The sequence below is a fragment of the Leuciscus leuciscus genome, assembly GCF_965113295.1.
Source record: "Leuciscus leuciscus genome assembly, chromosome: 9".
Lineage (NCBI taxonomy): Eukaryota > Metazoa > Chordata > Actinopteri > Cypriniformes > Leuciscidae > Leuciscus > Leuciscus leuciscus.
Genome location: NC_138733.1, coordinates 24783555 through 24927733, shown reverse-complemented (window position 1 = coordinate 24927733; position 144179 = coordinate 24783555). Strand labels below are relative to the sequence as shown.

General features: G+C 39.1%; 10 protein-coding genes, 1 long non-coding RNA gene and 1 pseudogene across 16 annotated transcripts in view; 6 read left to right on the top strand and 6 right to left on the bottom strand.

Annotated features, from left to right (window-relative positions):
* Window positions 1-6304: 6304 nt before the first annotated feature.
* LOC309505802 (olfactory receptor 52K1-like) lies at window positions 6305-7177 on the bottom strand (annotated as a pseudogene). The gene has a single exon. The product of its transcript is annotated as an olfactory receptor 52K1-like (transcript).
* Window positions 7178-16675: 9498 nt separating this feature from the next.
* On the bottom strand, window positions 16676-17620 carry LOC309505529 (olfactory receptor 52B4-like; the record flags this gene model as incomplete). Its single annotated transcript, XM_082178927.1, has 1 exon — window positions 16676-17620. The coding sequence occupies one exon, from the start codon at window positions 17618-17620 to the stop codon at window positions 16676-16678; it is 945 nt and encodes a 314-aa protein (XP_082035053.1).
* A 14279-nt stretch (window positions 17621-31899) lies between these two features.
* On the top strand, window positions 31900-32838 carry LOC309505801 (olfactory receptor 52J3-like; the record flags this gene model as incomplete). The annotated part of the gene is made up of 1 exon (XM_082179259.1): window positions 31900-32838. The coding sequence occupies one exon, from the start codon at window positions 31900-31902 to the stop codon at window positions 32836-32838; it is 939 nt and encodes a 312-aa protein (XP_082035385.1).
* Window positions 32839-48178: 15340 nt separating this feature from the next.
* On the top strand, window positions 48179-49055 carry LOC309505800 (uncharacterized protein; the record flags this gene model as incomplete). Its single annotated transcript, XM_082179258.1, has 5 exons — window positions 48179-48232; window positions 48377-48553; window positions 48649-48707; window positions 48788-48838; window positions 48972-49055. The coding sequence occupies exons 1-5, from the start codon at window positions 48205-48207 to the stop codon at window positions 49053-49055; spliced, it is 399 nt and encodes a 132-aa protein (XP_082035384.1). The 5' UTR covers window positions 48179-48204.
* An 8667-nt stretch (window positions 49056-57722) lies between these two features.
* LOC309505799 (olfactory receptor 52J3-like) lies at window positions 57723-59837 on the top strand (the record flags this gene model as incomplete). The annotated part of the gene is made up of 2 exons (XM_082179257.1): window positions 57723-57843; window positions 59500-59837. 2 exons carry the CDS (start codon window positions 57723-57725, stop codon window positions 59835-59837), a joined length of 459 nt encoding a protein of 152 aa, XP_082035383.1.
* Window positions 59838-61221: 1384 nt separating this feature from the next.
* Window positions 61222-65614, bottom strand: or71at1 (odorant receptor, family 71, subfamily AT, member 1; the record flags this gene model as incomplete). The annotated part of the gene is made up of 2 exons (XM_082179256.1): window positions 61222-62061; window positions 65501-65614. 2 exons carry the CDS (start codon window positions 65612-65614, stop codon window positions 61222-61224), a joined length of 954 nt encoding a protein of 317 aa, XP_082035382.1.
* Window positions 62354-65002, bottom strand: LOC309506162. The gene is made up of 2 exons (XR_014208664.1): window positions 64600-65002; window positions 62354-64494 (listed from the first exon to the last, which is right to left on the bottom strand). It is a non-coding gene; the product is annotated as an uncharacterized lncRNA (long non-coding RNA).
* A 15712-nt stretch (window positions 65615-81326) lies between the features above and the next one.
* Window positions 81327-82265, bottom strand: LOC309505797 (olfactory receptor 8G17-like; the record flags this gene model as incomplete). Its single annotated transcript, XM_082179255.1, has 1 exon — window positions 81327-82265. The coding sequence occupies one exon, from the start codon at window positions 82263-82265 to the stop codon at window positions 81327-81329; it is 939 nt and encodes a 312-aa protein (XP_082035381.1).
* Window positions 82266-98091: 15826 nt separating this feature from the next.
* On the top strand, window positions 98092-99972 carry LOC309505453 (ras-related protein ORAB-1; the record flags this gene model as incomplete). Its single annotated transcript, XM_082178832.1, has 6 exons — window positions 98092-98105; window positions 98336-98408; window positions 98610-98705; window positions 99057-99152; window positions 99257-99388; window positions 99490-99972. 6 exons carry the CDS (start codon window positions 98092-98094, stop codon window positions 99706-99708), a joined length of 630 nt encoding a protein of 209 aa, XP_082034958.1. The 3' UTR covers window positions 99709-99972.
* Window positions 99973-101139: 1167 nt separating this feature from the next.
* LOC309505387 (gap junction delta-2 protein) lies at window positions 101140-103276 on the bottom strand. The gene is made up of 2 exons (XM_082178738.1): window positions 103141-103276; window positions 101140-102804 (listed from the first exon to the last, which is right to left on the bottom strand). The coding sequence occupies exon 2, from the start codon at window positions 102794-102796 to the stop codon at window positions 101732-101734; it is 1065 nt and encodes a 354-aa protein (XP_082034864.1). The 5' UTR covers window positions 102797-102804; window positions 103141-103276; the 3' UTR covers window positions 101140-101731.
* Window positions 103277-105241: 1965 nt separating this feature from the next.
* vezf1b (vascular endothelial zinc finger 1b) lies at window positions 105242-119404 on the top strand. Of its 2 annotated transcripts, XM_082179432.1 has the most exons (6): window positions 105271-105397; window positions 111863-111943; window positions 113723-114474; window positions 114610-114679; window positions 115540-115705; window positions 116424-119404. In XM_082179432.1, exons 1-6 carry the CDS (start codon window positions 105365-105367, stop codon window positions 116786-116788), a joined length of 1467 nt encoding a protein of 488 aa, XP_082035558.1. In that variant the 5' UTR covers window positions 105271-105364; the 3' UTR covers window positions 116789-119404. The 2 variants fall into 2 exon arrangements, with proteins under 2 accessions (XP_082035559.1, XP_082035558.1); XM_082179433.1 differs by lacking the exon at window positions 111863-111943 and having other exon boundaries at window positions 105242-105397.
* A 1564-nt stretch (window positions 119405-120968) lies between these two features.
* The window catches only part of cuedc1b (CUE domain containing 1b), a gene marked incomplete at its 3' end in the record, with an annotated part of 24710 nt that continues 1499 nt past the window's right edge, over window positions 120969-144179 (top strand). Inside the window, exons 1-11 of one of the 4 annotated variants that reach the window (XM_082179071.1) lie at window positions 120969-121217; window positions 134405-135032; window positions 137040-137167; window positions 137502-137628; window positions 139721-139949; window positions 140301-140369; window positions 141292-141381; window positions 141474-141567; window positions 141860-141918; window positions 142900-142969; window positions 143168-144179. The exon at window positions 143168-144179 is cut by the window's right edge and continues 1499 nt beyond it. In XM_082179071.1, coding sequence (XP_082035197.1) covers window positions 134736-135032; window positions 137040-137167; window positions 137502-137628; window positions 139721-139949; window positions 140301-140369; window positions 141292-141381; window positions 141474-141567; window positions 141860-141918; window positions 142900-142969; window position 143168 — 1164 coding nt within the window. In that variant the 5' untranslated portion in view covers window positions 120969-121217; window positions 134405-134735. Of the gene's footprint in view, window positions 121218-132602; window positions 132927-134404; window positions 135033-137039; window positions 137168-137501; window positions 137629-139720; window positions 139950-140300; window positions 140422-140474; window positions 140827-141291; window positions 141382-141473; window positions 141568-141859; window positions 141919-142899; window positions 142974-143167 lie in introns of those variants that run through there. The other 3 variants (XM_082179069.1, XM_082179070.1, XM_082179072.1) reach the window with 3 other exon arrangements.

Here is a 144179-nt window from a genome sequence, read left to right as displayed (position 1 = left end):
CACACAATTTTCATCTCTGGATGTGAAAACCTTAACGGACACTTTGGGCCCTATTTTAACAATCTAAGCGCATGGTCTAAAGCGCAAGTGCACTTAGGGCGTGTCCGAATCCACTTTTGCTAGTTTAATGTGGGGTTACCCGAGCCTGCTTGAATGCGGTAGGAAAAATACCAGCGTGGAGAGATGTGTTGATGATAAGTGTGAGTGCTGGTAAAAGTGCAGGAGAGATGGCTTGTAGAAGGTGTGAGGGTATGGGATCTAGACGGCAGGTGGTAGGATGACTGGAATGAGAAGTTTAGACACTTCTGCCTCAGTAAGGAGAGAGAAGGAGGAGAGAAGATTTTGAGTACCTGTGTGTGGGGAGCTGAGAACTGACTGCTGATTGTTGTTGTTTTGTCAGTGAATAAATGAGCAAAATCATCAGCAGTTAAAGAGGTGGTGGGTGGTGGGTGGTGGGGGAGGGGGAAAGAGAATAGAGTTGAATGATTTGAATAGTGTGCGTGTGTTTGAAGCGCTGTTGATTTTATTGTGGAAATATGAAGATTTAACAGCATGAACTTCAAAAGAAGAGGATGAGAGCAGAGACTGATACATAGTCAGGTCAGATGGGTCTTTTGATTTGCGCCATTTTCTCTCTGCTGCCCTGAGTTTGGTCTAGAGTTCACGAAGAACATCAGATAACCAGGGGTAAGAGGGAGTAGCATGTGCTGGCCGGGAGGAGAGCATATATTGTCCAGGGAAGTAGTTAAACATGAACATAAAGGGCCCTATCATACACCCTGCGCAATGCAGCGCCAAGCGCGACGCAAGTGTTTTTTCCTAGCTTCAGCCCGACACAGTTATGATTTTCACATCCTGCACCACGTTGTTTGAATAGCAAATGCATTTGCGCCCATTTGTGCGCCCATGGGCGTGCTGGTCTGAAAACGAGGTGTGTTCAGGTGCATTGTTGGCACGTTGCTATTTTGAGGCAACTGAAATAAACTGCACCATTGACCAACAAAAACCTGGTCTAAAGTCAATGGCGCAGTTTTTTTTTTATTATTTAAAGGGCGCGTTAGTAATGTGCGCCTATAGGCGAGTCTACAATGCGAGTACACTCTGCTTATTACACACACAGGGATGCCCAGCAGCACACAAACTAGCCAAATATTTAAAATAAAAGGATTACAATGCAAAAGATTAATGTTGTGTACATAAAGATATGGTGAAATCCGGCTTGTCCTGTAGATGGTCTGCTTGCGCATTTTAACCTCGCGCACGTGCAGATCTGTTTGTGCTCTGGAGACGCGTTCAGTCTTTCCGCTTACAAATTCCGGCATGTAAATAGCGAATCCACAATGGCGGGAACGCAACTGGCTTTTAAAGGGAATGGGAAATTGAACTCTGATTGTTTTTTTGCACGTTACGCCCACGTTACCCATTACTCATTAAGAGAATAGGGACAACCCTTACAGACCATATAGACCAATGGTTCTCAACCTCTCCTGCAGGGACCCCCTGACAGGCCATGTTTCTGTTTTAACCCTGAAATGGCACACCTGATTCAATTAATGAATAGTTATTAGAGTAGGAAGAGTAGGAATTAGTCAATTAATCAATTAGTCAACTACTCATTAAGCCTTTAATTAATTGAATCAGGTGTGCCATTTCAGGGTTAAAACAGAAATATGGCCTGTCAGGGGGTCCCTGCAGGAGAGGTTGAGAACCACTGATATAGACCAACCACTCCGACCATTTTTCCCGTCGTTAAACACATCACTTGTTGACAGTTACAGAGTTACATTTCCAGGCTTGGTTACTGCAATACTCTTCTGGCTGGACTTCCATCATGTGCAATCAAACCTCTACAAATGATTCAGAAAGCTGCAACACGTCTTGTCTTCAACGAGACCAGAAGGACCCACGTTACACCTCTCTTTATCTCTCTGGACTGGCTAACATTTGCTGCTTGCATCAAGTTCAAGGCATTGACGCTTGCTAACAGATCAACCACAGGCTCAGCTCCCTCCAACTTCCACTCACTCTTACAAGTCTACATCCCTACCAGAAGCCTACAATGGGTAAATGAGCGACGGCTTGTGGTATCATCAGAGAGAGGCACAAATCACTCTCCAGAACATTTTCATTCACTGTTCCTTAAAAAAAAAACTATATTATCTATATAATTGCACGCAGAGTAGAAGAGCAAGAATATGTCATTCGAACAGCCACTGGAAAAAAACAGTTCCTGAGCCTAGTTGTTCTAGCCCATTCCTGAGGGAAGCAGGGCAAACAGTCCATAGACAGGGTGGGAAGAGCCCTTAATAATACTAGCAGCCCTGTCCCTGCATCTACTACTGTAAATATCCTCAGTTGTTGGAAAAAAAACAGCTGTTGATTGGCCTTCTTATACTCATGGTATTAGTATGCCAGGTTAGGTCATATCCTCAGATATTTTAAACTAGGGATGACCTCAACAGGTGTTCCTCCGATGTAGATAGGAACAGGAAGGCTCCTAACGACCATCCTAAAATCAACAATCATTTCCTTCGTTTTCTTAGCATTAATGCAGAGGTTGTTAGCTCTGCACCAAGCCTCCAGTTGCTAAACCTCTGCTCCATACTCAATCTCATCGTTGTTGGAGATTAGCCCCACCACTGCTCTATCATCCACAAATTTCACAATGTGGTTGCTTGAAAATATTGCTGAGCAGTCATAGCTCAGAAGAGAGTAAAGCAGAGGACTCAATACACAACCCTGGGGAGAGCCAGTGCTGAGGATAATGGGAGAGGAAGTGATACTGTGGATTCTAACAGTCTGTCTCCTGTTTGTTAAGAAGTCCAATTCCCTGTTGCATAATGCTGGACTTAGCCCGTGTGCCTCTAACTTGTGCACCAGTGTTTGTGGTATGATTGTGTTAAAAGCAGACCTAAAATCAAGAAAAAGCAGTCTCACATAAGAGTCCCTGTTTTCCTGGTGGGTGAGGGCCATATAAAACATACGAGACGGCGTCCGCAGTACATCTGTTCCCCCTATATGCATAATGGTGGTGGTCAATGCTGAAGTCGACTCCCTTTTTTATTTATTCCATGATCAACCTATGATTCATAACTATTGGAGTTAGTGCTACTGGGCGGTAGTCAATCAGGCACGAAAATGCTGAAGTCTTTGGAACAGGGATAATGGTTTATTTCTCGACAGGAAGTTTGCTGCGAGGTTCAAGGCTCCTGGAACATGAACTGCTCTAAGCGAAAGGAACTTGTCCTGAGAATGCATGTTCATGGTGCGTGACTGAAAACCTCCCTGGTGATTTATGTGGGACACCACTGCCATGTTGTCTGTCCTGACAATAACATAACAGCCCATCAGAGCCGGAAGGAAGTGATCCAGATCCAGAGAGATGGGTTGAAAATCTTGGCCTGACCAAGAAGGGTGAATGCTGTGAGACTTCAGTGTAAACACCCACTGCTGTGATTGGCTGACATCTTTGCATATGAAATAGCTAGTATTACAAGTGGAACTCTCTCGAAATCTTTTACTAAGTTTTTATTATTACAGCTATTGAGATGAACGAATCGTGAAAAGTTAGATGTATGCCCATCACATGAAAGGTTGCAGTGATGAGCATTGAGCAGAGTACAGATCGCGTGAATGAAGAGATCTCATCATTGCAACGCAATTTCTGCACTCTCACGAATGCTTTCACCAAATAACAATGCAAACACGATGTAAATACAGTAAGAGCTTTGTTGTACGTTGTAACAGCATCATTGATTACTCGGAAGTTTTGTCAAGTGTCCAGATAAACTCGCTCTGTGTGATTGACAGCTTGGGCGATTGGAAAGGGAGCGTTCTTTGATCGCTGTAAAGTCCAGGGGTCAGAGAGTAAAAGTCCTGTCATATGTTTTTTGCCAGCTGAGTTCATTAATTAGTTATATCTCCTGGCTGAAAAACTGTGCTAATTAGCAAATCCAGGTGATTGGAAAAAAATGCTGAGCATTACTTTTACTTTCTGAACCTGGACTTTACACCTCTGGAGAAAACGACGTGAAGTTGATCGTTTAGTCACTGGCTTGATTTACTGATGCATAAACAGTATTGAACGATTTTGAGAGATAATCTGTCTGAACTTGAATATTTATACATCAGAAATCACTGATCACAGATCAGGCATTAGTATAAACATGCTTACATATCATGTTTGCAAAGCCTGCACCGATATTTACCAAATAATCCACAGTGAAATGTAGGCTACCCAATACAAATAATGCACTGCTGAGACATTCACATTGTTGAAAAAAAAACAAAAAACACTATCCTAGCATTAGGATTCCTTGGAAGGTAATGTTATTGATCCCGTGTCGATCTTTTCTCGTTCTCATGTCACTAATCACTAACGCTCCAGTGGGCGGCGCCAAAGACACCTATGGCGGCCAGCGTGTCCTCAACCATCTATGTCTTCAACCACTGGAATGCTAGTATAGCAAAAAAATTAAACAGCCAGAGAGAGAGAGAGAGAGAGAGAGAGAGAGAGAGAGAGAGAGAGAGAGAGAGAGAGAGAGAGAGAGAGAGAGAGAGAGAGAGAGAGAGAGAGAGAGAGAGAGAGAGAGAGAGAGAGAGAGAGAGAGAGAGAGAGAGAGAGAGAGAGAGAGAGAGAGAGAGAGAGAGAGAGAGAGACTCATTTTCATTATAGTATCTACCCTGATTCAATTTATATAACGTTTGTTTGGTCGAACATGTGTTTTATGCATATTCATATTATTATATATAGCCTACATATTTAATTTTTATTATATAGCCTATTGTAGGACAGTGAAAATGGATCAAAACATGATGCATGGTCTCCTTGCACAAACACCACAGCTCTAATGGCAACCACTATAAGAAAACAATATTGTTTTGTGATATGTAAAGGATAATAACAGTCAGCTTCAGTTACCCAGATGAACAAACTAATACACAGCATTGTTAGAATCAGAATCAGAATCAGAATCAGAAAGAGCTTTATTGCCAAGTGTGCTTGCACCCACAAGGAATTTTTCTTGGTACTGAAGCTTCCAGTGCACATATACAAATACAAATACAACAAGAAACATAGTAATACAAATTCTAAGAATAAAATATATAAAAAAATAAAATAAAAAAAAATAGTATAAAAAGTAAAAAAAAGGGGTCACAGTTGGGTTTAGTCTGAATAAACATTTACAGATTATGAACATATTTACAGTATTTTGAGAAGTATGAATAATATAAATATAAATATCACCTGAGTTAGAGAATATTACACTAGACAGTGGGAGTCTAGTGCATGTTACAGATTATGAACATATTTACAGTATTTTGAGTAGTATGAATAATATAAATATAAATATCACCTGAGTTAAGAGGATATTGCACTAGACAGTGGGAGTATTGCACTTGCAGGCATATGCCTTGGGGGGCATGTTAAGTGTTCAGAAGGGAAATGGCCTGTGGAAAGAAACTGTTCCTGTGCCTGGATGTTCTTGTGGCCAGTGATCTGTGTCGCCGTCCTGACGGTAACAGTTCAAACAGGGGGTTAGACTACGTTGAATGCTATATCTGACCATTGAATGCCAACACTAAACAATCAGAATGAAGAATGGAATGTTCTTTGAGGATGTAGCATAAGGAATGTTTTCCTTGGTCCTGTGATGAGTAAAGAGAGGGCAAAGGCCTTCTCATAAAAAAATGTGAACACTTTTCATATCTAAACAGAGAATATAGCAGTCAGTGCATGGGGCATTGTTTCTTGTCTTTCTCTGCCATCTAGTGGGAAAGCAAGAGTATTCATTTCTGTGATTTTTCAGTAAAATATGCAATGAAATGCATTTTATTTTTAGTACATTTTAAATGTTTTGTGCTCCATTCTGAATGCACAGACAATAACTCGCAAAAATTACCATACATTTTTCACATTTTTAAATTATTATAAACATTACTAAAGATTACTGTATGAGAAGTAATTTTAATGTGCTTGTTGTTGCTGTTTAACTCATTTTAAAGTCACAGTATTGCTGTTTTCTAAAGACAGTGGGTCTTACCTCTGTGATGAAATCACACAAATTGCATCACTAATTATTTTGACTTCCTTTAGTCTTCTATAAATGACTGAATAAAAAATCTAGATATGTGATATTTATAAATGCCAGTGGGCTTGAATCAAGGGAATAAGAAAAAGATAATTTATGCTTGGGAAACATTGCCATCCTCATCTGCTGGACATCACATTAATTCTGTGTAACATTGGGCTAAAATCAAAGCAAACTAAACATTTTATACAATAAGAGAAAAAAAACTCTTGTTAATCACTGGCCTCATTTTTAATGATCTGTTGTGCCATTTTTGACTTTCCCAGAAGCTTGACTATCTTGTCTCGTAGTTTGTCAGTCTTTAAGCTGTAGATGATTGGGTTCAGCATTGGGAGGAGTTTGCTGTGGGAATTGGGAATTGCTGTGAAAAGATCCACATTCTGAATTAAACGCAGGTTCCCTAGTATGTATGCCAGCATGACTGGCATGTAGTAGAGCAGGACCAGCAGCAGGTGAGTGAAACAGGTGTGAAAGGCCTTCCAGCGCTGTGTTGTAGATGCAATCCGCATCACAGCAACCACTACAATCACATAGGTGAAAATAATAAAAGTCAAGGGGCCTAGCAAAACGGTCAATGACTTAGCTGTGCCCAGCTGGCGATTGTAAGAGGTGTCTGCACAAGCCAAATTGTATACTGGACCGTGTTCACAACAGCAGCTCTTTACCTCTCTGGAGGCACAATAAGGAAGCCTGGCAGCGAGGCTGACTGGGAAAATTTCCAGCAGAATAACCATAGACCAAATCCCTCCTATTATAAGCAGCATCCTCAGTTTGGTGTTTATGGTAGAGTAACGCAGGGGCCAGCAGATTGCAATCAGCCGGCCATACGGCAAAAGAGCAAGAGAGAAAGATTCCATGTCACCAAAAAAAATGCATGAAGAACATTTGGGAGAAACATGCTCCAAATGAACATGATTTTGATTGAACACAAAAACAGGCACCATTTGAGGAATTATAACACTATTCATTGAAATGTCAACAATAGCTACAGCAAGATACTTGGGATTCTGTAAACTGAATTTCATTAGAATGACAATCAGAAGAACAAGATTACCCAGCAAGGTGATGATGTAGATAATCGCCATGGCCAAAATTAGATCGTTTTAATTCGCTAAAGAGTGGAAGGCAGTTAGATAAAATCCCTCACTGAAAGAATCAGTTCCATTGCTGAAAGTAATTGAAAATTTCATTTGAACTCATTCAAATCTGAAAAACAAAAAGTTATTATTACACAAGTAAAAAGTTTTTAGCCCTAAAAAATTCATTGGTAACACTTACTTCACGTTCATAGTCACGAACTTACTTACCATAGTAATAATAGTAAATTATGCATAATTACATGCAATTAACCTTCAACCAAATTCTAATCCTACCCTAACCCTATAGTAAGTACATGTTGTTAATTATTACTCAGTACTTAAATATATAATTACTCTGTAACAATGACACCTTAAAATAAAGTGTAACCAATTCATTTTCAAATATATTTTATGAAAAGCCACTTTGAAAAGTCAATACAATTTTTTGTCTTTCACTAGACTCCCCTGTGAAGGCCTCCTTCCCTTCCATTTACCTCTGTACAGATAAAATACGTAATATGGATGTGCATGCCGTCACCGTTTTCACAGATTCACGTTTTTGAAGTTTACACAGAGATGATAACGTTAAAAAAAAAAAAAATCTAAACTTGCACTTTGGAATCTATTTCAAAGTTTGCATTCTCATTGCCGTGCAAATGAACGGCCAGAACGCAATAAAAGTTTTCTGCTTTCAGTTAAAACGGTGTTATATAAGCGGCCCCTACGTTAATAACTAATGATCTTTGCAACAGAAGTGAATCAAACAAAAACTTACTTTAGCTGGACAATAACTTTATTCAAAAGCTGCTGTAAAGCCAAAACAATCTCTGTTACTTTAATTTTCTATTATCACTGTAAAGCTGCTTTGAAACAATCTATATTGTTACAAGCACTATATAAATGAAGGTGACTTGACTTGACAACACAAAATATGAGTGGATTTAGGGAGTGAATTGACACTGAGGTGTTTCATTATTATTTTATATTTGAATTATATAAAATAAGTCTCATATTGATTCCACATCTTCATACAATCATAAGAAAAGTGACATTGTACTGTAACAGAAAATATGCAGACAAAACCATTAGAAGTGTTGATGGCAAATGGAAGTTAAATGAACAAACAAATCTCTCTTGAAATCTTGCTTTGAGTTTGGATTCAAATCGGGTTGTCAAAGGAAAAGAGATCTTTAAAGGCCTGCTAAACTGATGACCAGGGTCTAATAGGTCTAATTAACCACTATTGTGCAAACCAAAATATAATTACCTTGTTTGAAGTTTTGTCATTAAACAAAATGTTTCTCTTGTGGATTTAATTAGTAATTTTGCCCAAATAGCTTTTGTTGGTCTTTACACTTTGACCCATTGAGACAAACAAATTAAAAACAAAATATTTGTTCTCTTAGTAACAAAGGAAAGATGTTGTCATCATCCAAGACAATAAAAACATTTTATAAAAGCATAAAATAAACAATAGCACACTCGTGGCCATGCTATATCGATTTATATCAGCATGGCTGTGATTCGGCCTTAGGCAATTACAGCCGTGCTGATATAGAGCCATATACAATGGCTACGAGTGTGATATTGCATTTATATAACGGTTCAATGACACAAGTGTAAATAAATAAGAAACAGAGTGTCTTTAAAGGTGCTCTAAGCGATGTTGGGTGACGTCACTTCTTGTTGACATTCAAAGTATTGTCAAACAAAATGGAGGCTAGCTCGACCCTCCCTCCTCCTCATCCCGTCCCCTCCCCCTCCCTTCTGTGCTTCCTGAAACAGTCATGAATTATATCCTTGTGTTGGTTAGGCGAACATGAACGTCCATCTAGAAAAACCAACCTGGATTTACCCACCTGTCCAGCAAAAATAGCCACCTGAATGTCGGATTGGAAGCGGAGTTCTCGCCACCTTTCGAAGGCTTTTCTGATGTAAATTCGTGACTTTGCGTGTTCCTTCTCCTTTTCCTTCTTCTTTGCTATTTGTTCATCGGAACGTCGTCTCTTTGGTCTTGTGGAGGCCATATCAAAATTCAGGAGAATATAATTCTGACGTTAGTCGTTGTCGTGGACATATTTCCTCTAACTGCTCTCTTCATGCTTCTCTCTCCTCCACTCCCCACACCCCCCTTCATGCGCACGCGCACTAACCCCACCCCCAAATCATACTTGTCAGTTATTGGCAGTAGTGTTGCACGGTGTACCGATACTTCAAAAGTATCGCGATACTCGGAGATTAAAAACGTCACGATGCCTAAATTTATCAGTATCAAAAAACAAAACAAAAAAAAAAGCCTCCCTATGGACGTCTGTGTTGTTCTTTTCCTGACGCACGCAGCAAAGAACCTGCCGCTGTCAGTGTCATGTGACAAAAGACTACAGCGAGATGGCTGCATGTGCGAGCACAAGTGGTCCACGACTCGTAGAAAAAGATGACGCGAGGAGTGACATGTGGAAGTACGTTGCCTACCTTGCTCTGTTGCACGGTGCACCGATACTTCAAAAGTAAATCGGAAATGAAAAACGTCACGATTCCTTAATTTATTAGTATCGATACTTCTAAGAATGACCGCGTTCCAGATTTGTAAGGCCGGCGAGTCGACACACTGGCTGCGTGTCGTGTCCGTTTTTATTTCGGCTCCCATGTTAACTGCCTGCGTGACACACGCGTCTGGGCGCAGCTCGAGACGCGCGGAAAACGCGTGTATGCTATAAATAGAACCGACGCCTATTTTTCACTGGACACGCAAGCCTGTTGGAAGCGTTTCCAGGCAAAATAGAATAGGAAAAGATGTTTCTATGTCATTTTGACACGAATACATATTAATAAATGACATTTTGATGTTTGAAAGTTTTGACATAAATACAATATAAATGTAATTTAAAAAAATATTATCGATTTTCAAATATTGCACCTCTCAATACAGAACGAATTATTCTGTAGCCTATTTTGCCGTCAACACTGCCGACGTTGTCTTTGCTGCTATATATTTATGTTTAACATGAAGTATAGGCCTTCCACAACTTTCTCCCCACATGTCAAATATATCACCAATGAGGCTTAGGCCTATCATATGTTACCAATATTAAACATTGTTTAATATAATCGCTGTTCATATTTTTATTCAAAGTTCAGAATCAAGATAAAGCTCTTATGTTTCTTATGATAAATGAGATAATTCTGCTAAATTTATTAAAAAAAAATACCTTGAATGTCATTGCTCTAATTTATTTTTTATATTTTTATATTTCATATTTCATATTTTGTTCAAATGTTTAATATATCTGCTTTTCATATGTTCATTTATTAGTGTGTTATATGATTAGAATGTTGTCCCGGTTTTAAAATAAAGCACAGCAATGATATTTGAGAGTGTTTCTCCCTTTTCAGGAAAAGTATCGAAAAAGTATCGAAATCGCAATACTTGACTTGGTATCGGTATCGAAACAATAATTTTGGTATCGTGACAACACTAATTGGCAGTAGGAACACTGTTTGTTAAGTTTCGTGGTGCAGGTTGGCCCAGTTTGTTTTTGTTGCCGTTTGTGGAGCCTGGGCCGTCTACAGAGGCGTTTTTTGTACAGTGTGTTCAGGGGACAGGCAGCTAGCTGACAGTGAGGAGATGTTTGCTGTATGTGACAAAAAATGTTTCAGCCTAAAAACGCGTGACATCGCTTAGAGCACTTTTAAAAACCCTTTTTTTGCGCAACTACTTCCTTCCGCCATGGCCCAAGCCTTCGTTACTATGTCTCTTATGAACTAGCAATGAAGGACCACTGAGTTGCTTCATTGAAGCTTACTGTATAGAGTATAATGAGAGCGAGTGATCGACTAAGCGAGTGCATTACATGCACCTAGCTGATTTTCTTCTCGTCAATCATAATCACAAAATCAGTTTGAATGTCCACTGAGGAAAGCAATGTCTTTGTCTTTGTCCTTTTAACAGTCAAGGGGATGATGACATTTCCAATGACAACGCTAGTCAATGCATTTGTAAGTTGCAAGACGTTTTCTCCCTCGGGGTAGTTTTTGTTTGTAGGTGACCGTTATTTTAGAACATAGCCTATCACTTTATTATTTCCATGGTGGCGCATCACGCTTCTCACGTGACACACCGCAGCCACAAAAGTGCTGTATAAAGATGTATTGCTTTTATTTCCTCTTTCCTTTTTTATTCAAAATATTCACAAATTTGTTAACTATATCATGAACTTTCTAATTCATGTAAAGTACGCGAACACCACGTGAGCGGTCACTACGGGAACCAGAAAGTGTCCGACTTCACGTCTCCGTTTGCAGCTCCTCCCCGTCTGCACGCGGCTACTCTCGCCGATCGGTTACATCCAGCCGCAGCCGATGTCGAACACACCTTTTGTCTAGTCCCTGTTTGCTTAATTGTGTTCACCTGATACTCATGTGCTGTTCCCTTTATATTGTTCCTCTTTCTCACGTCTTTGCTGGTTTGTTATTTCTTATCAGTCAGTGCTAGAGTTAGTGTCTCTGTTGGTTCTACAATAGCTTTGTATTTTTGTTAGATTTTTTTTTTTTTCAGTCTTTTCATTGTTCCTGATTTTTAGTCAAGTCCTAGTCTGTCTTTTGCTCTAGTTCTCCTAAGATTTTTTTTGTTGATTTATCTCTTGTTTTTGCTTTTGTTAACTAATATTTTACTTATTTTCTCTTTAGCTTGCCTTCAAGGTTGCAGGTCTTGTTTTATTTCTTTGTTTAATATTTCTAGTTATTCATTTATAGAATTTATTTTACTTTGCTATAGCTCCAGTTATATTTAAGTTTCTTATTTTGTTTTCTGGTGTTCTAGTTTTTGGCAGTTTTTATTTTTCTCTTTTTTTGTTGTTGTTGTCTTGAGTCTTGTTTTGTGTGTTGGTTCCTGCCTGCTCCCTGAGATTCCCTGCCTGCTGGTTCCTTCTGCCTGGCAGTTAGACTGGTTCAGAGTCTGTGTGCAGCAAGTATCAGATCTCTGCTTCATGGTTCCTGTCTTCACCACAACTATCTGCTTGTGACCTGTTGTCCTCTGCAGTTGGTTCCAGCAGTCACCCACATTGTTTCCCATTGACCCTTCTGTTTGGGCTGTTCCTGCCTCACCCTATCTTGTATTGTGTTCTGTTAATAAATATCACTCCCTTGCTCATTCTATGTCTGAGTCTCCACTATCTGAATCCTGACATGTGAGCTGATCTATAATGTGTGATGGGTGCTGCCATGTTAGCTTGCTCTGCACTCCAGAGAATTGATCTGTCAGATTTACATCACATAAATTCATCCACTTCTCCTGAAATACATGAAAGTAAGTGATTGGTAAACTATATAGTATCCAATATCTGGTAAGAATGAAACAAGTCGTCAAATTATAGAAAGGATTATTTTTGCTGCTTCCATACACATCAGTATGTATTTTACAAACTATAAATATTGTTTTGCTAGTACTTATGTGCATTTAAATGTCTGAAACCTAAAATTAACTTTTTGTGGTTGAAAACACTGAATATTTGTCATTTCAAGTGCTGAGTGCATCTGGCTCAGTGCCAGCCAATGGGAAGCCCATTTGAGTTCAGCAGTTGATCACGTGATGCACTGAACGCTCTAATCACACCCATGTGATCATATGCTCCAGGGGCCAGCCAAGACTGATCACACCAGTGTGATTGTACGTGTCAATAAAGAGCCCATCATATCTGCGGGACTTTACCCACTACCCATAACCCAGAAGGCTATGCTTTAAAAGACTGTTGACACATAACATACTTCTACCTTTCAAATAATAAAAGGTAAAAGAACGTAAAAAGGAAATTTCTGCAAATTATATCTGCATGAGTATATTTCAGATAATTAGATTTTTTTTTTAGCTTTATAAAAGGCCATATGTAATCAATAATATCAAAAGAAAATTAAAATGTCAAATGTGCCCCAGTTTTTGTTATGCTTATGAGGACTTATGTCAAATGAACACCAAAAAAACATCAACAAAAGCAGTTGTATACATAAAAACCTAAGCATTGAGTCTACAGGCCTATAAGACAATAGTTAAAATAGTCCTGCAAATAGCCATAACAGATTTAACATATAATAGTAATGTCAAAGTATTCTGTCCTCTTAGTGTAACTTTGTTAAGAAACTTTTGATTCATCATGCATGTCCCTAAGAAACTCATTATATTGTTTTGACAAACCTACAGTGATTCCCTATAGAGACCCCCAGAAACAAACATGACTAATATAAAGAAAGCACATTCATTAAACTAATGACTAATTACAGTTGCTACAGTATACAAAAGGTTGACATGCAAGACTAACATCTAACAAGTCTCCAGGTAATAAGTTGAGCTCCTGATGACACAGTATTTTGAGATCCAATAAGAGCAGAAGTCTGCTGTGACACAAGACTGTTTTTGCCTACAGATGTATTATTATTATTATTATTAGGGGTTCAAGCACGAAGTGCTGAAACCCTATTGTTATTGCCCTGATTTTTATTATTATTATTATTATTCCCTAAAACGCATCGTGCAGCCCAAACCGTAAGACCTAGAGACTTGAAACTTTGCCAGATGGTAGTAGTATTGCTCGCTACTCAGATACACGGACTCAGCCCAATCAGCCCATAGGTGGCGCTATAATGACCACATTTACTAAATTGGTCATAACTCCTACATAGTTTGTCCTAGAGGCTCGATTTTAGCATCACTGTGATCCCTGGATCCCTGGATTTGAGCAAAAAAAATTATAATATGGGCAATTTTGTCCAAAGCCTACTTTGGCCAACTAGTCCCTGGTTTTTGGTCCAATCGACCAATGAAATTTGAGCACCTATTAGACAAGGTTAACGGAGGCCAATCGGAACAAAACTCAATGGGCATGTTCGACTCATGGCCCTAGAGGTCTGCAAGAGTTTTGAAAGAAATCGGCCACTAGTTGGCGCTAACGAGTTTTATGGCTCTGTAATCACGTGGTGTAAAACTTAACAACTTTTGATGCTTTTGTGCTTAAAGTCCTTAAAGGCCTTAACTGCTTGAACCCCGATAAATGCTGCTTGCAGCTTTAATTATTATTATTATTATTATACTATATATTTGGCATGTTACAGAAATTCACACCAACCTTAAAACACTGCATGGCATAATTGTCTCTCATATCTGTTTGATCCATGTGTATTCTGGACTCATATGATGATTCATTAATTAATTTAAAATAAAAGTTAAAGTCAAATGGCAATAAATAAACTAACAAACATTTAAACCTCTGATGACAATGAATTCAGTACAATAATATCTTATATATTACACATTATAATAAATTTAATGTACACAAGCCTATTGCAGTAAAACACAAGACATCTGCTGACGTAATAAAATAAAAACCATTGTTTGACCTTCACTGAATGATACTAAGGCCTACACCGGCAATTCACCTGATTCAATTTCTTCAAGTAACACATCAACCATGAGCCACAGTTTATATCATATATGTTGGTACACTTACTCCCACAATTCTGCTTATGGTAAAACATATGAATTGAAATTAACATGATAATTAACATGAACTTAATTTCATGTATAGCCCTATTGCTTTTTTCACATAGCTTTTTCACTCTTGAGAGCAGAGAGCAAAACAAAAATTTTCTCCTGAAATGCAGTATAATTAAATCAAAACTATTAAAGACATATAATGTTACAATATAATGTTAAAATATAATTTGTTGTGCATATTGCCTCAAACTGGATCTCTATAATCCTTCACATACTGTATTAAGCAGAATTTAGTCACTAATCTAGAAAAGAAAGGAATCCTTTTTTTTCTGGTCTGTGCTACACTGTCCAGCTTTAGCTTCCTTTATTCCCTGAACACCTGCATCTTACTGTGAGCTATTTCTGCACTTAGGATGTAAGGTAATAATTATATAAATGTTTTCCACAGAAAATATCACCAGCAGGTATGTTTTTCATTCTGGGACCAGTATGGGATGCTGGTTTGCTGAGCCTGGTCCCCATCATGGGAAGCGGGAGTGCTGGTTGCAGCTCACCAGCTTAGTTTTGCTTGAGAATAGCATTAATATGCCAGACCATCGGCTGGACCAGCAGTATATCAGCACTACAACGGTTCTAACCAGCCTGAAGCAATATGAATTCATGCTGGTTTAAGATGGATTTTTTCAGCAAGGAAGGAATGAAAGACACGGCACAGTGGCTGAGTAAACAGCACTGGCACTGTAGCATCACAGGATGAATGTTCCTACAAAGGATAAATGGTTTACAGAATGGATGAATGCAATGAAAAAAAGGATATAAAAAAAAATCTTACGATCAAAAAAAAAAAAAAAAAACGGTTTAAATCGATGTTGCTGTTATTTTTGCAGTTCTATGCATATTTGAATGGGTTAGTTGCTAAACGAATTCTCTGTCTAAAAATATTTTTTGGGTAGCTAGAAAACAAATGGTTTCTTTCTTTCTTTCTTTCTCATAAAGATGGGGTTTTAGGTACATCAAATTAGATAATAGCAGTAAACAACTTGTAAGAGCTTGTAAAAAGATTACAGAAAAAAAATTATAAACAGTATGTTTAAATAGGGATGAAAAACACAATATGTATTAATAAAAAATGTTGGCATACATGCCAAGGAACTTGGCTCATTACTCAGCTTAATAAATGGTCATTTTAAAACTTAGACTACACTATAACATATATTGTGTCGTGTGTATATGTTTATAAACTGTGTTAGCCTATGTAAAAATGCCACTGGTTTAGAATTGCATCAAGCCCTTCTTTAAATATCAATCAAATTAATTCCAGCAGAAAAGAATATGTCAGGATTTGAGACAACCTGCTAAATTGTTAGTTTGTGATTCTAAGAATGCCAAATAAATTCTACAGGTTTTACCACAATAGAAATGTGATTTTGTTAACGTTTTAAAAAGTAAAAAAAACTGATGTTACTACTGAAATGGCTTATAAAGCAAGTGTGTGTGTGTGTGTGTGTGTGTGTGTGTGTGTGTGTGTGTGTGTGTGTGTGTGTGTGTGTGTGTGTGTGTGTGTGTGTGTGTGTGTGTGTGTGTGTGTGTGTGTGTGTGTGTGTGTGTGTGTGTGTGTGTGTGTGTGTGTGTGTGTGTGTTTGTTTATATGAGTCATGAGGACACAAAATTTGATAATTACATGGGTATTACACTGGTGTTACAATGTAAACGTGGTTTATGAGAACATTTCTTGAGTCCTTTACAAACATGCTAAACAATGTTTTATTAAAAATGTAAAAATTCCAAAGGTTTTATACAATGGGTAATGTAGGGTAAGTGTAGGGGGATAGATTATACAGTTTGTACAGTACAAAAACCATTACACCTATGGAGAGAGAAAGATTTGACAGAAAGACAGATTAATATGTCACATTAATGCATATACAACTGAAAAGTTAAGTAAGTTTTGTACAAATGATATTTAGTATGACACCTTTCTAAAAAATATATATTCCAGTATTCTCTCTAGTGTTATTTGTTCAAGAAGCAAAAACTTTTTGCTTGAAAAATTTGATCCCTTTGACCCTGATTTCTTTAGTTCTCAGGCCATATATAACAGGATTCATCGTCGGTGGCAATATCATAGCAGCAACCGCAATGAATTTTCTTAAGTGAGGAGAGATATCTTTTATCCTGTATGAGATTATCGTGAAAAGACCCAAACACTCAAACAAGATAAAGACAATTAGATGTGTACCACAAGTCTGAAGAGCTTTACTCCTCGTGTCAGAGCTTTTGTTGTGGAAGCAGGCTATGAGTATCCTTAGGTATGTGTACAAAATCAGACCCACTGTTACCACCTGACAGACAGCTGTCAACAACAGACCATAAACGTTATTAATGGTCGTGTCTGCACAGACCATCTGAAGCAGGGAGGGATTGTCACAGTACGGATGGGTAAGATAAGACCTACAGCGAGGCAAACGCAGGAGAAGAATGAAAAGCACGGCCATCAGTGTCAAATTAGAGAGCCAAACCAATGAGATGATCTTCATGATGTGAACGTTGCTCATAATGGTAGTGTATCTCATTGGCTGGCAGATAGCAACATATCTGTCATATGCCATAGCAGTCAAGATGAAGACCACAGATACGGCATACACATGTATAAAGAAAGCCTGAGTGATACAAATGGAGAACGACATGGTCCTGGTGTCAAAGAGGAGCTCCCGCATGATGTGAGGGAACAGGCAAGTGGAGCCAATGAGGTCATTAATAGGCAAATTTAACAGGAGAATGTACATTGGTTCATGAAGAGCCTTATTGGTAATGATAGTGAACAGGAGGAAGGAGTTGCAGAACAATATGATTATATAATTCAGAGCGGCAAGGACAAACGCAACAATGGCCTTCTCAGGAGACAGATCGAAGCCCTGAAGAGACAGATCAGATGATACATTGTAGACATTGCCGGCTGAAGACATGATATCATTCTAAACAAAGTAGAAAAGAGCAAATATAGCAAATATATTACAGCACGACCAATATGGAGTATAGTATACTGTATGGATAAATGTGTAATATTCAAAATACTTACAACAGATTATGTACATTTAGAAATGTTTTGCTCTTCTACATAAAAGACAGTGACAATTATGAACTGTCAATAACATGGCAGTTGCTAACTGTCTGTCTGACTGATTGACCAAGCAGTCATGCAGCAACCTGACCTGTCCTAACTAGTGTGTATGCGCTTTCATCGTGGGTCTTTTATACTGTCTTAAAGTTATCTATCTGTGGGGAAAACCCCACTAGGACGAAGTCATTGTCAAGATGTTATATGGATATGGTCCCTGGAGCACAAGTTTTATCAGCTGACAGTATCAGTATTAACAATGAACATTTGTGCAGTTCTATCACCAACACAGAATATAATGAACTGAATTATGAAAAAGAAGTCCACATCTTCTCAAGCACACTTATCTTCCAAAACCCTTGTCAAACTTAGGCTAGGTACTGTATCAGCTTAAATGCATGGGAAAGTATCAAGGAATGGCTACAGGACAAATAATAATAAGAAAAAAAGGTTAATTATAAACCTGAGGAGAAAACCCCACTAGGACGATGTCATTGTCAAGATGTTATATAGATATGGTCTCTGGAGCACAAGTTTTATTAGCTGACAGTATCAGTATTAACGATGAACATTTATGCAGTTTTATTACCAACACAGAATATTATAAACTTATTTTTTATTATAAAAAAAAGGTTAATTAACCCTTTAAGCCCTGCATTTTTAGAGTTGTTTTTTTCTGACATACACAAAAGTAAAGACTCATAACTCCAAAAACATAGCAAGGACAGTCAAAAGGTTGGTATTGTTTGATAGAAAACTTTACATTTGGACAAATCTTTTTGAAATTATAATTTTACATATCTTTCTTATTTGACATGCAATAACTGCAATAGGTAAACTAAAGAGGGTAGGAGGACATCTCTTTTTTTGGGTGAAGTTCCCCTACAGGTAAGCTGCATCTGGATTACATTTTGTGGTGATAGCATAAAACAATCAAAAGTTACAGCATTTGGAACCAATGTAGTCTTTTTGCTCAGCCTTTGACACCCCCTAATGGGCATTTTTAAATTTGTTCTACCTCCGTGAGGAATATATCGTTATCGACGCAATGGATTAAGTCGATTAGGGACTCATTTCAGTCGGGAGTATCTACTGTAAGTAATGATATGCCATTTTCTACAATCTGTGCATGTTTCATGAAGTTATGAGCAAAAACGCCACGTGAAAGCTACATATTTGTTCTTAGTTATAGTGCCTGTGCACCTGTGGAATTTTATTAGTCATAACTCCGAGAGGAGTATCGGTTTCACTTTATTTTGATGGTCCCTTAAAGGAACACTTCGACTTTTTGGGACTCTAGCTTATTCACCTTATCCCCCAGAGTTAGATAAGTCCATACATACCTTTTTCATCTCCGTGCGTGCTGTAACTCTGTCTGACGCACCCTCCGCTGGCCTAGCTTAGCACAAACACTGGAGGTAAACGGCTACAGCTAGCATACTGCTCCCAATAAGTGACAAAATAACGCCAACATTTTCCTATTTACATGTTGTGATTTGTATAGTCACAGCGTGTACGAATAACAAGGTCACATGAGACACAACCATCTTCTAACCGTATACATACTCGGAACTATATTCTCAGAAGACGAAGCACTGCTACTTCTGCGGAGTGATTTACTCCAACTCTGAGCGAACTCTGCTCCTCACCACGGGGCTTATCAGGTGCTGCGCCTGCGAGCAAATCACTCCGCCCAAGTAGCAGTGCTTCGCCTTCTGAGAATATGTGACCGTTATTTGTACACGCTGTGACTATACAAATCACAACATGTAAATAGGAAAATGTTGGCGTTATTTTGTCACTTATTGGGAGCTGTATTTTTTTTTACAGATTGGGCTTTGGACGGACTCGGGCTCATTTAGCTTTTCTCCTTTCATCGTGCCCATAATATACGTGCAGAGCGCAGGCTACTGTATGAAATATTGATAATATTATAAATATGCAACGCAATATGCGATCACGCGAGTAACGCGACGCGCGTGCAATGCATTAGGTGACAGTTGACCATGCAGAGCATCAGGGAGAAGTTAGAGTGTAAGGAGTTACTCAAAGTTACAAAAATACTTCAGGAAAAGATGCATTTTGAAACAGTTTTGATTTGATTACCGAGCCTGAAGCCTTCAACAGGATGCTATTTTTTTTTCTTCACAACGATCGCGAATAAACAGTGAATGAACCTATACTCAGTTCAACAGATTTTTTTTTCTTTATTATATTTTTATTATTATTTAACGTTAGCCAGTTGGCGAAGAGTTCTTTCAAACGTTGTTCTTCAGTAAAGTTACTTGACATCAAAAAAAGGTAGGCCGTAAATCTTTATTTACTGCTGGATCACATTTGGCTATATAATATTCTCTACTGCATGTGCTTCTCTGTAATGGACAGTCTGTATTAATATTTGTGGGCATAATTGTCGGTGGTGGTATAGTTATGTTTGAGGCCTATAATAAAATTTTACCTAGTAGCGTGTGTATGTGTGTGCGTCTTGTGTGTGTGTCTAGCAGAGACAGCGCGTGTCAGAGAAGCTCAAAGTTATATTGATGTTGGTCTTGGGTCGGGTTCGGGCTGAAAAATTGCAGACGTTTTCGGGCTGGGGCCGGATTAGGGTTTGAACACCACGGGCCAGGTCTCGGTTAGGGCTGGATGTTTTGCCCCGTGCAGGGCTCTAAGCAGTATGCTAGCTGGAGCTGTTTACCTCCAGTCTTTGTACTAAGCTAGGCTAGCATCTAGGCTGGTGTGTCAGACAGAGTTACGGCACGCACGGTGATGAAAATGGTATGTATGGACTTATCTAACTCTGGGGGATATGGTGAATAAGCCAAAGTCCCAAAAAGTCGAAGTGTTCCTTTAACACACTCTGTTGACTATAAGTAACATTGCACCTACATGTCAACTAACTCTCATTAGAGTGTTAGTAGAGTATTAGTAGACTGGTAGGGTTAGGGTTAGAATAAGTTGACATGTACTTACAAAGTTACACCCGATCTAACCCCCCAGAAAGAAGGGGTATCGGGGATGCACTCTCAACAGCAGCCTTCAAGGGAGGGGTCACCAACTGGCGGACTCCAATCCGGACCGCAAAATGCGTCCACACGGACCGTGAAGCCTTTTGACATAATGAAATAAAGAAATGCCGCTATTTTCTAATAAAATCACATTTATATCAGGCACATCAAAGTCAGCTCAGTAGAGCCGTTTGGGTCCTACAGCGCAACGGGTTGCTATGGTTGCTACTACAGTTACTATGCTCACTGTTGCTATGTTCAGACACGTAGTCATGCGTGCCGTGAAGAGAGCAGAGAGCGCGCAGACAGATGAAACTTTCAGCGAGTGAAAAACGCAGACAGATAGATCTTTCAGTGAGTGAAAAACAATGGCATTTTCAAAAATTAGGAAAGTTGAAGCTGAAAACCGAGTTTTCCGAGATTAATGGGTGGAAAAATACGCATTTATTCTTCCTGCATCGAGCTGTACGAGGCCTGTGTGTCTCATTTTCTCTGAGTCTGTCGCGGTTGTCAAAAGTGGAAACATTAAACGTCATTACGAAGCTAAACATAGACACTTTGAAGAGACTTATCCTCAGCAGTCTGAGGTAAGGGCGTGGAAAAAAAATTAGCTCAAAGCCCAGTATGAGCGATCTACATGGGTCCTCTCTCACTCATTCACCGCCCAACAATGAGCATATGAGTGTTCACTGAGAATACAGTGGATTTTAGGTAAACATAACAAGCCCTTTACTAGTGGTGAAATAGTAAAGGAGTGCATGGAGGCTGCGTGTGAAACACTTTTAGATGGAAAGGAAAGACATGAACTGAGAGAAAAAATTAAACAAACCCCACTTTCAGCTGCAACAGCCGCAAGAAGAGCTGAAATGTTAGCAGAGGATGTGCAGTCACAACTTGATGCTGCTAGTCAGACTGCACCTTGCATAGCTTTGTGTGGTGTTCTATAGTAAGCCACTAGAGGGAGCTCTCGTGTGTAAGATAAGAATGATAAAAAGAGAAGTGAAGAACATGACATGTGGGTGAATAATAAAAAGACACGTTAAGTTCCAGTTACGGTGTTAATACGTTTATTTTGAGGCACTCAACATATTGGCGACGAGGATGGCTTTGAGTTTGAGCCAACCCACCCCGTTCCTGCAAACACCGGGAGAACCGCCGATCCCGTTCAAGGCATGGATTAAAACTTTCGACAATTTCTTGCTGGCCCTGGGAGAGGAGCTATCTAATGCTAGGAAGCGTGCTCTGCTGATACATTGCCTTGGAGCCGAAGGGCAAAGACTGTTCTACACTCTGAATGTGAGTCAACAGGGAGACGATACGTACGCTTCTGCTTTGAGTGCAATCCAGGACTTTTTCATTCCTAAAGTTAATGTGGTTGCTGAACGTTATCGCTTCCGGCAACGCAGTCAATGCGCGGGCGAAACCACAGACCAGTATATCGCTGCTCTACGTGAACTGGCTACCACCTGCGAATTCGGCGCTATGGAGGATGAGATGATCCGCGATTCAACTCGCATCAGAGAACGGCTGTTGTTGGAAGTACCACTCGACCTTAAAAAAGCTGTGACTGTTGCCCGGCAAATTGAAATTGCTACAGCGGAGGCCAAAGCGATGATAGCATCATCAGACAACTCAGTACAAGCAGTGCAACAACATAACAGGCCCCGATGGAGCAAACATAAAGTCGACGCGACGCACGGACCATCCAAATCCGTCCGTGCACTTACTTGCTACCGCTGTGGCTCCGAGCAGCACGCAGCTAATTTTCCTGGATGTCCTGCTAAGGACGCAGTGTGCAGGAACTGTAACAAAAAAGGACATTATGCTAAGGCATGCCGTGGAAGCAAACGGCTGAGTGAAATTACAGTGCCTGAAGTGACTGTGTTAAATGTTGAACATCCTGCTCGTGACTGTGGCAAAATAATGTGTACAGTACAAATACTTGTAAGCACAGGACAAAAACGGGACATTCAGCTAATGGTAGATACTGGATCAGCTGTGTCTATATTACCAATGTCCATCTACACTGGATTGTTCAGTCAAGCACCCCTGTCACCACCGAAACTCGGTCTAGTTAGTTTTGGGGGTGATGCAATTGAAGTGAAAGGATGTCTGCCGGCCAGCATCTCATACGGTGACCATTGCACTACTGCAGACCTATACATAGTACAAAAGGGATCAGCTGTGCTGGGCAGAGATCTTCTTACTGGACTGTGTTTACAATTATGTGATGGCCAGGTCAGTACAGCTCAGTGTGCGCAATCTGTCTCGTCTGTAGCTGCAAATTCCGAAAACAGACTGGGATGTGCAAGAGGATTTGTGCATCGTGTCAAGATTCGGCCTGAGGTTCAGTCCATTCAGCAGAAACTGAGGCGGTTGCCTTTCTCAATCCGGGACGAGGTGTCCAAGGAATTACAGAAGCTTGTACAACAGGACGTAATCGAGTGGATGCTTCTGAGTGGGTATCACCGATAGTGGTCACCAGAAAAAAAGACGGGTGTATTCGGCTTTGTGTCGACTTACGTGAGCCTAATAAAGCCATTGTTGTGGACAGTTTTCCTCTTCCGCATATGGAGGAGATGTTCGCAAATCTGTGTTGAGCTACGGTGTTTTCCACACTAGACCTCCAAAGTGCTTACCATCAAGTTGAGTTGCACGAGGACAGTCGGAACCTTACTGCGTTTATTACGCATGATGGGTTATTTCGGTTCAAAAGGATTCCATATGGACTGGCCTCAGCTCCAAGCTGCTTCCAGAGGATGATGTCTGAAATCCTTAAAGGTCAGTCTGGAGCTCATTGCTACTTAGACGACATCATGGTCTCAGGAGCAACACTTGAGGAACATGATGATAACCTACAATCCGTTCTGCAGCGAATTAACAAGGCAGGACTCAAACTGAACACAGCAAAGTGTCACTTCAGACAATCAGAACTATCATTTCTGGGTCACACGCTGTCTGAGAAGGGATTGCGGCCTGATGCTTCAGATGTCTCTGCAGTGGCAGATGCTCCACCTCCTGCTGACGAGGTTAGTCTTCGTTCATTTCTGGGTCTTACGTCCTGGTATTCTAAATTTATACCAAACTTCGCTACTGTGGTGGAGCCACTGCGCATGCTTTTACGCGGCTCTGTTCCGTTCATGTGGTCACCTGAGGCTCAGGAGAGCTTTGAGACTGTAAAAAGACTGATCGTGAATAGTGCTGCCCTCACACTTTTCAATCCAGAACTAACCACTATTGTGACCACAGACGCCTCAGACTATGGAGTAGGAGGTGTTCTTACCCAGCTGCATGCAGACAACACGGAGAGAACAGTGGCATTTGCCTCACGCACTCTTACGGCAGCAGAGAGGAAGTACTCCACGGTAGAAAAAGAAGCACTAGCGTGTGTTTGGGCCACAGAGAGATGGAGGACCTACCTGTGGGGACGATACTTCATACTGCGGACAGATCACAGCCCACTGACCACTCTTCTAACATCTAAGGGTCAAGGCAGAGCAGGTATGCGCATAGCCAGATGGTCAGCTAGGCTGATGGCATTTACCTATGACATTCAGTATAAGCCAGGACGTGAGAATGTGACTGCAGACTGTTTATCTCGCTTACCGCTGCCAAGTACTGAGCCTAGTTTGGAACATGATGTTGAAGTTGTAGCACTCACTTCTACAATCACTGTAATAACCAGCTCTGAGTTCAAAGCAGCATGTGATTCTTGTCCTATTCAAGCCGAGCTACGCAGACTGCTCACTTCAAAATGGCCAAAGTGTGCAAAGGCACTGGGTTGTGTTTTACGGACATATTTTCAAATACGGCATGAGCTTTCACTCCAGGATGGATGTGTGGTGCGGGGGACCAGCCGCCTTCTAGTTCCAGAATGTCTCCATGCAGCCCAAGTTCATCGCGCTTGCACACAACACACATCAGGGCATCGTGAGGACGAAAAGGAGGCTGAGAGAACTCTACTGGTGGCCTGGCATGGACGCACAAGTGGAAATGGCTGTGAAATCTTGTGTTACATGCCAGTTACATGACAAATCTGCTGTCACACACATAACACCACTCCAACCTGTACTCTACCCTTCTGACGCCTGGGAAAAAGTGGCCATAGACATCATGGGTCCTTTTGATGCAGCACCCGGGGACTGTCGCTTTGTAGTCACTCTGGTGGACTACTACAGTAAGTGGCCTGAGATAGCGTTTGTCTCACATCCTACCACCCAGTCTGTGATACAGTTCCTGTCTACTGTGTTTAGTAGGGAGGGGAACCCAAAAGAGCTGATTTCTGACAATGGAGTTCAGTTCACTTCACATGATTTCAAGCTATTCCTGCAAGCCAGAGGAATCGTACACAGGACATCATCTGTGTATTACCCTAGAGCAAACGGAGAAGTTGAACGTTTCAATCGCAGCTTGAAGGATAGCTTACAGACTGCATCACTGGAAGGAAGAGGGTGGAAGGAGTTCACCAAAGACTTTCTGCAGGCATACCGTGCAACGCCGCATGCCACAACACATTGCACCCCAACTGAACTCTTGCATGGTAGACCCATGTTAACCAAACTTAACGTTTCGGGTCTTCACTTGCCACCTGCTGGTAAACTGCTCTCACCTCAACAGCTTGCTTCGCATGTGAGAGAGAAACAGGCAAAAAGTAAACAGTACAGTGACCGAAAACGCAGCGCAAAGCATGTCTCATTTCAATGTGGATCTTATGTCCGTGTAAAGAGACCAGGAATTGTGCCAAAGACCCAGTCTAAATTTGGGAAACCCCTAAAGGTTGTGGGTAAGAAAGGACTATACACATATAGACTGTCTGATGGACGATGCTGGAATGCATCTCACCTGGCACCTGCACTTGGTCCAAGTAGAACAGAGTCAGACGAGTCAAGTGAACTGTCATTGTTTGACTCTGGGAACACTGAATCGGTAGGGGGTGAACAACCTATAGTTGCACGGCCTGTTCGGAGTAGGCATGCGCCTGCATGGACTCAGGATTATGTGATGTAAGGTGTGAGTTAACGCATTGCTAGTACATCATATGTGTCTCTGCATTAGAAGAAAAATAATGAATAGCTGTTCTGTGAGTATTCTACGAGTACTGTCTGTGAGAGTTACATTGAGTGTTTTGTTATTGCATTAATATGTGACTACTTGTTCTGACTTCAAATAATTATGTTGGAAGTAATATTATCAAAAGGAAGTTAAGGAAAAAATCATACTTGTTATCTTGTATCCTTACTGTTACTAGTAATGAGTCACTGTTATGGTATGTTTGTTCTTAAGAGAGAGGGATATGTGGTGTTCTATAGTAAGCCACTAGAGGGAGCTCTCGTGTGTAAGATAAGAATGATAAAAAGAGAAGTGAAGAACATGACATGTGGGTGAATAATAAAAAGACACGTTAAGTTCCAGTTACGGTGTTAATACGTTTATTTTGAGGCACTCAACACTTTGGCAGTTGATGAATCGACTAATGACAATGCTCAGCTTGTGGTGCACATCAGATTTTACCATGCAGAGAAGAAATTTTTAATTGAGGACATCTTAGGTGTCACAGCACTGACAACACACACCGAAAAAAGCACTTTAGTTTTCCTTTTAAGTTGTTAATGTTGAAATGAATGTATGTTCAGTGCAGATTTAGAGATGAAGGCATTTTGCACAGTTTCCTTTATCATATTTTTGTCAGACATTGTTACTGGTTGAATTCAGATATTTTGTACCAAGGTAACTTAAAGGACATAACAGAACAGCATTAAAATGAGATCAGTTTTGTGAAGGATTACTTATGTCTGCTTATACATATGAAAAGACATGTTTATCCATAACATTTTATTTTGTTCAATAAAAAAAAATTATAATAAAAGAAAAAAGTTATCTACACTCATTTATTAAGTCTGGTAAAACCCATCAATTCATATTTTTAGGTATATAATTGTCCGGACCTCGGCTGGTGAGGAGGGTTCATTTACTGGACCTCAAGCAATTTTAGTTGAAGACCCCTGGGTTAGACGGATCTGAGGACCGTCCTTATCGCCAATAAGACTACGGGAAAGAGGTCCTGATGCCAATGGCACCAGACCTCTGAGGGTAGTCCCCTCTGGGAGGAAGTGGTCAACAACTCAATATACGTTGCCCATTTCCTCTTAGTGCCCTCAGGGGGCCATTCTGCCAACCCTGCCACCTCGCGTGCTTCAGGGCGTAGCGGTATACAGCAAGCCCATATCTCAGTGTCCACCCGGAAATGTAATGGCACTGAGATGCTTGTCCCCTACGAGGAGGGTCTCAGAGCTACCAGTTCAGTTGTTCCCTGCCGGTTTCTCCGCTTCAGGGCACCGAAGTGGTTGCTCGAAAAACCCCAGAGGCCTGTCTCGAGAGACTGGTTCCCTTAGTATGTTGTCTGGCAGCGTGGAAGCTACTGCCAAATATATCTTGATGGCTCCTGTGCACAGTCGAAAAGGGTTACACTATTCAGTTCGGGTCTCGACCCCCCAGATTTATGGGGGTCCTACAGACAGTGGTGGGCCCTGAGCAGGTTCTGGTTATGGTACAGGAGGTAAAAACTTTGCTGGGGAAAGGGGCCATAAAACGTTTACCTCCCCCCGACAGAGAAAACGGTTTCTACAGCCGGTATTTTATCGTTCCAAAGAAAGGTGGAGGGTTGCTCCCCATTTTGGATCTGTATAATCTGAATCAGTCAGTAATGCAGCTCAAGTTCAAAATGTTAACGCTGAGACAGATTGTACTAGAGATCAGATCCGAGGACTGATTTGTTACGATAGATCTCAAATATGCATACTTCCATGTATCCATCCTTCCACAACACAGGAAGTTCCTGAGGTTTGCTTTCAGGGGGCGAAGCATACCAATATCGGGTTCTTCCATTCGGCCTAGCTTTATCACCCCTCAATTTCACCAAATGCGTGGATGCAGCACTGGCACCAATGCGTCTTCATGGCATCTGCATTCTGAACTACATTGATGATTGGTTGATTTTAGCTCAGTCGCATCAGCTAGCGGTTCGGCATTGAGATGTCCCTCTTGCTCACATGGAAAGGTTGGGGTTGAGGTTAAACGCCAAAAAGAGTGTGCTTTCTCCAGCACAGAGGACCACTTTTCTAGGAGTAATATGGGATTTGATTGCGTCTCAAGGACGTCTCTCTCCAGCGCGCATTCAGTCAATCCTGTCAGCGGTGAACCAACTAAAGCTAGGCCAGTCACTCACTATCAAACTGATTCAGAGACTATTGGGTCTGATTGCAGCAGCGTCCAACGTGATACCTTTTGGCCTGTTGTACATGAGACCCCTACAGTGGTGGCTCAAGACCAGGGGGTTTTCCCCGAAGGGGCAATCCTTTTCACATGATCAAGGTCACCCGGCACTGCTTACGTGCCTCGTTTATGTGGAAGAAACCCTGGTTCCTATCCCAAGGTCCCGTGCTGGAAGCTCTTTGTCGTCGCAAAATGCTTAGGATGGATGCTTCCCTCACGGGATGGGGAGGCCCTATCATTCACCTGGTGCAATGTGGCGCCAGGCACGACGCAATTGTTTTTTTGCTATTTTCAGCCCGACGCAGTTATCATTTTCACGTCCTGCACCACGTTGTTTAAATAGCAAATGCATTTGCACCCATTTATGCGCCAATGGCCGTGCTGGTCTGAAAACGAAGTGTGTTCAGACGCATTGTTGGCGTGTTGCTCTTTTGAGGCAACTGAAATAGACCGTGCCATTGACCAACAGAAACCTGGTCTAAAGTCAATAGCGCAATATTTTTTTTGTTATTTAAAGAGCGTGTTAATAATATGCATCTATAGGTGGGTCCACAACGCGCGTACACTTTGTCCCGTAGATCCGTTTCCTCGCTAGAGAACCATTCTGTTTTTAAGCTTGCAAATTCAGCCATGTAAATTGCGAATCCATCATGGCGTGAGCGCAACTAGCTTTTAAAGGGAATGGGAGATGAGACTCTGATTGGTTTATTGCACGTTACACCCAAAACTCACCCATTACTCATTAAGAGAATAGGGACAACACTTTTAGACCATGCACTGGGCGTGCAGACCATTTTTCTCATCTTTAAACTAGCAAAAGTGGATTCGGACATGCCTTAAGTGCGCTTGCGACGTGCGCTTTAGCCCAAGCACATAGATCGTTAAAATAGGGCCTATGGTCTGTGAAGGGGACATCATCTTTACTGGCACATCAACTGTCTGGAAATTATGACTGTCTTTCTTTCTCTCAAGAATTTCCTCCCAGACCTCAGGGGCCACCATGTGCGTACGCTCAGACAACACATCGGTGGTCGCCTACATAAATCACCAGGGTGGTTTGCACTCACGTCCACTCTGCAAACTGGCGCACCAAATCCTCTTGTGGTCCCAGGGTAAGTTGCTTTCAATCAGGGCAGCTCACATCCCTGTGTGCCAAAATGGAGGCTCCACCCCCGTAACCACCAATAGTTAGTTGACAGGTATGGAGGGTGTTTGGCAAGGCTCAAGTGGATCTCTTTGCACCTCGAAAAACGTCTCACTGTCCACTCTGGTTCTCCCTCACGCATCCAGCTCCTCTCGGACTGGATGCTACGGCCCAGACGAGGCCGAGGCCACGTCTGTACGCTTTTCCCCCAATTGCTCTGCTCCTGGGAGTTCTGGAGAGAGTTTGCCGGGACAAGGTCCATCTCACCTTGATCACCCCGATCGTTCTGATCATCTCAGATCTTGTGTCTCTAGTCGACGGCTCTCCTTGGGAGATTCCGGTCAGGACAGACCTTCTGTCCCAGGCAGGGGGCTCAATACTTCACCTCTGACCCGAACTATGGAAGCTGTGGGTTTGGCCTCTGAGGGGTTTCCAGCTCATAGATTCTGGTCTCTCAACTGAGGTTGTTGAGACCATCCTTCACTCTAGAGCTCCCTCCACAAGGAAACTGTACGCCTTGAAGTGGAGAGTTTTCACTACCTGGTGCAGTGGTCGTCAACTGGACCCAGTTAACTGCCCTGTTGGTACAGTGTTGCAGTTCCTGCAAGAGTGATTCACTGCAGGGCTATCCCTGTCCATTTGGACCCTTTGGTAACACGTTTCCTCTGTGGCACTTTGAGGCTGAGGCCTGCAATACACACTAGGGTAATGACATGGGATCTGGGCGTGGTGGTCCAAGGTCTATCCCTGGCTCACTTTGAGCCTATTGAAGAGGGTCCAGTTAAGTTTCTGACTCTCAAGGTGTTGTTCCTCTTAGCTATCACTTTTCTTAAAAGGATAGGAGATTTGCAAGCTCTATCGGTTGCACCTTCGTGCTTGAACTTTGCACCCGGCATGGTAAAGGCATTCCTTCACCCTAGGCCAGGTTACATTCCAAAGGTCCCCAATCATGTGGCCAGATCTATTGTATTGCAGGACTTCTGTCCTCCTCCATTTCAGGATTCAGACCAGGAAAGAAATAATCAGCTATTTCTGGTAATCTGCTATGTCCACAGAGCTGCCCTGTGGTGTAAATCTGATCAACTGTTCATCTGTTTTGGGCCTCCTAACAAGGGGTCCCCAGAATCTACACAGAAGATGAGCAAGTGGATAGTTGAGGCTATCTCTCCTGCTTATGAGACGCCAGACTACCTTCCCCTTTGGTAGTCCGAGCCCACTCTACTAGAAGTATGGCTGCCTCTAAAGCTCTGTTGTCAGGAGTTTCACTACAAGATGTTTGCGATGCGGCCGGCTGGTCCTCACCGCACACATTCGTGAGGTTTTTACTACCTGGACACCAGGGGCTCAGGTGCTCTTGTCTTAGTGCTTTCTTCATGATTTCACACTAGACAGACAATTGCCATTATGGTGGCGTGGGTATAGATGTTCCCACAGTGTTAATCGACGCAGCGTGAGTATTCTTGATAGGGAACACCTCGATTACGACTGTAACCTTGGTTCCCTGAAGAGGGAACAAGACACTGCTTCACCCTGCCATATCTCCTGCGTGCCAGTCAGCGACTTGCTTCAACCTATTAGAAGCTATCGTTTTCCTGGTTCATGACATCACCCACCTCTGATGTCTTGTCACACCATTGGACTGATTTCACACGTGCCTCATGGCACAATCACGCAGAGCGTCTTGTTCCCTCTTCAGGGAACCAAGGTTACAGTCGTAGACCAATATCCATGAAATCTGAAATTTGTTAGAGTGTTCTTATAGTTATTATTTTGGAATAAGTGTAAAAATGCTTAAAACACTAACTTTCTTAGATTTATAGGCCTGGTTTTAATAAACAAGAACATTTATCGCATTCATGTAAAAATACAAAATATATTTTGTTGTTGTTGTTGTTGATAGTATAAGCATTGTTTATTTATTTTACAGAAAATGAGAGTAACTGGAACATGAATTTACATTGGATTAAAAACATTTTAAAAACACTGAGGTCTTTGCTTCCTTATTTATTAAACTACTGTAAAATTAATTATATGTGAAAATAATGCACCTAGCAACGCCATAATCAAGAAATTAATAAATAAATATATATTTCTAAATATTACAATAATTCTATGTTTTAAAATGATGCATTTGAAAATATTTAAGACATTATTTGTATGCATACACTAGGCTATTTGCACTATATCTTAATGGCCAGCAGAGGGCAATATGCTCAAATGATTCAGGATAAACTGCAACTCATCACTTTGCTTCATGTCTGTGAAATTGTAATCTGTAGAGTAGGCTATGTCACTTAGTTTGGATGTAATGTGTGCATGCTAAATAACATCACCTATTCCCATAGTAAACCTACAAGGAAGAGAGAACAAGTATAAATCAGATGGCAATGGATACCATCAACAAAGAGCTTTTCACCAGCTCTGAAGCATGATAAAATGCCTCCTTTATTTTGACTACATTTGTTTACTTGGTTTGGTAATTTAATGCACTGTTGGTAGAAATCTACTGCTGCCTTTTTCCATGGTATATAGGTGCAATAAAGCAAAATGAAAAAATGACAGCTTGAGTTCAGACAGCAACATAGCTTCAAAGGTGTGTTGAGATTAGGATTAAATCTATCATTTTAATTATTGTTTTTTTAATATAAAAACTTTTTAACACTGGTTTAATATTTTTAAACAGGGTGTCAATAGGCAACATTCACTATGTATCTAAATGGATCTATATTTCCACTTGTCTTGACTTTGCACTCTTTGGACCTCCCTCAGACGAGCATTTATCCTGCATTCATGCTTGGAATGACAACATACTTGTTTATCTTACTCTGCAATCTAACAATTGTTGTCACCATTTGCTTGAACAGGAATCTTCATAAACCAATGTACATACTGTTGCTTAACATGCCTATCAATGATGCTATGGGTGCTACAAGCCTTTTTCCTCAGCTGCTGTATAGTATATGGTCTCAGGACAGAGCAATATCCTACTCTGCATGTTTGCTTCAAGGCTTTATTGTACACTTATATGGTGGGGCATCATATGTTATTCTTACTGCTATGGCCTATGACAGGTATATCGCTATCTGTTGCCCGTTGAGATATGGAGCCATTTTGACAACCAATAACTTGGTGAAAATCATAACTGGGATGTGGCTTTTTCATTTTAGTTCCATAATTGTACTCTTCTCTCTTCTTCTGCCTCATCAGGTTTGCCAGACATACATGGCAGATCTTGTCTGTTATAATCCATCTATAATGAAACTCATGTGTGAAGATACAATAGTTAACAATATCTATGGATTGTTTACCATGGTTTTATACCACGGCCTTTCACTTTCTGTTGTGGCATTTACATACATTCGTATACTAATCAGTTGTATTACTAATAAGCAGTCTGATGCAAAGATTAAGGCACTTCAGACATGTGGTACTCATTTGGTCGTCTTCCTTTTCTTAGAGTTTAACACTCTTTTTCCTCTTCTTGCACATCGATCTGAGAGTGTTCCTGCTCACCTGCGCAGGGTGTTTTCTATATCAGTTCTTGTGTTTCCTCCCCTTGTGAATCCACTCATTTATGGTTTTAAAACTAAAGAGATCAGACAGAAAATTCTCACCTGTTTTAAGAGGAAGATAATCAGTGTCTGAACTATTATTCATATTTTTATAAAAAAAAAAATTATTTTTTTATACTGTCTTCCTTTTTCAGATATGTGAGTTGTTTTAAATCACCTATACGTGTTTATTCATTTATAGGCAGTTCATGTCAAACATGCAACATTATTTCAAATCTCAAAAAAATATATAGCTCAGTCATGAAACTCTATTCGCATTCTGATTGGTTTAGCCAGTCGATTTCATGTATTCATTACCATTTCCCTTTATAACCACGTCACATTCAAAGGATACACTATCTGTGCTATGCACAGTCTACCTCTCTCTAGTGGAAACAGCATGTTTCCATTAATTTTATGTTATGATCAATTAGCAGAAGCAATTCAGCAGCGTAGTAGATCTAGTCCACCAAGACAAAACCTATGTACATTCCATTTACATTAATAAAATGTTTTACAAACTATCCCAAGAGTTGTCATGACTGAAATATCACTTTTTCATGGGCATTAACTATTAAAATGTAACTTCTTTAATCATTAATCTGCTGACATGCTACAATGTCTGTCTTGTATGCTATGCAATTTATTTTATATTTCATGGAGAATCTAACTTGCTGTTGAAAAAAAAAAAAGTGTTTCTTTTTTTTTTTGTAAGAGTGATTATATGTTGCATATGTTAGAATAAAAGGGTGGCATATTTTGGAAAGAGACAAAATTTCCAAGTTCTAATAAGATTTAATTTACCATAAATTAAAAATGTCTGTTTATAATAATTGAAACAAAAACGTTTAGATTGTTTATGGTTTTATGTTTATAAACATAGGCTTGTGTAAAAATTATGTGTAAAACATTTTGACATATAATTATTATTATTATTATTATTATTATTATATTTTAGACTTTCTTTCTTTTTACAGATGTGTTATTGTTTTCAGTCACTAAACAATCATTTTTATTTATTTATTTATAGTCAGTAGCCAGTTTGACAACAAAAGTAGTCATCAAATTCCTTGCTCTATAATGCTTTTTTAAAATGTACTTACAGACTTTTTCAAATAAATAAAAAGTAAAATTGTATGAATAAAGTATATTTTGTCATTTAACAAAATTATTAATAAAATGATATAGTCCTAGATTTCTGGGGATAATTCAATTTGATGTTTTTTTCATGTAAAAATATGCATTTTCTTTTTGTTTGAAATATATTGTATTTCAATTTTTTATACATTTGAAAAGGAAAGTAATTTCTAAGGCAGAACAATTTCTTGTGTTTGATGAAAACAGACAAGTATTTGTTCACAAACATAATAACAATGTTTGACATAAACAAATAACAATATATTTCTGCATAATATCCTTTTTTTATATATATATATACAAATGCAGCCCACTTCTGCATAAATATGACTCAAAACATCATCATATGTTCACAAAAATCCTAAAAGTAGACAAAGAGAACACAATCAAACAAATGATACAAAAATATATACTTTGTCAATTATTTATTGAGAAAATGATCCTGTATTAAATATCTGTGTGGCATATTTTTATAATTATGTGAACTCTTGCTTTCAGTATCTGCCGTGACCCTCTTGTGCAGCAATAACGGCATCATTGTTTCCATTAACTGCTGATCAGTCCTCCACTAAACATTTCCAAAGCTGCTCTGAGAGAACGCCTAATGAGCATTTTCATAATTTTATTTGAGAAAAACCATTGTCAAATACACTCTGAAACAGCTCTTCACTACAACCCGTCAAAATAAAAGTTAGGTTTAACTAGGAGAAATTATGACAGAAGTATATTAGGCCACTATACTGTAGTAGGCCAACAACAGAATGTAGGTTACTTCTCAAAATAATAATAATAATAACAACAACAATAATAATAATACAATTTATTTAAACATTATTTAAGGAATATAATTATATTTTTTGTCCATGGTTTACTTTTGAAAATAAAAGGATGAAAGTTAATTTTTTTCATTTGATTACCACCGTCTTTGATGATATATTTGTATTAAATCATAAAAATAAATATACATTTTCTGAATAAAATACATTTCATAGGACTCTAATATTCTTAAACATTTTAATAAATTGTTAGTTAAAAATAAGTTGTTAATTGTTTGTTAAATGTTTGATTGAAATTATTGAAATTTTAATAAACAAAACAAACAAATGGTTTCAAGTTTGTTATAAAAGACCTGTTTTCATTCATTTAACTGTCATTTTAACTTATGATAATAATAATAATAACTATAATTTAATATCATTTATTTAATAATTGATTAATACCGTAAACCGAGACATTTCCTGAGATGTTATGATACTGTAAAAATAGTATAGTTCAACCGTATAGGGAGAATCCCCCACCCCACCCCTGCTGTTAAAAAAAGTAACTATTTTACTATGAGTACATTTTAAATTAGATTAGATTTTTAGACTGGTAAAATGTCATTGAAGCTGTAGTACTTTTAGTAGAGTAGAATATTTTATTACTCTTTTGTGACGCTCAGAAATGAGGATGCAATAATGCAAGTAAAATGGATTTATTGGAAGTTCACAGAAAAGTCAGATTTAAACAAACACACAACACAGTGGCAGCAGAGTGGCGCAGGGACCTCGATGGACAGCACGGTGGTGATGGATGTGAGGCTGGAGAGGTGTCCTTGAAGTGCTGGGTGAGTGACGTAACCAGATGGTGAATGATGAACACAATAAACAATCCAGACGGGAACGATGAACACGGGGAGAACATCCAGACAGGAAACACCGACCACGAAGACGCCAGACAGAAACGGGAACCATTTACATTTATTCATTTAGCTGACGCTTTTATCCAAAGCGACTAACAATTGCTATATATGTCAGAGGTCTATATATATTATTATCTATATATATATATGTCGCACGCCTCTGGAGCAACTAGGGTTAAGTGTCTTGCTCAGGGACACATTGGAGTCTCACAGTGGATTCGAACCCGGGTCTCTCACACCAAAGGCATGTGTCTTATCCATCGCGCCACCACCACCCCGAAACAACAGCGGGAAACTCCACAAAACGATCTGACAACACTAGACCGCGTTCACTGAGCATATAAAGATCAGTAGATGAGCTGGCGCTGATAATCAGTGGGCGCTGATGCGCGGCTGGGGCTGATGAACAGCGGTAACGGCAGGACACACCCACACACATACACTTTGGCCCTGTCCCAAATGGCACACTCCGGACTTGTGGACTTCCTCAGAGTCCGTGATCCGTGACATTCCAACTCTGGCTAGAACACATCTTTAATGAAAATCATGTGTGAAGACACAACAGTGAACAATATCTATGGATTGTTTATTTTATCTTTATACCAAAGCCTTTCACTTTCTGTTGTGGCATTTGCATATATTCATAAACTAATCACTTGTGTTACTAATAAGCAGTCTGATGCAAAGACTAAAGGCCCTTCAGACATGCAATAGCCTACTCATTTAGTGGTCTTCCTGTTCTTGGAGTTTAATACTTTTGTTTCCTCTTATCGCACATCGGTCTGAAAATGTTCAACCTTTCAAAAAATGAAAAACTGATTGCATCTACATTCTACATCTATTCTTGTTTTTCCTTCCATTGTGAATCCACTTATTTATGGGTTTAAAACTAAGGAAATTAGACAGAAAATTGCCATCTGTTTAAAGATAAACTGTGTGCGATAAAATGTTATATTAAATGATGATTTGATCAAATGATATATTCAAATTATTATATGTATCACACATTTGAGAAAATATATATTATATACTATGTATGTGACATTTTTCATCCTTCACAAGCCTCATAAGTTGTTGACAATTTACATATATTCAGGTTATTTATCTTTAACAACCTACTGTTACGTCAACGGGTGGATGAAGACGAAGGTAGGCGAAGATACAAAGTCAAATCAAGTCAAAGTTTATTTATATAGCACTTTTTAAAAACAACAGGTGTTTAACAAAGTGCTGTACACACATATCCTTTATCAATAATGCAAACAACCAACATGACTTAAAATAAAAGGAATAAAAAACAAAACAATACTCACATAGCATCAAATGCCAAACTGTAGTAGTGAGTTTTGAGATTCGATTTAAAAATCGCAAGGGTTTGAGCCTGTCTGATGTGCAGGGGCAAACTATTCCAGAGCTTCGGTCCTGCTACTGCAAATGCTCTTTCACCTCTGCTTTTTAATTTCATCCGAGGGACAACCAAAAGCAAATGGTCAGCAGACCTAAGCGCTCTTGACGGAGCGTATTGCCTAATCAGTTCTGACATATACTTAGGAGCAAGGTCATGAAGCGATTTAAAAACAATCGCTTGAAGGCATCCTGGAGTCAGTGACCTGAGGGAGAACAGGGACAGGACAGACAGGAGACTCCAGGATGGTATCGCCGACCGTGGCGGAGCAGGCTGAGGAGGAGGCCATGGCGGTGCCGGCTGTGCAGGCGGCCACGGCGGAGAGGACCCCTCGGGCGGCCACGGCGGAGAGGACCCCTCGGGCGGCCACGGCGGAGAGGACCCCTCGGGCGGCCACGGCCGTGGGACCTTGGGTGGCCACGGCGAGGACCTATGCCTGCCCCCCCCAAAATTCTTGGGGAGAGTGATGGCGTCAAGACGAGCCTCTGGGACAGGCTCTGGGACAGGCTCTGGGACAGGGACAGGCTCAGTCTCCGGCTGGGCAGACGGGACCAGCGGAGAAGAGGGCTCTGGGCTGGATGGGACCAGCGGCGAAGAGGGCTCTGGGCTGGACGGGACCAGCGGCGAAGAGGGCTCTGGGCTGGACGGGACCAGCGGCGAAGAGGGCTTCAAGCTCGGCGGGATAAAAGAAAATAGGTCTGCGGGCATGCCGCTGTCAGTCTCTATCTCGGCGGGCATGACGCTCACTGTCTCAGGGGCGGCGGGCATGACGCATACTGCCTTGGGCTCGGCAGATCTGGCGTGAAGTGCGGGCTCGTCTGGACTGGCGTGAAGTGCAGGCTCGGCCGGACCGGCGTGATGAGCTGGGTTGGGTGGCGTTCCGGACCGGGGCGCAACGCTCTCCAGACACCAGATTACAGTCTCTTTCCAACTCAGTCCGGTGGTGTCTGGGAGGTTGAGAGGACGATGGAAAGTAGCCCCGATCCAGAACAGGGTGCTGAGGGTTTCGTCCTCCAACGAGCTTGTGAGGGCGAGCTGAAAAAACGTATTGGAGAAGATTAGCAGATCGTGGCTTTCCTGATGAACTTGAGGTGTTCATCCATTACCTAGGGATGGCTGACGCGAAACAGTCGTTCCGAAGCTTTGCGAGATCCCGAAGCGCAGATGTTTCGAAGCACTGATCCGAAGCGTGATTCAAAACACCCATGTCACGTGACTATGGCCAAACGAAGCCTCGAAGTGTTTCACTAAGTGTTTCATCAGGTGTGGTCCGCCGAATCAGCGTTTGATTGACACGGTCGGGAAAAGACCACACAATCGCGCATCTGTATAAAAGTGAAATCAACGCATATTGACCTCGTGGGTTTTTGTGAGAGGAGTTTGATTTTGAGATAGCGGATTTTTGGTGATATAGTGACATAGTGCGATTTGATTAGTTATAGGCTATTTAGGCTTACATTTAAATTTACACAACACATTGACTGATAGGCTAGAGACAGACAGAGTATACATATAGTGACACATTAATAGATACATGGATATAAATATATATAGCAAGCTAGATTAATAGATAGATACATATATAGATAGATTATAGATACATATAAATACATAGATAGATTATAGATAGATACATAGCCTATATAGATACATAGATAGATTATATCTAGATACATAGATAGATTATAGATATATATCTAGATACATAGATAGATTCAGATAGATAGATAGATAGATAGATAGATAGATAGATAGATCAAATGGAGGCTCCCCAGAAGAGATGCTGTACATCTGTGGTGTGGGAGCATTTCCGTTTAGAAACCCCAAATAAAGTGAGATGTGTGTATTGTGATCGGCTGCTAGCCTACTGCAACAATACATCATCCATGATGCGCCATTTGAGGAGAATTTGAAATTTGCGTATTTGCCCAGAACTCATGATCCACTAACTTACTGGAAAGAGAGAGCAGTATCTTTCCTCATTTGTATGTCCTAGCTAAAAAAATATCTTTGCATGCCAGCAACAAGTGTCCCTTGTGAGAGGATTTTTTCAAAGGCTGGAGAAATTATCTGTAAAAAAAGAAGTAGGCTAAGTCCTTCCACAGCAGAGAAATTTATATTTTTTAATAAAAATCTCTAAAAAAGTGAGACATTGTGGCTTGATTTCTTTTATTAATATTCATTTTGCAGGACCAAAATAACATTATGCACAGTGAGGAGCCTATAGGTTACAAGCTTCACATATTAGAAAAATACAATAATAAAAAAATAACAAATTTTTTTAATGGCTCGTCAAGGTTGTTTCAGATCAACACCTGCAAGTGACCACTAGGTGTCACCGTTGAGACGGGTGTCGGATTGATTCGAAGCCTCGAAACAATATGGACCATTTGGTTCAACTGTTTCATTGCTTCACGAAGCCTCGATCTGCCCACCACTACCATTACCTTGGTCGGATATTCTGTTACATCAACGGGTGGATGAAGAAGACGAAGGTAGGCGAAGATACAAAGTACTCAATATTTATTTCCATAGGCAAAAACCAACCAAACTCAAAACAGTGTGCTGGTACACAAACAATAACCAACAAAAGACAAGTGAAGACCAGGAACTTAAATACACACACAGATGAACACAAGACAGGTGATGCAGATGATGATAACAGGAACACAGGTGAAGGAGGTTAAGATAATGATGATGACGAACAGCAGGTGCAGGTGATGATGAAGGAGGATTCTGGGAACTGTAGTGCGGACACAGACGAGGAAGAAGGCGGTGAATGTGACACCTACAAGGAAGAAAAGTGCTTTTTAATCTTTGAAATGTGAAATTCAATTCATATTTATATAGCGCTTTTCACAATACATATCGTTTGAAATAAGCTTTACAGAAAATTCATGTTTCTACATTACAATTTAGAGTAATCTGTGTGATCTGTGATCAGAGGTGACTGTGTCCAAGTAATGTCCATATGTCAGAAGCGTACAGATAATATACTCAAGCAGAAAGCTAACATCATGTATTAATTTAGGCAGAAACAAACATCTTGTTACAGCAATTATTACAAGTTGTGAACATAATGACTACAATACAAAATTTGGCAGTGGTGCATGTTGATTCAGAGTTGGCGTCATCTGAAGTCCTCAAAGGGGTTGGCGTCCTCTCTTCACAGATGTTGGGTCATCTGAAATCTTTGTAAGAGGCTGGAGTTATGGGCATCTCGAGTGATGGGCATTCCTAGATAGAAACAAAAAAGCAAATGAAAAATAATTAGTGCAGCTGCTGTTCATAACATTTCAAGCAAAAGATAAGTATGTGCATTTCATCTGATAAAACAGGAGTACAAGGTTATGAGATGCATTATGTGAATGCTTGACTAAAGAGATGTGTCTTTAATCTAGATTTAAACTGGGAGTGTGTTTTAACCCTGAACATTTTCAGGAAGGCTATTCCAGAGTTTAGGAGCCAAATGCGAAAATGCTCTCTCTTCTTTAGTGGACTTACATAAGTGTAGCGTCAGATCTGGCGGGTCACGTTAGTCAAGCTCGCATCAGCTGACACTCAGCTGATCCACGTCTACCTATAGGAATACGACGCCTATCACTGTATACATATATAAGCTCCTTCAGTATTATCAGCAGCTATCGCGTTTTTCAGGAGCTAATTACCTTCCTCCATACCGAGCTCCTTCTCTCGTCAGTCAGTATGTCATTCTGATTCCCCTTGAATCAGAATAAATTCTTGAATTATGTTGTACTTAAAAATCTTGAATTAATGATATCTGCAATACATTCATGTTGGTCCTAGGGGGGGTTTCTTGCTGCTCTCCCTGCTCTTATCCATGCTAGGCTACATGGATGCGCAGGGAGTTCTTGCCCAGAACAGAACCATACCGCCAATCCTAATTGTATCCAATTGCCAATCGTATTTGACGATAGTGGTCCTGACAGAACCAAGGTACTAACAAATGTCCAGTGTTTTGTGACCTTGAAGGGTTGGTTCACCCAAAAATTCAAATTTTTCAAAAATGTACTCACCCTCAAGCCTTCCCAGATGTATATGACTTTCTTCTTTCAGCCAAACACAATCGGAATTATATTTAAAATATCCTGGCTCTTCCAAGCTTTATTATGGGAGTGAATAGAGCCTGTGTAGGGTCAGAGGTCACTCTTCTGCTGGAACTAGATTCGTGTATGGCCGTTACCAGAAGTCAGTGATTATAGTTTAGGATATTTTTCTTACAAAAATGCAGGCCCCCCTGGAGCTGTATGGATTACTTTTATGATGGATGGGTGCGATTTTTGGAGCTTCAAAAACTCAGGCTCTATTCACTCCCATTATAAAGTTTGGAAGAGCCAGGATATATATTATATCTCCGATTAATAAAAAAACATTAAGTATCGAAATTACATAGAGTTGCATGGACTGGCCATCGGGCATACCGGGCACTTTCCCTTTGGGCCGACGTGCTTTTTGGGCCGACACATCTCATACTCATACATAATTTTTCTTCTTTTTTTTTTTCTTCTTTTTTTTTTAAACGGCCCATAAAATTGGTACATCGGCGGCCCATTCGTTTTGTTTTGTTCTGCTTAATTGGCGGTGATGGGTTTGTGCCGGTGCAATGTATTGGTCAAAAAAAGTCAGCTATAGTTTTTTTCTGACAGACCAGCCCATGAAACACGTAGATCAGCGGCCCTTTGGTTCTTTTCTTGATTGACACTGGGCTGGCCCAATCACAACTTTAAACGAGTGAGCGAGCGTGCAGCAGTGTCAGTGTGTATATGTCAAAATAGTCAGCGAGATGGAGAAGAAACGCAAGGAATGTGCAGAGAAATAGCGTGAAAAAATAGAAACAGGCCCTTAAAGCAGACACTGTAAAATGTGTCAAAATATATGCTTTCTGCAGTTTCCGTCAAAATAAAGTTCTCTTTCAAGTATAGAAATTGGTACAAAACTAATTAAGTTTCCTTTATTTTTTAGTGCATTTGTTTGACAAAATATGGCTATTACTTTCATTGGATTAATATTATATAACTATTATTATGTTATAATTATTGTTATAATATTATGCCCCCAAACCCCCCTAGAAGGCCCGAGGTCCACCCACCACAGTTTTACCAAAAATCCTGTGAGAAACACTGGTATTGCTATGCCAATGCAGCTTATAGCTTGTTCATGGATTCATCACTGTGGAGTAGTTCAACTGTATTAATAAATGTCAAATTTTTACTTATTTCATCTGTTAACTCTCACTCGATCGTTCCTATACTCACTCATTACATGGCATTAGTGGTTTTAAGGAATAGGAGTTGGTATGCATATATTTTAGGGCGTGCAAAGATGGGTGGTGTTTATGATCATAAACCAGTGGGCCAGTCTGGGCCAAAATGCCAGGGCCGATTTTTTTTTGTCCCAGTCCAGCCCTGGCTATGGTGTTAGTTAACGTTCTCACAATTATGCATTTCCCCCAGTGAGCCTCATCACACAGACACTGTGAAAGGTCATGGAGGAAAAAGAACAAGTCCAGATGGTTGCGCCACACTGGTTCTCAGAGCTCATGCTGATGGAGTCGGCCTCTCCCTGCCAAATACCCCAGAGGAAGGATCTTCTTTCTCAGGGGCAAGGCACAATCTGGCACTCGTGCCCGGACCTCTGGAACCTCCATGTCTGGTCCCTGGATGGGATGAGGAGGAATTTAGAGGGCTATCACCAGTGTTGATAGACACAATCACTCAGGCAAGAGCCCCCTCAACTAGGCGGCTCTGACACTGTTCTCTGCAGAGAATCCCGGCTTCTTTTCCCGGCAGAGAATGAGAACACTTCCCCAACGTAAACAACCAGGTGTGCTCAGCTGTAAGGTCATCTACAGCTGAAGTGAACTATTTCCATTGTAAAGACAAGTCCCCTGAGATAGGGAGACTCTCCAAAACTCGTAACACAGTTTACCTGGTTGTGGCGTTTAGTAGGGACCCCTAGTTTCAGTCTCGACACAATGTTGAAGTGACTGACAGATAAGGAACGTCTCAGTCTCTGCTGTAACCCCCTTTCCTGATGTAGGGAACAAGACGTTGTGTCCCTCCAGTCACAACTCTGAACCGCCTGCTGAACAAACATTTACACAGAAAATGACATGTCATCCAGTATTTTATATCTTTAACACACTCTGTCAATTTAGATAATTTAGTGTTTTCATCTGGTCGTGATGAAATATATAATTGAGTGTCATCAGCTTAACAGTGGAAATTAATTCCATGTTTTCTTATAATATTACCAAGTGGCAGCATATATATTGAGAATAGCAGAGGGCCTAACACAGATCCTTGCGGTACTCCATAGTTTACTGACGTTATCTTCGATTTTTCCCCGTTTAAACAGACAAAATGGTAGCGGTCTGATAAGTACGATCTAAACCAGCTTAATGCCTGTCCATGAACCCCAGTGTAGTTTTGTAGTCGATCTTAGAGTATTTTGTGATCTATAGTGTCGAACGCAGCGCTAAGATCGAGTAAAACTAGTATTGAGATACAGCCTTGGTCAGAAGCTAGAAGTAAATCATTTGTAATTTTAACGAGCGCAGTTTCTGTGCTATGATGCGGCCTGAATCCTGACTGAAATTTTTCATAGATATCATTTTCTTGCAAGAAAGAGCACAATTGAGCGGACACAACTTTTTCTAGTATTTTAGACATAAATGGAAGATTTGAAATGGGTCTGTAATTTGCTAGGTTATTATGATCTAATTGTGGTTTCTTTATAAGAGGTTTTATAACTGCCAACTTGAATATTCTTGGAAGATGACCTAAAGATAAAGACGAGTTGATAATATTGCGAAGAGTCTCTTCCACTACAGGTAAAACTTCTTTCAGTAGTTTAGTGGGTATTGGATCTAATAAACATGTTGTTGGTTTAGATGCAATGATAAGTTTATTTAGCTCTTCCTGTCCTTTTGTTTTGTTGTATCAGCACTGTACACTTCTAAACTTTCACCAATCTGTAAAATGTAACAAATTATTATTATAATGAACAGCATCCTGTTCATGTTGCCACTAGCGCCGGGCGGATCAGTTGGTGCATCAGCCAATGTCATTCTCAGACATCTTTGTAGTTTGTCTTTATATCTTGATGCATTGTGTTGCGTTGTTTCATCTAGTCCTGGTACAATACAATTATACATAATTCTAACCAAAATATCTAATATTTAACAAATGTGCATATGATGGAAATATGGCTTAAGAAAGAACTCATATCAATTTAGAAATGACATGCATTTGATTATAAATTAGACATAATCAGATATAGCAATCCTTAAAATAATCTATTTAGAAAAACTTTCAAAATGTGGCTCATGATCTCAAGCTTATGGGCCACATGATCACAGGATTAATATGGGCCACATACCTCCTACTAACAGTCGACCTTATGTTGTTCGCTGTCACACTTACCGTGCAGTGATGCATTCTATTATCGACAGGTTAGAGACCACATTGAAGATGCCTGTCGTATATAGGCAGCCACGTAAAATACACATTTTCTCTTATTCGTTTATTTAAATTTTCATCAATCAAAAAGGTTAAAGGTGAACTAAGTAACTTTTTTACCTTAACCGAACAGCTTCGGAGTCATTGGAATAGTTATATGACTTTTTTCCGGTTAAATGGTGGTCGTCTCGCACCCCCCAAGCGCCTGTGAGCGGAAAAACCACCCTTGTAACTTTGAGCCGGCGTGCCGCCGGCCGCAGCGTCAGGAAGTATCGCGTGATATCAGGTCTCGCGATGTAACGAATTGCTTTACGGCAAAAATAATCTGCTAAAATTCTGTCATTATTGCACTCCCTCACGCTGTTCAAACCCGAATGAAGAAGACGTTTTAAAGAATGTCCCATCTGCTTTGATGTCGTTGATCTACTAGCCTCTGGTATCTGAGAGTCCCCAACGAGTTTTTCGACAGTGTTGTCAAATATCTATTCCGAAGCTGTAGGGGGAGCTCTATAGAGAAACCTGTGAGCAAAAAGCGAGAATACAGCGAGGAAATTCCCGAAACTGCATAGTCCTGCTTTAACAGACATTTTTATGGGTCAACAACCCAGGTATAATGTGCTATTTTTCATAATTTTTAACGACAAAGGAGAATGATGCTTTTGTAGATGGTGTAGTTATGACATCTACCAGCAGGGCTGTGCGAATGCTATAGACCTTATGTAGCCCCGCCCCTTTTCAGTGCTGCGCTCGTTGTCTTTTGACTTCCGGTTTTATTTTCACAGCGATCTTGCGTATTTATGAATGAACGGCTCGTTTTAAAATCTTCCCGGTCTACTGACATTTGTTAAGACATCTGGTTTAAACATTACAATCCTCATGATAATTTTCGTTAACTTTTGTTAACTTTATATTAAGTAAATCCACTTCAAAAGCTAATTATTCCTGGACAGCAATGCCATAGGAATATACAGAGCGACCGCAAAAACGGAAGTTCAAAGACAATATTCTAAAGATGGCGGCGCCCTTGTTTCTCTGGCGCATAAGGCCTATAGTTCCCATTCATAGACTGTAAAAAAATATGGACGTAGTGTCCGTGACGTCACCCGTAGGTTTCTGGAGAGCATTTTTGAAGCCTAAAGTGGGCGGAGTCGGCCGTCGCCATCTTGGCCTCGCGTCACCTTGCGTCACTCTCGGATAACAGAAAATGGGCAAAGAGGCGGGGCGTGGGTGAAGCTGGAGGAGCCTGGCTATGAAACCACGCTCGCGGCTCACCGCTCGACGTGATCGAGTTAGCTCAGGCTTGGGAGGTAATGCTATATGCTCCTGAAAGTACCCTATGGAAAGTACTAAGTCTGCGACTGCACAGGGCCTCGCGCTAAAGTGACAGTTGATGATGTAAAGCCAATGAAAAGTTCCTGTTTTTGCCCTTCGAAATATTATTAAAGACATGGCTACAAGTGAGACTGTGTATCGTGATTCTGTATACTATTCTGCTAGTTGAAAATGTATTATGCAGTAACTTAACTATTATTCTGAGAGAGTGTGTCTGACAGTGATTTATGTGCATAACAGTTACATGTCAGTCATTCTTTTTTTATAGTCTATGGTCCGTCAGCGCGGAATCACTCGTCAAGTTCGTAGAGAGCTTATTCAGTCCATTTTAAATTCTGATTTTGGCCGCCTCTCAAATGGGTTAAACCATAGATATATTACCTATGAAGTTCAAGTAAATGCGCTAGAAAATCCGCGCTCATTCAAGTATGTGCATTTATTGCATGGACGGAGAAAGCGCAGACACCTGCAGGATTTCATCTGACGGTACATAAACATATTATAATATATCTGTTCCGTGAGAGCAGAACAAACGAGCCTTTATATCTATAGACGTTTTTAAATCTGAAAACTCCAAAAACCAATGAAATTGTCAGACATCCATTAGTGCATGTTCACAGAGGAAAACAACTGAAATACAGCGCTGGTTGTTCTCTTGAACGATACTCGACGACAACAACGGAATCCTAAGCCGTGGGCGAAGTAATGGTCTCTGAATGGGTGTATTAAATTGTATGAAATAATCCCGAAAAAAGCACAAACACTGCAGAGATGGCAAGTTCAGCAGCTAAAATTTGCTGAGGTGAAGTGAGTAGTGACGCGGCTAACAGCAAACAAACAGCTAGCAATAGCATTGACATCAGCGGCAATCCACCTGTCACTCAAAAGTGGACACACCCTTAATTATGCAGAACTTTAAATATTAATCAACTAAACGGATGAGTTATAAAAAAAATCGACCCCCTCACAGTTGTTATGAAGGGCAAAATTAGCTGTATAGACCAAAGCCACATAGAGATCCAGGCTGTAAACATGTTTTTTTCTGCTGTAAAGTTGGTAATTTTAACATGGGGGAGATACAGATTTGACTCACTTCTGCAGCCAGCCTCAAGCGGCCAGTCAATGAATTGCAGTTTAACTCACTTCCGTGTTGGTTTCAAGAGAGAGACGGGGAGGTTGCCGCTTGTTCCCATTACTAATGCAACTGTTAGCGTAAACACAGGTAACTATGGTAACGGTTGTTTACTCACAGATAGCAGAGAGCAAGCGAGATAAGCAGGTGAGTGTTCAGCATACAGATTGTTTGGTAGACTTAACTTGAGTTATAACAGTCTGTGTGTTTCTTGCAGGTGCGGTGACGATTATCTGGAAACGAGGAAGACTAAGGAGGATGAAGAGAAGGGATCGTAGCAGGTAAATAGTGCAGGTAAGTAGTACGGGTAAGAAGCAAGGTAAGTTCTACAGTTGGTAACAACCAGATGATTTGGGAAGGGACAGGGGCCCGTTTCAATAAGGAGGTTCAACCAGCTCTGAGTTAAAACATGAACTCTGAGTTGACTTACCCTGAGATGGGAAACTCTGAGTTTTCGGTTTCAGAACAGCTGAAATGAGTTAGTTCAATCAACTCTGAGTTGACTGACTCTGAGTTAAGCGTGTGTACCACAACTATAAAAAGCCATTATCAATGGAGCGCAGATATTATGAGTCAACATGGCAACAGCGCCAGACAAAAAGAGGTCTTCATATTTCTCACCAGCAGAACTGGATGTGCTTATGCAAGCATATGGAGAGTACGAACATATATATTTTTTAAAAAGCAACACAGCTGCAGTGGCGAAGGACAGAGAGTTAGCTTGGGAGAAAATAGCTGCTCGAGTCAATGCGTAAGTTTACATTTGAATTACTGTTATACAGTGTTGTGTGTAATTAATTAATTTAAATACTGTAATTTAATTAAAGGGATTACTCCGTAATTTAAAGTAAAATCTGATGTAATTGCATTAAATGCCGCATAGACTATAAAGCAATTCTGTATAAAACAATAGTGGATTTAACATCAAATTTTAAAAGGTATATTTTTTCAAGAATAATTCATGCAATTGTATATTGTTTGTTTGAAAGCATTAAAAGTGCTGTTTCTTGTCTCTCCTTGTATTGTTCAAGTGGTTGAGGTTGATATGGGATTTAGAAAGTAATTAGTAATAAGTAGACCAATACTTTCTAGAGATAGTAATTATTGCATTAATCTAATTACACTGTTGAAGATGTCATTTGTAGCTAATAATTAATAACTATTTTAGAGTAACTTACCCAACTGTTATAATATCAGAGGTGAAACTGGAAGAACAGTATGTTATTAAACCTAATTTTAATTTTAATAGGTTGAATCCTGCAGGTATTAAAAGAACATGGCAGCAGCTGAAAATGAAATATAAAAACATAATTCAATCAGGTAAGGCTTGAGCATATCATGGGTGTTAGGCTACCTGACTTTACAAACATTGACATATTAAATAACTAAATAGCATCCAGTGTCTAGCTATGCAGCAGCATTTTTGTCATAGGTCTAAATGTTCATTCTCATTTGACTACTCAGCCAACAGAAAGAAGGCAGAGGCTCGCAAAACGGGGGGAGGACCTGCACCACCACCTCTGACAAATGCAGAGGAGATGGCCCTGAGCCTGAATGCTGGAAGGCCAATGGCTGAGGGAATTCCTGGAGGGACTTCATCAGAGCCAGTCACTCCAGAAGATTTAAGTGCCTTCAAAAAATGTAAGAGGTCTACCTATGTGTTATTTTTTATATAGGCTATTTGTGATATTTCCATTTATTTTTCTTTGGGATGGGTTTTTCGTTGGTCCCAACAGATTCTGATGGTAAAATCTGTCTTTTGGAGCCTCCTGTCCCAACAGAACCCCAGACAGTTGTAAGTAGCCTACTCAATACACCAGAAATTATAACAAATAGTATTATAAAGTGTACTCAATCAAATGCTTATCTTCACAGGATGATGGGGATGAAGAAACAGTTTATGCTGCCACAGAGAGGCCTACAGAGGTAATGTTAATATTATGTGTCTATCAAACAATCTACACATTCACATTTCTTCAAATTTTTTATGTGGAGTAGCCTATAGACTCTAAGTTTATATCCAAGTATAAACAGACAGTCTCATCTCTCCCGCTTCCAGAGTGTGGAAGAACAGCAGGAGGAAGGTCCATCAACTTCTGGTGCACAGATGAACAAAGTTCATGTATTGATGTTCATGTGTTGATGTAACTCTAATCTACTGTATTTTCAGTTGCCAGTTAATGAGTTATATAGAAGACTTCTTATTAAAAAGATAGAAAAAAAAAACAGCAAAGAACTTGTATACTTGGACCGCCAGATCCAAAAGGCAGATCTGGAAATTGAGATTCTGAAACTAAAGCTAGAGGTGAGTGCATGGTCACAGGTGAATTCTAAGAAGTATTGAAAATAAATGTAAAAAAAAGTTGTTGTTTTTTTTTTAGGAAATAAAGTACACCATATAAATTGCTGTGATTTTGTGTTTATTCATTTTTATTTTATTTTGTGGTTGGTTGTGGTGGAGGATATCATGTGGATTAATCTGAGAAGACATTGCGGCATATCATATCTCGAACTACCCTTCCATCCTGGAAATCTTCCGGGTTGATAGGGTCTTCCATTTGAAGGGCAGGGTGTTGCTCCCCTCTAATTATGGTAATATTATGGAGAACAACACATGCCACAATAATGTCGCAGGCCCTTTCATGGGTTACCCTGAGGTGATGTAGGCACTGGAAATGTGCTTTCAACAGGCCGATGGTCATCTCCACCCGGGCTCTCGTCCTGCAGTGTGCCATATTGAAACGCTGCTGGGGGCCTGGTTCCGGTTCTGGGTAAGGGGTAATTAGTGTTGGTCGGCATGGGTAACCCCTATCTCTCAGCAGAAAGCCATCAATCTCTCCTGTAAGAAAGTTCACATTGCTTTAGAGCTGCATAGAAGTTCCCCTGTAAGTGTGTAGTGCATGCATTGAAATACATGTATAGGACATACATTTACTTACCCCTTTCCAGTCTGTTGCTCAGGGTTGACTCCCGATACATTCGTGAGTCATGAACAGAGCCGGGCCACTTGGCCTCCATATTTGTAATGATATGTGCAGCATCGCATATGATTTTGACAGTGCAAAGAATGAGACATGTTACAGTATTGTGATGTAGTCTTTGACCATTAGAAAAAGTAGGCTGTCAGTGTACCTGCACATTAATACTGTGGATGGACCTCCTGTTGACATAGTCAGCTTCATTTTCGGAAGGTGCAATGATGGGAATATGTGTGCCATCAATGCATCCAACCACATTCGGAAATCCTAAAAGGAATTCTAATTATTAGGTTACTTCCAGGGGTCGCAGCAAGATGTTCTTAACTGAACGTCATTTATCAGGTTAGCCTCATTTAAACCGATTTCTACACCACTGACCTGCAATCCTGTGAAACTCCTCTTTGATGGCTCTCACGGGTTTGTGCCCAGGAAACAACACAAAAATTCTCAGAAAGCGAGGCACACTTTCCTTACCGCTCTGCAAACAGTAGCCTTACTAATATGTTCTGCATCCCCGATGTTATACAGAAAACTACCATTTGCAAAGAAATGTAACGTAATGCAACACAAAGCATCTGCACGGATGTAAGAGCACGGCCGCAATGGCTGATGTTACTGATGTAAGGATGGATGAGATTATGGATGTATCTTATTGACTGTAAAGAAAAACAGTACCGCTCAAATAAAAATGCATAGGGAAATGACAAAAAAATCCACTCTTGGCGTCAAAATCCTCTCCCGACGTAAATGTAACTCCCTATGAATTAATGCAGCCTCTTCATCTACAGGATCGTCCATAAAAGGACATGCCATTTCATTCACTTTGATGCGCTCTGCGTGACTGAAATGTGTGCAATGAATGAATGTACCGAAAGAATGAATGAGGTGTTTAAACACCACTTCTTCTTTAAAAAGGGGGAGGAGACCGAAAGAAACTCTGGGTTTACCAAAGAAATCCTGCTCCCGACCAGGTTAGGTTCACAGAGTAAGTTGCCATGGTAACTGACTCTGAGTATAAGTTACCTCTCTTTCAGAAACGGGCTTGACTTACCCTGCTTTCTCAGGTTTGACATACCTCCCATTCTGAAACCGAAAACCCAGAGTTTCCCTCATTTCAGGGTTAACATAATCAGATTTTTCACTTAACCTCCTTTCTGAAACAAGCCCCAGGTGACTGCTACTGTTTGTGTTGATGAGTGGGTGCAGGTGCGCTGGGTTAATCAGGTGAAGACAATCAGGTGAAGCTGATTGAATGGGTTGAGCTGTATGGAATTATGTTTGTGCCAATAATAGAGAACGTAACTTTTCAAGAAACTAATAAAAAATTTAAATGAAACTGAATAAAATATATTTGAAACTGAAAAAGAATAAATCGCAGGCAGAGTTTTTGACTTTGCTTTTAATACAATGCATGTTTTGCTAACTGTTTTCTCATCTTTCTTTCGCTGATCTGAAATGAAGCTCTAGCATAAGTTCTGCCGGGAAGACTCAATTGTTACGTCACTTATTACCTTCTCATCTATCCAATCATATTCCTATACTTGTGGTATAAAAGATTGGTACTTACACACGTCTGAGTTCGCAGATGCTGACGCTTCAATTCACCTCCATCCTCCCCACCACTACCAAGATGGGTCTTTCCCTCCATCCTCCCCAACACCATCAGGATGGCCTCTTCCCTCCATCCACTCCACCACCACCAGGATGGACCCTTCCTATACCTCGCAGGGGGTCAGCTGTGCCCCTGCCTTCGTCTTCAGGCAGGATATGCAGATCCAGACCCTCGGATTGCAAGCTACGGACGGGTCCTACGCCAAAGAACTTGATTGCTTGTTGGGCTGTTAATAAATGTTTAATTGTTACAGTATTTATTCTCCCGAGTCTTTCTGGTAGAACTAAAAAATGCGCTTCCAGAGTCTTCATTTACACTTCTGAGGTTTTCGTTTACGCTCCCTGAGTTTTCATTTCATTACATATTTCACACAAAGAATGCTATTGTTGCCTTTTTTTTATCATGCTGCTAATTTTATTTAGTTATTTCATTTAGGTAATATTATCATCTAACATTTAAAATTGTAAATATATTTTAACAATCATCAACAGTTTCAATTGTGAAATATAAAACCAGTTGAATGAATGTAATTAAAAATATGAATTCAAATAAATTTACAATATTGTCACTAAAGTATATACACAAGTATCAAAGTGAAAGTCTTGGATGCAATTATGTTGTGACAGGACCAGAATCCACAAAACATTAACTGCATACTATAATGGACACTATTATCATGATATACATTACTATACAAAATGCACAAGAACAAATACAGAGTACATACTTAAAATTCATATACATTTTAAATGATGCAATGATCCTTTGAACAGTTCCTGTTCCTGTTACAGTACAAGTAACAAAACAGTGACTGTGTGGGTACAAGGATATAGTCCACCCAAAAAATGAGAATTCTCTCATCATTTACTCACCTTCATGCTATCTCAGATGTATATGACTTTCTTTCTTCACATAAACAAACAAAGATTTTTAAGGAAATAATCCTTCTCTGTGAGTCCATATAATACAAGTGGATTGCAACCCATGTACGTATGACAGTTGGTTGGAAGTGATTTGTAATAGTTGAAACAGTTTACATTATTAGTATTTTTTTCACTTCAGAAGGTATTGATTCATCCACTGAGGTCGCATGGACATCATGGGTCACTGTGTGTGGTTTTTATAGGAAATAAATATGGACACAGAAAAAGCATTTTGTTACTCATAATAGCTACATATAATAGCTTCATCAGTCATATTTATCACACAAAAGTAATCAGAATAAATATTGCAACCAGGGCGATACTTAAATAATTGAGTGTTTACATATTATGAACAGAGACGTGGTCTGTGGTAAAGTCGTGTCTCTCCTCTTTCAAAGACTCTGCATTAAATTCAGTTTTAAATAGCTTTATTGGCATGGTAAAAAAGAAAAGAAAAAAAAAAGGCTTTACATTGCCATAGTTGAATCAGGCAGTGATTGACAGCGTTCTGGTCCAATGGCATCGGTCATTGTCTGATACAGTCCTTTTTGTACTGTAGGCTACAGTACAGATACTGTCCAGTAATCTAGCCGAAAGTTGGGCTGGCTGAGGGGAAATATGATCTAATTGAAGCAAAAATGATCTAATCGAAGACTGTAACCGTATGTAGATAAACAAGTCATGTAATGATTGGGCTAACAGTTAAATCAAGACAACACTGCTGTGTAATGTTATGGGCTCTCACTGAGCTCTAAAATGCCTCTCCACCTGAAAAAGCAAGTACTGTATTATAAATAGTATTAGTATAGTATATTTAAAAAAATAATAATAATCAGACTTACCACGAGTATCCAGTATCCTGATAGCGACGATGACTAATGATGATGTAATTCGTCTGTACTATTCCTTCTATAAGAAATCATCTCAACAATGTAGTGTAGCAGCAAATAAATACAGATGAAGAGTTCAGATGCAAAAGCCTCTAAATGCCATCTGAAATTTTCTTATAGAATGATCATTTTTATCAAGCTCGTATTCAGTAATTTCACTTAAATGACAATTAATAGGTAATCTTCATTGCCATTTAAGTGAAATTATTGAATTTAAATATACGAGCTTGATAAAAATGATCATTCTATAAGAAAATTTCAGATGGCATTTAGAGGCTTTTGCATCTGAACTCTTCAGATATAAACTTTATAGCAATAAAATTAAATTAGAAAGCTGCACTTACAGACGTTCACATCCACACATAAACACAACACTGACGTTTTCACTTCCAGGAAAAGAAGCTGTCAATCAAAAACTCAGTAGCCAATGAGAACACACTGCTGCTAGCCCCGCCCCCACGAGAGCTGTATGTGCCAGAACGTCGAACAAAAACTCAGGGAGCGTAAACAAAAACCCATTTGTAAATTCAGATCGAAAGATGAAAGAAAGAAAGATGATAAACCGGTTAGCAAAATATGCATTTTATTCAAAACGAAGTAAAAAAAATTGCCTGCTATTTATTCTTTTTCAGTTTCAAAGATATTTTATTCAGTTTCAATTTATATTTTCATTAGATTCTTGAAAAGTTACGTTCATTATTATTGGCACAAAAGTAATTCGATAGAGCTGAAGGGTCTGGTGTTGATGAGGGTTTTGCAGCCTTGGCACCAACGTAAATGGGAGTTCTCTTTCATCATCTTGTGTTCGAGATCCACCTATGGGAAGGGCATCCATACCTGACCTCTGCAGAGGCATCCAATTGCTCCAAGTCTGGCTAGACACGAGCAGCCAATGCCAGGTAAGGGCATATAATGTCAGCAAGCGCTGCTATTCTCCAGTTGACATTCGCTTCGCACGATCTCTGCACTTACACAGTTCGATTGGATTTACACTGCACATTTGCGTGTCTTCAGGAGGACATATCGCCTAATCAGCCTCCGCCAGGCGTGACAGTCATTTATTCAGCCGATTAGCTGTGTTCTGCATCCGGAGCTGCCCGGCCACAGATTTTTTTTTGATTTTCACTGGTATGTCGCTGTCTAAATCTGCTGCTTCTCCGGGGAACAGCCTATCACGGGCCTGCCCGGCCGCGTGCGGTGCGCTGATCGCCGCTAATGACCTTCACTCTTTCTGCGTATTCTGCTTGGGCCTCAAACATGCTCAAGAACCCTTGGAGAACCCAGAGAATTGCAGTCAGAGCCTTATGCTGTTCAAGAAGCTTTTGCGACACCGTCTTAAAATCACAGCGACTCATTGTGCCGAGCTCACCCCCGCTGCCTTGCCTCAGTCCATCCTCCTGGAAGTGTGTGAGCTAGCGGCCGCTCGCCTCAACATTGAGTGGCCGGCTCCACAGAGCGCCACCGACCAGGAAAGGGACATTTACGACGGGAAAGTGCTGGGACCCCCTCCCGGTCCGAGGAAACAACTCTTTACCCTTCTCTACCTATAACGGCTCCTGAATGTTTTTCCAGATCAGAAAAATCACGCTTCAACTGATGCCTTCAATCTTTTAATGTCTTCCTTTCAGGAATCAGGATATTCCATATCACAAAAATCGAATGGACACCGTGAAAAAACTGAAAAATAAACCAAAATTACAATCAAATTTGTTGAAGCGATTCTACCATGACATCGCTCGAAACATATCCCATTAAAACTGAAATCAATACACACAGTACATCAAATTATAAATAAACAATAACCAGAATACATACAAACATACCGTGTGCTTTCCAATCGGGACTCAGGAGACATCAGTAGACAATTTTTTGCTCAAACACTCTTTCTATTTTACCTCTTTCGATTTGTGTGCGACACCTCGTGTTTCTCTCTTATCTTTATCTTTTTTTTTTTTTGGTAAGCACGCAAAAATAAAATCACATGACCAATACGTCTTATGTTACTCCTTTTCCCAGTAGGTGTCACTACTACCAAACTATCATGTAGATCAATACAATTTTTTACATAAGTATTACACAAAATGTATAAAACAAAACAAACAAACAAACTAAAAACCTTTTAAAGGTGAAAAAATATCTGCGACGACAGCTACACTACCCTTGTGGAAGGAGATCCTTACGGATAACGACCTCGTCCTCCGTAACGCTCGTCAGGCCGTCCAAGCCTGCGGGCGCTCTATGATGCTTTCTGTGATGGGATAGCGCGCGCTCTGGCTTAACCTGTCGGGCCTTCCTGACCGTGAGAAAAGGCGCATCGCGGGCGCTTCGGTAGAGCCCGGCCGGGCTCTCTTTGGCCCCGCCGTCGTATTGATGCAGCAAAGATGTGACGACAAAAAGGAGGAGGATGAGGCCTTCAAGTTATGCCTTTCTAGGAAGGCAGCCCCACGGCAGGTGCCTCCTGTGCATTTGCCTAACCCCCCTGTCACGGGACGAAATTTTCATCAGGGCAAGGAAAGGCCCTGCAACAAAACACAAAAACAAATTAAAACAAACGAATAAAATGAATTTTTTACAGAGAGAGGATCTCTCTGCGCAGAGAGAAATCATCTCCCTGCAGAGAGAAAAAATCTCTTTGAACCCCTGCATGTCGCCCCTAGTTTGTCCATTAGGGGCCATTGCCATTGCATCACAAATGAGCCAGCTGGGCTTACACAGCGCCGCTCCAGCTTGGGTGGGTACACTCGCAAGTCACGAATTGGCTTGGCAAACTGTTTCGGCTCCCGAGTGGGTGACGTGTACAATAATGCAGGGCTACAGACTGCAGTTTGCAATAAAAACCCCTCATTTCAATGACGTTCTCTCTTCACACATGGAGGAGAGCGCCGCGCAAATTCTGAAAGAGGAAATATCTTCCCTTCTAAACAAGGGAGCGATTCAGGTGGTGCCCCCCAATCTGATGAATCAGGGATTTTATTCTCGTTATTTCCTGGTCCCAAAGAAGGACGGCTCTCTCCACCCAATCTTGGACCTCTGTGTGTTGAACAAACATTTGAGGAAAAACTATTTCAGAATGTTAACTCATGGCTCGCTCGCCCGCACCATAAAACGGAACGACTGGTTCACATCGGTCGATCTGAAAGATGCTTTCTTCCACATAAGCATTTATCCGCCACACAGGAAGTTCCTTCATTTCGCCTACCAAGGCACATGTTACGAATTCACTGTTCTGCCATTTGGGCTCTCGTTAAGCCCTTTGAGTTTCTGTCTGTGTGCGGAGGCGGGCTTAGCACCCATGAGAATGTCAGGTCTGAGGATTTTGACATACATAGACGATTGGCTCATTATAGCCGAATCGAAGGAGAAAGTGTTGCAGGACACGCACATCACATCTCTCGGATTCAGGGTGAATGTGAACAAGAGCAATTTTACACCCAGTCGAAATGTGATTTTCCTGGGCTTGGAGTTGAACTCAGTCTCCATGCAAGCGCGTCTCTCTCTAATGAACTGTCTGTCGCAGTTCAGAGAGGGGGTGAAAGTACAATATTGCACATGCCTCAGACTGCAGGGTCTTATGGCTTCATCCATACAGATTTTGCTGCTGGGACTGAAATGGGTTTTGTCACTACATTTCAACCCGATACGCGATCTTTGCCGCTCTGTAACAGTGACGTGCGCCTGCTCGCTATTAGGCGTTATATGCCCTCAGGTAAGGGGGTGGGGCCTTTCCTGGCATTGGCTGCGTGCTTCTGTCTGTCTAGCCAGACTTGGTGCAATTGGATGCCTCTGCAGAGGTCAGGTACGGATGCATAGGTGGATCTCTCCACTCAATGTTTCAGAGAACCGGGGTTACGATAGTAACCTATTGTTTTCTGCCCAACATTATAAATGATTAGCCTACAGGTGAATTCAACAGTGTTGAAGGATGATCACCTAAGGTGACTAAATACTACAAGTGCTGCTTTTGAGGCATCAATGTGCAGTTTGTCTGAGCAACTTGTATTCTTATGAATGCATCTTTGAATTAATCTGAATAGTTTTATGAGATTATGCATGACAGTTAGTGCAAAAAGGCCTCATTATTACAAATCTCAACAACTTGTTTTAAGCAAATGGGTGCAAACAATTATAATTGAAATTATACAGTGATGTACGTTGTTAATCTGCTGACTAATATTCTTTAAGTTATTTTATTAAATATATAATAGTGAATTTAACCATTGTTTAATGTTTGTTGCTTTTTTCAGGTTGTGGCCTGAGTAAAATGATCCAGAATATGGCAAGATGAAGGGATAAAACATATATGTTGGACACCAGCTTCTGGCAAGATTTTCACTACTGTTACTGTTATATAATTAACAGCTTGTTTATACTGGTTAGTGTCGGCCGTAAATAGTAAGAACTTTCGCCATGTATCCAAATAGATCTGTCTTCTCACTGGTCTTGACTTTGCACTCTTTGGAACTGCCTGAGACGAACATTTACCCTGCATTGATATTTGGAGTAGCAACATACTTGTTTATCTTACTCTGCAATCCAGGGACGGACTGACAATCTGTGCGTTCTGGAAAAGTCCAGAACGGCCGTCCAACCGAGGGCCGTCGGCACAAAAAAAAAAAAAAAAAAAAAAAATCTAATAAAGCCATACAGCCAACAGCAGGGGCACTAATATGATCACTTATATGCTACGTGTAAAAAACAACAACTAAGGAAGAAGAGTCGGCCTACTAGCCACTGACAGAAAGTTAGTTTTATAAGGCTGCACTTTTAAATTTGCTTACATTATATTTGAATAGCAGTGGCTCTCCTACGTGGTGCCTGTGAGTTGCCCGCTAAACACATTCTATAAATAGCCCCAACTTGCCGTCGGGGTTCCAGACTTCGAATAAATGGTATAATTTTGCGAAACGTTTCAATTTGAACTTTTGCCTCTACAAAATTACCCAACTCTCTTTGATTATACGCTGTCATTTGCGTATTTCATTTGCGTATTGCGTATGTCATTTGTATGAGAAACATCAAATGGTAAACGCTCAAAAAGCGGAACAAAACTTGTTTGATCTGTGCAGCGCAGAGCATTATCAGCTCGGGCCAAAAAACAGCGATCGCGGCAAAGCAGCTGTGCGGCCTGATCTCGATCACGCGAACATTAGGCTATTACACAGAGCTGTGCGATTCACTGAGATCCACATTTCAATTCAGCGCAGAATTCTCTATCTCTATAAACACACAAATGACTTTGTGATTTAAGCTTGTAAAAAGCCAGATGAAACAGCGCTGATATTCTCAACATATTGACGCAAAAACAAAACAAAAAAAAACAGGCGAAACATTGTTCCGAGAACAAACCAGCTAGAAGACATTTCACACCAAAACTTGTGAATTAATGCCTAATGCAGTAGGCCTAATGTTTTGTTTAGAAGTTATGGCAGTTTATTTTTATTTTATTTTTCATTTATATTTATACTAAATGTTTGGGCTACTGTTTTTGATAACACATACAATAGGTTTATAGAAAATCAACAAAAAAAAATCAATAAATATTTTCATATTTTTTCAGGAATTGTTTTTTTTATTAAACGCTTGTAAGTCTGAACCAGAATATCAAGATATTTTATTATTTCCCATATGATGGTGAAAAGTAAAAAAGCGTCACCATGTTATGTAGGCCTATAATAAATATTGGAGTATAACAAATAAAAATTCCTTCTAGATTATTTTATCCCTTGAGGTAGCCCTCGCACACAAAAAGGTTGAAGACCCCTGGTATAGTAGCCTAACTATATTTTATAATTAAAAGTTTGTGTAATTTGGGGTTTCTGTAGCCAGTGTTCATTATTTGTATTTTATGGCATTGTACTTTTTTATTTTTTATTTGAAGGCTGAGGCTTCATTAATAAACACAACCCCAATAATCATCGAGATGTTACTTGCTGTGAATAGCTCGTCTGATAGGCTACAGTAGTGTGGCATAGTATCAGCACATCCTGGCTAGTGTCTGTTGGACACGGCTAGGCGAATGGGATGATGGGCCTATTTGGGAGAAAGTCCAGGGCTGTTTTCTCTCTTCTAATACCTTACAGGATTTGCCAGACACTGACAGATCTTGTCTGCTATAAGACAGCATTAATGAAACTCTTATGTGATGGCACAGAGGTGAACAATATCTATGGGTTGTGTTATATAGTTTTTTACCACAGACTTTCGCTTTCTGTTGTGGCTTTTACATACATTCACATACTAATCACTTGTATTACTAATAAGCAGTCTGATGCAAAGATTAAGGCACTTCAGACATGTGGTACTCATTTGGTTGTTTTTCTTTTCTTAGAGTTTAACACTCTTTTTCCTCTTCTTGCACATCGATCTGAGAGTGTTCCAGCTCACCTGCGCAGGGTGTTTTCTATATCAGTTTTAGTGTTTCCTCCCATTGTGAATCCACTCATTTATGGTTTTAAAACTAAAGAGATCAGACAGAAAATTCACACCTTTTTTCAAAAACAAAATAAACAGTGTCTAATGTAAACGGCTCCTTGTGTAAAAATATTGCGATATCATGTGTAACTTTTTCCGTTATACAAGCTGACTGCTTAATCATGTTGTTACCTATAAATACTCAAAAAACATTTTGACAGACGCCCTTGTAGAAATTACTTTTTTTACAGGGATATTTGCTCCGAAAATAGGATAAAGTGAGTATCATGCTGGTCATGTGATGATACCATCAGGGGATGACCTGCCTTATGTAAAAAAGGCAAGATGAAAGCTTTTCTAAAAGACTATACTGATATAACTGGAATGCTCATGTGTGAGTACATCATTTTTAACATATTTGTACTATTCTTTTTTTGTAAATGTAAATTTTATGTAGTGGCAATTTTTATTTTATTTTTATTTTAGTAATGCTTTGTTTTCTACTATTGAAATCACTAAAAACAACTTGTAAATTATTATTTGCCAGAGATGACTACCATAAGTTTACACAAACACACACACACACACACACACACACACACACACACACACACACACATACACAACCTCAAATGTTTCAAATATGTTCAAGCTGTATAGATTTTGAACATTTACAAACCTGTTTTATAATGGCAAATATCTTGATTCATTTTTACTGCTTATCATTGTGTGTCTGTCAGCATTATACAAATAAGACCAAATCTTTCCATTGGTTTTTATTCTTTTTTATTGGTTTTCTCAGTTTAGGGGAAACAAATCAGACACTTTTATAACAACATCAATAGTCTTAATGGAGAAATAATCTTTAGTAGCTAGAGTTAGGGTTCATAATAATTTATTTTCACAATTTGTTCATAATTCTCTTTATATATGACAAAGAAACTTTACTTTCATTCTCTCACCATGATTTACTATATGTAATATTAACTGCAGGTCTAATGACTGTTCTATATGAGGAAATAGAATCAGAAGCACTTTATTCATAAAGTAATAATATACAAATCCTTAAATCCAACAAATATTCCACAAGTATTTATTTATTTGTTTATTGCTCATTTATACTCACAGAAAAAAGGCCTAGTATAACAAGTATGCAAAGAATATAACAGTTATTTATATAACATATGATTTTAATGCCTTCACAACAATTACAAATACATTATTTGTACCAAAGCATGATGTAATAAAATCATATTATTATTATTAAATGATCTGATGATACAGTTGTTTGGTAAATTAAAGTATTTTATTCCTGACCATATAACCTGCTTGAAATCTTTAATTTTGAAGCAGTGTTTGACATGAGTAGACATGTCAAACAATTAAAGTTGTGTACATTTACATCCAGAATACCACTTCAAGAAACATTTTTAAAAATGATTACATTCAGGTATAATGATTATTATTTTTTACTGTTTTAACAACAGATGTATGTTTACCTTGACCAACTTTGTTGTTGTTTTTTCAAAACCAAAAATAAAGCAATTCTAATTTCTTTAGTTTTCATTCCATAAATGATTGGATTGACAACTGGAAGGATTGTGTAAATCATCAAACCACAAATCCTCTGTGCACTGGAAGAGAAATTGGGGATCCGATATGATAATATAGCAATGGTTGACACTATTTCAAAGAGAAAAAATGTAGCGATTTGGGCCATGCATGTATTTACAGCCTTTACTTTTGAATCAGTGTTTATTTGTTTTGTACACGTGATGAGAATGTTCGTATAAGAGTACAGCTGGACAGAGACACTGGTTATCTGCATAAATGCTGTTATGAATAAGCCATAAATGTTGTTCATAGTAAAATCCCCTCCACATGAAAGCAAAAGCAAAGATGGGTTGTCACAGTACACGTTAGCAATGAAAGACTTACATTTCTCCATTCTAGACTGAAGGGAAAATAATACAAGTACCAAGACAAGGTCAAGGCTCCATGCCAGTGTTATGAGTCCACATATTCTGCCAGGAGTCATAATAGAATTGTATCTGAGTGGGTTGCATATTGCTATGTACCGGTCTATCGACATGGCTGCCAGTAGAAAAAGTATTGCACCTCCATACATATGCACCAAAAAACCCTGAAGAACACACGTAGGGTAATACACATCATTTGTTTCTGTTATAATGTCCACAAGCACCCTGGGCAGAGCAGAAGTGATTCCAATTAAATCGGTTAGAGGGAGGCTGAACAGGATGTAGAACATTGGCTTGTGAAGGTTTCTTTGGGTGATTATCAGTCCAAGAATGCTTCCATTACAGAGCACAGAGAACACATACACTGTAAAAACAAAAGGTGCCTGGAGGAACCTTTTGGGGTTCTTCACTTTGCCACACCGGCGGAACCGTCTGTAGATCCTCTAGGCACCCTTTAAAAAGAGGCGGTTCTCTGAGGAACCACACAGGTTTCCTGAGGAACTCTTATATAAGGCACTGTGTGGAACCACTGTGGGTGCCTCCAGGAACCAAATTTCAATTTTATTTTATTTGTATTAAATTAATTTCATGTTGTTACTATGGTTACCACCATTAACTTCTATTATAATAAACAAACTGAACCAAATACAAAATAAGAATTGTTTATTACATATTTTAGATCCATTTTAATACATACACTTCCATGCACTTGAAAAAAAAGCTAGTAATAGATTAATATCAATGAATACACACACACACAAAAAATTGTATAATACATAAGTAACATGAATAATCAACCAAGTGTATACAATAGGCTACACAAAAAAAGACATCTCAACAAAATGCATGGAAAACACATGTTCCATGTAATAAATCAATGTAAAAAATTTAAATTTTGACTAATTAAAAATGTCCATCTTCACTTAATTTTAAAACATGTGTTTCAGTCCGCTTGTTAAGTCTGACGTCACTGTTTCCATGTCCAAAAGCTCTATCAGATGCCAAAAACAAACAAAAAACAGTGCTAATATACACTCATTGTGCTGTAATATTTCTGAAAATTAGGATCCTAACCTTTATCTCTATTCCGAAATCTCAGATGGTTAGTTATTCAGCTATTTTGAATCATAAAATGTTGAAATCTGGGATGCCGTGAGACTGGAGACTGTAATGTACACTATGCCTTTTGAAAAGCTTAAATGTGTGACTTGAATCAACAGTTCCCATAAATGGTTGTTGAGTATTCTCAATATCTAGAAACAAGATAGAGAAAGTAGAAGTAGAGGTTTCGACCCGGAAACAGTATTCCTTATGTCACAACAAGCAGAAAACATTTTCCATTTTAACAGAGTTAAGGTGCAGTAAAATGATCTGTTGTTCTGTGAATGTTCACTGGTGAATTCAGTCATTTCAATAAGAATCCACACGATCAGCAATTTTGTCTTTTTGCCTGTGTAATTTCACGAAATTCACAAATGTGATGCACCTTTACTCACTGCAACATAAAATGCAATCAATAATAAAATCTTCACAAGGGACACGTGAGGTACTTAACGAGTTAGAAAAGTGAAAAGGTGCATCAGCTTCATTTTCTGTTTGCTTTTCCTCTTTTCTGGTGGATGGTCCAGGCACTTCAGTGATTTTCAGGTCTACAGGAGGATTTTTTTTCTTGATCAAATTTGTATTTCAGCTTACCGAGATCCCTGCAAAGTACAAAATTTACTGTTAGTAAGGTTATTAAAGTTATTAAATAATTTCCTCAGCCTTGTGACGTTCCAAACCTGTTTGACTTTCTGTCTGTGGAACCCGAAAGCAGATCTCAGGCATAATGCAACCCGTCACCATTCAATATCACTGCATGAAACACAAGCATACATTTTTTTGTAATTCATTCAAACTATTCTTATGTACACTTGTCTAGTTCAATTCAATGCAACAATTTATGTAAAAAATGGTTAAGCTCCAAAAATGTCCCAGAAAAGATCCTAAAAATAGTCAATGAGTTCACAACTCATGTGTTATGGGTTGTGTTGTAAGTCTTCTGAAGTCATATAATAGCTTTTTCCTTTTTTTTGTCGAAAAAGACTAAACTTTAAGTTATAATTCAGGGTTCAAATGTCTTATATTCAAATGCATATGATTAAGGTATAGCCTATAAAAAATGCATAGCATTATTAGCTCCAAACCTGTGATATTATTTTTCTGAGTAACATGAATGAGATTTGAGAGCATGAGGGAAGATTTTCAGAGAATAACTGATTAAAAAAGTACACAGTCAAACAATACAATTTCACACAGAGAAAGTTCATAGTAATAAAGTACTTGCATGTGGTGTATAAGTAACTTACTGTAATTCAATGTTGCCTCTGAAATGTTCAGATTATTTTAGAAATGTACTGGTTGTTCTGGGGAAACAAAAGAACAAAGCTGATTATTCACAACATAATATTTATTGACCAGTAAATGGCTTTAAAATGGTATTTGAGAGAATGAGGGCACCTGTAGTAAGTAAAGCTAGGCTAAACAAAAACAGACCAAACTATATTAACCTGCTTTTGTTATTCATAACAAACGCCAATGACGACAGCAGGAATCAGCTACATTAGTTAGGCTATCTCAGCAATTTGAAGACACAGTTTTACAGAATATGTTGAATTGAATGACTAAATCAATCTAAGACAATAAGTCAATAATTTCCATTTGTTCATTAGCTTACGTTAGATCAACGTAGTTAGCATCGCGGCTAAAACCTTCATACCAGATACTGTGCAATAAACGAGTGGTAAACACTGTAAAAAAGTAGTAATGTATAATCAATTTAGTTTATATATATGTGTGTTTGAATATATAGTGAGTTGACTCTGTATTTATATTTATTTGGCGAGTTTACAAACCTTGTAACGGAGAGCCGATCAAACGGCGGAAGCTTTGATGAGAGGACGGAGCCGTTACCCGATGACGTCGTTCAGCTGAGCTTTGTTGCGCGCGAGCAGCGCGAGGATCACTGAAGCGACGACAGCAGAGGAATAGCAGCAGTTTCGTGACAGAATAAAACTTTTCTCCTCCTAGTTCTTCTTCTTCAAATAATAATTTATGAAGAAGTAGGTAAAAATGATTATTTTATTACTATTATTTATTCAATAATAATTAATGAATTCTTCTTATTAATATTATTATAATTTAGTGTTGTTGTTTAAGGTTTAAATTAATCAACAAAATAGGCCTATAGATACTAAATAAATGTAAGCTACCCAGGTGAAAAAGACGTAGGCTACTGTTAAATGTATTAAAAATGCATTAAAGTATATTTGTATTGTAGGCCTACTAACACACTCAAGTACATTTTTAATAGTACGTCTTTTTTCACCTGGGTATGTAGGCTATACTGAATCAAACTTAAGTAGCCTATAATAATAATAATAATAGGATAACAATATTCTCATTTTGGCCTCACAGAACCATTGGGTTCCTCCAGATGCTGGCTTTAACATAAGAGATCTTCCAGGAACCACTTAAATGTTAAAAGATCTTCCAATAACCCTTTTATCGCATTCAAGTTCCTCTATTTTCCCCCAAAGCACTTCGAGGTCTCATGGTAATGAAAAGGTGACTCCAGAACCTCTGAACTAAATACAAAGTGCTTAAAGGATCCCATAAGTTCCAGCAAGAACCTCAAAGAATGCCAATGCTCCTCCAGTAACCCTACTATAGGAGAAAGAGCTTTGAGGCACTTAAATTGCATTTTGAAGTTCCTTGAGTATCCGACAGGATATTTGAGGCTCCTTTAGTTTTTACAGTGTAGATCAGAGCTCCAGCGAAGAACACAGGATATGTTGCATTGGGATGGACATCAAATTTAGCAATTTTAAGGTTGAATGTGAAAGTAGGATATGAAAGGTTTCCAGCCATTAAAACCCTTAATGGGGAGGGGAGGGGAGGGGAGGGGGGGGGGGGGGGGTTACATTTAAAAAGTTAAATTTTTTCACTTCTGTAAAAATGAAAGATTTGTTCATCTATATGCATACTTACCTTTGCACTGTATATCACAACAATCCTTTATTTGTATGACCTGAATACATATGCCATGCATACTGTAAGGTGTGGTGCAGTGTTGCCTTTTTATGCAGATTTATGATCACAAAAAAAAAAAAAAAAAAAAAAAAAAAAAAAAAAACTTCCCAGTCGTGGGACTTGAAGTCATAGTTCAGTTGATGGTATTTTGAAGCCAGGTGGTGCCATTTCTATGCCTAAAATAGAAATAAGATGTACACTGCATTTAAACACTATTTCAGCTTGAATTTCCATTTTGGAATAGTGAAATATTTTTCACTATCCCCCTCCCCCACCCCCTCTTTTGCTGTAGTGTGTCAGTAGGAAATATCAGTTTACATTTCCAAACATTCTTTTTGCCATTATGTAATAATCCAGTGAGATTTCTGTATGCACAAGGAATCTGACAACAGCCAGGATGATCTGATCTCACCATCATCGAGTCCGTCTGTGATTACATGAAGAAACAGAAAAAACTGAGACAAACTAAATCCAGAAGAACTGCGGGAACATCTCCAAGATGCTTGAAGAAACCTTCCTGCAAAGCTACCTGAAAAACTATGCGCAAGTGTACCTGGACAAAAGCCGTTTTAAACGCAAAGGGTCGTTACACCATTTATTGATTTGAATTAGTTAATAGTTAAATTAATCGGATTAGTTAATTAGTTAAATCATAAATAAATTCAATTTGTGATTTTATTTTTTAAAGCATTCTCACTTTACAGCATTTTAACACCTCGTTACTTAAGGCCTCGTTACTTTTCACAGTACTGTAGCTTTGCAGGAAGGTTTCTTCAAGCATCTTGGAGACGTTCCCGCAGTTCTTCTGGATTTAGTTTGGGGGGGGGGGATTAACATGCCTAAGACTTTTGCACAGTACTGTAGCTTGTTTGAAAATGCTTATTTGCCAAGATTCTTGAAGTCAACGCCAGTTGCCGACAGTCAGAGCAAGTCAGAGACATTTTAGTTTTAGCCTACTATTCCATCCTGTTATAGCCTACTATTCCATCCAGTCGGAAGATGTCAAACATGTTTGAATTTTTTTAGATGTTTTCATTTGACACGTATCTCCTAGCAACCATGCACACGTTTCTACTTGAGTTTGTGTTCAGAATGACTTAAAAGTCTCTAGTGTGTGACTGGATTGTATGAATGATTCCCATTTTTTCTGTAACTGTTTACAAAGTTGTCAAGTGAATGATACACAGTCTTTTAATATTTGTTCAGATTTTAAGTCATGTAGCATTTTCCAGACTTAAGGGCTAAGTGTTTTGTTGTTGATGTAAGATATTTCCTTCTTCCGGTTAAAACCAAAACTGAAGCAACTACAACGTCTTAATTATGCGAGTATCCACTAAAAAGGGAAAATCAGCGCAGAATATGCTATTACTACACCATTATACGGTGGAACCGTCCAACGAATTGGGATCCCTAACAAAGTGCCACTATTGCTGCTCCTTCCAGCGCGCTGCGATCACTGCTGTGCCGCATGACCCATTCAGTGAGACTATATGGATAACTCTAGGAAAGCGTGCCCTTTCCAATTGTGGAAAAGGACGTTGTGGAATCCACATCATACCCGTAGGGAGGTATCATGTGGGAATTACTCATATGGTCTGGCCTTTAGGGCAGTGTCATCTTCGGCGAGGCAGAGGTCGACCTCTTCGCCTCCGAAGACAACGCTCACTGCCGATTATTTTTCTCAAAGAACGCGGACGCGCTCACCCACGAATGGCCGAATCATCCGCTGTATGCCTTTCCCCCGGTCGCGATGCTACCTCAGGTTATCAAACGGATCATGGAGAGCAAATGTGCAGTGCTTCTTATAGCCCCTCTCTGGAGGACCCAGCTCTAATTCTCCGAGTTGACACAACTGCTGAAATCAGCCCTGAAGACTAAAAACTTTACTGTTTAATGTTGTGTATCTGTATTATTTTTCTTTATTCATTTTCATAATAATTTCATAATGTATTTTGTCAAGTCAGAGTTTTATGTACATGTGTTGAATGCATGAGACTATAGAGAGCATGGAAACATGTGAGGATCACATGAGACAGGTGGATGAGCTATATTTTGTAGAGGGGTATGTACAGTACAATTTAACATGTTTCGACTGATGCAGATGTAAACAACAAGGATAGTGTGCCATGTGTGAGCATGATGACATATGTACCATTTTTAAACCTAAGCAACATAGTTTGTTACCATAAAAGGAAGCCGCTCTGTAATGTATATAAGCTCAATCTTACTGTACCACCGCAGAGAAACATAAAGGCAGAGACACATAAAGGCATGAGGGCGTGAGAGGGAACATAGAGATGATGGGGTAAGGAAGGAGAAACCCAGAAAAACCATTTACAGCTAGTATGATGGGGTGAGAAGATAGAGAAATGGGGAACAGAGAAATCTAGAATGAAGACCACCTCTCATGTAGCCTTATTCTTATATGCCATTTTCTCTCCTATGCTGACACATGTATTAATAATAAATCTCTTGGCAAAAGTAACTGGTGTAGCTTCCGTGATTCAACCATAATGGGGGAAGCATGATGATTTTTAAAAAATCTACAAGCCCCATGGTCGATTCTGCTGAGGAGAGATCAGGCAGGCAAATGGGAAGATCTGGCATCTCCGTCCCAACCTATAGGCCCTTCACGTATGGCCCCTCAACGGGTACCCGGGTGCCTCCCTGATAGAGTGCTGAAAACCATCACTGAAGCAAGAGCGCCCTCAACCAGGCGCCTCTACGCTCAGAAATGGAGGGTGTTCTCTGGCTGGTGCGCTGCTAGGAGCCTGAACCCCCACTCTTGCGAAATACCGAGTGTACTCGCCTTTTTACAAGAGCTTTTGGACGCGGGTCGCACCCCCTCCATGCTCAAAGTATATGTGGCGGCCATAACAGTAACATATACTGTGGTAACACAGTACATAACACATAACGCTCCTGTGGCCGGACAATCATTAGGAAGAAACGACCTCATTGTCCGCTTCCTTATAGCCCCCCTTATAGCCTATCTGGGACCTCTCCACGGTCCTGGAAGCACTAAAGGGCACCCCGTTTGAGCCACTTCAGTCTGCCGACCTGAAGGATATCTCGCTCAAAACCACTCTTTTACTGGCGCTCGCCTCCGTTAAAAGAGTGGGCGATTTACACGCGCTGTCTTCGAGCGCGTCCTGTCTTGAGTTTGGACCTAACGACTGCAGAGCCGTCCTTAAGCCAAGGCATGGTTATATTCCTAAAGTGCTCTCCACTCCCTTCAGAGCACAGGTTATTTCCCTAGCAGCTCTTTACTCACCAGAGGACGAAAGAGACGCGAATTTACTCTGTCCCGTCAGGTCTCTCAGAGTGTATCTAGAGCGTTCTGCCTCGTTCAGACAGTCAGAACAGCTTTTTGTGTGCATTGGCGGCCGCACCATAGGTCTCGCCGTCTCAAAGCAGAGATTATCGCGCTGGATAGTTGATGCTATAGCGCTGGCTTATGAGTCTAAGGGCCTTCACTGCCCCTTAGGCATCAGAGCTCATTCCACAAGAGGCATGGCCTCGTCTTGGGCTTGGTCAAGTGGAATACCCATCGAGGATATCTGTGCGGCGGCCGGCTGAGCCTCGCCGTCCACATTTATCAGGTTTTATAACCTACAAGTCCCTGCTCTGCATTCCAGGGTACTTTCAGTATGAAATGTGTAAGCACAAAACCCCCATAAAACGTGGGCCCGATATTATCCGGTCCTGTTTTACACGAACCATAGTTCATATATATATTGTACATTATATATATTATACATTATTAGGGGTGGAACGGTACATGTATTCGTATTGAATCGAAACGGTACGGGCGTCACGGTTCGGTGCATACATTAACACGGAGAATACACGGTATACAAATAAATAAAACTCGCGTGCAAATTAATTAATGTAATACGGAACTACTGTTAGATATGCGGGTTCTTTAGGGACACCTCATCTGTAGCCCCGCCTTAGCTCTGAAGCAGGCTGCGATGTAAAGATTGCAATGCTGAGAGAGAGAGAGAGAGAGAGAGAGAGAGAGAGAGAGAGAGAGAGAGAGAGACGATCGAAAAGTCGCAAAGTGCTTACTTATATTTGTGTGCATGTGTGAGGTGCGGTCGCGATCGAACAGTGGAAACATAAAAACATACTCCATAATTTTGTTTATACAGGACATCATTCAAACTGCAAAGTGTTTAAGTTACTGTTAATTAAAATTTTAAGGAAAACAAATATATTAATCTGAAATGTAGCAAATTAATTTTCAATTCATTTAGGTACAATTACCAAACATATCTCAAGGTCTTTAATAAACTTATTATATAAAACTATTGTCAGTGCACTACAAATAAACTGGTTCTATGCCTTTACTTTATTAATAAAACTTATTTAAAAAATACAAGGCTTAAGTAATTTATTTTCCTTTGGTGGTACAGCCTGAGACATGCACAAGCCTTCTGCATTTTTGTTTTGCTTTTCCCTCCATTGTACCGAACTCGTACCGAACCGTGATGTCTAAACCGAGGTATGAACCGAACCGTGACTTCTGTGTACCATTCCACCCCTATACATTATATACAGTGGGTACGGAAAGTATTCAGACCCCCTTAAATTTTTCACTCTTTGTTATATTGCAGCCATTTGCTAAAATCATTTAAGTTCATTTTTTTCCTCATTATTGTACACACAGCACCCCATATTGACAGAAAAACACAGAATTGTTGACATTTTTGAAATGAAGAAAAACTGAAATATCACATGGTCCTAAGTATTCAGACCCTTTGCTCAGTATTTAGTAGAAGCACCCTTTTGATCTAATACAGCCATGAGTCTTTTTGGGAAAGATGCAACAAGTTTTTCACACCTGGATTTGGGTATCCTCTGCCATTCCTCCTTGCAGATCCTCTCCAGTTCTGTCAGGTTGGATGGTAAACGTTGGTCGACAGCCATTTTCAGGTCTCTCCAGAGATGCTCAATTGGGTTTAAGTCAGGGCTCTGGCTGGGCCATTCAAGAACAGTCACGGAGTTGTTGTGAAGCCACTCCTTCGTTATTTTAGCTGTGTGCTTAGGGTCATTGTCTTGTTGGAAGGTGAACCTTCGGCCCAGTCTGAGGTCCAGAGCACTCTGGAGAAGGTTTTCGTCCAGGATATCCCTGTACTTGGCCGCATTCATCTTTCCCTCGATTGCAACCAGTCGTCCTGTCCCTGCAGCTGAAAAACACCCCCACAGCATGATGCTGCCACCACCATGCTTCACTGTTGAGACTGTATTGGACAGGTGATGAGCAGTGCCTGGTTTTCTCCACACATACCGCTTAGAATTAAGGCCAAAAAGTTCTATCTTGGTCTCATCAGACCAGAGAATCTTATTTATCACCATCTTGGAGTCCTTCAGGTGTTTTTTAGCAAACTCCATGCCGGCTTTCATGTGTCTTGCACTGAGGAGAGGCTTCCGTCTGGCCACTCTGCCATAAAGCCCAGACTGGTGGATGGCTGCAGTGATGGTTGACTTACTACAACTTTCTCCCATCTCCCGACTGCATCTCTGGAGCTCAGCCACAGTGATCTTTGGGTTCTTCTTTACCTCTCTCACCAAGGCTCTTCTCCCCCGATAGCTCAGTTTGGCCGGACGGCCAGCTCTAGGAAGGGTTCTGGTCGTCCCAAACGTCTTCCATTTAAGGATTATGGAGGCCACTGTGCTCTTAGGAACCTTTTTAGGAATTTTTATTTGTAACCTTGGCCAGATCTGTGCCTTGCCAAAATTCTGTCTCTGAGCTCTTCAGGCAGTTCCTTTGACCTCATGATTCTCATTTGCTCTGACATGCACTGTGAGCTGTAAGGTCTTATATAGACAGGTGTGTGGCTTTCCTAATCAAGTCCAATCAATATAATCAAACACAGCTGGACTCAAATGAAGGTGTAGAACCATCTCGAGGATGATCAGAAGAAATGGACAGCACCTGAGTTAAATATATGAGTGTCACAGCAAAGGGTCTGAATACTTAGGACCATGTGATATTTCAGTTTTTCTTTTTTAATAAATGTGCAAAAATGTCAATAATTCTGTGTTTTTCTGTCAATATGGGGTGCTGTGTGTACAATAATGAGGGGGGAAAAAAGAACTTAAATGATTTTAGCAAATGGCTGCAATATAACAAAGAGTGAAAAATGTAAGGGGGTCTGAATACTTTCCGTACCCACTGTATCATTTATTAAGGTTTGGCCCTCATTAGGCCCACTCCTCCTTGTTCCCTTATGAAGCCCGTCACTGACCGGCTTATTGGGTTTGTACTTTACTCTTAAGGCTTCAGGCATCTTGCCTCAGGCTAATATTAGAGCGAAGTTAAGCACGCACAGAGTTTCGAAGGGGGTTCCCATAGCGTAAGCTACTTACGCAATAGGAGAGACCTCTCGAAAGGGATCGTCTCGGTTACTAACGTAACCTCGGTTCCCTGAGATGAGGGAACGAGTATTGCGTAACTCGCCGTGCTTGTGCTTTGGTCAGGGAATCGCTTTAGTTGATTTAACCTAAAGACTCTGACGGACGATGGGCTCAATTTATAGCCTCTGGCCACGGCCATTCTGGCAGGCTCTGACGTGTCAGGACGCGAATTGCCCTGATTGGACTACGCGTCTGAGCCGCCCCATCATAGGTTCATGCAGTTGCCGCAGCACAGCCAATTACCTCGCTCGCCGCTCATCTGTGTATGCTGTGCAGCTACACTGCGTTTCAAAAATTTGGCTTCAATATTCTCGAGAAAAGGAGTTTTCCCATAGCGTAAGCTACTTATGCAATACTCGTTCCCTCATCTCAGGGAACCGAGGTTACGTTAGTGTAACATCTGCATCTGCCATTCAGTCCTTCAACCGCCAGAGGGAGCCATCCCCTGAATACTGAATACTGCCACATCACTTCCTGTTCATATCAGTTATAAGCAATGTTGTTTGTACATCATGTTGCGAAGTATTGCCAGTTAACCTTGTCTCTTTCGAGTGTTTTGCCTATCCCTATTTTGGTTTTGTGATATTGCCTGTTTGTGACCACGATTCTTGGATTATCGGATTTGGACTTGTTTGCTATTCTGGACTGCTTCTACTGTTATCGACCTTGCACCTATTTGTTGGCTACGATACTCGCCTGGATTATCTATTTGTTTGTACTAATAAAGCACTGCACATGGATTCGAACATTCAACCGAGTCAGTCATCGTTACAGAATACTTCGCCTGATCAGAATCCAGCAGAGATAACACAACTACAGGCTGCGTTTGCCTATCAAAATGAAAGGATCACAGATTTTCAAGGCCAACTTTCATCTCTACGGGCTGCAAACGAACATCTCACACGGTACATTCAATCTCTTCCACCGATCAGGCATGATACGGTAAGACTTTCTATACCTGACAAGTTTGATGGCACTGCTGAAAGATGCAGAGGGTTTTATATCTATTTTGTGAATCAGCCGGAGGCTTTTTCCAGAGATTCAATCAAGTGCTCATTCATGATGTCACTGTTAACTGGAAAAGCCCTCGATTGGGCATCTGCTGTTTGGGATCATAACGACCAACTGAGAACCTCGTTTGGTTATTTCTCCCAACAAATACGAGAAGTCTTTGAATATCCCGCGCGAGGAAGAGATGTTTCTTTACAGTTGCTACAGTTACGTCAAGGAAATCGCTCAGCAGCCGATTATGCCGTCGAGTTTCGCACGTTTGCAGCACAAAGTGGCTGGAATGAGGTTGCGTTGAAACCAGTGTTCAAGCAGGGTCTGGGTCATACATTACAGGCTGAGCTGGCATGCAAGGATGTGGGTTCAGATCTCAGTCAACTCATCTCAATGGCTATTAAGGTTGATAATCTTCAACGTAATAATCCACCAAGTTCATTGGCAACTTCAAATGTTATCCCAGCAACCAATATTCAGGAACCAGCTGAACCCATGCAGATCGGATTCACCAAGGTATCTGTGGAAGAACGGGAACGACGCAGAGTGAACAGCCTATGCTTTTACTGTGGTCAGCCGGGTCATCAGTGTCGTTCATGCCCTAGTAAACCAGTCCAAACCAAAGTGAGTACCCCATTGCCTATGATGTTGACTAAATGTTTTTCTCTTCTCATCACGCTCACATATGCTAATTCTTCTCAATGTCTTCCAGCGTTAATTGACTCTGGCTAAGCATTAAATCTGATTCATAATGAACTGGTCCATGAACTCAAATTACCTGTTATCCCTTGCATACCACCAATTAACATTACAGCCATTAATAGTCAACCTATTGGAAAAGGAATTACTCATCAAACTGTTCCAATTACCATCAAGATAGGTCTGTTTCACTCAGAAACCATCTCCTTGTATGTGACATCAACGCCCCAGCATCCGATAATCCTAGGAAATCCATGGCTGACCATTCACGACCCACAGATTTCATGGAGTTCCAAGGAGCTCACAAAATGGTCACCACATTGTTTCTCACGTTGCCTCCAAATTCGGACACAACACCCTTGTCTAACCACAAGTATTGAGAGTCCTGTAACTAATGATCATGTGTATATTCCCCCAGAGTATTCTGACAACAGCGAGGTCTTCAGCAAGACTAAAGCCACCCAACTACCTCCTCATCGCCCATGGGATTGTGCAATTGAAATGTTACCCAACACTGCACCCCCTAAGAGCAAGGTTTATCCACTAACCATTCCTGAAACACAAGCCATGGAGAATTATATCGAGGAGGCTCTGGAATCCGGCTTCATTCGTCCTTCCACCTCACCCGCTGCTTCCGTTTTTTTCTTTGAGGAAAAGAAAGATGGAGGGTTACGTCCCTGCATAGATTACCGTGGTCTCAATTCAGTCACCATTAAGAACAGGTACCCACTCCCATTAGTTCCTTCTGCATTAGAACAGTTACGAGAAGCCACCATCTTCACTAAATTAGATCTACGCAGTGCCTATAATTTAATCCGAATCAGAGAAGGTGATGAATGGAAGACAGCTTTTATCACCATCAGGGGGCACTATGAATATTCTGTTATGCCTTATGGCCTGTCTAATGCTCCTTCCGTGTTTCAATCATTTATAAATGAGATTTTCCGTGATGTTCTGAACCACTACGTCATTGCCTACATTGATGAAATTTTGATCTATTCTAAGACACGTGAGCAACACATCCATCATGTAAGAAATGTCCTGTCTCGACTGCTGGCTAACCATCTATACGTCAAAGCCGAGAAATGTGAATTTCACGTTTCTAACACCACCTTCCTCGGATACAAGATCAGTCATAAAGGAGTGGAGATGGATACAGCAAAGGTCAGAGCTGTCACGGAGTGGCCACGTCCTACCACAGTCAAGGAATTGCAGAGATTTTTGGGCGTTGCAAATTTTTATAGGAGGTTTATCTGCAATTACAGTACCATCGCAAGCCCCCTTACATCGCTACTTAGGGGAAAACCAAAGAAATTGTTATGGACTCAACATGCACAGTTGGCCTTTGAAGCCCTAAGGACCAGCTTTACTACAGCCCCAATCCTGAAACATCCAGATCCGGACTTACTATTCATTGTGGAAGTAGATGCTTCTGACTTTGGCATTGGAGCAGTATTATCTCAGAGACATGGTAACCCAGGTAAATTGTTTCCTTGTGCTTTTTTCTCCAGGAAACTGACTACTGCAGAGAGGAACTATGATGTTGGTAATAAGGAACTGTTGTCCATAAAAGCAGCACTGGCAGAATGGAGACACTGGTTGGAGGGAGCTCGCCATTCATTTCAAGTCATTACAGACTAGAGTTCTCAACGTGTCGGGTCGGCCCGACAAACCCGACGGGACCCGCGGGTTCGGGCCGGGTTCGGGTCGAAAATATAAGCAAATGACTCGGGTCGGGTCGGACCTCGGGCTTAATCTTTTCCGCTCAGTAAAAAACTAAACAAAATTCATTTATTAATCATCGCTGCTGTTCACCGTAAAGAAAGTCTGGCTGCTGTGTGCAACGTGCATCATGGAGAGGGGCGGGGGCAGACGCCGCTGCGTGCACGCCTTTAGCCTGGAGAAGAAGATGGAGTTGGTGAAAAGTAAACTTGCCGCAGGTGAATTCACCGTCGCTACTAGGCCTACAGCCTATTTATATATTTAAAGTTTATTGTTTCAGTTGTTTGTATTGTTAAAAGGCGTGAACATTAAAGGTTGATTTGGATTCGCGTCTGCTGGTCATGATAATACGTGTACGAGAAAAAAAATTCCGACGCGGCGGCGGGCCGCGGGCCGGGTTCGGGCAGATAATTCATGTTGATGTGTCGGGTTACATCGGGTCCGGGCTTTAAAAGCCACGGGCCGGGCCGGGTCGGGTCGGGTTGTAATTTTCAGGCCCGTTGAGAACTCTACACCACAAGAATCTGGAATATATCAGGTGTGCAAAGCGTCTCAATCCAAGACAGGCCCGGTGGTCATTATTTTTTACAAGATTTCAGTTCACAGTCACTTATCGCCCGGGAAGCAAGAACAGTAAGGCTGATGCCCTTTCACGAAGGTACGACTCAAATGAAACTTCCTGCTGCCAAGGACCAATTCTACCTCCTTCAGTCATTGTGGCACCGATTCGTTGGGATATGATGGAAGAATTACAACGAGAACAACAGACAGAGCCATCTCCTCCTGAATGTCCTCCTGGCCGGCATTTTGTCCCAAGGTCTCTTCACCAACGAATCACGCAATGGGTGCACACATCGCTGAGTTCCGGGCGTCCTGGCATTCAACAGACAATTGAACTGGTGCATAACTCCTTTTGGTGGCCTAATTTAAATAATGATGTCTCTGAGTATGTCAAGTCTTGCAGTGTGTGTGCTCAGTCCAAGACACCCTGGGAACTACCAGCTGGTCTTCTAGAACCCCTGCCAATCCCTCAGCGCCCCTGGTCTCATTTGGCTGTGGATTTTGTTACAGATCTGCCCTGTTCCAATGGTAACACCACAATTCTAACAATTATAGATCGTTTCTCAAAGGCATGTCGGCTAATTCCACTAAAAGGCTTACCTACAGCAATGGAAACTGCACAAGTATTATTTCACCATGTTTTTCGTGCTTATGGAATACCGGAGGATATAGTTTCTGACAGGGGTTCACAGTTCACATCCCGTGTATGGCAAGCTTTCTGTAAACAATTGGACATAAATGTAAGCTTAACTTCTGGCTATCATCCCCAGGCTAATGGACAGGTTGAGAGGTTGAATCAAGAATTGGGGCGGTATCTCAGATCTTACTGTAGCCGAGAGCAGCAACGTTGGAGTAACTTTTTACCTTGGGTGGAATATGCACAGAATTCACTCACCCATTCATCTACAGGACTCACCCCCTTCAAGTGTGTTCTAGGGTATCAGCCTCCCATGTTCCCTTGGTCTGGAGAACCTTCGGAGGTGCCTGCGGTGGACGACTGGGTCAGAAGAAGTGAACGGGTGTGGAACAGTGCCCATGTGAGACTGCAGAGGGCAATCAGAGCCCAGAGAATTAAAGCAGACCGCAGGAGGCGTCCCCATCCGAACTACCAGCCGGGGCAGAAGGTCTGGTTGTCAACCCGAGATCTACGGCTGCGGTTGCCCAGCAGGAAGCTCAGCCCACAGTATGTAGGCCTGTTTCGTATCTTACGACGAATTAATCCAGTTACATACAGGCTAGAGCTTCCTGCTCATTATCGTATATCTCCTTCTTTTCATGCATCTCTGTTAAAACCGGTCCACCCTACTTCCGGCCCCACTACGGAGGAGAGAGAACCCCCTCCACCACTTGAGATTGATGGAGCTCCGGCTTACCTGGTAAAGGAAAACCTGGAGTCCAGGCATCATGGGGGCCGGTTGCAATACCTAGTGGACTGGGAGGGCTATGGCCCAGAAGAGAGATCATGGCTGGCTGCCAAGGACATCTTAGACCCATCCTTGATCCAGGATTTTCACCAGGCACACCCTGGTCAACCGGCACCCAGACCAAGGGGACGTCCACGAAGAACACCTGGAGGTGTTCATAGGAGGGGGGATTCTGTAACATCTGCATCTGCCATTCAGTCCTTCAACCGCCAGAGGGAGCCATCTCCTGAATACTGAATACTGCCACATCACTTCCTGTTCATATCAGTTATAAGCAATGTTGTTTCTACATCATGTTGTGAAGTATTGCCAGTTAACCTTGTCTCTTTCGAGTGTTTTGCTTATCCCTATTTTGGTTTTGTGATATTGCCTGTTTGTGACCACGATTCTTGGATTATCGGATTTGGACTTGTTTGCTATTCTGGACTGCTTCTACTGTTATCGACCTTGCACCTATTTGTTGGCTACAATACTCGCCTGGATTATCTATTTGTTTGTACTAATAAAGCACTGCACATGGATTCGAACATTCAACCGAGTCAGTCATCGTTACAGCTAGTAACCGAGACGGTTTCTTTCTTGGTCTGAGTATATAAAGACATTTCTCAAGAGGCATGGCGCGATTTGTAGCTCAAATCAGCCCGTGATGCTGAGTGTGCTCAAGACACTCAGGGCCAGATGTACATAAATTTGCGAACGCAGCGTTAATAGCGCCATGGCCAAGACGCAGAAAGCACTTGATGTAAAACCGCAGTGTGCGTGTTATGTACCAAACCTGCAGTTCATCAGGTAATCAGCGCCTGTCCCCACCCACTATACCGTAAATTGCACGTATTTAAACGCAGACTGCGATATTCCCACTGCTGATGCTATGACTGTTTAAAATGATCCTGATGCCAATAATTGTAATTTAGCAAGGATTTTAACAACTGCAAGATCTCGCGATACATGGCCCCATCCATCCTCCCCTCAATACGGTGCAGTCGTCCTGTCCCCTTTGCAGAAAAGCATCCCCAAAGAATGATGTTTCCACCTCCATGCTTCATGGTTGGGATGGTGTTCTTTCTTCTTCCTCCAAACACGGCAAGTGGAGTTTAGACCAAAAAGCTCTATTTTTGTCTCATCAGACCACATGACCTTCTCCCATTCCTCCTCTGGATCATCCAGATGGTCATTGGCAAACTTCAGACGGGCCTGGACATGCGCTGGCTTGAACAGGGGGACCTTGCGTGCGCTGCAGGATTTTAATCCATGACGGCGTAGTGTGTTACTAATGGTTTTCTTTGAGACTGTGGTCCCAGCTCTCTTCAGGTCATTGACCAGGTCCTGCCGTGTAGTTCTGGGCTGATCCCTCACCTTCCTCATGATCATTGATGCCACACGAGGTGAGATCTTGCATGGTGCCCCAGACCGAGGGAGATTGACCGTCATCTTGAACTTCTTCCATTTTCTAATAATTGTGCCAACAGTTGTTGCCTTCTCACCAAGCTCCTTGCCTATTGTCTTGTAGCCCATCCCAGCCTTGTGCAGGTCTACAATTTTATCCCTGATGTCCTTACACTGCTCTCTGGTCTTGGCCATTGTGGAGAGGTTGGAGTCTGTTTGATTGAGTGTGTGGACAGATGTCTTTTATACAGGTAACGAGTTCAAACAGGTGCAGTTAATACAGGTAATGAGTGGAGAACAGGAGGGCTTCTTAAAGAACAGGTTTGTGAGAGCCAGATTTCTTACTGGTTGGTAGGTGATCAAATACTTATGTCATGCAATAAAATGCAAATTAATTATTTAAAAATCATACAATGTGATTTTCTGGATTTTTGTTTTAGATTCCGTTGTAAGTAGGAAAACCTGCAAAATCGGCAGTGTATCAAATACTTGTTCTCCCCACTGTACATACCTCGCCATGGTTTTATGCGCACTTTGCAAAACAAATACGCCTGAAGTGGGCGCAAAAGCGTTAGTACATCTGGCCCTCAGCATCATGTATTTTCTAATGTCAGGTTCGCATCTTTTCTCTTTATTCCAGAGCATTTGATGTTTTGTATTTATTATCTTTGAACTGATTATGTACAGTAATTGGCATGATACGTGACATACCTGACGTAATAAATTGTTACATTTGATTTTATTCTGACTTTGAAATTATTAACTTCAGTAGATTACGCTGCATCCATTGTTACCGCAAATCTGCATCAGATTAGTAACGGATTAACGTCCAGTTTTGAGTGGAGCATAGGGCACACCAACTGCAATTTTAGAGTTCCGGCTAATATTTGGCACTAATTCAAGAGTACTTGGGATGTAAAGACAAAAAGTGACTTTCCGTTTAGGACAACAAAATGCTGCTCGACCAGCCTAAATAGGGTGAGTCTTATCTCTGTTTAGTATAATTTTACTTTAGTTAAGTGTATGTGGGAAACCATGGCATGACCAAACCAAAGCTACTACCAGAGAAGTAATATTGGTCGGCTTATATCTGTAGTAGTGGTCATGACCTCTGTCTAAAGAAAAAGTTACTTTAATTCAAGTGTTTACAACCAAGGAGGCTATACAAAATATCTTAGACTGAGTAAGCGTGAATGCGACCGCCTAAGGTATTAGCCAATTACCTCTGTTTAGTGACCAAAAACTGACGAATTTGTGATCTTGGGCCCACATAATATTAACGGCTGGTGCGAGGACCCTGTGCGACTTTGGCACCCGAATGAACAATTAATAAGAGTAAAGAGTTAAATAGAACAATCAAATGTATTGCTAAACTATTATATAAATGACCAATACCAAATTGGCATTCCAACCTAAATTCGAGGTTGTGATAAAATGGAGTCAGATAAAAGCTTAATTGGAATCAAATTACTTTGCCACGCGGAAAAGACAGTAACAAGCAGTAAACCTTCACCCGCTTATCGGAAACTGTCGTTGGACCGATTGGGCAGGCTTTACACAGTATATGGAGATTATTTGAAAAAAGTAAGCTTGAGAGTTATAGTTACTGTACATTTAGGCCAAAGCATGAAGCGGCACTCTTTCTTCCCACAGTCAAGTTATGAATATCCACTGAAAGTTATGCTCCCTAGACTTAGTAATTATGAATCTATTGTTATATAGAAATAAAACATGACTAACCCATAATCTCTTTTGGACTGTTATGGGCTGAGATGGAATGTTTTTATGTCTGGGGTCCCAGAGACACTTATGTTGTACATACATATTTATTACAACAACAAAAAAAGGTTAAAAGCTTTAACACACCATTTTACCATGCTTCTTTACACATGCACTTTTCAGAAATATGAAAAGTTCTAGTAATGTTGAATGCACACATACATACAAAAAGTGAACAAAACAAACAGTTTACAGGAAAACATCAATGTGTAAACAGAAAATCATGTGAAAATTCATGTTTTTACCTGAGGTCTCTGAGGCCCCCCAGAAGAGTAATACATTTTTCATGAATATATTCTTTGATGAAATAAAAGTTGAATGAAATCATTATTAATTTTTGTTTATAAGTATAGGAACTGTCAAAGCATCAACCTGAAAAATGAAGTAGATTTTGTATTTTAGGTTGGGATTTAGTGAATTTTTTTGTGATTAAAAATGTCTAAATAGATTGTTGTTATTACATACTGCTACACAAATAATAGCCTACTAATATTTAAAGAGTTTTATTGGACTTCTTGACATAAACAGTGAAAAAAATACATTTTACAGATATTTTACATTTTTGAGATTTTCCTGCGCATGAGTTTTAGCAGATTATTTCGTAATTCATGACTGTTCAATCCATAAACAATTGGATTCAGAAGTGGAGGCACTAGAAAAATGAGCATCCCCATAACCTTTTGCACATCTGCGTTTACGTTTTTGAACCTGTGTGACAAGATGGTGAAAGTTCCAACAACCTCATATATGATGAAAATGGACAGTTGAGCAACACAGGTGTTGATGGCCTTGCTCTTTGCATCAGACCTACTCATGACCAAGCAGGTAATCAAAATCTTCACATAGGAAAATACTTGAATGGAAACACTAATAATCTGCATCATGGCTGTGTTGAACAAGCCTATGACATTATTAACTGTGGTATTGTCACAGGTCAGCTTAAGGAGAGAGGGGTTATCACAAAACACATTCAAAATGATAGATCTGCATCTGGAATACTTGCCCTGCAAAGAAAACAGCAAAAGAATGAAAAAAAGGTCAAGGCCCCATACAAAAGTAACAATTCCCATCACAAACCTTGGTGTCATGAGAGCATTGTATCGCAGAGGCATACATATAGCAATATAGCGATCAAAAGCCATGGCAGCCAGAATAAACAAAACACCACCCCCATACATGTGGAGCAGAAAACCCTGGAGCACACAGAGGGGATAATATGTAGTATTGGTTTCCGTCACAATGTCAAAAAGAACCTTAGGAAGCATGGAAGTGATTCCAATAAAATCATTCAGTGGAAGACTGAACATAATGAAGTATATTGGCTTATGGAGACTTTGTGTCATAATGATGAGGATCAACAGGGTCAAATTACAAAAGGCACTGAAAATGTAGATAAAGATGCCAAAGAGAAATATGGGATATTTTGCTCCAAAAGGGATGGAAAATGGATCCAGGGTTAGCTCAAAACTAACTATGATGGATAAGTTCTCCATTGTGACTCTGGAATCTGTGGAAAATAAGAGCAAATTAGTACTTTGACATTAATTTCATTAAAATTACTGAAATTTATTTTATTAATACATTTAATACATTTATTATCCTCCCCCCATCCAATTGACCCTTTATGAAATGAAAAATAAGCCTTAAAGCATTTGTCAGTGATGTATGTTACTCACTTCATGCACCCTTGATTATTATCTCTCAATTTAAAAAAGACACTACAGTATCATGTCATACTACAAGATCAAGTTGAAATGCTTTTGTCTTATAAAGACAGTCATCTTACTGACATCATTCACATTATAACCCCTGAAGACAAATTATGTGAGAATGCAAAATCCTTTTCACAGGTTGGCAATGTTATGACAGATTATGACATACATTTGACACACACGTGCATATCACGTATACTAATTATATTCAGCACTAAAAAAAATCTGTGTACATCTGAAATGTTGCAGTAAAAATCAATTGGTGACTTGGTGACTAGCATGTTTTCCTTGAATAGAAAAGAGGGTTTACTGATTACCAAAAGGGGAAAATGTAGTGATATAAGACAGAACTCACAAGACAGACATACTGACAGCTATAAAAGCAAGGCTACAATATTTAACACTTTTTGTAGTACAAAGTAAACACAAACCTTGTGTCTTTAGTGACCCACGACATCATTCACTACCCTCCCCCTCAAACATTTTTTAAAGTTAGACATCAAACTTCAACTTAGTATTCCTCAATCAATTCATTATAAACAATACAACGAGAAATAAATAATAAAATTATAAAAGAATGCCTGTTTTCCCATTCATTGTAAAAATTGTATAGGGTCGCTAATGACCCGAGGTGTGTAATGGCTCGTTTCCACTGACCGGTATTTTTAATATACAGTTGAAATATAATACTACTGTTATTGTGTCACGAAATGTAGTTTTAAGAGTTTTTCAGGTGAGAATGTAGTTGTTTAAAGCTCAAATCTGTGGTTTATTTATAAAGATTTACGAAAATTTGATCCAGGTTGTGAGATCCAGGTTGTGAGATCCAGGTTGTGAGATCCAGGTTGTGAGATCCAGGTTGTGAGATCCAGGCGATCACCGGGCTCTAGGCACTCATGTACCCCGCCTGGAACAGCCTTGCCTCGGCTTGTCGTTCTGACATTTGCCGCTGACTTTGACGTCTAAGTAGTGGTTAAACATGAGATATACACTCACCTAAAGGATTATTAGGAACACCTGTTCAATTTCTCATTAATGCAATTATCTAATCAACCAATCGCATGGCAGTTGCTTCAATGCATTTAGGGGTGTGGTCCTGGTCAAGACAATCTCCTGAACTCCAAACTGAATGTCAGAATGGGAAAGAAAGGTGATTTAAGCAATTTTGAGCGTGGCATGGTTGTTGGTGCCAGACGGGCCGGTCTGAGTATTTCACAATCTGCTCAGTTACTGGGATTTTCACGCACAACCATTTCTAGGGTTTACAAAGAATGGTGTGAAAAGGGAAAAACATCCAGTAGCCTATGCGGCAGTCCTGTGGGCGAAAATGCCTTGTTGATGCTAGAGGTCAGAGGAGAATGGGCCGACTGATTGAAGAGCAACTTTGACTGAAATAACCACTCGTTACAACCGAGGTATGCAGCAAAGCATTTGTGAAGCCACAACACGCACAACCTTGAGGCGGATGGGCTACAACAGCAGAAGACCCCACCGGGTACCACTCATCTCCACTACAAATAGGAAAAAGAGGCTACAATTTGCACGAGCTCACCAAAATTTGACAGTTGAAGACTGGAAAAATGTTGCCTGGTCTGATGAGTCTCGATTTCTGTTGAGACATTCAGATGGTAGAGTCAGAATTTGGCATAAACAGAATGAGAACATGGATCCATCATGCCTTGTTACCACTGTGCAGGCTGGTGGTGGTGGTGTAATGGTGTGGGGGATGTTTTCTTGGCACACTTTAGGCCCCTTAGTGCCAATTGGGCATCGTTTAAATGCCACGGCCTACCTGAGTATTGTTTCTGACCATGTCCATCCCTTTATGATCACCATGTACCTATCCTCTGATGGCTACTTCCAGCAGGATAATGCACCATGTCACAAAGCTCGAATCATTTCAAATTGGTTTCTTGAACATGACAATGAGTTCACTGTACTAAAATGGCCCCCACAGTCACCAGATCTCAACCCAATAGAGCATCTTTGGGATGTGGTGGAACGGGAGCTTCGTGCCCTGGATGTGCATCCCACAAATCTCCATCAACTGCAAGATGCTATCCTATCATTATGGGCCAACATTTCTAAAGAATGCTTTCAGCACCTTGTTGAATCAATGCCACGTAGAATTAAGGCAGTTCTGAAGGCGAAAGGGGGTCAAACACAGTATTAGTATGGTGTTCCTAATAATCCTTTAGGTGAGTGTAATTCTCCTTTCTCCTGAGTCGGACTTGGCAAGTACGAACTTTGTGTACTTGGTATTGAGAAACGCCTAATGTCGGTGTTTGGCTTTTTGTGACAAACATGCCGAGAAGCAAGAACAAGATCTACTGTATGTCATCCAGAGCCGATCAGCCCTATACGCACACTACGCGAGGTGCGTAGGGCCCCGCAAATTACTCAAGGCCTCGACCCCCCCCCCCCCCCCATTCAGAATTTTGAATTGGATCCTGTAAGTTACAGGAAGCCAATGAAGGGAGCAGAGTATTGGGGTGATGTGGGTGCGCCTATTTGATCGGGTAAGTAACCTAGCAGCTGAATTTTGAATGGATTGTAGTCGATGAAGAACAGATTTGTTGAGTGACGAAAAAAGTGTGTTACAGTAATCAATACGGGATGAAATAAAAGCATGAATGAGCATCTCCAGTTCCGACTGAGAAACCACAGACCTCAATTTACTAATATTACGTAAATGAAAAAAACAAGATTTGGTCAAAGATTTAATGTGGGTTTCAAAAGATAAGGATTTATCAAATATAATCCCAAGGTTCCTTAAACTAGGCCGCACAGCAGATGCCAAAGGTCCAATGTCCCGTATAATCAGAGGTATAGCGTTGTCTGGTGCTACAATTAAAACCTCAGTCTTATCTGGATTCAGCTGCAAAAAACTTTCGGCCATCCAGCTGTTTATGACATCTATACAATCTAAAAGCCTCGAAAGTTTGAATGACTCATTTCGCCGGAAGGTAAAGTGAAGCTGAATGTCATCTGCGTAAAAATGATAGGAAATGTTAAAATCTCGTATGATCTGACCCAGAGGCAACAAGTATAAAATAAACAATATTGGGCCCAACACAGAACCCTGTGGAACACCACAAAGCATGGGTGACGAGGCAGATTTAAAATCACCAATAGATACGTCAAAACTTCTATCTGTAAGATATGAGCTAAACCAATCTAGGGCCACTCCTGACACGCCGACCCACTCGCGCAATCTCATAATCATAATATTGTGATCCACAGTATCAAAGGCAGAACTCAGATCCAAAAGTACCAACACTGAACATAGGCCTGCATCCGATGCCACTTGAAGGTCGTTATTAACTCTCACTAAAGCGGTCTCAGTCGAGTGTCTCTTCCTAAAACCTGACTGAAATTTGTCATACAGTTCCAAGTTCTCTAATACAGCAGTAAGTTGATTAGCAACAACTTTCTCAAGAATTTTGGACAGCAATGGCAACTTTGAAATTGGCCGATAGTTCTTCAAAACTGCTGGATCTAAATTAGGCTTTTTTATTATAGGATGAATAGTGGCATGTTTAAAATAAGACGGAACACAGCCTGTGGCCAGTGAACAATTGATAATATCTACTATACTAGTACCAATTGCAGGGAGTGCTTTTAAGAATAATGAAGATGGTATAATATCTTGTGGACAGGAGGATATATTCATTTTATTAATCAAATTTAGCTAATCAGGAAGAGTGATTGGTTTAAAAGACTCAATGGTAATAGGCCTAGCTGAACGAATACCATCGACAATAAAGTGTGGTCCATGCAGAATATTTGATCTAATAGACTGCACCTTATCAATAAAAAAGGACATCAGTCTATCACAATCATTTTGAGGATCTATTGTTGTCACAGCTGCTGGGGGTGATACAATATTATGTATGGTATCAAATAATATCTTAGGGTTACGCTTAGAGGAGGAAATTAGATTAGAAAAATAGGCAGCCCTGCATTTCGCAACTAAATCGTTAAAATCCTGCATAAGTTCCTTAAGATACAGGCGGTGCACTTCAAGCCCGGTTGATTTCCACAGGCGTTCGATGGTACGGCACCTCCTCCTGAAACAACGCACATCTTCCGTCATCCAAGGCGTGGTGTTACAGATGGGTTTAGTTTTTATCTTTAAAGGGGCCACTTCATCCAAGACGGAAGAGCAGACATTATTAAAAGATTGCATTAAGACCTCAACATCATTTTTACAACCCATCAAATTAAAATCACAGTCAAATCGAGAGCTAAATTGCTCAACAGTTGTTTGCGTAATAATGCGTGATTTTATCAGACGATTCTGACAAGGCGGGTCTGCAATAGTAGAAAGATTAAAAAAGATGCACTTATGGTCACTAATCGACATATCTTCACAACATAATGCATCAACATCCAAACCTAAAGTAAAAACCAGGTCTAATGTATGACCACCAGTATGTGTGGGTCCATAAACATGCTGCTTTAGATTATGTGAATCCGTAATACTAAGAAACTCTTTTGCAGCATGATTATCAACAACTTCAGTGTGAAAATTAAAATCCCCAACCATTAATAATTTTTCAAAATTAATAACGGATGACATGAAGTCCGTAAACTCTGTTAAGAACTGCCCAGCAGGACCAGGCGGACGATAAATGAGGATGCAGTAGAACGGCTTTATCCGACCAACTCTCGTGATTTGAAGTTCAAAAGAGGAAAAAGTTTCCACGCTCACCAGTTGACAGTGGTAGCTATCTCTCCATACCATGGCAAGACCTCCACCGCGGCCAGAAAGACGAGGGGATCCAATATACGAGCAGCCAACAGGACACAGCTCATTTAAATGAATAAATTCCGCGTTGCGTTGCCAAGTTTCTGTAAGTAATAGAAAGTCCAGATTTTGCCTTACAATCAGATCATTCAAAATGTGCGCCTTATTCGTGACAGAACGGGCATTTAACAAGCACACATTCACAGAAGAAATGACTGAGTCTTCAGAAATGGCAGATGATGTGCACTTGATAGTCCTAAGCGCAGACAGTCCACGACGGGCCCGGCCAAGGTGGGGGGGAGGTGGGTGTCTCTTCAGCAATCCTCCAAAGAACAGTAGGCTAAAGTTAAGTTGATGTGAGTTGATTTATTATGTTTAATAAATGACAAAGGACAACGGTGTGTGTTTATAAACTGTAGCTCGGAAAAGATAACCTCGTCGCGCGTTAACATGCGATCATATGCGCGTGCATGAAATGAAACAATATGGACGTGATGGCACTCCTCATTATAGTTTTAAAACAAGACGATGATTATCTAGTCGCTCAGTCAAGGTTTAGTTACAACTCTGCACTAATGCAATATGGAAAGTAATGTATTGACCATAGACTGTAAAAAATATGGACAAAGCGTCTGTGACGTCACCCATAGACTTCTGACGAACGGTTTTGAGGCCGTTTATGGGGGGTATGGGCGGCGCCATATTTCAATACAAATGTTCAGAAAGGATAACTTACAGGTATGATTTGTTGTGTCAGATCATGGCCGAGACGTCAAATTTCAGGAATTCCACTCGGCGCAGCCTATGCTCGTTGTCAGCTGTCAATCAAGCTGTCAATCGCGCCCTTATTTGTCATACATTTTATATCTAAATACGATCTAAACTAACGAGTTAGAAAAAAAATCACCCCCCTCACAGTTGTCAGGCACTCGGAACCTATCGAAAAATACAATAAAAGTCCATGGGACCAACCTGTAAAAACATGAATTTATGCTGTGAAAACGGACATTTTAACATGGGGGTGTATGGACATTTGCTCCCTTTTGGGACCTGCCCCTAGCGGATTTTCGATGTATTGCAGTTTTTCGCACTTCCGGGTAGGCTTCATTTTTCAGATTAGAATGTTGCCGCTTGGTATTGACATTGAATATTGATAGGCTCCATTGAATTTAAAATGTTGATTGGCTGGAGATTCTGGTCAATATGGATGCACATCCCTCAGTAAATAATAACCATCAAGAATCAAGAGTATCAAGAATTACTTTTATCATTTAAAACACAATGACATGCTATGGCGCCATTTTAGCTTTTATTCATTCACAGGATATGCATTTTTGATATCAATAATTCAATTTGTACTATTTAAAATGTGAATTCTTGATATTAAGAATGAACTTTTTACTAGTAACAATGTCTTCTGATTTCAGGAATTACATTTTCACTAGAACTAGTTAAAGGAGGGATTGTAGTGGGAACACTGGGGTGTCAGGTGTGACTGTGTGGCAATGGCAAATGGTTCATGGCTCACGGGTCAGGTATGAGGGCCCCTAAACAGAATTTTGCTTAGGGCCCCAGGGAGGTCAGGATCGGCTCTGATGTCATCCATTGTTGTTTATGTCGCTTTCTTCTTCGCGCAAAAATGACGTCGATCGCTTCTTTACGGCATAGGCTCTGTCATGAAACGCCTATCAAGTAAGGGTACTGTTGGCAGTGGAAACGCTAGCCGATTCGTGGTTTACCAACCCGAACCGTACCGGACTGTACTGTGCCGCACCGTACCGCTCAGTGGAAATGAGCCATAACTGTCACAAGATGAAGAAGAAGATGAAGACGGATGACAGTATTACAAGGACATACAGTACCGTGCGTGCCTGTTATTTTCTCAAAAATAACCACAGGCTGTATTACCCATATACCTGTGTTTGTATTTTTGTATATATGCAAAGTTCTGTCATGAAACTCCTTAACTCAACCTGCTTGCAATCACATCATTCTCTATAAGGCACAGCTGATTGGTTCCTTCTATAACAGTAGCCAATGAGCTCCCTGCTCAACCTTCAAATACTTGGTTAGCATTTGCTGTAGCAGTTCCAGTGCACTTTCAGAACCCCTCCACCTTCTCCCGCTCCACCTGTATTTGCTACCGAAAATTTTCTCTGTATTGTACAGCAGCAGCATGTCTTACTTCCTCACAGCAGTGTGTTTTCTGGTCTCCTGAGTTTCTATGACCTGTGATCTATTGATTTTTTGGATTAAAGACCGTTTGTATGATATACTCCTGCATCGTGCACTTTGCACAGCCGCCATTCTGTGATAGTATGTAAGAAAGAACTTCATATAATTTAAATCTAGTGATACTTTATTGCTCCTTATGCCATGGCGATAAGGCCTAGACTTAAGGATCAGACTCAAATCCGTGTCTAGAGTGCGTTCACATCGCAGCTTGGACAATTAATGTTATAATGCATTGAAAATATAATGATATCTGTGTGATATACAGTATAGCCTATAGCCTAAACTTCAAATAAAATATATTTAACTCTTTTAATGGCCATCACTCCACAATAACTGCCTAAATTAATCCCTATTTTGTAAATGTATAAATACAATTACTCAAAAAAGAAAATATTATTGGTAAGGTTTCCACTTAATCAGTACATTACATTTTTAGAATACTGAATCTGAATAATAAACCAAATCTGAATAATATAAAATACTCACCCTGGCATATATTTATTGGGCCATTGGGACTTTTGGTTAGACCATTTCATCATCTTGAAACATCTGATTAATGAGACCTGTGGGAGAGTTTTTTAATGGCATCCAGTTTTGTTTATCACATATCATAAACCCTTGATAAATCTCTTAAATCGCTTCAAATAGACTTGCCAATTAGGTTTATCCAACTCCCTAATAGCAAACAATGTTGCTAATAAAACTTTGGGGATTTGTGTCACAGAGCCTACTGAAAATTATTCTAAATAATTTTTTAATAATCATATCAACAATTTCTTAAACAACTAAAACTTATTTACCAAGGGAACAGTTTTTGCACATTTGCTTTCAAGAAATATTACCATCATGAACTAAAACATGTTATTGTCAGATATCAGGCTTTACTTCACAAATTTCTGCATCCTGTTGTTTGTACTGAGAATGCGTAACATGAACAACTTCAGTCACTGAACAACTTATAAATCTGTATCATTATAATCCCCATTTTACACTTAAAAATAAAGGTTCCAAAGTAGGCCGTAAAATAACCATTTTGGGTTCCACAAAAATACCTTTCAATATTTATTTATAGAAATATTATAATCTAAATAATATCTTTATGTAAAGAACATTTTTCCAATGTAAAGAAACTTTTGTGCAATGCAAAAGTTCCATGGACATTAAAGGTTCCTCATGGAACCATAGATGCTAATAAAGAACCTTATTTGTGACCCTGGACCACAAAACCAGTCACATGGGTCAATTTTTTTAAATTGAGATGTATACATTACATGAAAGCTGAATAAATAAGCTTCCCATTAATGTATGGTTTGTTAGGATATAACAATATTTGGCCGAGATACAACTATTTGAAAATCTGGAATCTGAGGTTGCAAGAAGAATCTAAACATTGAGAAAATCACCTTTAAACTTGTCCATTTATGTTCGCGATTGTGCTGCATTCACTCACAAAAAGAAATGTTTTATATATTTACGGTAGGAAATTTACTAAATTCTTTACTTAATATCCTAATGATTTTTGGCATAAAATAAAAATAAATAATTTTGACCCATACAATATATTGTTGGCTATTGCCACAAATATACCTGTGCAACATGTGACTGGTTTTGTGATCCAGGGTCACATTTGTGTCTTGCATTAGTGTCTTGCAAATCGTGAAGGTCCCCTTTATATAACAGGCTATTCCTTAGCACATTGGCACAGAGCTCCTTGACCTTGATTTGAGGGTGTCAGATTAGTTAGACATATAAAAAGAAATGTATTGAGAAGCACAGGTCTAAAAGAATCCAGTTACCAAAGATTCTCTAGTTTATTTCAATGAAAACACTGACCCTACTGGGACTAAAGACCAGAAAGGAATCATATTAATTAAGTCTGTGAAACATTGGTCAGGGGACAGCCACTGTGAGCTGATTATGAATAAGGGCCTGAATTGAGTAAGTGAATTAAGCCTCAGGTCAATTTAAATGAATGTAGAGTAGGCCACTTGTGGATTAGAGAGGCCTAAGTGGGACCAGGAGTTCAGAGTTACTGAACATTGTCCCTGCTGGTAGAGTTTGTAAATTCGCCTACACCAAAATGTGTCCAAAATGTGTTTTTACATTGAAAGCATTGAAATTAGCAATGTACTTTGATAAAATACTTTTGTATGTCTAATTTTCTAATTTTTCTATGGGTTCATAGAAACAAAACAGACATCTCCATGTTGTTTCTGTCTGTTGCAGTTCTAATACAGAGTGATCAGTGACATGATATGTATGGGTCAGATGATTGGCTCAAAAGATGTTTCTGAATGCAGTGATCATGACGTAAAGATGGCAGCATTCAAGATATTTACCAGGCCATGTCGGCAACTGAGATGAATGGGGGTGCCAAAATATCCAGGTACATTAGCACTAAAAAAAATGTGACTATTATGCTGCACATAAGAGAGAATTTACAGGAAAATATATAATATATATATACACTTTTTTTTTTATTTTTATTTTTTTTATGAGGTTAAGTGCTCACGGAAGAGAAGAGTTTTCAGCTCTTTTTTGAATGTTGTCATGGATTCTGCATTCCGGATGCCGGTGGGGAGATCATTCCACCAGCATGGAACTGTGAATGAGAATGTTCTGGAGAGTGATTTTTTGGCTCTCTGTGATGGGACCACGAGACGTCGCTCGTTGACCGATCGAAGGCTTCTGGTAGGGATGTAGACTTGTAGGAGTGAGTGAAAGTAGGAGGGAGCTGAGCCTGTGACAGATCTGTAAGCAAGCGTCAGTGCCTTGAACTTGATGCGAGCAGCTAGAGGTAGCCAGTGCAGTGAGATGAACAAAGGAGTGACGTGGGCCCTCTTGGGCTCGTTGAAGACAAGACGAGCTGCAGCGTTCTGAATCATTTGTAGAGGTTTAGTTGCACATGATGGAAGTCCAGCCAGAAGAGCATTGCAGTAGTCAAGCCTAGTAATGACCAGGGGACGAGAAGTTGTGTTGCATGCTCAGTTAGAAAAGGCCTGATCTTCCTGATGTTGTGCAGTGCAAACCTGCATGATCGAGCTGTCTTTGAAATGTGATCTGTGAATGTCAGCTGGTCATCAACTGTTACTCCAAGATTTCTGACCGACCTTGATGGGGTGATTGATGATGAGTCTAGCTGGATAGTGAAGTCGTGTTGCAGAGACGGATTGGCAGGGAGGACGAGAAGCTCAGTCTTTGCCAGGTTGAGCTGCAGGTGATGTTCCTTCGTCCATGTCGGATTGTGCAGTATAATAGTCACAATTTTTGAGTAGCTGCCATCTTTACATCATGATCAATGAGTTAAGAAACATCTTTTAAGTCAATCATCTGACCCATACATATCATGTCACTGATCACTCTGTATTAGAACTACAACAGACAGAAACAACATAGAAATGTGCTGCATGTGGAACTGTAAACAGTTTCAGTCTTATTTCTGGAATTTTTCTGAAAAGAAAGAAAAAAAAGAAACAATGTTCAAATAATTTCAAATCTTGTAGAGGTAGAAGGATCTCCTTAGCTTTACAGGGGAAAACAATACATATTTTCTGTTGTATTATTTCCAGTAGGCCTCTTGAGTGTATTAGTGTCCAGGGAACACATTAATTGGCTCTCTTGGACCTCATCTCAGGTCTGCGTTGTTTTTGTTACTGTTTCTGTTAGCAGCGAGATCATTGTCGCAACTGTTCCATAATAATGACTGTATTTGTTATTTCATACAGACAAACAACTGTAATGTAAAAAGAAAAGTCTTAAAATAAAATCATGTTTAATAATGACAATAGCAACAGCATTATGTAACATTGATAGACCTGAAAATGTTTGCCTGAGTTAAACTATCAAACATGTTTTGTGAAGCATAAAATGAAATAATAAAATAATACAGTTTAAAAAATGAAATAAAGTGAAGTAAAAGAAAATAAAAGAATATGCTTTAGATTGTACAGTATTTAATCATGTGTTATGGAGATGTTTTCAATCATTCACATGTAAAAAATAAAAAGTTGATCAAACTTAAAGCAACACGGCTGGATCTCATGTTGTAGAATCACAGGACTAATATAATTAATAATATGAAATGAGTACTTCAACACCCATGATTAGATTCCAGAAATCAGTGAATCAGGCCCCTAGATGATGATTATGTCACCATCAATACGCTGATTTCACGCAGCCGTTATTTTGAAATCGAAAGCGAGGCTCTGGTGGGAAGAAAACCGGAAGTGTCGCCTTTAATCACAGGAGAGTCGTGAATGCGATGGCGTATTGTTGTGTTTAATGATGTTGTGTCAATTCTAAAACTGTACATACATTTCTTTTATACTTTAGACTATATACAGTGAAATTCATTTATAAATAATTTTTTTTTTTTTTTTATAATTCAAAAAGTAAAAAAAGAAGCAGGAATAAACTATATACATGTCCTATATTGGATATTAACATCCAATAGTGTAAATCGCGGCAGCAGCTTCAAGTTGGTAGTCCAAAGGCATTGTTGTTTATCTTTACTTCCGGGGTTTTTCCCACCGGAGCCTCACTTTCGATTTCAAAATGGCGGCTGCGTGAAATCAGCGTATAGTTAACCAACATCATCGGGGCCCTGTTCATCGTATGTAGATTACTCAGTTATCTGGATTTTACTGTTGATGATTTGACGTGATCCAGGATTGTTAGGTTATTCGAAGCTCATCCTTTCTAAGCTCATCGAGTTACTGTTATAGCAAGAAGTCTGTGAGCTCATACCTGCTCAGGACCAGATTTATTTCTTGTTGCATAAACAGTTGAGAAGTTGAAAATCTGAACCAGCCATTGCTGCTTTCTTGCAAGAGCACCCTGTTGAAGCAGGGAAATTAATAATTACAACATAAATGGAAATGTGTTTTATATAAATAATAATAATAATACTTTTGAAATTAATTGAAAGTAATTATAATGTTGTGTAGTCTATAATAGACAGAACCAATTTTTCTCATTGAGAGATTTATTTGTGAGAAAATAATTAGGCCTATCTCATTATTTAATTGGAGCCTTACATAATTTACATAAAAAGCTCTGTCATTAAAACTCTAGATGGTACAGGCTGATAGGTTGCTAAACTCAATTTGTTAGCTATCACATTGTTATCTACATACATTAGTGCAGCCTATTGATTGCTGTTGCATCAGCAGACAATGAGCTTGTGGCTCACCATTCAAAATACTTGGCCTTATTTGCTATAAGCCTCCATAGCAGATCTATACACGCAGAGCTGGAAAAGGTGGAGGGTTCCTGAAAGCGCGCTGCAGATTGCTAACAGCGAACCCCTGGCCAGTATGGGAATACTTCGTATATATAAAAACCGAACACGTGGTTGTCCTCGAGGACGCAAAGTAGCTGCAAAAGGAGGAAACACATAGAACATGTTCGGAAACACCATCCCTCCAAAGGTATGTCCTGTTTATAACTTAAAGGAATACGCCGACTTTTTGGGACTTTAGCTTATTCACCATATCCCCCAGAGTTAGATAAGTCCATACATACCCTTCTCATCTCCGTGCGTGCCGTAACTCTGTCTGACGCACCCACCGCTAGCCTAGTTTAGCACAAAGACTGGAGGTAAACGGCTCAATCTAGCCTACTGCTCCCAATAATTGACTAAATAACACCAACATTTTCCTATTTACATGTTGTGATTTGTATAGGCGGATCTTTTGTGACGTCATTGTTTATGTTTGTCGCGTTGCATCATGGGAATCGTGTGGCAGGAAACACCGCTAGATACCTCTAATTTGATTGTTTTGCACGTTTGGAGGAGGATTTAGAGAAGAGGATGGTTCACTCTTGCTGTGTGGTCGAGTACGGCTCGTTGGGGGCCTGATAAAAAGTTTTTTCGAATTCCCTCCGAAAAGGATCGCGAAAAACGAAAGAAATGGTTGCGTGCAATTAGGCGATTGAACCTGGACGCTCCGAAGAAAGCCTGGATTCCTGCAGCTAACGTTACTGATCGAGTTTGTGAGGCTCATTTTGTTCATGGTAGGCCTAAGTCTTAGTGACTATGTATTTATAGAAGATTGAATAAAAAAAATAATAAAACTGAGTCAAATCAACCGAGTCATATGTTTTCGCGTTCTGATTCAGGTGTCCCAAACCGCGATCCACAGCACCCAGACTATGTTCCTCACATCAAAATGGGCTATTCTGGATCGCAAAACTTAAAAGCAAAAGAAAAGGCTGTTCTAACCTCTGCTTTTAGCACGATCACTGCTTTCTGTTTGGCAGAAAAGATCGGCCCAACTTTTTGAAAAAACAAAATAATCATAGGCCTCCAGACTTTTGAAAGCCTTTAATCTTTCATGAGTGAAGGGTCCAGGGGTTTCTATTAAATAAGAATAAATGTCTCCCCAGCAGATTGGTGGCCAAGACACGGGCAAGTCGGACCAACGTTTTTTGTCATCCCAGATCTCATATGGGCTTTGAATAACTTCGATTTTGTCACCAATACAAATTTTGAGCTTCTCTCCAAACCTCCTCCGGTCTTCAGATGTTAAAGTGCTTATACATTGTGGATTTCGCCCGCTAACTCTCTTGAAAGTGCTCGTCGCGTCTTTACTGCCCGCAATACTGTTTGTTTTGTTGCCACACAACCACTCGCGCATGCGTACAAAGATGTCAACAAAGATCCTCCTATAGTCACAGCATGTACAAATAACAAGGTCACATGAGACACTGCCATCTTCTAACCCTATACATACTGGGAACTATATTCTCAGAAGGCGAAGCACTGCTACTTCTGCGGAGTGATTTACTCCAACTCTGAGCGAACTCTCTGCTCCTCACCTCGGGGCTTCTCAGGTGCTGCGAGTATATCACTCCGCCCAAGTAGCAGTACTTCGACCAAATGCAATGATTGGACAAACATTGTATGATCATATGCCTTCCACATACGATATATATAAATACATTTAGACCACTTAACTTAGTGATTGCTATCAGGATGTGAAGAGACTTTCAACCAGCATAACAATAAAAATTGTTCTGGAACAAATCACCTACCAGGTATGCCATTTTGACTGTCGGGAAGAAGTGCGGGCTCAGCAAAAGTGCACATCGAGGGCACATATCAACCGCAAAGGGGGGGCGTTCGCAAGCACCCTTCTGAAACCTAAAATGACAAATGGGACACCCTCCGGGCTCATGGACTTAACGGACACACGCACGCGGCAGCCATTGTAAGTCCACAAGACTGAAAGTGCAAGTGTGGCCCTGTCCCAAATGGCACACTTCATATGCACTTTCGGTCTTGTGGACTTACAATGGCTGCCGCATGCACATGTCCGTGAGACCGTAGGGTGTCCCATTTGTAATTTTAGGCCTCAGAAGGGTGCTCGCGAGCGCCCCCTTTGCGGTCGATATGTGCCCTTGATGCGCACTTCCGCAGCAGACTTCTTCCCGACAGTCACAAAAGTGCGGACTCATAGGAAGACCACGAGTGCTTAGGGTGCCATTTGGGCCACTCGTTGATGATCACACGTTGACGTCATTGTGACAAGGTAGCTTGTGACGTCAGAAACACCAGCTATTTCAAACCGCGTTTTTGAGACTGTCTTTGGTTCACTGCAGTTTTAAGGAGAAAATATTCAGCAACGGTGCTGACTTATGCATTTGTACATGGTTTGTCTTAAAGCATATTAAAAACACCACATATAAACAACATTTAAAAACTTGATTTTCACCACAGGGGACTTCAAATAAAAAAAAGAATTAAAAAAAGGCAAATTGGTTGGCACAACTAATCTACTGGAAATGAGAAAACTCAAAACTGCTTTGCAGCCAGCAAGTTGCTTTATTTTTTTATTTTTTTAAAAGTTTACTCAACTTTTTTATTTTTCAAAATGTTGTCAAATTTCTATTCAATTCAATTCTATTCTATTCTATTCATATTTCAGTGTTCAATTTTCTTCAGCCACCTTTTCTCATACAAAATGTGACTTTAAGTAGTCACAAAGTATTATTGAGACAATTCTATAAGCTTTTCTTGTAATGCAAATTATTTTTGGGAGGTGGGGGGGGATTTAATATCTGACATTGAATATCTGACACTGAACAATGTTTAACAGCAATGAGATGAGTGGACTCTTTCTTATTCTTCAGCGGCCTCTAGCGGCAGTAGTTTACTATTACAAGTTAGTTTTTTTGACTGGTTAGGCCTACTGAAAGTAGGCTAATGGTCGTGGGTGCACTCTTTTTTTCTTGCCTGCTAATATAAATTTAATGAGCTTTATAACTTTTTTTTTGTGATAACAGCTTGTTGTATAGACTGTTGGTACAGTTACATAATTCATTTAACAAGTTCATATCTTCAGAAGTTGTTTAGACTTAAGAATTTGGAAGAAATCAACATGCTTTTTCTGAGTGCCATGCCTTTGACACTTGTTATCGCTACTAGGCTGCAACTTTAAGAAACAGGTAATGGCCACTTTGTAACCTGATCAGAGGCTTTAATAAATGATGGAGCAGTATCTGGGTTCACTATTGCCACGGTTGTTGCTGTTTGCATTTCCAAGGACAGAACGCAGCTGAACAAAGATCATCGAGCTAAAAGCACTTTTGTACAGCATTCTGCGATCAATTAACCTGAGGATGAATCCTGAGTAGTAAGTAGTTATCCCTCTAAAGAATGTTTACTTTATTGAGGTACTGTGTTGCTAACGGTCAACAGACTTTCTTCAATTACAATGACTGGAGAGAATAATGGCCTCTAGTTTGTGCCATTATTGCCAGTATTATCTATTGTGCCCATAATGAATGAGTAAATGCAGCTTGCATTGAGCATGAACACCAGTAGAGTAACATGCAAAGTTAATAATATGATGTTGTTTTTCAGTGACTACCTGTTCAAATTGCTGCTGATTGGGGACTCTGGTGTGGGAAAGTCATGTTTACTCCTACGGTTTGCTGTAAGGAAAAAAAAATTTCAGTGCCTGTCATTTTCTGTTTGGATGGTTTTCAGTGAATGGTGTCATTCATTTAAAGTAGCTCACCCCAAAATCTAAATTCTATAATATTTCCTTCATGGCGTTTTAAATCTATATGGTTTATTTTTTATTTTTACAAAATTGGTTGATTCTTCTGTTGATGAAAAACACTTATTCCACCAGGATGACACCTATACAGAGAGCTACATCAGCACTATTGGGGTAGATTTCAAAATCAGAACTATTGAAATGGAGGGGAAGACTGTCAAACTGCAGATTGTGAGTAAAGAAATGTATTTCAATTCATATTCAGAGTCAGCTAGTTGGTTTGTGCCTGGCTGTGTCTGAGTTGCTTTTTTTGTTTGTTTGATCCAGTTATTAGTTCTGTTTTAAACAAACCCCTATGGAACAAAAACATTTAAAATCGAATTATTATTGTACAGTAACAATAACTGATCATTTGCCAATTAACTTTTATTTAAATGACTATCCAATCACTTGGGTTGGTCCCAATAGAGCAAAAAGGTCCTAAATGCCTGCATAAGAATTGATATTCACATCTTCTCAAAGTTTTTGCAAACAACATTTCGCTTTTTTAAAACGTGTGCCATGCTTTTCTCCGTCCTGAAGTGGGATACAGCAGGGCAAGAGCGATTTCGAACAATAACATCCAGCTATTATCGAGGTGCTCATGGGATTATAATTGTCTATGATGTCACTGAGCAGGTAATATTTTGAATATTACAGAATGTTTAATATTTTAACATTTTGTGTATGGTCCTGGAGAATTTCTTAATAATAATGATTAATGAAATACTTTGTTTTTACAGGAGTCTTTCAACAATGTGAAGCAATGGTTAGAAGAAATTGATCGCTATGCATGTGAAAATGTCTCCAAGTTGCTAGTTGGTAACAAGTGTGACCTTTCCTCAAAAAAGGTGGTAGACTTTACCACAGCAAAGGTAAGCTCTCTGCTTATGCAAATTCATGGTGAGGTCTGTTCTACAGGATTGGCAAATCTAAGCTAAATTTATATATTACATTTAATTTGTACTTTTTTCAGGAATTTGCTGAGTCACTCAAAATTCCATTCCTGGAGACAAGTGCCAAGAATGCAAACAACGTAGAGAAGGCATTTTTAACAATGGCCTCTGAAATCCAGAAGAGGATCGGGACAGAGAGTGTTCAGAATGAAACTGTTAAAATGGGATCCAAAATAAACAGTGCCCCCCTATGGCCTGGTGGAGAGAAGTCAGCTGAGGAGGTCAGCTCTTGTTGCTAGTACTCAATATCATTAAAATTCTGGGTAATATGAAAATCCATATTTTTTGTTTATCGTTCTATGTGTTTTTGTTCCTCCTCTTCTTTCTTTTTCATTTTAAATGTAAAATAAGCCATTGACTTTATGTTTGCACATCCTAAGAAGCTAATGAAGATGAATTTGGAAATGTTTCTGGAAATTATTTTCTGATCATGCATGCATTGTTTTATGTTAAAGGCTCTTTCATCCTTTTGGTGATGGACAAAACCTATAAGCATACACTACTTTCAAGGGGTCTTTAAGATTATTAAATGTTTTTGAAAGAAGCTTCTTATGCTTATAAGGTTGTATTCATTTGATCAAAAAACAGTAAAATCAGTAATATAGTGAAATGTTATTACAATTTAAAATAACTGTTTTACACTTTAATATATTTTAAAATATAATTTATTCCTGTGATGGCAAAACTGAATTTTCAGCAGCTATTACTTCAGTGTCACATGATCCATCAGAAATTAATCAAACATGATTTTGCCTAATATATTTGTGGAAACCGTGATACTTTTTTTCAGTATTCTTTGATAAATAGAAAGTTTGAAAGAACACCATTAATTTAAAAATAAATTTAGTTTTTTATAAAAGAATAGAAGTTTTTGTCTTTGCCTCTTTTGATCCGTATGAATGAATAAAAGTATTAATTTCTTAAATCTTACTGACCCCAAACTTTTGCATGGTAGTGTATAAATGTCTGATACTATCACCTATTTTTAAAATAAACAATACTATGAAATCTAAGAGAAGTTCAGCTTAAAATATATTTACTTTTCAATTTCTCAAAAAATAAAAATGTATTTCTCTTTTTCTGAGTATGGAAGCACCTTCTGATTGTATTGAGCTTCGTTTACATATGGTAATCAAGCAATTCTGCACTCTCACTGTGCAGTGCATATACAGAAGCTTTTGCACTGCATACAAAGCGAAATGAACACTCGCATCAACCATGTGTTAATTATTATATGCGCAGATAAAGCACTGGCCCAAGAGTTGTTGTGCATGGCAATACATAACATGTGTCTCAGAATCAAAAAGAAAATAAACAATAAATCATGGTCATTATTTCTTGGATCTCATTAATGAAATAACAGTCAAGTATTCATAGAATTAAGTAGATGTGATATAATATACATTTATAATTTGATGATCAAATTCTGACATTTTGTATAATATACATTTTTATGACATTTCAAAAATTTTGAAAGGTGCTTATCTTGATTTATAATCATAGCTCTAAAAGGGTGAAACTTTTTTAGGTCAAGCATTGAAAGCATTTGAATCAAACACAAAATGGCACAGAACATTACAACACAACAACAATTCTGCTCAGCTGACACGATCACAATAACATATTTCATCACTGAAAAGTTTCAGGCCTGTTTTATACATCCTGCAAGCTCATGTTGAGCTTCACACTGATTCCTGCCTGGGTTATACACTGTAGGAAAACAATTAATAAAAAAAAAGGATGTCCCGGCAAAAATGACCAGTATCTTGTCCGTTAAGTTTACAGACATTTCCCTCAACCCTAAAACACATCGCAATGCGTAATTCAAAATACGAGTAAAACACCTGTGTAAAAAAAAAAACAATGCAGAAAATGTCTTCATATTAACACAGTACATCGGGCCTAATTTTTACAGACTTTTCATAGTGTGTAAGTATTTCCTTTTGATATCAGCTGTCTTTTTTCAAACAAATGGGTGAATAGATCACGCCATCATTGTATGTTGCTCTTATGTTGATGATAAATAAATGTAACTTTATTTTTCAAATAAAAGTGTAAGCACTTTCATTCTATTTTCTGCTGATTTCAGCATATAATGCGCCTTGACGTTCACTTTCATTGTTTCTTCTGGGACGCAGCACCACCGCATGCATTGTAAAAGCTGTAACTTGTTCAAAAAGCCCCCAAAATAGATGAAACAGGCCTCTGAATGAAAGGTACAACAAGCTTATGTATCGAGAAATTAAAAACCATCAGTACACATTACAACCAGGACTTTTTGCCAGTAAATCTAGCCATATTGGCCAATTTCAGCCTCATGCGTTCCTTCTCCTCTGGGTTTCTCTTTGAGGTGCACTCAAGTGTAGAGTCGGTCTCAAACGAGATGGCTGGGCCGTGTGAAAGCAAAGCCGTCCCCGTCTTCTCCTGAGACAGGGTGGTTGTTGGTGACTGCAGGACCAGCCTGCTCCGCGTTGAGTGTCTGAGGCGTAGCAATAAAGGTTTGTGTTGAGGGTACAGCTCCTTCTCTGGCTTGCAGCACAGAAAGCAGGCGGCACACAACATGCGGAAAATGTAGATCCAGCCGAGGTAGTGAAGCTCCACAATGTTCAAGAGGAAACAACCCAGGCTGATACTAAACATAAAATTAAGGAAGATAGTCTTTTCGGTGGCTCGAGACACAAAACAATCAGTCCGTGTTGGGCAAGGGTATGTTTCACAGCGGAACAAATGAGGCACCTCAAATCCGAACAGGTAGTACTGACCGACAAGAAACGTGATCTCAAGGACGGAGCGAATCAGGACATGAACAATGTAGATGAGGAGAACCTGACTGGAGAGTGTGGTTGGGTCCTTGCTGACCTCACCGAAATCATCCTGCAGTAGACTTTGCTCCACACTTTCCTCATCCTGACCACCCCATTCTTCTCCCTGGGGTCCATATGCCAGTTTGACACTCTTCCCTTCCGGCCGCCCAGGGTGCTTGGCCTCTGCCTGGACCCTCTCTGTCTCCAGTTTCTCGTCTTTGGTGATTTTGTGCAGCACATAGATGATGTAGAAGATGGAGGGCGTTGAGACCAGCACAATCTGGAAGACCCAAAAGCGCAAGTGTGATACGGGGGCAAAAGTGTCATAGCATACGTTGTTACAACCTGGCTGCAGTGTATTGCAGGTGAACTTGGACTGCTCGTCACTGTACACGGCGTCTCCCACCAGGGTCACCAGCAGTATGCGAAAGATCAGGAGCACCGTCAGCCAGATCTTACCGATGACCGTCGAATGATTCTGAACCTCTGTTAGAAAGCGGCCCAGAATAGACCAGTCCCCCATTTTTTAATCTGGAGAAAACAAGGAAACGGTGAAAAAGGCAACTAAATTGTGTTATGATGTCATCTAATATATTAAGTAAAATTAGTTTTTCTTAAGAGAGTCAAATAATCTACTGTTAATGCAAATTATTACAATATTTCAGAAACTTTCGGTTGGTGATATTTGCATTTCTTCAACATGCATAATTGATGTAAAATTGATTGATTTTTTTTGTGTAATCTATCTCTTTGCATCATTATTTGGTAGGTCAATCAATGTGCATAAAATGGCTCACTCATTTAATGAAATTGTACAACCTCATGACATTGATGAATATAATAAAATAGACAAGAAAAAACACTTACCTTTGGTTAATTTGTCTTTTTTTCGTACAACTTTGACAAAATGAGCAATTTCATTGCTACATTTGAAAAAGGGCTGTTTGTCACTGGGAAAGGACCTCAATGTGAGAGCTGGGGGAAATGGGCTGACCACAGGCATCCATCCAAAACCCTCATTGTACTGTATTCAGACAAAGCGTCCCAATGTACAATGTCACAAAGATTTCAAAATACAATGGGATGCAACATCTATGAATGTCCCTGAACAGTCAAACAAATTGTTTAAAAGAACCTGCTGGAATGGGCAAACAATGCTAATTCATGAGAGATTTTGTCATATACCTGCTCTGAACATGTGAAAGCTAATGAAATTATTCTTCTGCACGATAAATCGTTAAACTCATATGTCATAATATGAAAATGATCCAAATGTATAAGTACTGACCCATTACACGCATCTTTTTCATATTGAATTATAGAGTCAACTCTGGCTCCCTTATGTTGAAATGTATTATAAACACAACACAACACAAATATTTTATATAGCAAATAAAAACTGCAAGCAAGCTAAACAGCTAGACAGACAGATGCACTTTACTGTAAACATTTTGCATACCACACCATCTGCCCGACGCACAATATCTGCCTTGATTACTCCATATATATTATAATATCTTGCATTTGGTTCTCTCACTCCATGCACACCAAAAAAGAATGTATTATTTGTTGTACTTTGAGTATTTCTTACTATATTTGTATGGCAGCACTTTCCAAAACATTTGCTTTTCAAGATGCACTTGGAAATTTGGCTGATCCTTGACGTGATCGCGGGCAGCAGCGCAAAGTTGATTTATGTGATGTTTTTTAAAATGTTGTAGATTTAAGTAGCAAATGAGAATTGCAAAAATATTTAATACATTTTGAGACAAAGGTCTTCTTAATGAAATTCAGTTTCAACAATTCATGAATTGTTCAAGCTAATTAAAGCAACAGTTTTTCAATAATGGAAAAAATGTGTAAAAGTATGGTAATTGGGTTAAAAGGCACCCCTGCTGCTGGGGCGAAAGACACAATAATTAACATGATAATAAATATCTGGCTGACTTTTCCATCTGTTGACATGACATTGTTAGATTCAGATGATATATTAAGTTAGGTGTCCACTCTAGAGATAATCGCCATATTTATAATGAAACTATCATATTTAAAAATATGATATGAATAATTTCATTAAAAAAATGTATTGTTACTTCTGTAAATCTTAATAAAAAATGTATGGGTTCTTCAATGCTTTCAGAATCTTTACTTTTTTAGATCATTTTGTTTCTGTATAAAATATTTTTTATATTAAGATTGTAATTACATATTTATTGAACAAATTATTTTTATTTTTTTTATCAAAATAAACAGAAAATAGTAAAAACTTTGCTAAAGTGATTGTTTTGGACAAGTAACTTATACATTATACATTATAAAAAATATATTATTTTACCTAAAGAAAGCTATTTGTATAAATAATATAAGCCTTTTCCCCCGTGTTTATTATTATTTTAATGTTTATTTAATATTTTCACTTTATATCATTAATATAGGCCTAATTAAAATATATATATATTATTATTATTTTACGCAACAACCTGTGGAGTAAAAAAAAAAGCTCTTGCCTGTACAATTTAAAGAGCTGGACACACAGACAGACAGATAGACATATATATGTAGATAGATAGATAGATAGATAGATAGATAGATAGATAGATAGATAGATAGATAGATAGATAGATAGATAGATAGATAGATAGATAGATAGATAGATAGATAGATAGATAGATAGATAGATAGATAGATAGATGTTATTAAAATAAATACGTAGCTAATGTTTTAACAATTTCAGTAATCTTACTCTTAAGTCAGATGTTTTTATAGCACCTAAAATATGCTATACATTTTCCTTTTAGTATAGCCTATATGATAATTAATTTACACATCGTGGTCATTATTTGTCGTGTGAAAATTCGTTTAATGATATAAAACATTTTATAACAAATAAAAAGTATCGTTGCTCTAAAGTGTTCGTGAGTGCAGTGCTGTGATGGAGTGAGCTGGCAGAATCTCAGCAGCAGCAGCAGCAGCGTATATCAGATGAAATGGTTTGGCCCTCGGGGTTACAGGAAGTTGTAGCAGCTGCCATGTTTAGCTGCTTTGTTGTAGATTTCTTGTAGGTTTCCTGCAGATTTTTTTAAGTGTTGCAATGGAGCCGAGCTGGAGTTCATTTTTATTTCAGGTAAGCCAGCCGTTCGAAATAAATACCAACCGCGCGGGAAAAAATAGAAAATCGATCGGGACTCTTAAAAATAGCGCGTAGCGCGGAGATTTAAGCTTTAAAAGCGGGATTTTAAGGCAGTAAAAACAATGGTAGCTAAGCTAGCTCACATTAGCCGCTAATGCTGCATCTCCCCAGACTTCCAGCTGTGAACTATGAGGGAGACGTAAAAGGGATTTCTTTCCCTCTTTTCCACCTCTCCTTCCCATTCACACTTTTTTACGTGCCTTTTGCCTTTTTTATCTTAAGTTAAACACTTTTACGCTGGCAGCTTATGCCTTAGTTTTAGGTACTCATTGATTTTGTGACACAATTTGGATGTTTTGGCCAGACGCAACGTCCATGTCTGCGTGTATAATAATAGAATACGGTGTTTAGGTGCATTTTTTGGCACAGCGTTTTAATACTTAGTTTATCTTTCCCTATCGATCGCCATGTTTCACCGTTTTTCCTTTTCTTTATTTTTATGTGTTGTCAACGCAGCTCCCTTGGTTACTTTTATTGGAGGGAACATGGGGATAATGGCTGTGTTTCAAAACCTTCTGACCTGCCCACCTAGACATCATAATCGAGACAGAACGTGCACATTATGGACAGAATACTGTATAGAACACTTATTATGATACTGTGAAATTTTGTCTAGGTTGATTTCTCACAGTCGTAATGAATAGTCGTTTGGTGTAAGTTTGAAAACACATCTTAAATGTTGACTTATATTCTCTCTCCAACTTTAAAAAGGTGTTCATTTGGAATTCATTTTAAACTATGCTTTATAGTTATCTCAGGCAACTGATCTCCATAATCTTATGCATGCAATGATGTTAATGCATGCTTTATGTAAGTGTGATGCGAATGTTGATGTATGATGAATCTGTGCATGTTTATGGTGAAAGTGCAACACTTAGGTTGTGGCTGTTATTAACTGTCCTTTTTTACTCTTGACTCTTCTGAATTATTATTTTATAAAAAAAAACAATTTGGTCGTTTGCTGAATGAATGAATAAATGCAAATGCATAGAGATCCACCAATAGGCTGTCCATTTTTACAACAATACCAATGCTGCTTTTTTTTATTTAATTTTTTTACATATATTATAATTGATATGCAAAATCGATGTTTATAAAATGTATTATTTCTGCCTTTTCACACAATAATAATCATGCTGCTTTTTAATTTAAAATTAGTAGTAGTATTGACTATGCAAAGTTGTTTTGCAATCTAAATGGTTTATTTTAAAATTGCAGATTTGTTTTCATATTCTTTTTGGGCTGTCTAGCAGTTAAGATTAATTTATATGCTTTTCTCAATCAATTACATAAGAAAGTTAAGTTAGCCTAGAAAAGAAAAGTTAAATAAGAAAGTTACTTTACCTGTGAAAACTGTTGTTTCCTGTTGAATGCACTGGGTGCTATTCTTTAGAGCTGTTAAAATCTAATTAAGTTAAAAAGAATAAATATTGGTAAAAAAAATTATTACATGTAATCAAGACATTTAAACTTCATCTTAGTCCAATTATGCTTTCTTTTCTAGAGGTACAAGGAAGTAGTGTTTTCTTTCTATCGACTTCTCCCCTGGGAGAGAAACGCATTTGAAGCGCTCTACGACTCTAAGATTTGTTCCAGAAAAGTTTGCCAAAATGCATTTACTTTTGGAATAGAAGCAGACCATGTCCAAAAATGTTAACTGTAGGAAAGGCATGCTGCATCTTGTGTGTTTCATCATCATCATCTTACTTATTTTTAATTGGATATGTACTGAAATATTTTTGCCATTGCAATCACCTCCTGTGAGCATAGATTCTAGAGATGAAATATGAAAATTAATTTCACAATTAGTGTCTAAAACAATCACATTTATCAAAATGATCATGCGCTATTGTTAAAATGTGTTGGAAATGTTCAGAAAGTACTGATAAGCCAAGTTTCCATCGCAGGAACTAGGGACTTTGGGGTGGTACTCGGTGTGTTTCGACCACAGATACCAGGGTCTAAATGAAGTTCCGGGTAAAAAAAATTCCCTCAGAAAGTCCCTGCTCATGAGGTAGTACTTTTCCAAAGTTCAAGAACTTTCAGGGGTGGGACTTAGGCACTGAACATGCTGATTGGTTATTTCAACCACTATTTTTAAAAGTCTGTTGCTGTGCACGCAGTAAGAGTTGTTTACTATTTGAATCAACGATGGAGTTTAATAAAATAAGACAGATGGACAGACGACGAGGTTCAGGGCAGGCTTTATTAAGCTTATATGCGGAGAACGAAATCCAGCGGAAACTGGAAAGTCTCGCACAGTCCTACGTCACTGGTCTAATTTGCCTGTTTTCATGGTACTTAAGACCGTGATGGAAACGCAGACAGCAACAGGTCTGGGGGGAAAGAAGTTCCTGGGACAAATTGTTCCAGGTAATTTCGGTGGAAACACGGCTATAGACTACATGCTGATCATTTGACCAAGTTTCATGTCAAAAACCAACAAAAACAAATAAAATTAGCAACATTATTCACTTTTTGTTTGCATAAACATTAAAATAATAGCATTAACAACGATGGCCGGATTTGAAATGAACAAAAAGAATCAGCTAGGTGACTTATAGCATGTACTTATCTACTAACATGTATTGCATGTTCAAGTAAAGTTTTGATCCAAAAAAAGTTTTATAAAATGAAAAAAAGAAAGAATTGTGAAAAGGTTTAATCAAAATCATAAATTATAGGCATTTTACCCACTCCATTACCAATTCTATATCTGCATAGGTGAGATTTTTTAAAATGCACATTAGCTTCTTTTTCATCTGCTGCTTTTAAAGTCCGCGTGAACCGGAAGTTGCAAACGACTTTTCTCCAGTGCTGTGACGTATTTCCCAGTAAAACAGAATATTGAACAGAGGGCAGGGTTTTACTCTAGCGCTCCTCCTCTCCATCTCTCGCTCATTACAGAGTAACGATTTGAAGGGAGTGGTTAAGCGTTTCCCAACCCAAGTCCTCAAACCTACGTCATCAGAGAAGGGACGCCATTCCAGACCGGAAGTAACTTTTCAGACTTTGATTAAAGATTACGACGGCAAACAATTTTTTTCTGTGTTTTAACTTGCACGGATTAATTGTTCACCACAAGACTAGTAATATGCGCTAACAAAGTAAATAGGGTCAATTTTGATTTCAGTTGGACTTTAATTTACAACAAAAAGCAGCCTGATTTTCACATTGGTCTGAACAAAAAAACGACAGACTGAAAATGTAAATCCACTCTCTGACAGTAGGTGGCGCTTATGGAACTGAACAATAGAGCTGTTTACCTGGTAACCTCCGTTAACAAAGAGGAGGGAAGCTGAAAAGTAAATGGCATTGAAACTTTTATGAAAACAGTCGGTTCCCCGTTAGAGATTCATTCATATAATTAATTCATACTTACATTGTTTCATATGCACTCTGCCTTCCGTCATGTTTTCACACAAAACAAACCTGTGCTGCACCTGCGCGAGACTGTTGCTATCTTTGCTTAATGCTGAACGGTAATTAACGTGAAATGTTCAAATTATGATCATCAAATACGGTTTTAATGATAATTAAAAATATGAATTTTTTATTGTGGTTTAAAGTCAAACTGGGACCGCTTTATCACTAATTGATTCATTGTTATACACAATCTGAAACTTTCTTGAGCACATTATGCATGTTTGTCTACTGTTCTTAGAAGTTTCTTCAATCGGATCGCCATCCTCCAACATCTTACGTGCGCTGATCATAATCCATATGTGATTTCGAGTAAGCCTAACCATACTTGCTCATCCGGGTATTGTCAGTAACCAGAGTTCACTGAACATTTAGGAGATAGCGTAAGCAACACCATGTTTGTTTTTAAAAGCTTGCTCAAATTTATTTCCCAAGTGCCTTTTATATTATTATATATTATATGTAATATGTTGGTACCTACAAACTTTCATCAGTTTTATAAGAGATCAGTTATTTGGTTTGTAGACTTAAAAAGTGCTTCATTTGTTCTGCTTGATTTCATCCATGTGATGAGGCATCTAATGAGACGACAGTCTAGCGCGTCACTCCTCATTGTTCTGCAGGCGTCTGAGGTTATTCATGAGCAAGGCTTTGTCCGGCTCCCAACAGGCATCTCTTAATCCGTCTGCAGCAAACAAGAATTTGATTCACTGTGTTCTGTCTTTGGAGTAAAGGAGTTCTGCTCGCTCTTGCTCTTACCTACAGTTTTGGACAGGTTACATGAGATATGTCGGTTTTTATATCCCACCGATGTTTAATTTTATCATTGTTATAAGCTATTCCGCCAACAACAAGGCTTGTAATAGGCTTAAACAGATTTATCCGTGCATCTGCCATCTTCACAGATCACGGCTAAAGTTTGTGCTGCAAATCAGAGTGTCTACAGACCGTTTTTGTCAAGTCCAATTCCTACATTATGCCTGTCACAATGCAGATTAACCTATAAACCAATACCATCATTTAAATATAGACTGACAATAGCACCACATTTTAAATGCAATTAGTTTGCTTCAGGTTTCATTTTGCTTTGTCATGCTTGTCAGATATTGGTCTGTGTTTCAAAGTGTCTACAGTGTTTTTGCGTTTTTATGTGCACTGCTTAACCTCCATATTATTTCTATTGGCGTGACCTCAGCCTTCAATGCGAATTTGTGTCAAAAGCATCCAAGCAGCATGAAGAGCAAGTTGCTGTCACGGTTTGAGCGTTTATGGCTGCTTGAATGGGTCCATATATAGGCTACAAATATACTCTCAGAACCATGTCGCTAAAAGTACTATCCATAGCAAATAATGCTGGGTTAACAACGGTGTTCAAATCATTCAGACCTCAAAGCAGCTGGGTCCTGTTTAATAGCACATTTTGTAGAGCCAGATTACCTAATCAAGCTCACAAAGACCTACGGGGATTTTTGGTCAAAACCAAAACCAAAACTTGAATGTTCTTTCATACTTTTAGGATATGTAAGCCTGTAAGGTTTTTGAGGTTTATAGCGTTTCCCCAGCCGTCGTCGGAGGCAGGTCCAGCCTGCAGGTCTCTCGTTACTGTAGGCTTTACTATATTTCCTCAGAGGCACAATTGTGTTCGTGAATGGCCATCCCCACCCACCAACTGGATGCCGTGACCAATAGGACAATGCAGGCAGCTGCAGAACGGGGAGTCTAATAGTCGTGTAGACTTTCAGCTGCTCTTGTTTTAGGCCCTGCTATCAGTGTCCCACCACACCCCACACCCCCCCCCCCCCCCCCCCACCCCACACCTTATGAGCAAGTTATGACCTCCACTCACTTATTTTTTTCCCCTCAGCCATAATACTTTTTTGTAGTAGTAGATGACAAATTTAGCTTTTTTTACATTTTATTTTACAATTTTTATGTATCTATAATTCTTTATTTTATTTGTATTGAGAGTATTATTTTTATATTGCAATGCTTGCTTTGTTGTTGTGATTATACCACTTTGTTTGTTTCGTTTCAGCTTTTCTCGTTTTTAATAATTCAGCCATTTGTGGATAAAATGTGACTAATCCTATTCATCGACTGTATCTTTCATTTATAAGTATGTTCTGTTGTTGTTTTATGTTCCTTTACCTGCAACAAATTTTGGCCAACACTGAAGAAAGCATTTATTTTCCCTTCTAATGAGGCTATTTAATGGTTCACCCAACAAATATAATTCTGGTTATTTTCACAACCTCATGTAGTTTAAAAACCCATGTGGATTCTGTATAGGGATGCACCGTAATGAAAATTCTGGGCCGAAACCAAAAATTCTGGGTGCACTTGGCTGAAAACCGATAATGCTTTTTAAAAATTATTTATTTTTTATTTTAAATTAGCTTTTTTTGCATAATTGTATTAATATTAAACTTTTTGATGTAAATCAAGCATTTTAATAATATTGACTTATTATTTTTTTTAAACAAGCCAATCAAATATTTTTCTTTTTTCACTTTTATTGAAAGTAACAGTAAAATTGGACAGAAAATATGTTAATATTAAACATCAATATATTATTTATTTAGTTCTATGCAACAGAATCCGATTTAACAGATTTCTTTTTTTGACCAATTATCCAAATAATGTATAGTCCTACAAAGCTATTATTTTCAAAGCATGTGAGCAAAGAAGTGTGGAGCGGATCAGTGAACGAGATTGTACCGCATTTTACCAGCGTTGCTCAGCTGAACAATGAGGGGCGGGGCAGCATATAATTCTTCTCTTTCGGCCAAAAACCGAAAATGCCTTTTTTGGCGAGAGGCTGCTCACTGTAGAACAAATGGGTGGAGCGTATGTATAGCTCCTTCTCGCTAGATGTCCAGCGAGGAGGAGCGAATGTAATTTGAGCCTAATGGGTGGAGCTAGAATATCCAACCAAACCTTAACCCTACCCACAACTCTATCCCTCCACCCCATTAGACGTTCAGAGAGGTGGATCTGGACTATCCCCACCCCATTAGACGTCCAGAGAGGAGGAGTTGGACGTCATTTGACTCTGCAGTGAGTACCACTTGTTTTCGGCGGCCGAAATTTCGGTGCATCCCTAATTCTGTCTTTTGTGGAGCACTACATAAGTTTAAAAGAGTTTTCGTGCTGCCCTTTTACAATCAAAGTAAGCGCAAACAGACACTGTCATGATCCAAAAATGAATTGAAAATGATGTAATAGTAGCCATGCTCTATATTCCATGTTTGTTTGTTTTTTTATTTAAGGTATTTATAATAGCTCTTTGTCATAAACAGATTGTTTTCCCCTCCGCAGTAGCTCTCAAATGTAATTTGCACTTCCACATATTTAAACATGCATTAACCAAGAATGTTTAGCAGCATTAACATAGCAAAATGTTTTTATTTGCCATGTTTAAATGTGCAAATGAGATTTGAGAACTGCCTTTATGGAATACACTGGATACTTTTACAGTGCTTTTTGTCAGTTTTGGAGCTTGACGGGTGGCTTTCATTGAATGGAAAAGAGCCATCATGTGAACATTCTGCCTTTAAACTTGCTCCGCTGACCATGTAATCTAACTATATGTGTATTGCAGTCGTTGTTGTCTATTATATGTAAGTTTAGCAGAGCGTCCTGACCTGAGCCTGTGAGGCCAGTCACATGAGAAACTGCTTTCATTACAGACTCAGATTATTTTACATGCAGTAGATTTATGTTTGCAGGCAGTTTCTTTTGCAAAAGCGCTGGAGTCTCTGATATGATACACACGTCTGCACATTTGCTTCTTGCCCTAACGTGATCTATAAATTCCTATTAGTCACACGAGGATTAGGCTGGCCAAGAATCATTTTTTTTATGCCTCTGCTTTTTCTCCTCTTGAAGTGTGTTGCTGTTTTCTTAAAGAGTAGGTTGCTTTTTATGGACAGTTTTCAGCATATTCTCTTACATCTAAATAAATTATAGTTCCTTCTCATTCTCTCTCTCCTTCACTTTCTGTCTAGCTTTCTCACTCTCTCCAATATCTCATTAGTCATCCTGCACTTTGCTGAACAGCTGACTCGTCCCCCTGCTAAGTCCCAGTCAGGGCTTCTCTTGTTTTCCAAGTTGCACAGATGCCCTGGAAATGAGTCAGTTTCTATTTTTGCTAAACATTTAACACCGTCTCTCAGCTGATGTCGTGTCTACTTCATACTGGCCAATAGCAACACTGGCCCATAATATCACAGCCAGTCGATTCACACAGCTAGGGCTATGAGTTTGCATCGCGTGTTCAAATCAAATGATATACAGTCAGGTTTTATTACAGGCAAATTTATTTATAAATTTCGCTTAATACTGATTTTTTTTTTTTTACATTTATTTTATTGTTTAAATAAATGTATGCAAGGATACATTAAATTGTGTTAAAAAGTTCAAGAGTTTTTGTAATGTTTCAAAAGGTTTCCTCAAACATATTAAGCAGTACAACCGTTTTCAACATTGATAATAAGAAATGTTTCAAATCAGCATATTAGAATGAATTCTGAAAGATCATGTGACACTGAAGACTTATGAAGAAAAATTCGGCTTTGTCATCACAGAAATAAATTACATTTTGAAATGCATTTAGACAGTTTTCCTTTGATCAAACAAATTCAGTCTTAGTGAGCATAAGACAAGAACTTCTTTTAACAAATGTTTTAAAAAAATCGTACCAACCTCAAACTTTTGAGCTATAGTTTATATTAATGTAGTAACAGTTTTTGGTTTTGTTTAAATGGAAGTTTTTTGGTAAAAGCTTCAATGAAATGTTCAACATTTTAAGTCTTTTTATTTCTTCCTCTATTCCAGCAGGCCAATGAAGCCCTCCACCACCAGCATCAGGTCTCGCAGAACAGTCTTCTGCCTCTGCTCAACTCTGAGCCGCTGGATCAAAAGCCTGTTCTTCCCATTCCGCTCGACCAGAAGCCCCCAGTCAGTGCGGCTGACCTCCTCAAAGACAACATGGGCGGCGGGACGGGCGGAGGGGGAGGAGGTGGTGGCGGCGGTGGTCCGGTGGTTATAAAGAAGGAGCCCAAGTCGAAGACGCCCTTCATATGCGGCTACTGTAACAAGGCCTTTCGGGACAGCTACCACCTCCGGCGGCACGAGTCCTGTCACACGGGCATTAAGATGGTGTCACGGCCCAAGAAGACAACCACAGCGCCCACCATGGTGCCTCTCATCTCCACTGTGCCACGCGACAACAACGGCAACCCCTCCTACGTCTCCACGATGGCGGGCATCCTCACCACGGCCACCACCTCTGCGTCCACAGCCGCAGGCATCATGTCAGTCCTGCCTCAGCAGCAGCCGGCCGTGCCCAAAAAACCCCCCAAACCTGTGAAGAAGAATCACGGCTGCGAGATGTGCGGCAAGGCCTTTCGTGACGTCTACCACCTCAACCGCCACAAGCTCTCGCACTCGGACGAGAAGCCCTTCGAATGCCCCATCTGTCACCAGCGCTTCAAGAGGAAGGACCGTATGACCTACCACGTGCGCTCGCACGACGGCGGCGTGCACAAGCCGTATATCTGCTCCGTTTGTGGGAAAGGCTTCTCGCGGTAGGTTCAGCAAATTCACTATTGACTTAACAGCAACATTATTTTCTTTCTGGGTCTCATGAAAAAAAAACTGTTTAATATGTCTTGCATGTACTTTGAAGTTGTTTTTATTGTGTGCAACTTCCTCTCCAACAGGCCGGATCATCTTAGTTGTCATGTCAAGCACGTACACTCTACAGAACGACCCTTTAAATGCCAAGTAACGGTATGACTACACACTAATAATTATATTTTTCATAAAATGCTACATAAAAAAAAAAAGTCCACTTTTTTTTTTCTTTACAAAGAAAATGTAAAAAATTATTCTTTATAAACATTTGTATTTAACAATGTATTTTTTATATTACTAGAAATATGATATTTTTATATTTTTTATAAAATGTTACACTTTCAAAAAAAAAGTTCTTTACAAAGTTTTTTTAAAGTCTTTAGAAACATATTTTAACAATGTATTTAACTTTTTTTTATATTTACTAGATATATTTATATTTATCTGTAAAAGGTTACATTTTCACAAAAGATCCAAAAAATTTTTCTTTACGAATTGAAAAAATCTGTGTATTTTTATATTTACTAGAAATAATATATATTTATTATTTTTCATAAAATGTAATTTTTAAAAAAAAATCTTTGCAAAGAATTTTTTTTTTTTCTTTAGAAACATTTTATATTTACAAAAATGTATATTTATATTTGTCATAAAAGGTTACATTTTCACAAAGGATCCACAATATTTTTCTTTACTTTTTTTAAACATTTTTCTTTAAGTGTATTTTTATATTTACTGGGATTTTTTTTTTATTATGTTTCATAAAATGTAATAGTTTTTGAGAATATATATATATTTTTTTTTTTTTTTTTTTTGGCAAAGTAAAATAATGTTCTTTCTTTGGAAACATTTTTTCTTTAACAATGTATTTTTATAAATATGTATAATTGTCTTAATTTTCACAGAAAAACATTTTCATCCCTGCTAAGTAACATAAGATCACATGTCCCATGCTCTCTTGTGAGTTTCATTGGTCTATCACACTCCTTTCACACTGATTTGTTTTTCAACTACAGGCCTGCACGTCCGCCTTTGCCACCAAAGATCGTCTACGTTCACACATGATACGGCACGAAGGCAAGGTTACCTGCAACATCTGCGGGAAGATGCTGAGTGCCGCCTACATCACCAGCCACCTCAAGACCCACGGGCAGGCCGGCTTCACATCCCCCTGTAACAAAGGTATACCAATTCTCCAACAATTTTCAAATGTCCTCTGGGATGACTTTAACACTCAGAGAGAGGCACTGGAGTCTCTTGATCCTGCCACATACATTAGTGCTTCCTGATCATTTGCCACAAGTGTGATTTGATGTGGCCTTTACGTGCTAAAAGTCTTCTTTTTTTCCCCCAACTTGGTCTTTTAAAGTCCACAATTCAACTGTCTACTGTGAATGTTAGATATTTGTAGAGATGAATCAAAATAAGACAGGGCTCAACTGTAAGTATTTTTTTCAGATTTCTTTAGTATATTTTTCATGTTACGTTTTTACAAAAACAAATTCCACTTTTTTTCTAAAGTATATATTTTTTCTTTAGAATCATTTCTTTTTAATAATGTATTTTAATTTTTCCAATAAATAGTATTTACATTTTTTGTTTAGTTTTGTTTGTTTTTCAACAGTCTGTTTTGTTACAAATAAAACAGAAGTGTTATAGCTTTGGCTATTTATTTATTTTACTTGGGAATAAATTCATTTAAAAAATCGTGATACGAACCGAATCGTGGGTTTGGTGTATTGTTACAGCCCTACAAATTGGCAACATGGTACAACTAGCCTGAAACACTCTCACACTGACCCTGGGCCATCCTTGTTGATGAACCCTTGTGTTGTCTGTCAACCCTAGAAATCATTTCAATGATTTATTCACTCTCTTCTCTCCCACCTTTTTTGGCTAGACTCTAACAACGTGTGCAACTCTGCCTCAATCACGTCAGTCACTGCTTCAACCGCATCCAACACTACGGCCATGAACCGCGGCACCGCAAGCAACCCCGTCACCATCGCCGCCCAGATGAACATCACCACCAACACGGTCAATATCACCTCCCCTGTCAGCCTTCAGCACCCGGTCACCATCACTACTCCCGTCAACATCGCCTCTGTCAACATCCCAGCCACGGGGCCCATGAACATCGCCCATCCCGTCGCCATCACTTCGCCCATGTCAATGAACATCACCGGTCCGCTCAACATCGCCATGAGGCCGATGGAAAGCATGCCTTTCCTCTCACAAGTCCTGCCTTCCTCCCCGCCCTGGTAGAACCGAACGTTCTACCCGGCCTCTCCTCGTAAACCTCATGTCTCCCGTTATAGTCTTCCTCTCCAGCTGTGAGGGAAAAAAGAGCCTGGAGGAATGGCGAGTATAGGAAAACAACAGTCCGCAGCGGCAAGGAATCATGCGGAAGTTAGCTGGCACTTTGCGTCTCCAACGCTCGGCAGAGAGACCAGCAGATCCAGATTGTCTAGAGTTTAGTGACGGACAGGAAAAATAGTTATTGCATGGAGTGGAAGACTGACATGCTGTATGTTTGGTGATTTCACTTTCACTTTTCTAGTGCCAGAAAATCCTTGCCAGTCGACTGTTTGAAGCGGAGCACGTCGCCGCTTCATTGTTAATGTTAACGGTTTAAGGACTTTGGCAAATATTAACTGTGAGGATTTTATTTTTGTTACGTTAGCTTGCTTATCAGTATTTCATAGTTTTATGCATTTTAATGAGTCACGTACAACAAAAGGGACAGTGGCTTCCAATAATGGAAGATGAGAGGGTTTTTTATTTTTGAGACAATACTCTACAAATGAGGAAAACTAAAATTTAGAATACGTTTTTAAAAGGCCTCCTTACGTTGTAAGCCTTTTAATCTGTAGCTGTGTTTTTATTATAATTATTATAATTATTATTTTTTTATAGGTAATCTTTGCAGTTGGTCATTCCTGATTGTAGAATAATTGCATTCTGTTTCAGTAGCTGGGATATTCTTCTGCTTAGTGGGGTTGAACATTTACAGTAACAATCTGATGAACTCTTGCACTGAACACATATCTCTTTAGTGACTATTCTGACGGCAGTATTATCTTAGATCAAATATTTTGAGTGTTCATATAGATGCCTGGTCACCAAGTGGCCGACTTCAACACTGAAAGGTCCATTTTTATCCTGAATCTTATCTTAAGAGCATTTAGTTTTGTAGCCGTGGCGTCTCTGCTCTTCCTTTCTGAAGGACGAGGGCTGTTTTTCCTTAGGACCTTTTGCTCAGGAAATATGCTGAGGGTGTCCCAACTTACTCTGCTCCTGTAGTGTATAGAATCACGCCTAACGCTTTCTTCCAAGCCTGAATTTCTTAGCAATTATCACACTAAACATTGTTTCCTTTATTGGCGAATACTGAGACGCACCTCAAGAGGTTGAGGTGCCAAATACTCTTTAGCTGTTGACGTGATCGTCCATCACAGGAGCATTAAGTTAACCTCTGTTGCTTGTTTGTTTACCCCAGTCACAGTGAAAACCAAAACTGCCTTCAAATTTGCAGGGTTTGTCATCTTGTTCAGAGTAACCCTGTTCAAAATAACAGAATCGGCCATCGCAATTATCCCCAAACTAGCTTTTCTCTTTGATTTTCTCTCTCAGTGGGATATATAAAAGCAATATGCCTTTCTCAGTCCTCCCAACCGGACAGCTGCCAGCCCATTTTATGTGTTATGATATGGGGAAACTGATGCAAGGTATGTTGTCACGTGTCGCCCTCTAAACTGGGCTTGCGTGCGCTTGTGTAATGTGAATGAGTCTCAAACAAAGAGTAAAACCAGCTGAATGTGATTCTGCTTTTAACTGATGATGTCATAGCTACCACCGTCCGGGTGTAAATTGCTGAAAAAAGGTTTAGTTTGTATTAACTCCCACCCCCATTGTTTCCCAACCAGCGTTGACCTGGTAGAAAACCATTTGCGGTCTTAAGTTAGTATTACATGGACTTACATGTAGGCATGCGAAAGCTAAAATAACTCAATGGCCTATTTAATTTTTCGTTCTGTTTGTTTTAAATGTTGCCTTTAGTCGAGGCGGATTATTTCGGATGAGTTTCGAGATCTGGAATTCGAGGAATGTGACTGAAAACACTACAACAACAACAAAAAAAGAAAGCGTTTTTAATTGTGCTCGTGATTAAATGTGTGTCCTTCCGCAATGGCGTCACTTCCGTGCCTGAACTGCATGTCTGAAAATGCCACCGTGAAACACATCAGTCTTCTCTCTGACAAGACGAGCAGTGCTCAGCGATGGAAACAACTGGGCGGCCAACTGCAGTTTAACTGTTTACCAAATGTGTGTGGAGATTTAGAATCTATTTTGCATATGAAATATCAAGTTGCCATGTTTGAGGAATTAAGAATCTGTTGTTATTTTTTTTTATATCCTATAAAGTATTGCTAATGAAGTTACTCCTTATGCATCAGTATCTTTTAAAGAACATTAATGGGGAAAAACGAGAAAAGACTTTGTGTTTGGTTTTGGATTGGAGAGTTTAAAATGAGTCCAGTCCTTTCATGTCCTTTTTGATTAAATTGGCAAACCCATGTGAAGGCCAATGAATGTATATCTTTGTACAAAAACATTTAGCTCAGAGAACGTGGTAGTTATGATAGACACATGCAAGGAAAGTAACCTTTTATAAGACCTTTTGTATTAGAACATTAACATTGGTAATTTTGTATATACGAAGACTAGGCTTTTTTTGGTTAGCAGAAAGGTAAAAAAAAAAAAACATTCCTACATTTTTTTTTTTTAAGTGTATGTCAAGAATAATTATGTAAACACATTGCGCAATGTTTTATGTGCCTTTTATTTGGGTTGTCTAAATAAAAGAAAACTGTCAAGTATGATCTGCCTCATTCTCTGAAAGCTTTTGCTATTGCAAATTGATTTAATAGAACAGCAAACAAAAAGAAATGTGTATTCACATCACCTCCCAAGTATAATCTTACCTGAACATTGCCAAACTGAGTATCTTTCAGTAAATATTCTATTATCAGTTTTTACATTTCTGTTCAAAAGTTTGGGATCAGTAAGCTATTCAGAAAAGAACACATTTTAAACTGATCAAAAGTGACAGTAAAGGCATTTGTTAAAAGAAATATGTATTTCTTAAAAACGCTGTTCTTTATATTTAAAGAACCGTTTTTAACATTGATAAGAAATATTAACATTGATAAGAAATATTACTTGTGCACCAAATCAGCATATAAATAATTTGTGAAGGATCATTTGACACTGAAGATTGGAGTAATGATGCTGAAAATTCAGCTTTCCATCACAGGAAGAAATTATATTGAACAACAGTTCATTTCAATTGTAATAATTTATTTGCAATATTACTGTTTTTATAGTCAAATAAAAGCAGCCTTGTGAAAAAAAAAAAAAAAAAACTTTTGAATGATAATATACAATTAATGTATAGTGCATACATTAGGCATCTGACCATAGCGACGCACTGCTTTCATGTGTCCTGTATATGTTTGGTTATGGTAATGTCATATGGATTTAAATGCATCCATCCATCAATACTAAACTCACTCTCATTTAGAGCTGACAAACAATATTTGTGGATGTCAACATATAGAATTACAAAATGCAACTGTCATATTGTGTCTTCTAATGCCATGAGCAATAATTATGATGATGATGGAGGAGTGTAAACTAGGTTTGTGATCTGTAAATCTAGGTTCCAGTTTACAAAGTGCAATGCAGTTGATACAAATCAATAGTAAATAATTTTTTTTGTGTTATTGTTAGACATAATTCCTGTTACATAACCATTTAAAAAAAAAAACTTGGCAAAATGTATGTCATACTAAGGATCATAGAGAAAGATTTAGTATTAGTGCAAGGACACTGAAGGCTCTCTATATTGTATTGTCTGTAATGTTTTTTAAGGAATTGCAATGCAGATAATCACTTATTTATAAATACAGGCTGAGTACAACACTTTTATACAATATCAATAATTAAACTTATGCATAGTAATTGTAAATGATATGCATTTGAAAACTGAACACCTAAGTACAAAGAATTACAACTCTTTACAGTATTACTTCAAATGTACATTTGTTTATTTTATTTTTAAATTAAATTGACAAAATATATTTCTATAAATTTTTCAAACAGGTATGCATGTAACACGTGTAAGTACAGTTAATAAAAAAAAAAAAGTGGACTTAATTGTATTACTTTTAATGTAAACTTAGTTATTCCTTCTTTATTCATAATCTTCTTTAGAAATACATCATTATATTCATGCACATTTTTTCAAACATTTACCAGCAGTCTTGATGTTTGTTTGTTTTTTTATTTGGGCTCAGTGGGTGTAATTCAACTCTCTGTCCACTAGGCGGCCGTGTGGCTCTTTGTTCCCCCACACACTGATTCTGGCTGTGACAGATTTTTTCCCATCTCTTTGATTCATCCCCATATATAACAACACACTGCTAGTTCCCTTTCTGTGGGGATTTCAGGCGCTAAGGCATGAACACGCCGACCGGTACCGAATCGGTGTCGATGGAGATGATACATGCAGATGTGAATAGTCTTATAAATCCAGCGAAAATGAGCAAATAGTGTTTATATTTATGATAAAAGCGGAAAACGGGACGGATTGGGAACGTGCACTGGGGCAGTCTGCTTCTGTTCACCAAGAGTAAGTAGCTTTGTGTTTTACACTAGCTTGCGTTAACATTCAACTCTGCGAATTTCACGTTATGTTAGCGTTATATAACAGGTATGTAGTTACTACGCAGATAAAATCGCTATGACTATGTTTTATGGTTGTTTTACACGTCTTTGTTTAGAGTATATGGCTGTTTGGTTGCTGTTGTTGAGGAGTGTTGCGAACTGCTGCGGCCTCACGTCTTATTTACACTTCAATAGTATATGTTTATTTATATGTGAAGGGGGGTTTTGCTGTACGCGTGTTAAAAATTAAAGTCTGAGAAGTCCACATCTTGGATCTGAACCGCGCTGTCCTTCTGCCATCAATCTGATTGTTTGTGTTTTAAAAGCTGTCTGCCTAAACAGTCTGTTTGTACATCATAGACATCATAGAGTTCGAATGGAATTTCTTGGTCTGCATTGGTACGTTCCATATAGCGATGTCCAAGTCGTGAACGAATCGTTATTTTGAATCGGATCTTTTTAGTGAATCGGTTAAACCTGTTTGCAAAACTCTCAACGATTCGTTTTTAATCGAATGGAATCGGTTCGAGTGTCTTGTTTTTTTTTCGAGTTCGAGTTGTTATTGAGTCATCGACTCTTCTGGGACATGTTCGAATCGTCCAATTCCTGTTTAACCAATTTATGAACCAAAAATAATATATATTTTTTTGTTTACTTCCTAATGTTTCGGATTAAAATGTGAAAACCAACTCTGTCTCATATAATTTTATTTAAACAATTAAAATTGTTCATTAACTAAGTAATTTTATATCAGTGTTTAATGTAAACGCACCCATTTAGATTTTTAAATATATTTAGATTTTTTTAATTTGCTGAATCATGGCTGAATCGAACTGAACACGGACACATTCCGTTACAATAAATTATGTTATTAATATATGAAACAAGAATTAATTTATAATACGAAATGAAAATAAATTTTTAATAATAAAAAATAATATTCCTTGAAAATGTTAAAAGCATGTAGTTCGTCACATTATAATGAACTCCTGAATCGTTTTTTGAACCAGTTCATTGAAACGAGTCATTAGAAAGAACCGATTTACGTAAATCTGGTGGCCTGGGCATAATTTGCAGATTCAAATTGAATATTTGGGCGTCATATGTCTGTTTTCTTTTAAGTGTATAAATCAGCATAGACACCGAGGCTCAGTAAAGGCAACAGTAGATTAATATCATGTTTTTACTCATTACACTTTTAACAGCTTCCTAACAACTTTACACAAAGGAAGCAATTTGATCTTATTTATTATTGTTTGGTTAAAAAATAAATAAATCTGAGACTAGATGTCTCTTGTGCTTTCTTGGCTGACAAATCTGTTCCAACCACAAAATAACTATTTTGTTTGAGGCCTTTAGTTTTTCCTTCGATTTCAGATCTGACAAATCAGTTCACTGTATAATCACTGTTTAACTTTATGTAGGTCAAGAAGTTAAAGTTAATATTTTTATTTAGTTTTTGCACAGTTGGAATTTGCTTTTTAATCAGTCAATCTAGCAAAACCTTTCTTTGTTATTTTCTGAAGTATACTTAGTGCTTTTTAATGCAATCCTTAGAAGAAATCGACCATCACATTTTAAGAGACCTTTGTTTGGCTTGTTAAGCACATTGCTGAGTTCAAAGATCTAGGGCCCTATCATACACCCGGTGCAATGCGGTGCCAGGCAAGTGTTTTTTGCTAGTTTCAGCCTGACGCAGTTATCATTTTCACGTCCTGCTGTTGTTTAGATAGCAAATGCATTTGCCCCCATCTGTTCGTGCTGGTCTGAAAACGAGGTGTGTTCAGGTGCATTGTTGGCACGTTGCTATTTTGAGGAAACCTGGTCTAATCTTGTCTAAAGTCAATGGCGCAGTATGTTTTTTTTTATGTAAAGGGCACATTAGTAATATAAGCCTATAGGCGGGTGCACACACAGTGTAGCAGCACACAAACACGCAAAATATTAAAAATAAAAGGATTTCAATATAAAAGATTATTATTGTTTACATAAAGATATGGGGGAATCCGCCTTGTCCCATAGATGGTCTGTTTGCGCGCTTTAACCTCGCACACGAGCAGATCTGTTTCCTCTCTGGAGAAGCGTTCAGTGCAAATTCCGCGACGTAAATAGCGAATCCACCATGGCGCGAGCACAACTGGCTTTTAAAGGGAATGGGAGATGAGACTCTGATGGGTTTATTGCACGTTCCGCCCAAAAATCACACATTATTTATTAAGAGAATAGGGACAACCCTTTTAGTCCATGCGCTGGGCACGCCGACCATTTTTCCCGTCGTTAAACTAGCAAAAGTGGATTTGGACACAACTTAAGTGCACTTGCGCCGTGCACTTTACACCATGCGCTTAGATCGTTAAAATAGGGCCCTTAGATGTCTGGCAGCAGCCATATTCCTGGTTCTCACTGTGTTATAAATGATGAAGGAGGTGGTGAAGGTCTGTCTATCGGACAGTGTCCACTCCTCTTCCTTTCAAGAGACTCTTGATTTGCATATGGCCACTGACCCTGTTTTTTGCCCTTCTTGAAGATGTTGTAGTGGTTGATGGACTCATCTTATCCACTTACACACCTCCCATTTTGTATGGCATTATCCCGTTGAAAGCTCTTAAGAATGTCGCTTGATCCACCAGGACCTCAGGGGTGATGAACTGGATGTAGGTTGGCCCTTTCAGATCTCCTCCTTATTGGCAATGTCAGCGCTCACTCATATTGCCTCCATGCATTAAAAAGCTTGCCTTGTTTATTTATTAATTTGTTTTTTGTGAGCGTGTGAATAGTTGCAGTCAGAGAATTTGGTCAGACTTTTGGGAATTAAGTGCAGGCAGAGCAGCCAGTATTGCTGTGGGACATATTCAGAGAGATTTATTCCTAAATGAGTTTAGTCCCAAAATAGCACATCACTGTCTAATGTGTTTAAGCCTCTGAATTTTTTTAATATGACCCTAGGACAACAAACTCCCAAGCCTCTTTTTAAATAATAGGAGTCATAATACAAACAATTATCATAAACAGATTAGTTTTGATAAACTGTATACAAATGTTAATAAATAAGCATTTTAATATGTCAAGGCTATTGGTTTGTAGTTATTAAAGCTGACAAGGAACGTTTAAAAAGATCTTCTCTATGTTTGTGTTCTCTTGGATTCAGGCAAGAGGTTTGAATCAAAAACATTGGAAATCAAAAGCAAAACCATACAGCGTGCGTGACCAATGCAGTCTAATTTCCAAACAAATTACTCTTATGTGCCAATTATTATATTAAACAGATTTAAAAGACGAGTTACCACCAGTTTGAATCAGTCTGATGAATGTTGCAACATCTTATTCACTTCCTGAGCAGGATTATTCACTAAAGCAAGTTATGTTTATTTTCAGTGTTCATATTCAATCAAAGCACTCACCGCACGCAAATTAGATGCTAAGACGTGTGTATCTATAGTCAAAAAATGCAAAAAACAGAAATGGAGATTAAAAACCAATACAAACGTTTTGGCTGTCTGCCTTCATCAGTGTTCATAAAACAAAAATACATAAGGCTACCTTTGTGCCAGTATTATTAATTGTGCCAGTATTATTATTGATTTTGCAATAATCTTGATTTTGTTTTCATTTATACCATGGTCTATCTGAATACTTGATTTTAATTGGCTGGAAGGTGTGCAATAAAAACGTTGAATGCATAGGTAGTTCCAAGTCAGTTCCGTTCTATATTAATGCACTGTTTTCATTGAAGCGCACACACAAATACGTCACTCGGAGATCTCCGATCAATCAGGAGCACAGAAACTTATCAATGCTGCCCTGTGACTTTTGTTAATAAAATAGCTTCACTACTGAATCGCTACATTATTTTTCTCAGCAACAAGGTGGTAACATCACTGGTTTTGAAGTAATTAAACTCACAGCTTCGTTATTAATAGAGAGAGACGCTGCACACAGATGCAGATAATTCACATCTTTCATGTCTCTCTCTCGATAATGAATTCATTATATACTCATTATGTTCATTATCTATACTATAATTAATTAATTAATTAATTAAAATACATTTACTATCTTACGCACTACTTTATCTCTGTTTCTGATTCAAAGCGGGCAGAGTGCTAGATCTAACAAGCCGTGACTGACGGAAATAACCGTCATTTTTACCCTTCCGGTTATATATTGTGCTGCAAACATCAGTAACAACTTTAAGTTGTCAATGCTGGCAAATGACCATGGTATAAGCGTAATAATCCACGGCAAACTGTGCATTAAACGATTTGAAATTTGAATGGATTTGTGTCTGTCTGCCTTTACCTCTATGTTGTGCAATACAACTTTAATGTTGTAAAACAGTGGATTATCCTTTACATGATACATTTTCATTTGCTTGAAAAGCTTGGAAATTGTAAGATTTATTTTTTTTTCTAATACTTTAATTAAGAAGAGGATTTTATGTTTTTAAAAGAAGTCTCATAAGGCTGCATTTATTTCATTAAAAAAAATCTGTTAAAACAGTAATATTTAAAAAATATTATTAAAATATTAAAATGTTATTTATTCCAGTGATAGCAAAACTGAATTTTCAGCATCATTACTCCAGTCTTCAGTGTCACATGATCCTTCAGAAATCATTATGCTGGTTTGCTGCACTAGAAACATTTCTTTAACATTTACATATTAATGTTAAAAACAGTTGTGCTGCTTAAAATGTTTTTGCGGAAACGGTGATACTTTTTTTCAGGATACTTTAATTGATAGAAAGTTCAACAGAACAGCATTTATTTGAAATAGACATCCTTAACAAATGTCTTAAAATGTTTTTGCTGTCACTTTTTGATTAATTTAATGTATCCCTTCTGAAAAAAATCATCAGATTGGAACTTTTATACACCTGTCATCTCACTGCATTTGCAATAAGTTTATGTATTTTGAGTGGGTAGTGGAAGTTTGGCTAAAAGGTGCTAATGTGCTTTCAGACACTGTCTTTAGCAAATGTTTTGTGTGTTGGGCTCCCAGGGGATAATGGCAGACTTTTGTTCCTTATGTGGCAGATGGCCCAAAAAAAGGTCTGTTAAGATCATCTTTAATGGGTTTATGGCGCGAGCCTAAACCGATGCACTCGGGGGGTTAATGTTAATGCCTTTTTAAGTTTTGGCCAAGAGTTTGTGGCAACAAGATCAATATGGCGTAAAGAAAATAAGAATGCATTGGAACAAGAAGATCCTCCAGCAGTGTGACGGGAGACATGCTGGGGGTGTCATAGTCAAGTCAGCCTTTTTCTTTCCTCCTTCCTGTTTCAGAAAGCCCAGTTCCCTCATGTTGGCTATGGCTTTGGAACCAGGTCAGAGGAAAGGAGGAAGAAAGAAGAGGAGGAGGGGATTGTCAAGCCCCTATGCTATTTGGTTCAGTGCCTGCCTGAATGATTTCTGCTCATTCATCTGACCTAGAGACACAAACGAAAGTGCTTTCCCACAAAAATACTGCGGATATAAACTTCACACACAAGCCTTTTCGAGTTTGCTTCCAGATTGAACGCAAAAACGGTGATGAATCAAACCGAACTGTTTTGTGTCTCTATTCAAGTGATTTTGCCAGTGAATGGCTTTGTGGCATCTATCCAGTCAGTGATGCATAGACACACATCCCATTACAGATAGCAGTGAGTTACTCCCTTTCAACCATTAATTATTCTACTTTTGCAGACTTCACACGTCCTTCATTCAGAAACACATGAGCAGAAGCAGCCAGACATCGCAGACGGCGTAATTGATTGTGCCTCTTGTCTAAGGTCTGTTTTGCAATTAGTTTTGCTCTTGCCAAGGTGTTGGAGCTGACTGGCTCGCTCAACTCGTGGAGGCTTTCCAGTTTCTCCCCCCTTGGGTCCTTTCTGTTCATCTGTTTGCTGAACAACCATATTTTTGCTTCTGACTGCTACATTTGCCTTTTTTGATTCAGAATAAAATCACCAGACCTAATATTGTCATTGTCTATTTGTTAACTTAATATTCGTCTGTTTATCCTAGATTGATTTTTGCACCCGACAGAGCAACCGTTGTCTTTAATCTGTGTTTGACAGTTTGAAGCCAGGCTGTGTCGAAGGAACGTAACGCCCTGATATTTGAGCATCCAGATTTAGCATTCTTTTGATCATGGCACGCACTGCTCGGAAAAGATCTTCTGTCAACAAGCCTGTGTTTTTTTCCCTTCCTCTCTTCGCTCTTGGTGAAAGAGAGTTTCTCTCTCACTTCTTTTTTTCCCCCTGGTTTGTTTCTGTTATCTTTTTTATCTTGTACTGATGTTGGTAGATAGTTTCCAATCTCAAAAGTGGCGCGGTGGTTTAACACGGTCTGCTAAGATGTTGTTTGGGTCTTCAGCATTTTTTGAGCAGGTTTAAACCATACTGCTCTCACACAAACTCTTATATTAAGGCACTTTAACGTTATTAGAGCTTTGTTAAATATTGATCACAGCACACACTTGAGGAATCATTATATGAAAGCTCGCCTGCCAATAATGCTTTTTATGTTCCTTTGAAGTCCTTCAGCCTCACAGCATTTGGAGGTCTGTCAGATTTACCGTTATTAATGCAAAGTGAAAAACGCCCTGAAAACAAGGCCTGTGAAAACACAACCTGCAGTCTTTAATTGGCCTTTATCGGCTGTCAAAACAAGCTGAGTGCAACCAATTTGGTATCCACAATCAGGACGGCTGGAGTCGATGGTGCGATTATGTGGGTCAACACCCAAAATGTGTTAATGTTTCCTTGACTTTTCATTAGCAATGTTTCCATTCACTTAGTTTTATGCGGATTTTGCATAAAAAACACTGGATGGAAATGCGAAGATGCGCATCAAAAAATGTATGCACTCAATTAAGGTGGATACATTTTATATCTGATAATAAGACATGCGCATAAACTACGCTGGAAACGCATTTACCGAATAAATCCGCAACAAAAAACGTCATGTGGCTTTGCCTCACCAGATCATGTGAGACCGCATAAGGCTGTTTTTTGTCTGATTTTGAGCTAAATTCTGACTCCAATAAAACAAATTTTTTTTGGGAGTCTGGATGATTTTCAGCTTTGTCATGCATCATTTGTCATGCGTTGTTCATGCAGTGGACAGGGGAAATGAGAGGCGATAAACCTCTTCTGATCGGCAATCGGATGGGCGAATGAATTTCTGACATGTCATAAATTTTGGTCGCCCCTCGTGAGGTTATCGCACAGTTGAAGCAGAGCTACGAACCAATTACCCTAAACTCAATGGTTTTTCTCTCACTGTGCCTGCGCGAAAACAGAAGTTAAACCATTTCATCTTTAATGCAGCAAGAAAGAAAACGAAGAGTGAGATCTTTAAATTCTGAAGCCATCAAACTAGCTGCAATTTAGCAAACTGTTTCTTACCTTCAGTTCGTGTTGCAAAATTGATAAACCATATTGCCCACATATTCCAAGCCACCTGCATATAGGCTACACCAGCACCTCTTTTATTAATTTACTTGATCATTAATTTAGCTACTTGTTTCACTTTTAACTTTCACTTTATTTACTCATTTATTTAAAATTTACTTAATTTTATTATCATGGGAAATGTGAACCGCTGTCTATGAAAATATGCAGGGAAAATTAATTGTAATATCAATTTAATATTAAAAATAATAATACTTTAATACATGCATTGGAAATGCTAAATCCTCTTGATATCGATAGCTGATATAGTGAGCCTACAAGTCGCAGCTCGATGATCAGACTGTATAGTGTGAGTGTGAGCACACAAACTCTGAGCTTTGGGCTTTACATCGCATGTGATGTAAATAAACCTAAAATTCTCGGGACAGGAGCATGTGTCCAAATTTTAATCTTAACCGTTCTATTTCATCAGATACGATCTGTAAACAGGGCTTTAAGTGTAAAATACCGAACTTGTCCTGTAAACTGAAGGTCTGCCAATTATGATGCCTCTTAACTACAAGCATGCTTTCTGTTAGCAAGCATAGTTTGGTGTTAAGTATTGAACACTCTTTCATTTCGTGTCCCCCATCAAGATCTACCCACTTTAATCCATCTCTGTCTAAACGATAAGACTGAACAGAGTTATATAATGCATGTGAAAGTGGACATCTCACATCCATGTATCCTCAGACCAGGTGATGGTGTTCAGGTTTTTCTAAATGGAGTGTTTAAAGCACTGCAGCATCTGGATGTCCACTGGACTGCAGCCAGCTTGCAGACAGGATATGATGTGTTTCTTTTCCCATAATTCGCATCATGTGTTGGATCTGGAAACCGTCTGTGCACCATGTGAGTTATTGACTAACCTGGATGAGTTTGCTAAATCCTTGGTTCAAGAGTTCATGACTGCTGTGGTTGGCAGTGGTTTTCTTATTCTGTGTCACGGGCATCATACTAGATTTCTTTTCAGATCCAGTTCCATTGATCTATCAGATTATAAAAAGGTGTTGGGTGTTTTATCGAATTTTTCAATATATTCAATAATATATTGCTGCAGATAAATTAAGTAGCATTATGTGTATTGTGTAAATCTCTTACATGTTTTTAAGGCTTGTATCTTTTTTCTTGCGAATATGATAGCTATATGTTGAGATATTTTAACCATCTTTGATTTAAATCTTAGTAACAAAGATCCCAATAGAGTTGTGTAGTTTAACTTATTCCCTTGAGTCAGTTCTTTTGAACTGTTTATTTAATTGATTCAGAAACACTTATTTCATGACTTTTTTTAATCATCGCTGAAAAATGTTCAACTGTGGTAATTTGCATGCTTCGAATGTTTGTGTGTGTGTGTGTGTGTGTGCATGCTTCAAGTGTGTGTGTGTGTGTGTGTGTGTGTGTGTGTGTGTGTGTGTGTGTGTGTGTGTGTGTGTGTGTGTGTGTGTGTGTGTGTGTGTGTGTGTGTGTGTGTGTGTGTGTGTGTGTGTGTGTGTGTGTGTGTGTGTATACACTTTAACAAACTTTAAATAAACTCTTTGCTGCTGTCAAATAGATTCAAATATGTTTTGTTAAAATTGTGTTAGTGTGTGTATAAATATTTGTATTTACTTTTCTTCAGCATTGATGGATTATGTTGATTTAAAAATGGCAAAAAATACATTTTGTAATGTTACAACAGATTTCTATTCCAAATGAATTCTGTTCTTTTAAACTTTCTATTCATCAAAGAATAGTTAAGCAGCAGACATGAAGGCTGTAAAGCATGTACTAAAGTGGATTGTGGTCAAAGGACTAGAATGTGTTTTTTTTGTTATTTTTTTCAGTTACTTATTGCCTTGTAAAAAGACAAACTGGCCAAAGTTCCATAACCTTTGCTTGTTTGTAAAACATCTCACTAAACATAATTCCTAAGCAGGTAACAGAACAGATTTATGAAGCACATTTAGCATGACTGGCTTACATCTGCTCCGAATTTTTTTTTGTCATGACATTGGCAGTGGAGACAGTGGGTTGGTTTTCTGGAGGAGCAAAATCGAGCTCTGGCTCCCATTAGTAAATATAGAAGGTTCTCGGATGCAGATCATAGTCATGTAAAAAATAGCTCAGTGGAATGCATGGCCTTGGCTCTGTGCAATCCGTGCCAACTCTGAGCGCACGCATATAGCCTATGTGCACTGCAAGTCAGGCTGTGTTCACCTTCAGTTCAAAGCTCTTTGATATCGGGTGTTAGTGATGGGTCAGACGGGTACTTCACAACAGGAAGTGAGAGTCTCAAGCAGGAAGGGTTAAGTAAGATGTTTAGAATTTCAGCTGACGATAAGCTCATCTATATTGACTACAGCTCTTTGTACATTATTTGCATCAAGCTCCAGAGATTTACAGCCCTGCATTGTGAACAGTAGTTTGCTAAATCTTTGGCACTTCTGATTTGTTAACATTCATTTTACTTTATCGAATAGGCTATAGTCTTTGCACTAACCATGCTACAAGTTTCTGGTACTTCTAAAGGCTTTGTTATGGAGCATCCTGTTCCCAATTTCCTGTCTCTAAGGATCCCTGATGGGAGTTGAAATAATGCAGAAAGAATTCCATACTGAAATATTCCGAAAGACAACCTAAATATAGTATTGGTTTTGAGGAGGATCTATTTACAGTAACCAAGCTGTGTTTTATGACCATGAAATTTAACTAAAAGTGTATTATTTTTATTATTATTATTAATACTGTTAAATGTTCCTAATTGCAGTGAAAACTCGCTGTTATTTATAGCTAAATATATAAACAGTTCACAAGTTTGGGGTCAGTAAGATTTTTTTTTTTTTAGGTATGCAGGATATATTGGCCACCATATTGATATCGGCCGATATGTTCATTTTTAACGTTATCGTTATCGGCCTGATAAGAAAAATTGGCCGATATATTAAAGTCGATAAATAATGTATTATTTCCTTCAGCTGAGACACTTCAGATGCGCACTGTTCACCATGATGGTTTTGAATTGCTTGAAATATAATTGGAATCACTTCAAAAAAGGAATATAGTCTGTCACATACAATTATAATGAGAACTTTAAAATTGTGTGCTTGGGCCATGGCTTTAAATGGTGAGACTTTTGTTTTTGTAACCAGGTTCTCAAAAATGATATAAAAATTTGGTTTTCGATTTATCGGCCAATATATCTGTTATCGGCTTCCAAATATAAAAAATTATCGGTATCGGCCAAAATGTTCAAATCGGTGAATCCCTAATATTTTTTCTTATGCTCACCTAGGCAGCATTTTTTTTTTTTTTTTTTTTGCAGTAAAACAACAGTAATATTATTACAAGTAAATGTTTTATTTATATATATTTAAAAGTAGTTTATTCCTGTGATGGCAAAGCTGTTACTCCAGTTTTCAGTGTCACATGATCCTTCAGAAATCATTCTAATGTGCTTATTTGATGCTCATGTAGCATTGTTTGCATGTAAGCATGTTTGAGGAATTTCAATACGACACTGCCTTGAAAGCACTATAGTGAACTGTTAAATAATTATCAGGATTTTCCAGAAGTCGCAGTTCTTCTCGGCTTATTTTTCTAAGTTGCCATTGCTACTAGCCAAGTAGGTCATACTCTTAGAAAACCACTCTTGTTTCTGTGACCTTTCTTGTTGTGCGTCGTCAAGGCATCGCAGCGTCTAAGCTGAATAAGTAAGTAGATGCAAAACAGGCACTGAGTTCAGTAGGGAACTATAACAATACCTTTTCACTCAAAACACAATCCTCAAGCCACTGAAACTGGCCACGAGAGGAATTTTTCCTCGATCACTAAACCGTGCTCCCCGTCTCTCTTGACGGCATCCCTGCAGGCATGCATACGCTTTCATGTCAGTGTACGGCGAAGCATCCTGTTTACATCACAAAAATGTCTCCATGCCAACAAGAGGCTGGTGAGGGGTGCTGGGTCCTGGCAGTGCCATGTGGGCTTGGCTCGGGCTCGGCTGTGTGTATTGTTTCAATAAAGCAGGGATTTCTCTGCCCTGCACTGAGAGGAGAGAGGAAAGGGAGTGTGGAAATGGGGCAAGGCATATGAGATCCCAGAACATCACAGCAAAGTTGTAGCCATGCTCTGCAGACTCGTGCATTTTTAGCATTCTTGTTTCGCATTTTAACAGAAAGCAGGTGGTTTGGACAACTAGATGTCGAGAGGACTGGGGCCTGAGAGTGGTCAGGATTTGCTTTCAGTAGTCTGAAGGTAAAGGAATGCACTTGCATCTAAAATTATGTTTTGAGCTTGGCAATTATAGATTTTGCTGTCTGTCACTAGTAGCCTACTGATTGGTGTAGGTCCTAAAGAGAACACACTGAAAATAGGTTTATTTAAACCTGAAAATAAACAATGTTTTAGGATTATAAAATTAGACATTTATAAATTGATACATTTAATAATGTATTTAAATATTATATATTTTTATGTATTTTTAACTTTTAAGTATATAAATAAAAAATAATAATATATATATATATATATTTATATTTATATTGCAGATTTGCAAATAATTTATATTAATATATTGCAGTATCTAGCTGGCTAACATAAATAATAGTTTGCACTGAAACTGCAAGAATGTATTACTACCATTCAAAAGTTCAGGGTTAGTAAGATTTATTTTTTTACGAATTTTGAATAAATTAGTACTTTTATTCAAGGATGCATTAAATTGATCAAAAGTGCCAGTAAATACTTTTACATTGTACATTTCAAATAAATACTGTTCATCATAAAATCCTGAAAAAAAGTATGTATCATGATTTCCTCCAAAATCTTAAGCAGCACAACTATTTTCAACATTAACAAAAATAAATGTTTCTTGAGCACTAAATCATCCTATTAGAATGATTTCTGAAGGATCATGTGACACTGAAGACTGGAGTAATGATGCTAAGAATTTAGCTTTGCATCCCAGGAATTAATGAAATTTTAAGATATATTTAAAGAAATTGTTTTTTAATTGTAATAACATTTCATAATATTACTGTTTTTCCTGTATTTTTGATCAAATAAATGCAGCTTTGGTTAGTATAAGAGACTTCTTTCAAAAATATTAAAAAGTCTTACAAACCCAAACTTTTGAACAAAAGTGTATGTGCTTATGAATTTATAGCCATCTTGGATTTGCATTTATTTCCAGCTATTATTGCAAATAAAAATAACTTTTATTATTATTAATAATAATAATATAATAAAGTTATATCAAATAAAATAAAATACATTTGTGGTGGGGCCAGTGAAAACATTGGTAAGTACAGATCTGAACTATTGGCCTGAATGTTCAGATTCCAAATGTTCAAAAATGTTTCTTAATCGTGAATTTAGTGTAATCATTTCCATATGTAGTATTTGGATACCCTTCCTGTCATCTAGCCCCTGGTTTCTCACCCGTTTATTTATTTCCTACTCTAGAATTCGGCTCTACTCACTAGCTTTGTCTGCTTATTTCTGCCAGTGTCATTATATCTGCGGATGTCATTATAGCCGTCTCTCAGGGATAGATGGCTTTGTAGCAACGTGTGTGGACTAAATACAGGGTGGTTAGTCTCCAGAGCGAGCCAATGAGAAGCATGAATTTCAGACCATTAACTGGTTGATGTTTGGCAGTCAAAGGTTTTTATAATGAACTGTTTCGTTTCAAACCGTCTTGTTAACTGCATGCCTCTGTATTTGTTTTTTAGTTTGAGCCGAACTAATGGGGAGATCACACAGGCGGACACAAAGCTAGAACGCTCAAGACCAGATCATCTACTTCCTTCGTGCCAGGGACTCCATACTGTCGTGTTGGATGCAGCTTAATAAGCAGAAGAAGAGAAAGAAAGGATTTCTCCCACTCCAGCGGACTAGATTGTTTTCGGTATGATGAAAAAGTGAACTTGAATAGTTCCAGAAACCAAAAAAAAAACACGTGAGACGGACCTAGAACTTTTGTGGGGGACATCGGCCTGAAGTGGGCGCCATCGTTTCCTACGTTGCATCGTTGGTCGGGTAAGGAAACGGGGATCCTGTAGGATGACCAGCCTTTTCCGACGTAGCAGCAGTAATGGAGGGTCTAGGGGTGGCGGAGGCTCGGCTGCAGGCGAGCTCAACAACTCCAGGCCCAACCGGCAAGTTCGACGGCTTGAGTTCAACCAGGCCATGGAGGACTTTAAAACCATGTTCCCTAGCATGGACTATGAGGTGATCGAGTGCGTCCTGCGCTCCAACAATGGGGCTGTGGATGCCACCATCGACCAGCTCCTGCAGATGAGCATCGACGGGCAAGGCTCAGATGACAGTTCGGATTCAGATGACAGCATCCCACCAGAGGTCAGTGTCTTTTAAAGTACCTATAATCCCCATATGATTGCATTACTTCAGAGGAAGACAAAAGCAGTGCTCAGCGCTAAGGATTTTTTCTGCAGGCCTGGTCAGGCCAGTGGTTTAAATTTGGACGTGCCCTGCAGCACAACAAAAAATATAATAAAATAATATTTTTTTCATTGTCTCATGTAACCTTGTAATAAATACAGTTATGGCTCCAAAATTTTTGATACCAGTGAAATTTAACAATGCTCGATTCTAATTTTAATATTTCTAATTTAAAAAACCACTTGCCTAACTAATGTACATTTCAAACATTATTAAAGACAAGCAAACGGTCAGTAATAAAAATAAGAACAAATAAATAAATTAGTAATAGCACAAATACTGTAGATGCATTTAAAATGAACAGTGCTTTTAGTTTTTCAGGTAGGTCTAACAGTGACCATTTCGTGAACTGTCCCATGTGTCTTTCGCGCTGGCCCCTGAAAAGTGACATTTTAAAGGTTGTATCAGTGATTTCAGGCCCACATTTTTTTTTATCACATTCATCTAATCTTTCCTAACGATCCGCTAGCTGCCCGCCCCATAAGCAGGCCGTCAAAAAAGCGCGTCTCTGTAGGCAGCCTAGGCTCTGAGATCTGCACACAAAAACAGGCAAAAGGGTGTTGTGAGGTTTTGAGCCAGCTTCTTCTTCAGCTCCGACTTCGCGTGCAGCCGTTCACGAGCACAAAACCTCACAACACCCTCCCCCTGTCGGTGATTGGTTGGAACACTATTTGTTTTGGTTTTGAGTGGTTGGTGAAACCAAATGTTTTTGTGTGCAGATCTCAGAGCCTAGGCTGCCTACAGAGACGCGTTATTTTGACGGCATGCTTATGGGGCGGGCAGCCAGCGGATCGTTAGGAAAGATTAGATGAATGTGATCTTTTTTGGGGGGGCCTGAAATCACTGATACAACTTTTAATAAATTAAAAGCGGTCCATTCAGCTTGTGCACTTAGCTGAATCTGTAGCAAACTACGTTTTTTGTCGCATTCTTCACACCTTATTTTAAGCGGGATATAATAATCAATACGTTTCTTACCCACTGTGACAGTCCTCTTACACCTGACTTCTCTGATAAGGACTGGGCCTGGAGACGGATCTGAGACACATTACGGTGTATCTGTCTGTTTCTCCATCTGCTTCATGGCCCAGTGGAGATGCTCTGCCATTAGAGTTCGATGCGATCCTAAGTGAAGCATAAACTGCAGTGCATTTTGTTTATACGTTCTGCCATGATTCTGTGTGTAGATGCTTTTAAGAGCATTCCCCACTGGTGTATTTTTTTTCTCTTGCATTATTTATAATTTTCTGTTTATATTGGGGATGTGTTGGAACAGTATGTAAATGTGCTTTACTGCACAGGCTGTTTGTATGAAAATCACAGCAAACACTGACCTGAGATGCAATAAAAAAAATTGTTTAGGTCATTATCAATTTAATTTGATATTAAATTACATTTAAATATCCAATTAAATAAAAAAATGGCTTGGAGCTTTTGAATAAAAACACTACTTTTTTATTTATTTTGATTTGAACATCAACAGTTGAATGTGTGAGCAGAGTCTACATTGCAGTAATTCATATTCTGTTTGCCGTGATTTTGCAGTACAGCACATTGATTAATAAAAAAAATATATATACATTTTGTATTTATCATTACCATTGTGTAAAAAAGATCCATTAGTACCATTTAGGATATTCACAATACCAAAATTTCACATTTTTACATTATATTTATATTTTAAAATTTAATTTAAATATTAACAAATTTATTTAAAACAATGGCTTGGTACCTAAGCATCCAGATTTTTTGACATTCCTTCTACCATTACTCGTTTTAAATTAATAGCTGACCAATACTAAATAAATGAAGGATTCTGTGCATTAGAAAAATCATTTATTTTTTTCTCAATAAAAGTTTATTGTTACTGCTAATTGCATTTGTTTTCTCTTGTGCTTTTATCAGATTCTTGAGCGGACCCTCGAGCCAGACAGCTCAGATGAAGAGCCACCCCCTGTCTACTCACCACCAACATATGACATGCACATATATGACAGGAAATACCCTGATGCTCCTCCTGTTCCTCCACCCAGGTTATAAACATTTTTGAGAGCAATTTTAAAAGAATTACTGAAACATCATCCGTCTTGGAAATAGGGTCATCACAGGTCCTTGTTCATTTAGTCACGGTTCTCTAAATTGATGCCCCCTGGTGTTCATATACTATAGTGCAATCCCTGTTGAGCCGTTTGTTTGCGGTTTAATAGCCAAGATGCATGTAATTCCAGTTCTCCACAGATGTAATACTCATTAATTCACAAATGTTTATTGGGTCAGACACAATGCAGGAGCTATAATTGAATTATTAGACAGATGTGAGCATTGTGAGTATTGAAACAAGTGCCATTGGGCTCTGTTATCTTTCAGATTTGAGGCCCAGCCTCCCCCTGGACACAGGCAAGTCCAAGGTTACAAAAACTGGAACCCACCGTTACTTGGCAATCTGCCTGATGACTTCCTGCGAATTCTGCCCCAACAATTGGACAGTATACAGGTGAGCATTTGTCATGTGATGCAACAATGTTTCAAAGTTTGGGGTCAATAAGAATTGTATTTTATTCAGCAAGGATGTGTTAAATTGATCAAAAGTGACAATAAAGACATAATGTTACAAAATAATTATATTTCAAAATAAGTGCTGCTCTTTTGAACTTTATATTCATCAGAGAATCCTGGAAAAAAAAAATATTTTCCACAAAAATATTAAGCAGCACAACTGTTTTCAACATTCATAATAACAAGAAATGTTTATTTTGCATCAAATCAGCATATTGGAATGATTTCTGAGGGATCATGTGACACTGACGAAGATGCTGAAAAATCAGCTTTGCATCACATGAATAAATTAGAATATTATAATAAAAATGGAATAATTGGATTTTAAATAATAGAAAAGTTATTTTAAATTGTAATAATATTACAGTTTTTTTTAAACACAGTTATACAGACTATAACTATAATGATAACAATAAAGATATCGTCCTAATAATCGTTCTAAATATAACAGAAAAGCAGAGTCCACACCACAACGATAATGATAACGGCACAACGGAGAAATTATATAATTGGAATCATTTTCAGAACGTTTTTTTTCCAGCTGATTAACGATAAAAACATTGACAACCAATCAGAATCCATCCTGCTTTAAAGAGCTCGAGCATTTAAAGCAGCAGATGTCAAAACTGCAGCGGACATTTAGAATAAACAGAACGATATCGTCCACTGGTGTGGATGCTAATATAGTTATTGTTATAGTTATCTGTATAGTTATCCTTCTTGGTGTGAACGGCCCTTTAGTTAGAGACATTGAAAAACATTTAAAAAAATCGTACTTGACTTAAAACTTTTGAACGGTAATGTATCGTCGACTGAACTAGAGTATCACACTGCCTTTAACACTTTTCCTTTTTGTTTAAGGTTTAAAGTACAGTCTGTATTCTCAGTTATCTAGCACAAACTCTGAATCCAGGCAGTTTTTTTTTGTTTTTTTAAGTGCCCTCTGGGCTCTTTTGCTATTCAACAATATAAAAAAACAAAAAAACATTAATAGTTCAGAAACATCTTTAGAGGTGCAGAGGTTTGGTCATTAAAACATGCTAATGCAATGCAGAAGTGCCGCAGGGAGGCCATTGTGTAGTTGCTTTTAAGCTCTTATGCCATATCATGCTCTCTGAATGGCTGGATTAACTATAATGGTGTTCTTGATCCATTGTACATATACAGTTGTCCTGCATATGATGAGTGTTCAATATGTAGTTCAATGTATTTGATATTCACTATGACAGCATGACAGTCTCATGTTATTAAAATTCTCATTTAAACAGTACGTGTTTTTAGTAGAGTGACAAAACAGCCTGTTTTTAAGCATATTTTCCTCCCTTTAAAGGGATGGTTCGGAGTAATTTCAACCTAGGGTCCTTTGCACCATGACCTCGAGCCAAACACCCCCCCATAAGACTTTTTTCCCTTGGTCGAACATTATTAAAGTTAGAGCTTATTTAGAGATATCAGCCGAATGGCTTAGTGTAGGCGCTATTGGATCCTATGATGTATCTCGTAAATTCCCCCACTAATAATGCCTGGAATGGTACCAAACTTATACAGTAGTACAAATAGGTTCTGTACTCATAAAATGAGGCATTGGAAAGTTTGTAAGTACATCAGGAGTTTATTTTAAAAAACAATTGGCTGATGGCTTATGCTACCGCTAACCCGGACGTCGAGGTCACTTCCGTGATTTGGGAAAAGCCCGTAAAAGTCCCGGCAGAAAGCGATGTAGTGTAACGATGCCCAGTTCCAGGAATGCACTAATATTTTGTTGGTAGTACCAGTTTGCAACAATTATTAGTTAACACTAAGTTGTCAAAACTTTGGAAAAAATTATTAAAAAATGCATCGCTTTCTATTACAATTTTAACCTAGTAGACAATTCTCTTTAGATGTTTTCAGAAACTGTTTATTTACACAATTTTACGACAGAGAACTGCACTAAAACAGCCTTGTTTTAAAGTTTGCTCGTTCTTTTGGATTTTAATGAAAGCTAGTCTGATTTTCTTACATATTCCGTACCCTTCAATATTCTGCAGGGCTCTCAGAGTAGCATCTCCATGCCCTCTTCCTCCTCTTCCTCCTCCTCCTCAGTACCCCAGAAGGACCCAACTGTGGCGGCCGCCACAGGAACAGGTGGAGCTTCAGAGCAGGAACGCAAACTGAAGCAATATTTGGAGGATGAGCGTATCGCTCTCTTCCTGCAGAACGAGGAGTTCATGAAAGAGCTGCAGAGGAACCGAGAGTTCCTCGTTGCGTTGGAAAGAGGTAGGAAGACACCCGCCCACACGCTAAATGGGACAATGAGCAGTTTCTGATACACTCTACTTCCCTTCCTTTCACAGTTCCACCTACACAAATCCTAAAGAGTGAATTATTATGCAAATTTACTCAGCCCGGCTGTGAACGTTAATGGTTTTGGTTTTTCTCCAAGGCCATTAGCAGTGTCTATTCCTCACAGCAAGATTTTGTTATGCTTTTTCATACACATTTTGTGCTTTTCCACACAGATTGTTTGATATACCTTGAGCCTATGAGCTGTCTTCTTTGGATGACTTCATATCCTCGTTGAATGCAGAATGTCAAAGACTTCCATAACACCTGCCTTCTATGTTTTAGATCGATTAAAATATGAGTCAAAGAAATCCAAATCCAGTCATTCATCAGCTAGCATGGAGAACTCCACAGGTAGATATCATTCACCTGAACTGTGGTTTTGCATTTTTGCGTGTGTGAGCATGTATGTCACGCTGTGTCTGGGTGTATAAGCAAAAGGCCCTGATATGCTCACAGCAAAGGTCTTTTATGTTCTTCTCTTAGGGCTAAAACAAGTTTTAAAAATACCTTTGCAGTGGTATACTGTTAGCAAACATCCCAACACCGCCAAAGCTGTTTGAATATGTAAATATGTTCTGAGTGCTTTCCTCTCAAAAAAAAAAAAAAAAAAACACCCCCAAAAAATGACAGTGGTGAGAAAACACCAGTTAAGAAAGCATCTGATCATGTGGATATGGATGTGGATATGTTTGCACAAGCTCTGCAATTCAACACGCTACGTTTATTTAGCACTTTATATACAGATTGCTTTAAAGTAAGCAGCTTTACGGTATTAAACATGAAAAAACAGTGACTCTATCAGAATTTCAGTTTCCACTATAAAGCCGCTCACTAGTTGGCTCTCTCATGTTTTTACTCGCGGACGTCTGACCTTGACGGACTGAACAGAAGAAATGAACCAAGGAATATTTCCACACAGAAGAAGAAGGAGCCACAGACCACACGTGCCTAATATGTAATCGCCACCGACCAATGGTAGTTTGAGGTGTTTACCAGCCAGAGCGAACTTTTCGCTTCGAAGTTGCGAATTCCAGAAACGAACTTAATTTTGACATGATTTTGTCAGAAAATACGTCACACCAGTTTGTTCTTCAATTTCGCTTGAAGTATATTTCACATTTTCCCTTTTCAAAACCCCTAAATTCTCAATAGTAAAATCACCACTATTACAGTTATTCATATTAAAGAAAGTGTCAAATTAAAATTGTAACCCATTTTGCAACATTTTTGTTGTAGAAATCAAGATGCTTTACTTTTTTTCCCTGAAACACAGGAGACCACTATGCTTCCGGATCTGTAGAGGCCTGCACAGCAGTCTCAGATGATGCTCTGTTCAGAGACAAGCTAAAGCACATGGGGAAATGTAAGTTCACCTGAAAATAATTGTTTATTAAAGATACTTGTTGAACATTAACATTTCTGTTGAATTGTAACATTCTTCATTCTCACCTGCAGCAACCAGGAAGAAGCTGTTTGAAATCGCCAGAGGGTTCTCAGAGAAGACGAAGCGGAGGAAGTCTAAAAGAAGAACGTTGCTACGGCATCATTCGTATCCTTCAAAATGTGCCAGAACCACTTTAGCTTAAATCAAAACAGTAGGAGTGTAAAAAATAAAATACTATGTGAAATCAGAATACTTTTAGAGCAAGCATGAAATAGAAAATAGGACAAAAATTAGTTATGAGTTATGATGCTGTGTTTTTAATGTTGAACTCAGTGGCTCCCCTGTTTTGTGTTCAGCGAATTCCCCAACAAATGCTATTTATGGTTCTTGGCAAAGTAACTTTGGTTCAGTTGAGTAAATTTAGTGTTGACTGTTTACTTTGACTGCATTTTCTCAGATTGGGCACTGCCAACTCCACTGCCAACCTCCTAGACGATGTGGAAGGAAACCCATGTGGTAAGACTTTCTCTCCAATTTTCCAAGCCATTTTTCTTAATGTCTGATTTACTCTTCCTGCCATTGATAGAATTTTCTGGCAATCTATGTTTTCGCTGTTATACGGTAGAATGCGCTATTACCCATCTTTTGAAATGGTACAGAATCTCTGGATCAAAACAGTCAAAAAGTACTGTAGAAACAAGTGATGGAAGCATTGCTTATGCACATGTTGTAGTCTTTGAAAAAAAAACACGATTTTCTCCTATCGTTGTTCAAATTATTGCTTTAACTTGATGTAGCAGAATTAATACCACAATAAATTAACCTCATACATGAATACAGTTTAGCAATGGAAAGAGAGCTGAAGCAGAATACAGGAAAGCGAGAAGTTGTAGCATTGTTTGAAATTCAGCAGATCAAGAGCTTTGAGCAAACCATCAGTTTCTAGTCTAACACACCCTTCTTCAAAAGGGGTAGGGAATAGGGATACTTAATGGATCAAGTAATTAGACTAAGTTTGATACTTGCATGTCTCGCCCTTTTGAATAAAAGTGTCCTGATGTAATTTGTTGAGGCTCCAGTTGATCTTTGCTGATGTTGTCTTGATGAGAGAGAACCAGTTGGAGTCAGAGGATCTTTGGTGAATGAAAAGACAAGGCCACAGCCTTGCACAAGCTTAGGGCTCCTTTGAAGACTTCTAGCTCAGCATCATCATCTTCACATCAGAATTTTCCAGAATCCCTGTGATCTTATGATCAGTGATCTTTTAATGTGTGAAGATGTCACATCCTCTGGAGGTGTGTGAGCCAATATGAAGTTGTTCCTTTGGAACAACTCTGGATCTATCTATCTATCTGTTTATCTATTTGTCTATCTATCTATCTGTCTGTCTGTCTTTAATTTAATAATTTAATGAGGCCATATTGTGAATTCAGTTAATTGTACAGTCCTGCTTTGGACTACATTTTTAATTTGGGATGCCGGGGTGTGTCTTTCTAGATGAAGAAAGTCAGCTCAGACGATTGGCTGCACAGGAAGAGGAGGAGCCACGTAAGGAACCACTATCATGGTGAGTGGCTCATGTAGTGAGATTCTTCACTTTCCTTTTTGTCATTTTTTTTGTATTTTCTAAACCCAACTACATGGGCTTCAGTGCTAATAATTAATCATCTCAGAGATGATATTCAAATTCGTTCCACTAGAATAAAAATCCTGCAACTGACATAGATATCGAGTAGTAACTAACCTCTTGCAAATTTCATTCCAGATCCCTCCTCTGTGCTCTTGGGAAATTAGGATTTCCATGGTGACCTCAGAATGACCCATGGCTTATAGCTCCTTATCTCAGCGGCTCCAGTGCAGGCAATCCCAGACTCGAGAGGGACAGCCCAGGCAGGACTGTATGATCATTTTGTAGCAGCCTTTTGCAAGCCTAAGATTATTGTTACCTACATTTGATTACTATAATAATTATTGTATTGTAACTGTTTGTTAATATTTGGTTTCATATGTAAAATTCAACAGCTATAGTACTGATTTCCTATGTATTTTTCTTTTTTATCTCTAATCATCTGAAAAGAAATTCCCTTTTATGTTTGTTAAAAAATATCAGTTACCTGAGGAGTTTCTTTCCCCATTTAAGTTTGATTTGACTTGTCACCATTAGAAAAGAGGCAAATATTTGATTTATTACTGTCCAGAAGTGACACAACTAACTGTCAGTTGTTTCAGCGCATTAGTATATAACTATTTCTTTATTTTCAATGAACCCTGCCACTCTCAGTCTAATCTGCACATTAAACATCAACAGCATTTCCTCAAAGAATGTACCCAGACTGTCACGTTTATTACTCAAAGGGTTCGGGTTTCTTAGGGGTTTGTTTGATCCTTTCTTAATCATTGCTATCAAGGAAAAAAACATTATTCAGGTCTCCATTTAGTGTGGTGTGATTTTAGGGTGCTGAATAGTCCATTTCCATGGCCCATTTTTACTTTTTTCATACATCATTAAATCAAAACAGAGTTCATTTAGATGAGTTGACCTCTCTTAAGTGGTCTCCGGCCAAGAAAGGCAATGCACACTGTCAATGCCAAAATTCAATTTGAGTAATTTTTACAGAAAAAGAGAAAGGCGAATCGCAGATCAACCAAAAAGTTGGCCTGCTTCTCATGTTTGCACTGCCATATCTGTTTTATAAAAAAAAAAAATTTCAGTTGTGTCTTTGTGAAAAGTGATTTGATTTGTTTGTTTGAGCCGATATAGTTGCCATCTGAACGTC

What these genes read in the sequence shown, in the direction of transcription:
- LOC309505387 (XM_082178738.1), bottom strand. Translation starts at nt 102,796, where the DNA reads ATGGGGGACTGGTCTATTCTGGGCCGCTTTCTAACAGAGGTTCAGAAT.
- vezf1b (XM_082179432.1), top strand. Translation starts at nt 105,365, where the DNA reads ATGGAGCCGAGCTGGAGTTCATTTTTATTTCAG. An exon ending in GGAGTTCATTTTTATTTCAG is followed by an intron (nt 105,398 to 111,862) that starts GTAAGCCAGCCG and finishes CCACCCCATTAG; the next exon opens with ACGTTCAGAGAGGTGGATCT. An exon ending in TGTGGGAAAGGCTTCTCGCG is followed by an intron (nt 114,475 to 114,609) that starts GTAGGTTCAGCA and finishes CCTCTCCAACAG; the next exon opens with GCCGGATCATCTTAGTTGTC.